General features: G+C 35.0%; 1 protein-coding gene across 1 annotated transcript; it reads right to left on the bottom strand.

Annotated features, from left to right (window-relative positions):
* Positions 1–9,161: 9,161 nt before the first annotated feature.
* On the bottom strand, positions 9,162–88,128 carry LOC149541420 (protein NRT1/ PTR FAMILY 8.2-like). Its single transcript, XM_089795609.1, has 10 exons — positions 88,000–88,128; positions 87,822–87,905; positions 87,338–87,546; positions 87,156–87,226; positions 87,041–87,060; positions 12,495–12,612; positions 11,832–12,049; positions 11,073–11,626; positions 9,865–10,261; positions 9,162–9,777 (listed from the first exon to the last, which is right to left on the bottom strand). Exons 1-10 carry the CDS (start codon positions 88,126–88,128, stop codon positions 9,307–9,309), a joined length of 2,271 nt encoding a protein of 756 aa, XP_089651735.1. The 3' UTR covers positions 9,162–9,306.
* Between the last annotated feature and the right edge of the window lie 56,051 nt (positions 88,129–144,179).

Consider the following 144,179-nt stretch of genomic DNA (forward strand, 5'->3'; position numbering starts at 1 on the left):
GCGTGTGATAAGTGGAGTGCAACATTTTTTGAATTTCATTGAGGTGGGACATGGAAAGGGAGAGCATGATGGTGGTGGAGAATGTGTGAAAAGAGCCCTTAGTAGAGAGGAATTAATGCTCACCGGGTTTTCTAAATAATGCACATATTCTACCTTTTGGTATTTCTTTTTTTTTAACATCTTCATATGATAATTTATTTGCATAAAATCTTTTTTGTTCATCCCTCTTAAACCACCAAATATCTAACTGACCACTAACTGAGGCTATTTGGGTCTTAATGGATTCAAGGGATGATGCCAATTGAGCCCTCATTGGATTGTTTTGTCCAGATTCTTTCAACCAAGCAATGAGTCCTTCTAATTCAGTTTTGCCTCTCTCTATTTAATTTATTATTTTTTTTTTGTGCCTAGCAGAGGTCTTGCAATTGGTTCAGGTTGTGGAATTTGTTGTTCTTCTTGTGGAGGGTTTTGGTTTTGAGGGTTTTGAGGTTCTTATGGATTTTCTGGTTGATTATGGACATTTCCTAATAAAAAATCAATTGAAATCCAAATTTATAAAAATTGTAAAAACCCTACAAAACAATATAAAAAACCTTCAAAACAATATGAAAAACATATCAAACAATGCAAAATGAAGTTAAGATCACATACAGCTTCGGTGCGGGCATGCTTGTGATCTCAAATTTTGTCGATGAGGAGGCATATTGGAAACTAGGATGGTGAAAACCTTTGTTTCTTGAACCCATGTATGTGTTGTTGGTGTAGGAATGTGAAAAAACAAAGATGAAAATGATGGGCTCTGGGTATGCAGCCAATCTATAAAAATTCACTTTTTCAAAAGTGCATATGCTCTATAGTGCGTATGCACTTTTGAAAATTTATATATTAAAAAAAAAAAAAAGAGTTGTCACCTTTTTGGCACCACAACTTGGTGCATATACCTAGTGTCATACCAATTAAGAAATAATAGTTTAAAGCTAATATATTATTGTACTCTTAAGAATATTTTAAAAACTTTACCTCGAGTGTTCTTTCTCCTAGCCTTGCACCACTAGCATAATGAGTATTCTATGGTGTTCTCAAACTACTTGTTGCACTTTGCATTGCATATTTTTCACATATCAATCTATAGTGATCTATAAAATAATATTTTTTTTTACTTTTACAATCTTTAGGTGATTAAATAATATCATGTCAAAACTCAAACAAACAAACCTATGTATCTTGTCCACCGAAGACCATCGCCATCAAATCATCTATGAGTGTGAAATCCCCACCTTCATATGAATAACAAGTATGCCCACAATGTACACATGGATGAGATGACACTCCATCCTAAGATGCCTCCATATCTATCTCATCACACATGTGTTGATAGCTAAAACAAAAATGTTGATTAGGCTCCGAAGACTATAATGATGCACGTGATGGCAATGCAGGTGGCACAAGTGAGGATGACACTAGTGGTGCAGGTGACACAAGCAAAGATGACACTAGTGGTGTAAGTGACAAAAGCAGAGATGACACTAGTGGTGCAAGTGATGCTAATGGAGTTGTCATATGCTATGATGACCGAGGTGCCATAGGTTATAATGATGGAGTTATCGCATGTTGTGATGACCTTGGTGCCATATGTGATGATGATGGAGTTGTCACATTCTATGATGACCCTCAAGATGCATCTAATAATGGTCGGGGTGCCACAGGTGAAGGAAAACCACCTAACTGTGAGCCATGTTGAATGATAACATATGTTAATGATGCAGTCACATGAAGAGTCTATAAATCAATAGACTCCTTTATAATTGATGGGAGCACAACATGAGGCATGGTTTTTTGTGTTGTACATCTCCTCTCATTTTGTGGTACCACCCTATGAGCCCCATGTCTATCCTATGCAAAGCCTCTCCCTTTACCTTGGAACTGACGAATGTCAAAGTAATTTGGCTTCTCGCCAAGGATGAACTCACAATATAGCTTTCTCAAAAAATATAGAGGCACCCCATAATTACTACATGGTGGTAGGTCAAATGCCATATACCACCTATCCCAAAAACATGATCTCATCCTAGCATGAGTGCACTAATGAATAGGAACATTTTTGGTTGTGTGTAATAGGGAGTTTCCAGATATAGGATCGAAGAAACAAGAACATATAGTGCCTTTCTTTATGTCTTTATCTTTCACTCACTGATATGATAACCCATTGGCATAAAATAAACGACACCTATCCCTCCATGTACCCCATTTTGTAACCTTCCTAGACACCTCATTTGCATTTTGGGTCATTTGTTCAAGCGTATTCACTAGGGTTGTGTAATGCCCCCATCTTTTTAGCATCTCAGTGGAGTTCTTAGCGTTTACATTCTCTAAAGGCTAAGTGGAGAAACAAGGAGAAATTGATTAAATTAATTTCTTATAAGTTCATTAAATAATTAAAATAAAAAGGTGACTTTATATTTAATTAATTTAATTTTCTAGAAGCACAATTAATAATTGTATTGCAAAGGAGAAGTTTCTAGAGAGTGCATTTTCTAGAAATACAACTAATTATTGTATTGGAAAGGGGGAAGCTTCTAGAGAATGCAATTAAATAATATTTTATTTCCTTCTAGAAGGGTAAAGGAAAAGAATAAATAGAGGTGAGAGCTTCATTGTTTATCATCTGATTATTGTGAATTGTATTTCATATAAACTTGGGAGAAGAAACTAAAGTTTTTGATTTCAGTCAGCCATTAGAGAACGTCAACTCTTTAGTGTTGCAGCCATTTGAGGTGGTGAAATATCCACTAAATTTGGCATTCGAGAGAGCTTCATTCTGGAGTTCTAATTGTGCTTAAATTGGAGAATACATTGTGCTTAAATAGATTTGAGATCAGGTTATCACCATATCAGAGTTAGAAAGCAGGACATTGAGAAGACAACCTTTAGATGTCATTGTGGCCATTTTGAGTTCAAAGTTATGTCATTTGGGCTAACTAACACACCTACTACTTTTCAAGCAACAATGAATAGGGTTTTCCATCCTTAGTTGAGGAAATTTGTACTTGTTTTCTTCGATGATATCTTGGTGTATAGTAGATCTTGGGAGGAGCACTTGGTTCACCTTGACCTAGTGTTGGATATATTGGGCAGAGAGTCCTTATATGCAAAGGAGTTGAAATGTGATTTGGGTATGACAGAGTTGTTGTAATTGGGTCACATCATCAATGCAGAAGGTGTACACATGGATCGTGAAGAGATTCGTGCCATTGTGGAGTGGCCTTCATCGGTGAACCTTACACAATTGAGGGGCTTTCTGGGATTATGTGGTTTCTATAGGAGGTTTGTGGATGGATATTCCATGCATGCAACACCCTTGACAGATTTGATGAGAAAGGGAGCTTTCTTGTGGACTCCTGAGGCACAAGAGTGTTTTGAGAAATTTAAGGAGTTGATGACTTCATGTCTAGTGTTAGCATTACCAGATTTCAGCAAGCCTTTTGAGCTACACTGTGATGCTTCTAGAGAGGCCATTGGAGTGGTGCTTATGCAGGAGAAGCACCCTATTGCTTATTAGAGTAGGAAATTAAGAGGACCGGAGCAGAGCTTCAACATATATGATAAGGAGATGTTAGCCATTATGCATGCTTTGGCTAAATTTAGGTAATATTTGGTAGGTAGCAAATTTTGTATCAAAATTGACCATAATAGTCTAAACCACTTTTTAGGGCAGCGAGATCTCAATGATAGGTAGTAGAAGTGGGTGAGCAAGTTATAATCCTATGACTTTGATATTACATATTTTAAGGGAACATAGAATGTAGTTGTTGATGCTTTATCACATAGGCCCCATTTGAGCTTATTGACAGATATATCGAAGGATTGGAGACACTTGATCCTTGCAGAGTATGCAAAGGATGTGTGGATAGCCAGTTTTATAGATGAAACTATTCAAGGTAGTAGATACACCCTTGTGAATGAGCTCATCATTTACAAAGGGCGAATATTTTTGGTTCCAGGCTCAACAGTGAGGAGGATGGTTCTAAAATCTTTTCATGATTCGCCTATGGAAGGACATCCTAGTTTCTACAATACATACCAGCAAATTAGAGAGCGCTTCACATGGAAAGGGCTCCAAGCATAAGTACTTCAGTATGTTAGGGAGTGTCCCACCTGCTAGCAAAATAAGTAGGAACACTCCTATCCAGCTAGTTTACTTTAGCCACTTCTGATTCCTGATAGGAAGTGGGAGTGTTTATCTATGGACTTCATCAGAGGAATGCCTAGAGGCCAAGGCAGGGACTACATATATGTGGTTGTGGATTGCCTTACAAAGTTTGCACACTTCTTTTTTATCACTACTACATACACTGCTACATAGGTGGCAGAGTTGTTCTTCAAGGAGATATTCAAATTACATGGCTTACCTCAGAGCATTGTGAGTGACATAGACAATAGGTTTATGAGTCATTTTTGGCAGGAGCTATTCAGGTTGTGTGCAATAGAGCTCACTCCGAGTACTAGCTACCACTCTCAAATAGATGGTCAGATGGAGATAGTGAATAAATGGGTGGAGGGATATCTCAGAAATTATATAGTAGGGCAACAAAAGGAATGGGCAAAGTGGATTTATCTTTGTGCGTATTGCTACAATACCACTTATCACATGTCTATTCAAATGTCACCCTTTATGGCCCTGTATGGGTATGAGGCACCCAATTTTATGGATCTGATTTTAAGTGATAGTAGAGTGCCCAGTGAAAGTGATTTGTTACAGGAGAGTCAAGACATTGTTAAGACTCCCAAGGATAATATAACCAAGGCACAGAATCAACAAAAGTAGTATGCAGACCAGAAGAGGACTAAGCGAACTTTTGAGGTTGGAGATATGGTGTATCTTATGTTGAAACCTTACCATCAATCCACTCTCAAGAAGAGTGGTGCTGAGAAACTTAAGCCACAATACTATGGTCCATTCAGGATTATCAGGAAAGTGGGAGAGGTGGCTTACAAGTTAGATTTGTCAGCGGAGAGCAAGGTGCACAACATTTTTCATGTGTCACACCTCAAGAAGGCACTAGGACATCATATTGTTCCTTCTACAGTGCTTCCACCCTTGGATGATGAGGGAAAATTGGTATTGGTGCCAGAGGCTATCATTGAATCTAGGGAAAGGAACTTGAGGTGGCACACTATAAGGGAGTATTTGGTGAAATGAAAGGACCTGCTAGTAGAGGATGCGACATGGGAGAATAAGGAGATTTTGTAGCATTTGGACTTGAAGTTGCTTGAGGACAAACAATTTCAGGGAGGGTGGACTGTAATGTCCCCATATTTTTAGCATCTCAGTGGAGTTCTTAGCCTTTACATTCTCCAAAGGCTAAGTGGAGAAATAAGGAGGAATTGATGAAAGTAATTTCTTATAAATTCATTAAATAAATTAAAATAAAAAGGTGACTTTATATTTAATTAATTTAATTTTCTAGAAGCACAATTAATAATTGTATTGCAAGGGAGAAGCTTCTAGAGAGTGCATTTTCTAAAAATACAACTAATTATTGCATTAGAAAGGGGGAAGCCTCTAGAGAATGCAATTAAATAATATTTTATTCACTTCTAGAAGGGTGAAGGAAAAGAATAAATAGAGGTGAGAGCTTCATTGTTTATCATCCAATTATTGTGAATTGTATTTGATATAAACTTGGGAGAAGAAACCAAGGTTTCTGATTTCAGTCAGCCATTGGAGAACATCAACTCTTCAGTGTTGCAGCCATTTGAGGTGGTAAAATATCCACTGAATTTGGCATTCGAGAGAGCTTCATTCTAGAGTTCTAATTGTTCTTAAATTGGAGAATACATTTTGGCTGCTATAGTACACATGCACGATGCTATGCTACAGTATTTATGTTTGATTCATTTCCATTCTTGGGCACTACTATTATCAGGTTCCTCTTGCAACTATTAGTAGTTAGCATTGTAACTTTTAAGCATATGATTTTGCTGTGATAATTTAGAATTAGATTTTGGCATTACTGTAGTCATTATTGTAAGCCATGAGAATAAATTCAATAAAGGAGATACATGTTGCATACCATTTGTTTGACGAAATGTCCATCAAATAGCATATATGATCAGCATAATAGTTGTATGTCAATTGTTTGTCAAATTGACAGTTGGCTGTAGGTATGTATTTCATATCTAGTTTCCATGTATATGCATTGAAAATACCAAAGAACTACACTTGCATATTAGTTCATTGTAAGAGGCATTGTAATATCATTTGCAAACATTCTAAATTTCTTAGCATTGAGAGGCAACATATAAGTGTTTGACAATATTCCTTGAGCTAAAATCAATCAGTTTGGGTTGAGTGGTGAGAAAGTGAAGATGACTGCAACCTATTGACCATTTGGGTAATGTTAGCACTATTTTCTGAAAGGCGGTTTATGAGGTCCTCTTGTGTAGTACTTAAATGATGTAATTGTATGCGTGAAGGGTTTATAGGAGGTGGTGGTTGTTGAACGAGAACATTGAGTGGAGGGTTTTGTGGTTGTATGGGTGGAGTGTTTTGTGTTTGTGTCGTGATGGGTGGAGGGTTTGATTGTGTAGGAGGTGGTCTTTCTTCTCTCCCTCATTTTCTTGGATTCTTTGATGCATCTATATTTTAAAAAAAATTAAACAATCACAAAACATATAAATTACAAAACCACATTACAATATTTGATTAAAAAATACATAAATGACGAATACAATGAAGACTTGCCTCGTTTGCGGGGTGCCATGGATGGAGATGCAATCAATTTTTTTAATTTTATGCTAAGACTAATTAGGTTTTGGTGTTTTCCTCTATAATCAACGTCATTGTTGTTGTTTGAGGGTATAAAAATGCCCTCAAATGTGGTCAATGATCAAATTATATATTTACAAAACTCAATCAAGTTTAAAGAAGTATAATACCAAGCCTAGCCAACATGTCACTTTTAAATTACTCAATCAGATTATTCAAAACCCAATCGGGTTATTGAAAATTTTGCTCTTTTTTTTGTGGGGGGGGGGGGGGGGGGGGGGGAGGATGGTCCACTTTTTTGTACACCAACTTGGTGCACACACCCTGATTACAATGAAGAATTGTGAAATGCAATTGAGTGATTGCTACAAAAGTGTTCATAGAAATCATGAAGTTTTGCTCGTGCAAGACAAGTTCCTCTGAATATAGATGCAACCACAATGATCCATACATACATCTCATCTAGCAGATAAATCCAAGCATAGAACTCTGAAAATGGAGGTCATGTGTTTGACCCCACTTCCACTAAAGCATGGTAAAATTAAAAACTAGAAACATAGTGTGAAAGCACCAGTATATCTTAATGTAAATTCTAGAGTGCACAAACAAATCAGATTATCAGGGTGTTCTTACCTCTCATTGTTGGGTTGGAGGATTTGGAACTTGAATCACAAAAAAACTATGGAAAAACCCCCATCAATTATGACATTAGAAAGTATATGTGCAAAAATAGTACCTGTTTCCCCTCAACCACAAAAAATCTGTACAAAAACACCATCAATTATGGCTAACATGTACACCATGACCATTGAGATCTTTATGTTGCGACTTCATCTTTTTTTGAATCGTACTCAAGGTTTCCATTCAAATGGGCTTTTAAAGAAACGAAAAACTTTTACATGTCAATGGAAAAGGGAGAGATCAATAAAACACAATGAGACTAAAAGCGAGAAAATTTATCAAGGGTTTGATTGTTCTCAAGGCAGAATTGATGGTGTTTTTGCACAAATTTTCTCTCATTACTAGAAAAATATGAAGATGCCTACTGAAAAACACTTCTTGATTTTCCCAATAAAAAATATAACGAGCCACATGAGCAATACAAGCTAAGAAAAATTGCTCTGCCCTTTGATATGGAGGACAAAGAAATGAACAAAATAGATTAAAATCATAGAACAAAATGAGAAGCCCTAATAGACACTGCGAGAAAAAATTATCACATGAGTGAAGGAATAAAGCATCAAAGCAAAAGTCTAAATCTGCAGATGTAGAAGGAGCCATTTCATTTATTAGATGTATAAGCATTTCCCAAACGAAATATAGTAGTGTTAAATGACACAAGTAAAAGTTATACTTGAAAGTGCAGACGTGGAAGATAGAGGTATTCCAATGTAGTGCCAAAGTGAGGTCGACTATGTGGTAAATAAACAACACAATCAAGGACACCCATTCCTAGAAAGCGAACACAGGCCACATAAATGACAAGCCCCAGGTGGAAAAGTAGTGTTAGGAAATGTACAAGAGGCACATATTCGAGGTTGTGTAGACAATAGGTAGAATGGGGGCTTCTTCTTTTTTGAATAAATGTAGTGTCAGGAAACATGCAAGAGGCACATATTCGAGGTTGTTCAAACAACAGGTATAATGGGGCTTCTTTTTGTTTGAATAAAAGTAGGGTCAGGAAACATGCAAGAGGCACATATTCGAGGTTGTGTAGACAACAAGTAGAATGGGGGCTTATTTTTGTTTGAATTTTATACAAAGAAAAGCTAAAAGACTACCGGCAAAATGCCCCCAGCCAATAGAAACCCTAAGAAATACGGTGGGAAAATACATGAATATCCAAAAGATGGAATTTGGTGGGATTTTTAGTAAGTTACCCAACTCCCAATGCACATTTTAATGACAAAGTTATGCGAAAACATTAGTCCCTGCCTATGACAACAAAATTAATAATAATAATATAAATACAAATTTTCAAATCATATAATTCTATTTTTAAAATGGTTTAAATTAATGTAAGACACATATAATAAACATGATTTATTATACATATTATAAAATTACATCTATTTATATTATTAGATAGAATATAAAGCTACTATAGCTAATTTTGACATTTATTATAAGATTTTATAAATATTTAGTCTGTCACTTTCAATAATTTTTTTAACCTTGTCATATACTTAAAAGCACCCCCAAAAAAAGCAGCCAATAGAGCCAACATCTATCAAATTTCAGGCCTTATTGAATATGAATGAAAAAAAATTATTTATACATGGTGTTGTAAAAACTGAATTAAATAGCTATTCGCTGATAATTGACACTACTTGCGACAACTGACAAAACTAACAATACATTATTGTCTCCCAGTTACAGCGACCGATGGCACATTTCTAGTTTTAGCAGAGCAGAATCCTCTGTTTCAAATACAATTTTCCCAGATAACAGTCATTTTCCTAGATTACACTTCACAACCACAGCATCCAACAACCAAATGGATCGTAAACCAGCAATGCATCAATCTAAATTCAAATCTAAAGAACATCGTCATCATCTGCTTCAACTTTCACTCCAGATGGTGCAATCTTAGTGTTACTGTAGGACTTGGCAACTACCAGAAAAATGAAGAAATTAACGATATTGATCACAGCCAACACCCAGTAAAACAAATCCAGTCGGCTCTGGTTTAAATTGTTTCTGAGCCATCCATTTTTCTCTCCACCCGTAGTTTTCCTAATGATATCAACAATTGCAGTGCTCAACCAGTTTCCAATACCAATTTCGCTTAGAAACAGAGCACTGCTTAAGCTCCTGGTCCCATCTGTGGCCTCGTCATAAAAAAACTCCATTTGCCCAACATAAGTAAAAACTTCAGCGGTGCCCATCAGAAAAAACTGCGGCACAAGCCAGAAAACAGACATGGGCAGCGGTGTTTTGGGATTCTGAAGGGCTCCAATGTCGTGTGCCTCGTGTAGCCGCCTTTTTTCTATAGTTGCCGCACTTATCTGTGAAACAGGGGAAAACTTTTTCATAAGATTCAGAACATCTTATGTCAGGGCAAAAAAATGCAAGTTTTATAGAATTGTTCATACCATGGCAAATATGGAAACGAATAGGCCAATGGCGATTCTTTGTAGTGATGTGATCCCGCGTTCGACTCCTGTAACCTTCCTGAGCATGGGCACAACGATCTTGTCGTAGAAAGGGACGAGGAAAATGGCGTTGAGAGTGGTAAAGAGAGGCAGAGAAGCAGGGGGGATTTCAAAACTGGAAGAGAGATTGCGGTCTAGTGTTCTCCCCTGCGCCACAAAGTATGTGGCGAGCTGTGCGAAGGAGATTGAGAGTGCAATTGTGGATGCCCACACTGGTAGGACTCGAACCAGTGACTTCAGTTCTTCCACCTGTGTAATGGTGCACACTTTCCACCGGCTGATCCCACCTTCTCTGTTGTTGTAATACTTTGGAGCAAGCGCTGCTTTGTCAAGGAAACTGCAAAACAAATCAAAATTCTATTACAGATCTTCTTGAGAGCTCAAGTTTGAGTTGTTTAGGTGATTTCTATCATATAGATTTCTCTGTAAAATACATCTATTGATGTGTTTTTAAATGATAAACCATTTACCCAATGCCAAGTGAAAAAAATAAAAGATTGTATTTATCATCAAACAGTAATTAGAAAACAGAGATAATAAAATCCAGATAGAGTAGAATATGGACAGACATTGAAGGTAGGGATGACTTGACTTATAAAATATGAGATAATTTCGTATATCATGTAGGAGGCAGTTGATTGTACTACAAATTAGGAATTTGTATGTATACTCTGTTTTTGCCAGATTTAATATCCTGTTTTGCGAAATTTAAAATTGTGAGCTCTCTTTCATGAATAATTTTCTATCACTAGCCAGATACAGGAATACAAAACCCTGCCTAAAGATTTAAAAACCCTGATCCCGTAAAAATAAACCTCACACAACCATTTTAACTTCTTTTTTCATTAGATCCACTCATTATTATTTAGCTGAGTCATCTAAACAAGTATGTGGATGATTCTCTCACAAATACAAGTTTTTGACCATTAGATCAGTTCAAAACTACAAAAGACCACCCAACTATCAAACCCTTTCCTTACATGAACTTTACCCCATCTAACAGTTGAAATTTCTCTTTTTAAATAAACCACACCTATTTAAAATCTCTCCCCTCCGTTTTTTTAGTAAGACCTACCTATTAATATAATTTAAGATGATCTGTTTAAGCCAAACCTACTTAAACAGCATAATATCAAAACATAATGTACCTGTACTGATGAGTACGATCAAGCTTCCGAACACCTTCAATGGCAGATGCTTCACCATTCACTTCATATAAAACACTATTCTCATCAGCCTTCATTCTCCATTTGCTTATAGATGCAAATATCACCTGTGCAAATCTTGTGAGAGGACTTCCAGTAGGATACTTGAACCTGTAGAAAGGAGCTCCACACACAAAAATAACTATAGATACCAACATGACTACGGTGGGAATCCCAAATCCCCACACCCATCCATAATTGTCCTGAACATATACAAGCACAGTTATGCCTAGCAGTGCACCGGTGTTAATGCCAAAGAAGAACCAGTTGAAGAAGGAGTACTTTCCCTTTCTTTCCTCCTCATCTGTCTCATCAAACTGATCTGCTCCAAAGGAGGAGACACAAGGCTTGATTCCTCCTGTTCCAAGTGCAATTATGTATAGAGCAACGTATAAAAACCCAATCTGAGACGTGGAAGCTGGCTCACACCCACTTTCAGTGCATTTCGGTGGCCTGAGAGAGCTTATTGATGCATTTAGGAGTAGCATAATCATCCCCTGTAAAATGGGTCGAAACCAAGATTAATAATTTGTTAATATTAATTATTATTATTTGTTAAGTTTGAATAGACTCGAATACAAGACCTCAAATAAGAAGCTCATAAGTTATCATAGCGATATAGACTCTTGCCTAGTTGCCATAGAAGCTTAATATAAGGAGTTAGAGGATAATAATAATTGGGCAAGCTGAATTATTCCATACCACAGCATAAATGCAAGAAAAGATAATAATTGTTTTAAAGCGTCCCAAATATGCATCAGCAAGGAAGGCTCCAAGTAGTGTGAGCACAAAAGCAGCACCTATCCAATCTGTAACAAAATTAGCAGCATTTGGTATGCTCTCATGCATCTCTGTTATCACATATGAGAACATGTTCACAGCAACTGAATAGTATGCGAGCCTTTCAGCCACCTCATTCACTGCAAAGTATCACATGAATTCAACATCAGTATCAGGACCATTAAAACTGTATTCAAAGTAATTAAATCACAATTCAAAACTCAAAAAAAATGAGAGACCATATAAAGATTATGTTGTTGAGGAAGTGCTAAACTGTTAATCCACACAAAAAGAAAAATGAGAGACCATATAAACATTATGTTGTTGAGGAAGTGTTGAACTGTTAATCCACACAAAAAGATTAAACTTACTGTCATTTGTTTAATGTTCTACATAAAGACAAGAGAAGATTCTAATACACAACGGTAAATTATAAGCCTCTTATTTGAAAAATCTTGTGTCAAGTCTACTCAAACATAACACTTAATACTTGACAAATGAATAAATAATAATTATAAATGAAACTGTAGATGTTACTTGAAACCAAGCATTGCTTTGATTACAGAATGTGCTAGTCTACTATACCTATAATGAAAGGTGATGCCTTCCATCCCCCTGTTCTTTTCTTATCGGCTACATTCCCTTTCAAGTCATATGCTATATGTGGAACATGGACAGATAATTTTGCCCTTCTCTCCATTGCCTGCAATAATTTCAACAAGGGGTCATAAATCATGATAAATTGAACTCCATAGAACTTCCATATCTGGTATTGATATATTTGTGATTGATGGTTGTTTGAAGCATTCAATGTGTAGCTTTTCCTTCATGTCAATTTACTGCTGATAATCTCAAAACAAAAACTTTAAAAAACCATCATCAATTTATGTCTGTAAGCCTACCTTGGATGATTATATTTCAAACCCTAAGAATTTGAGGGAAGTATTCTTCTTCCCCTATAACAAGGCTTAATAAAGAATGCTGGAGTTGAACAAAAATAGATTGTTGCATGGATGTACTTAAAGGAATGAGGAGATAATTTGAGAGAAATACTAGAGAACCTCAGAGAGAAGAAGCCATAGACAAATACAAGCTTCCAAATAATATATTTGGTAAGAATGTAAGAAATATATTCTTTTTTGGCTCATCTCTTTGGCTTGCATGCGTTCCACATGTCCATGATGCCAAGGACAACACTTTAAATGTATATTTAAATCTCAGAATAAATCAGCTTGTGCCTTGCATCTATTATACTAAAGACACAAGTTTGTCAACTTTTAGTCTTCTGTCTAATACCTATTGATATAAGCGTTGTCAATCTTCTGGATTGTAACAATATGTGCTTGAATTCTATATGTTGTCTCCATATTTTCAAACAAACATGTTAATGGTGGAAGTGCCTTTATATTCCTATAATCCATTTGACTTGGCTAATTATGATAATGAAATGATGTATATTTAAATCCATTGCAGGCTTTTCTGAATTTTACTGATGATCAGCTTGTATGACTTTATTTCCAGCCTTTTTAGAGGTGGGAAAAGAACTCCAGGCTTTTGCACACCCATTTTTGGGATTTTTTATGCTTGATGACAAGGACATAATTGAATTTTCCCCAAAGAACACTCTGAATCTTTCTTAAATTGTTATAAAAGATTTTGATCTTATTAAAAAAAGCTTACAGATTTTAAGCCTATAAATTATAATCAGAAGACAATAACATTTGTAAAATATATGAAAACTGTTGATTCCTTCAAGTTATTCTGAAGTTAGTTGATGTGATTCCATTCATCTCTTATGGATGAGACTTTTGGTCCTATTTTTTTTAATAATAAACGTTATTCTGAAGTTCATTTCAAGATCTCGTTAATTTTTTGGGGAATACTCATGTGAAAAGGATCCATCATCTCCCAAAACAACTATATGATTGTCTATTTTAAAATTTGTGCAGGATTTCGTGCCTCGTGGCAGTTATTAAAGTGACTAAGAGTTTGGCGTGCTTGTTCTACCAATCATTTACACTGTAAAATTTACCGTCCCTAAAATATATATATATATATATAATTATAAATAAAATAAATATTAAATTAAAATAATTAAAATATGGAGAGATTTTGAAAAAGACAAAATATAGTGTAAATATTTTATAGAATTCTATAATACAAATCAATTTGTTGTAAATACATTATACAAGGGTCAAATATTTTGTTAAAAATGTTATTGTAATATATAGTTGGTGGGCCTTTTCTTAAGTTTTTGTTTTTTTTTAATTTTTTATTCATGATTTTTGATAAAATTTTCTAATAGATTGAAGAATTCAAGCATATATAAAATATATTTGATTAAATAAATAAAAAGTCAATTTTAAACTATATTTTGTTTTTTATTTACTAATTTATTAGTTCTTCAAATTATTAAAAAAAATTATATATATACATATATATAAAAGATAAAATATTTATAATTTTCATTTGTTTTCTTAACATTTTTGTTTACATCTTTAATTGCCATGATGCTTATTGTACGTGTTGTAAGGATGGTACTATTGCATTCACTTTACACGATCAGTGAATTAATTTTGTAAATATCACCTAGTTATATTCAAGTATTCTTTTTATCTCACTTCAATATTAGTGAAGTTTACATTTTTTTAACAATTATATATATTATTAAAATTGATTTATCCCATTAATTCAAGAGATTGAGAGGGTAGATGAAACTATTTTAGAAAGTGCTCATAATGCAAGCATTAATTTAGGAAAATTGGGCATTACAACAAATAAGAAGGCATCAAGCACCATAAATATGGTAAATGAAACAAAAAGTGTGGAAGGAAATCACTAGCTAAACTTAGAAGTAAAACAGGTGGGGCAGGAAACCAAAAGAAGATCAATGACTTACTTAATGCAAGGAAGGGGAAGTTGCTTCCCACAGAGCTATGAGGATAACCACATGGAATGTTAGGGGCTTAAATGCCCCTAACGAGAAACATTTACTAAAGCATAACCTTAAAATATTTGAATAAGACACTTAGTACAAGAAATGAAAGTAAATAAAGGAGAGAAAATCAAAAGGATAGTACATTATGGAAATTGACACTACATGAGTCAAATGGTGCTTCAAGAGGCCTAGATATTTTATGGGATCCTAGAAAAGTCAACTTTGAACTACAAGAATCTCATAATAATTGGATGGTAGGCAAGGTATGAAACTTCAAAAGCAAACTAAGTTTTAGTCTTGTCAATGTTTATGGACCTATACCCAATGCAAATGAGAAAATATTATGGTAGGAGATTAGTACATTTTTGGATACAAATCAAAATAAGAAATTTTTTTTCAGAGGAAATATCAACGCCTTACTAAATCTACAAGAAAAAGTAGGAGGGGTATCAACAATCACACAAGCTATGGTAAACTTCAAAAATTGGTTTAAAGAGACTAACTTTATTGACGTTCCTATTAGTAGCGAAATATTTACATGGAATAATAGAAGAAAATGTTTTTTGTAATATAGCTAAAAAATTGGATAGATTCATATTCAAATGAGACCTCACCTCTTTTAACTTTTCCTTTAATACATTAGTTTTACCTCACTCAAGATCAAATCACTTCCCGATTAGATTACACATAGTAGAAAGGGAAAAACCATATAGAATCCATTTAAGTGTGAAGAAATGTGGTTCTTAGATGAAGAGTTCCTTAAAAGTCTAGAGAAATCATGGTTGGAAGAAGAGTTTGAAGGTTCAAGAATGTTTTGATTTATATCAAAACTTAAGGTAGTAAAAGAGAAGATGTTGAATGGAACAAAGATCACTTCAATAATATATTCAAAGTTAAAATAGAAAATGAAAACAAATTAAACTCTCTTAATGAAGAAGTAATTTGAGAAGATATGGATGACGTCAAATACGAAAAATAAAAAGAATTATTGGCAATCCAAGAAGACATGCTCACTAAAGAATAAGTTTTTTGGAGGCAAAAGTCTCGAGAAACTTGGCTACCAGAAGGTGATAGGAACACAAAATTCTCTCATAACAGTTGGATGAACAATCAAAACATCAACATAATATTGAAATCAAGGATATCAATGGGAATGTAATCAAAGAACCTAATAAAATAGAAGAACTGTTGGTAAACTATTATAATGAGATTTATAATAATTATGAATCTTCAAATTTAATAGTTCAAAATAAGATGTAAGAAAACATTCCAAAAATTATAATAGGCGAAGACAATAAATATCTAAATAAAAAATTCTCCAAAGAAGATATTAAAGAAGCACTCTTTCAACTCAACCTAGATAAATCACTAGGTCATGGTGGCTTCCATGCCTTCTTCCAAAAAATATGGTGCATATGGGTGAATGCACCAAGTTGTGGTGCCAAAAAGATGACACCCCTTTTTTTTCCAAAATTTTCAATAGTGTGTATGCACTATTAGAAATCACGTAAAAGAACAACAGCCCATGGCCCCATTTTTTGTAATTCTTTTTTTTTGTTGTCTTTTCCTTCTCTGCTCATAATAACACGTACACATTCTTTAGAAGGTCAAAGTTTTTCTCTCCCTCCCCCTCAAAATGCCTCCTTGTTGCCAAAGATAAAGATCAAGCTCATCGAGTATGTCTTCTAACCTTGTTTTAGCATTGTTTTTTATGTTGTTTTTAGTTTAGTTTAGTTTTTTTAAATGCAATTGGTTTCTTATTAGGAAATGTGAATAATCAACCACCAAACCCTACACCATCAAATGAACCAAATTTTCAGCCTACTCAACAAAATTCTCCACAAAATCAAAATAAAAACCCTTGTGAGCAAGAGCAAGAACCTCCATGACCTCCACCAATTGCAAGACCTACTCCTGGCACTCAAGACTATATAATGAATGAAACAAAAAGAGGGAAAACTCAATTAGAAGCAATCATTGGTAGGTTAAAAACTTACGGGAAAACTAATCCTATGAGAGCACAATTGGCATCCTCCCTTGAGTCCATTGTGAGCCAGGTAGCTTATGCTAGTGGCCAGTTGAATATTTGGCATGTTAAGAGAGAAGAAAAAAGATGATATTATGCCAACAAATTATCCTATGGAGATGTTAAAAATAAGAACATAACAAAAGATGACATATGTGCATTGTTTAAAAAGATAGGAGAAGAAGACATTGTAAGAACTTCAACTAAAAGGTTCCCCATCCACTGGTGCATCCATGATGATATTAGAAATAAATTTTGGGATACATGGTGGATGGTCTTTGATGCCCCGCCCTACAATAATCACAAGGTTCCAATGTATTTCTTAAGGAAATTGTATTGTGAATTTGTCCTCGGGGAGATCCCCAATTATTTTGACATGTTAGATTCTCAAGGTAGATGTGAGGGGTTATTGTTTAAGAGGTCAAGGGCACATCATGACCCTAATGTAGTTAGGGTGCATGTTTTCAAGCCACAGGGTAAGCATGTCATTGTTCCTCCAATTGTGAAGGAACATCTAGAGACTGATACACTAGGGACTATAATTGGTTTGACATAAACCCTCATTCATTGTGCCAATCCAATAGTTACGAAGGAGCCTTATTTGCACCACGGTCACCTGTGTGTGTCATGTGGATCCTTATGCATGTTTGGAAGTCACATTGGAGACACTATGGATGATGGGTTAGTCATTGATGACTTTCAAGTGAGACATTTGGCATAGACACACAGGTAAATATTTACAATTATAATAAACTAATTTGGTCACTTTTCATATGTAAAATGAATGACTAATAAATTAGCATATCTTGACATTGTTCAAAATTTAGGGTAAAAGTGTTGCTGGCCCTAGTACAGATTTCTTGACTCCATTTTACATCACATTGATGAGTCCACAGGTTTGTATCGATTTAATCATTTAAATTAATACATCTATTTATTCAATAATCATATGAAGTATTGACAGAAAAATTTAAATCCATGTGCATTAGTTCTCTATTGGACCATTGACATTCACAACAGACTTTGAGCCTAGGCGTGATACTAGATTCATAGAGGTACATTTGTTTCATGTTAATTTGATTGTATTATATTCTATAAGAAAATATGTAAATTATATTATATGATTTGCAATTGTTGATGTCAGAGACTCCTTCTCATCTTCATTAGTCCATCGATCGTGGAGTTGTTGCCAGAATGGCTAGTTCAAAGCCATTGACTAAGGTATGAAAGAGTTTGCATAGTTTTAGTTTTTATTTATAATAGTTAGTATTGAAATTTCAAATGGTATTCATAAGTATGATCAATTGATTATATTAATTGAATTTTTGTAGGGCCTTGTTACTCTTGATTGTCTACGAGCCTCTAAGGTGGATGTACAAAGTGACTATTTGATGGCTATAAGAAAATAATTAATTTTGTGTGTACATATATTTGATTTTAATGTATAATAATTATTGATTCATATATACTTTGTTTGTATCAGCTCCAATTAGATAGTAGCCTAAACAAGAGGACAAATGAGCGCGTGAGGAAGACCCCAATATCCCCATCATCTCCCTCCATGCGACGATCAAAGACCTCTAGGGATTTGTTTCCTTCCCCTTGTGGGAAGGAAAAGATATAGGGATGGACACGCGTATAGGCATTAGTGGACATATGTCTTGGATATTATGTTAGTGGACATATTTGAGATATAATTAATGTATACATGACATTATATATTTGATGTATGACATATATTTGATGCATGACATTATTAGACTTACAAATTTGATGCATCAGATTTTCCATGTATGACATTGTTGGTTATCATAATATATATCTTGTTTTTCTTGTTTAAGTTTTAAGTATTTCATTTTATTGTAATCTGCATCCAAAATAAGGGTAGGAATCATTATAATAATCTTTGATAGTATCTTTTGACATGTGAATAAGGCTATGATATTAATTTGTATTTAGATTGTACAAGTTATGAGTACTTTTGATTATGAATAACTTATTTGGAATTTTTTTGGATGAAAATAATGAAACTTGAATTCTTATTACTATTATACAATGAACATTGAAATTTGAATCTTGAGTTGGTTGCATATGTAAATGTCTAAGCTTGAATCTTAGTGTCATCAAAAACATGTCAAGAGTTTATATATGCTTTACCTTGACAACATGAGAAGACTTGAAATAAAGCTTTTAATTTATTCAAGGAATTTTATATCAAGATTGCTTGCTTATCCATCTCTTTGAGAGCTTCATTCATGGAAGCACATTATATATGTTCTTCCTATGATTCCTATAGCTATAGTTGTTGCATCTTTTCTTACATATCTTTTTTGTGTCACTATCCACTATGCATTGACAAGATTTTATATATGCTTTACCTTGACAACACGAGAAGACTTGAAATAAAGCTTTTAATTTATTCAAGGAATTTGATATCAAGATTTCTTGCTTATCCATCTCTTTGAGAGCTTCATTCATGGAAGCACATTATATATGTTCTTCCTATGATTCCTATAGCTATAGTTGTTGCATCTTTTCTTACATATCTTTTTTGTGTCACTATCCACTATGCATTGACTACGCTATCTTTGACCTCCTTTGTAAGGTGATGGATTCTACACCCATAGGATGTCATCTACAAATTCTTGTATGTTTTTCATTCTTACAAGTATGACACATAATGTTATAGCGTGATACTTAGGGTCAATTATGTCTGAGATGTCCAAGAATGTTCGATCAATCAACGAGGTAGAACAATCTTGGAACTACAGTTTACCCAGCCACTTGGAGCCAATAGAGCAAACAGTTTATTCCCATGATGAACTGTTAGAGAGATTCACTAGTTGGCAACTTTGAACTGGCCATCACTGCAAGTTTCAACATCACCCAAGATAGGGGTGCAAAATCAAAATGGAATTGAATCTCTAAAATGTGAGAGAGATTATTGTAGGCATTGACAACACGATTCTGTAGCACCTAATGTTTTATTGATACCTCACACGATCTCTAAGATATTCCCCATCAAAGATTGCCTCCTTATGACATTTAGTGACTCTTAGGGTCAATTATGTCTGGCGTGCTTGAGAACCTTTAAGTGATCAACTGGGTAGAATGAGCTTGGGACTAGGGTTTAACTAATCACTTGGAGCTAACAGATCAAATAGTTTGGTCCCACAATGAATGGTTAGAGAGATTCACCAGTTGGTGACTTTAAACTGGCCAACACTATAAGTTTCGGTGTCATCCAAGATAGGGGCACGAAATCAAAATAGAATTAAATCTCCAAAAAGTGAGAGAGGTTGTTGTAGGCCTCAACAACATGATCTGGTAGCACCTAACATTGCATTGATACCTTACACAAGCATCGAGATATGCCCCATTAAAGATTGTTTCCCTATGGCATTTAGTGACTCTTAGGGTCAATTATGTTTGGCATTCCCAAGAAAATTTGAGTGATCAACATGGTGGAATGAGCTTGGGACTAGGGTTTACCTGACCAATCAGAGCTAACAAAGCAAATATTTTGGTCCCACGATGATCAGTTAGAGAGGTTCACTAGTTGGTGACTTTGAACTAGCCAACACTGTAAGTTTCAACATCATCTAAGATAGGGGCAAAAAATTAAAACATAATTGTATCTCCAAAAAGAGAGAGAGAGAGGTTATTGTAAGCCTAGACAACATGATCATGTTGCATCGATAGCATGCACGAGCTCTTAGATATGCTACATCAAATATCAATGTCCTATGGCATTTACTAACTCTTAGGGTCAATTTTGTCCAGCGTTCCCGAGAACGTTCGAGTGATCGACAAGGTAGAATGAGCTTGGGACTACGGTTACCCAACCACTCAGAGCTAACAAAGTAGATAGCTTGGCCCCATGATGAACAGTTAGAGAGATTCACTAATTGGCAACTTTGAATTGGCCAACACTACAATTTTAAACATCACCCAAGATAGGGGCACAAAATCAAAATGGAATCGAATCTCAAAAAAGAGAGAAAGGTTATTGTAGCCTTTAACAATGTAATCATGTAGAAAATAACATTGTATCAATACCTCGTACAAGCTCTAAGATATGCCCCATCAAAGATCATTGCCGTATGGAATTTAGTGACTCTTAGGGTCAATTTCATCCAATGTGCCTGATAACATTTGAGCGATCAATAGGGAAGAATGAGCTTGGGAATAGGGTTTACCCAACCATTTAAAGCTAATATAGAAGGCGGTTCTATCCCATGATGAATGGTTAGAGAGATTCACTAGTTGGTGACTTTAAACTAGCCAAGACTGCAAGTTTTAGGATCACCCAAGATAGCCCGGTGCAAAATTAAAATGGAATCAAATATCCAAAAAGAAAGAGAGGTTATTATAGGCCTTGACAACACAATCCTATGGTGTCTAATGTTGCATTGATACCTCGCATGAGCTCTGAGATATGCCTCATCAAAGATTGTTTCCCTATGGCATTTAGTGACTCTTAGGGTCAATTTTGTCTGACATGCTCTAGAATGTTCAAGCAATCAATGGGGAAGAATGAACTTGGGACTAGGGTTTACCTAACCACTTAGAGATAATGAAGTAGACAATTCGGTCCCAAGATGAATGGTTAGAGAGATTCACTTGTTGGTGACTTTGAACTAGTCAACACTACAAGTTTTAGCATCACCCTAGATCGGGGCGCAAAATCAATATGGAGCCAAATCTCCAAAAAGAAAGATATATCATTGTAGGCCTTGATAACACGATCCTATAGCACTTGACATTGTATTGATACCTCACACAAGCTCTGAGATATACCCTGTCAAACATCTCTTCCCTATGGCATTAAGTGACTCTTAGGGTCAATTCCCGCCAGCATGCCTGAGAATGTTTGAGTGATCAATGGGGTGGAATGAGCTTAGGAGTAGGGCTGACTCAACCACTTAGAGATAATAGAGAAGACAGTTTAGTCCCATGGAAAATGGTTAGAGAGATTCACCAATTGGTGACTTTGAACTAGGCAAGACTGCAAATTTCAGGATCACCCAAGATAGTGGCACAAAATTAAAATGGAATAAAATCTCCAAAAATAAAGAGAGGTTATTTTAGGCCTTGAAAATAACATACTATAGCATTTGATGTTGCATTGATACCTTGCATGAGCTTTGAGATATGCCTCATCAAAGATTGTTTCCCTATGGCATTTAGTGACTCTTAAGGCCAATTTCGTCTAACATTCTTGAGAATGTTTGAGCAATCAATGGGTAAGAATGAACTTGGGACTAGGGTTTACCTAACGACTCAGAGATAATGAAGTAGACAGTTCGGTCCCACAATGAATGGTTAGAGAGATTCACCAATTGGCAACTTTGAATTGGTCAACACTGCAAGTTTTAGCATCACCTTAGATTGGGGCGCAAAATAAAAATGGAGTCAAATATCCAAAAATAAAGAGAGTTCATTGTAGGCATTGATAACACAATCCTATAGCACCTAATGTTACATTGATACCTCGCACGAGCTCTGAGATATACCCGTCAAAGATCATTTCCCTATGGTGTTAAGTGACTCTTAGGGTCAATTCCCTCTGGCATGTCCGAGAATGTTTGAGTGATCAATGGGGTGGAATGAGCTTGGGACTAGGGCTAAATTGACCACTTAGAGCTAACACAGAAGACAGTTTGGTCCCACAGTGAATGGTTGGAGAGATTCACTAGTTGGCAACTTTGAACTAGCCAACGGTGCAAGTTTCAACATCACCCGAGATGGGGGGGAAAAATCAAAATGGAATTGAATCTTTAAAAATTAAGAGAGGTTATTGTAGGCCTCAACAACATGATCCTATAACACCTTACATTGCATTGATACCTCGTACGAGCTCTAAGATATTCCCCGTCAAAGATCACTTCCATATGGCATTTAGTGACTCTTAGGGTGAATTCCTTTCAGTGTGCCCGAGAACGTTCAAATGATCAATGGGGCAGAATGATCTTGGGACTAGGGTTTACCTAACCATTCAAAGCTAATAGAGAAGAAATGTGTAGTTAAAAATAAAATATAAATCGAATACCAAATAATCTAAAATTTCCAATAGCAAGAATGGATCTAATTTAAGATAAGTCAACAAATTTTTCAACTAGACAATAATATTCATCTCTTTATATTAATGATATTAATGTATATGTACAATTTAGCTCTGAAAGGCACCGGTAGGAAAGACCTAAGAGAGAAAATCTCTGATCTTGCCTAAAAAAAAATGAAATATAAATGTTACATCAAATGTTTTTAATTAATTATATTCAATCCACTGAACCCGTTGGATTTACTCTACATTTTATTGTCTTAAGTATTGCCTTATGGTTTGACTTGTGAACCTTCCAAAGAGTCTTATTATGTGGTTTTCCTCCATATTTAATCAAGTAGACATTTGAAGTGAGAACAAGGTTTGAATAATGAAGAATCTTCCTCTTTGTTTCCCAATCCTTGAATAACAAGAAGTTAGGGTTCTTCATAGAATATCATCTAAGACATATTGTATTGTAAACCTTCACCATCTATTATCGAGTGATCCAAAAAGAAATTGCTTGGACACAATGACATAAATAATAATACATGTCCCTTCTTCATTGTCTTCAGGCGCAACAACAATAAAAACATGGCTTGCAGTGATAGATGTACATAATGTGCTCATTAATTTAGTAAATAATTACATAAAAGTTATAAAGTTACATATTGAATTTACATAGATATATATTATCAAGTTGCACTAGAACAGAAAAGCGGTCAAAGTTAATGGATGAATCCATTTCTACCATTTCTAGTGCTCGTGGGGGACGATAGGTGTCAATTGGGTCCAAAACTCGTATATCTCATTTGTCCACCCATTTAGTCAACTCACACTCATCCTAATTTTCCTTTACACATGATGGACAAAAGCATGCCATTTTTCATGTGTGAATACTCTATGAAACTGCATCAGAGCTTTTAAAAGAGTGCAACTATCGTGCCCAAAATTTATAAGGCAAAAACACAACTAATTTTAATTTTAATTTTAAAAGATAACTTAGGAAACATAGTCAATTAAGTTATTTCATGATTATGAGTAAGAATGCCTAACAACTATGATTAAAAAGGTTGCAACATGCTCACATGTTGACCAAAGTAATCTCTAATCAAGTTAAATAAAAATTCTATTTGAGTTGGAATCAAGAATTGAAAGGGACAATTTGATGATACAACATCAAGAGCTAGTAGAAGAAAACCTGATTCTAGAATCCCCTCAGCACTAGCATTAGTTAGGGTTTTATAGGTTGTCAGTTAACTTAGAATATACTAGATAATGATCTTCCTACACTTGAATAGGTTCAAATGGGTGTACATGGTAAGGTCTCTTGATAGGATAATAGGAGGGCAATGTAAGTGTATTCACCTCTTGTTTTTTAACAAAAAATATAATTGCCTATGTATACTAGTGTCTTAGGTACTTGCTACATAAAGAACATGTATGTCTCCACATTACAAGTGTGTGTTATGTTTCAGAATCATTGAATGTCTACATTACAAAATATTTCCTTGTACAAAGGTTCACAAAATGAATTAGATTAAATTGAGATATATAGGGAGAATTAGGTATCCATGCCCAACTCCAATATTATTGAATTACATTTGTGTAACAACCTCACTTCATTTCCTTCCATCAGGGTTTCATATTTCTACATGCAAAGTGATTGAATGAAATCATACATCTTTAAAAGCATCTTTTAGCAAATCCGTATGACAAAATGCATAGAAAGCACACTAAGTAATATGTCATATGCATATGGACTGTTACTAACATACATAGGTGTGAGACCTAATTAGACTTCTTTGAAGTATGTTACATATGCACCCTTCTAAAATTTACTTGACACTATAAACCCTACCAGATATGATATGATCATTCTAATTCCCTATAGATACCACACGCATATATATAATTGTCTACTAACTATCAACATAAACAAGTTTTCATCTACTATTATCTAACCATGAACGATTACTAACTCACCATGAATAGCTATGGTTGATTGAACTATATTAAATCACTAGCTTCCAAACTTCCTAATACAACTATAACAATATACTACCAAGTTATGTTTTGACCACCTTCTTATAGTCCAATTCCCAAATTTCCAAGTTATTCATCTCTAATAATCTTCAAGCTAAATGATCCTCCCATATCTCATTAAGGTATTTTAATTCTATTTACACAATTCAAGGTCTACTTTTTGTAACATATAATATGGTTTTTTTTTAATATACATTAAATAACCTATCTAGATCTTCAGTACGTTCTATGCATTAATCATGTTAATTATGAATGATGTGATATATATATATATATATATAACATGTTACTCTAAATGATATACAATGACATTATCACTAACTAATTAGTCACCTTCAATTGTTATTTTATTAATCAATTATATATACCATCAACCTTTTTGAAAAAAAAAAAACATTAATATTATGAATATTAATTATAATAACTTTAAATTTATTACTAGACCTTATATCACTTCTTCCACATACATCCCTTTATAAATATATGTATATCCACACCAAAATTTTAAACACTTAATCTATTCTATTATCTAATTCTAATCCCATTAAATAACCAATACTCTATTATCAAAAAAAGAAGTTTTCTAAACAATCATAATATTAAACTAATCATTTATTAGTCTTAACCCACACTCCTCCCACTTCTAAACTACTATATCATTATTATAGCATCCCACTAATCTATTTATTACTGCTAATACTAACCCTAACAACTTAAAAACTAATTACACCGTATTCTTAACCCACCTAGTGACTAACTATTATGCCCCCTAAGTTATAACATTAAGGTCATACGTATTGACTTAATAAATTAACTAGAATCACCCAACCCAAACATCAATCTTTAACCCCTTATCTCCCTTCTTCCACACGTGATTCCTTCCCCTTACCCAAGCACTATACATGGACGTCAATGCATGCGTACGGAATGGAAGTGTCAGACTTGGTAGTGGGTGGGATCTTGACGTCAGGTCAAATCTCCACCAAGTCCAAGGAGGGTTCTAATTCATTATTTTTTATGCTTTATCTATCCTACCCAGGTTTATGTAGACATGGCGCATTAAGGCGTCCTATCCTAGGTATTTATGACTAGGCCTATACATGTATTTGAGCCATATCCTCAGGTACAGCGGCTCGTGAATGGTCGGAGGAGATGCAACGTGTGAGATGGGGGTATGGCAGGGACCACCTCTCACCTCCCTGATCGAATAGGTAAAACTTGTACCTATGGACACTTCCCTCTATTTTTATTTTCAATTTTATCATATGGTCCTTTACTTTACTTTATGCATGGAATGGTATTGATGGGACGTTTATATTTTGATGTATTTGAATGATGACTTATTCTTCCCCGTATGGTCACGGGGTGCATGCAGATTGTATTCATATATAATACAACCTCATATTTTATTGGTTTCTTACTAAGAGATATAACAAAATATTCTCTTAATATTTTATTATTCTATAATTGGGAGGGGACTTAATTCCTCTCCCATACAAATCCCAGAGAGATGAACATACTCCTACAGCTAGGTCTTCCCCATGGATTTTTATTTTTATACTATGTTTCCTATTGACTTATTTTATCTACTTAGTCATGTTATGGTGGGACTTTTATAGAAGTTGTATAATGTTACTTGGTATTTCTATATAAATGCTAGGTTTAGAAAATTATTCAAATTCATCTGAAAACAATCTCATTACTCAAGAGATGGTATGTAGTATAGTCTAAGTAGCTTTTGAAATCTTAAATGATGAACAGGTCTCAAATAATATCTAACAATTCCTTTGAGGGTTAAGAACATTAAACTATCTACTTGAAAGGAAATATTGTATCATCTAGCTATACCATTAAAACTTTACATCTCTTCATATCATTGCATATGAAATTTTCATCTATTATGATGAATCAATATTTCATCCAAATGGAACTAATCATAATATTAAATCTTACATGGCAGTTATATATGAAAGCATCCAAGTTTCCTCTATATCTCATATGAATTCATTCTCCAGAACAATACTTAACAATGAAGCATTCACTTCTACAATGCAATGCACTACATCATAAATGAAGGGTTTATTCATACAATGCAGTATTTAGTAATGTAAAGAAGGACTTCATTCTTTCAACCACATTAGAAAATGACATATCTCGTCCTTGATACTATGTGACCTTTCATTGCAGCGACATGAATAAGATGCAGAGAGATTCTCCAATACAGGGACAATGCACAATGACAAGTTTTCTCCCTCAAGCAACATCTACCAAAAGGTCTTTCCAAGCTTTTGTCCATTGCTCCCTTGAGCATCAGATATAAAAATACATCGCAAAGAAAACAACCAGGACCATGGGTGCTCGCCACCCAACCATAGGTCTCCAAAGAGACCACCCCCACGCTAGGGGAACAAGTCTCAAACTGAGATTCACATACAAACTTGCAAGAACATATACATTACATTTCAAAGCTTGAACAATCCCACCCCAAGGATAAATCACAATGGTTCACCAATGGAATCATAAACACAGGGAGAAGGTGTGCTTCGAAAATGAAGATTTTCCATATCAAACAATACCTGCAACACACATTTTTTCATGCCCTTTTTGGGCCTCCATCATACAAATAATTTCATGCCCTTTTGAGGCTTTCACAACATCCTCCATACACACTACCATCAACTATAGCTCTTTTGGAGTCCATACTCCACCAAAACTTCCTTTATACATTATACTTCCCTTATCACCTCCAGCAAGATATGAATGATTATGGCATACAATGGAGCCCATACACCAAGGTTCTCAATACATATTCAAACTCAACTAACCTCTTCACCCTGGACTTCTCTTCCCTTCCCAAAGGGCGAGTGAAGCCCTCACACCCATAACAACACTCATGCACAAAATCATGGAAGATCAAAAAAAAGAAAACAATGGAAATCCAAACCTCATGCTCATCACAACACAACACAATATGATACAAGATAATACCACACATTTCCCTTACAATGGCATTCTCCCTACCTATGTTCTCATGAATGCAATACCAAGATTCAACTTCAAAAATGGAAGCAAACTATCTACATGGCAAGAACACCAACTTTGAATCCCTTTGCATAATGGAAAAGAAAAGTTGTAGAAGAGCTCCCTCCAAGCTTCCTAACCCTAAGTGTCTCTAAAATTAGAGAGTGTGTAGACAACCCATTAATTTCATCCCCAATCCTCTAAAAAGGATCCCAAAACCCCCACTATCTAAAAATGGTTAGAGCATGAGTTGCCCTCTCTTACACCCTTGTCTCCTAAAAATGTACCCTTGACCAATTAATAGAGTGGAAGAATTCATGTGACACACCAATTTTCGAATTTCTTTGAAAGTGACTTGTTTGGAGGGTTCCCAAGGTCACCTAGGCCTATTAAATGTTAGATTTAGACCCTCAACCCATACTACTATCATGTGGGCACTTATTTTTCACCATGGTAATCCCCTAGGACCACTTTTTGATCCCCAAAAGTTAATGGAAAGTTGAAATTCGAACTTTAATGGATAGGGACTTATCCTAACACTTTTCAATGGTAATGTTTAGGTTAGGTTACTTTCCTAAAACCCTAAATGCCAAGTCATTTCCATGTGGACAACACAAGTGTCAAGTGACACAACCACAACACATTACATTTAAAATGACCTGTCTCCAATAATACATGCATTCAACTATCACCCTCATACCATTCACATTACGAAATAAAACACATTACAAAGAGGATTTGAATCATTCCACAGATCCAACCTCGTCCATGTCATGTTTCACATGGGTTTGAGTCTTGTTTCCTCATTAAACCCCATGGTCATATTCCGACACACTAAACTTGAGCATCAATAGTCCAAAAAAATCATGTAAGTAATAAGTAAATACGTGTAATAAATCATTATCCCATTCGACACTAGGCTTGCATATTTCATCATTTCAAATTAACTTTCTCTTTCTTAGTCATTTCAAATAAAGCTTTCAAAATATTAAAATATCAAAATTTTCATATCACATTTAACATTTGGGTTCCATACATCATCATTTTCAATTAACTTACTTTTTCCTAATAATTTTCACGTAAAATTTCCAAAATACTATAATATCAACTCTGCTTATCAACATTAAACTTTACTTAGCATGATCAATTTAATATTTAAAATAGCTTCAATAATCTATTTTATATCCTAACGACAAAATGTTGAATCCATGACTATTGAGTCCCTAAGCCTGCGGATTAGGTCCTAGTGCATAACACAATCTATCCTTTAACTCTAATTTCCACTTAGATATTACATTCTTACATTACAAGCATTTCTACAATTTAGTTTCTATTAAAGCAATGCAAATAATTTAGAACATGACATGAAATCAATAAATATATCGATTGGGTCCTAATGTGCGGACATAAGTCTGGGTTATCAAAATACAAATATTAAAATGACATAACCCTATAGCCTCAAAAGTGTATTAAAACATTGAGTTGGAAGTATCATAATGCAAATATGTCATCTATGCTAGGGCAGGTCGGGTGAGGCCTCACAACAACTCACTTGATTCGATCAGTGTGCAACAATCCTCATATGGTGCAATGTTAGTATTATCTATCAACCAAAAAAATATATGAACCATAGATTCTCCTTCCTTACCTAGACCCATTGTAGCGTTACACCACTGGATCATGGAATTTGCATCTGTCAATGTTTCTCTGTCTCTGTACTTTAATTCTTCATGAGCTAAGGTTGTTTTGATGCTTGTGCCTACAACATCATGCTCTCCCTTCCCATGACCAACCTCCACATATATTCAATTCTAGTTAACCTATGCATCCTACTCAACCAATAGAACATCTTTCCATTCTTGAATTGAGATGCATAATTGTCTGACCAAATGATGTGTTGACAATATGGTATGCCCGTGTTATCCAAATCGCCATAAAATAATTGAAAAAAACCATGTACATACTTTGTAGAATGTCACTGATGTAAAAATGGTACTCCCTCAATACCTTCATGTCATCCTCTGTACTTCTAGTTGAATGCATAAATGTTTTGTGAACAAATATGGAAACTTGTTGAGAAGTGTAATACTTTGCTTGCACCTTATTTTGTGGTTTTAGTGTGTATTTCTTTGCAAAGTCTATAACTGGAATATTGTTATCTAGTGGAAATGTATCCTTTCACAACTTGAATTGCAAATCTAGCCATCGAGCTCTATGTGTATGCGTTGCATACTTGTAAATAATCTTTTCGTGGATTTTTTTAATAAAATCATACACAATAATATTTTCAAAGAATAAATCACATCTTTTACCCTATTTTCCATCTTTTAGAGCATATTTCATTGTCTAATATTTTCTATAATATAATATTTGATTTCCAATTGCATGTGTACTATCCATATGTTCACAAGTTGATAAAAGCTGCAAAGAATCGCAAATTAAGCACGTACCATCCAAGAATGACAACTTGTAAAATTATTGACTATCCCCTATGTCACATAAAATATTGGATATGAATTCTTGTGAAAATCTAGGTGGTTCATTTATGTCACAATCCTACAAAACAAACTTAGAATGCAAAAACACACATATATGCCTACAAACAACAAAATGGTTAGAAAATTCAATATGTATCGACTACAAGAAGTTGTGCTTGAGCGATTTATCTTTACATAAAAAGGTTTACCCATTTCAAAAAATCTTTGAGTAATTCAAATTTGAGGATACATACCCATAAATTTTGTAAAAAAAAGTGTATGAGTTGAGTCCAAAAAATGGTTCACATGTGGATCATAGTTTTGGCTACCAATCCTTATTCTTACAACATCTCTTTGATTGGGGGAAACATGCATATTATCTTTTCAAAAATCTTCACTAATTTCTTTATCATTTCATGGTAGTCTACCACTAAATATTCATAACTAATTTTTTGTTGGATCTTCCACTCTCTCACAACTTACCATGGCTCTCCTTAAAGCACCTCTACTGATTTTCAATATTTTTCTTGTCTTTCTCATGAGTCACACTTTCTTCATTTGGTCGCTTACTATTGTTGATGTAAGCATGCATCTTGTGATATTACTATCTTTGGTGCATGACTTAGAACCCAGTTTGTCATGAGTCAATGCACCAAGTTGTGCTGCCAAAAATATGACACAAAACTAGAATTTTAAAAGTGTGTGCACACTTTAAAAAAAACTTATATATGGGTTGCAAACTTGCTGCCCATTCCATTTTTGTTTGTTTCTTTTTGTTGGTGCCTTCTTTGCCCTCAATAGCGCGCACACATTTTGTAAAAGTTGAAGAATTTTCTCACTCTCCTCCTCAAAATGCCTCCTCATCATCAGATATCAAGATCGAGATTATCAACTATTTTTTCTACTCTTGTTTTTACATTGTTTTTTTTAAATTTTTGCATTGTTTTGTATGTTTTAGTATTGTTTTGTATGTTTTTTTAGTTTTTCTTCAAATTTGTTTATTTATTTAAAATACAATTGGTTTCTCATCAAGAAATATGAATAATTAACCACCAAATCCCTAGCCTGATCAAAAAAATAAAAATGAAAACCCTCATGAGGAAGAGTAAGAACTTCTGCAATCTCCGTCGATTGAAAGAACTCCTCCTCACACCCAAGACAATATAATGAATGAAATAGAAAGAGGGAAAAATGAATTAGAAGCAATCATTGGTAGGTTGAAAGCTTGCGGGAAAACAAATCCTATGAGAGCACAATTAGCATCCTCCCTTGAGTCCATAATGAGCCATGTAGCTTCTGTTAGTGGTTAGTTGGATATTTGACATGTTAAGAGAGAAGAAAAAAATAAAAATTGTACAAACAAATTATCCTATAAAGATCTAAGAAAAAAGGATGTAGTGAAAGGTAACTTATATGCATTGTTTAAAAATCCAAGAGAAAAAGACATTGTTAAACATAGAATTAAAAGGTTCCCCATCCACTGGTGCATATATGATGATATTAGAAATAACTTTTGGGATAAATAGTAGATGACCTTTGATGCCCTTTCTTGTAATAATCACGAGGTTCTAATGTATTTCTTAAACAAATTGTATTGTGAATTAGTCCTTGGGGAGATCCCCAATTATTTTGACATGTTAGATTCTCAAGATAGAGGTGGGGGGTTTTCATTTGCGAGGTTGACAACATGTCGTGACCCTAATGTAGTTAGGACACTTGTTGTCAAGCCACAAGGTGACCATGTCATTATTCCTTTAGTTGTGAAGGAACATGTAGAGACTAGTACTCTAGGGACTATCAATACTTTGACATAGAACCTCATTCATTGCACTAGTTCATTAGTTGAAGAGGAGCCTTATTTGCATTGCGATCACATGTGCATGTCATGTGGATTCTTATGCATGTTTGGCAATCACGTTGGAGACACTATGGATGATGAGCTAGTTACTGATGAGTTCCTGAGTGACACATTTAGAATTGAAACATAGGTAAATTACAATTGTAATAAACTAATTTGATCACATTTCGTATCTACAATGAATGACTAATTAATTAACATGTCTTGATAATATTCAAAATTTAGGGTATGAGTGTTCATGGCCCTAGTATAGATTTTCCAACCCCATTTTACATCTTGTCAATGAGTCGACAGGTATGTATGAATTTAATCATTTAAATTAATACATATATTTATTAAGTAATCATATGAAGGATTGATAAAAATATTTATCCATGTACATTAGTTCTCTATTGGACCATCGACATTCATAAGGGACTCTGAGCCTAGGTATGATACGAGCTTCATAGAGGCACATTTGTTTCATATTAATTTAATTCATTTGATTATATTATATTCTATAAAAAAAATTTGTAAATTGTATTATATGATTTGCAGTTATTGACATCCAAGACTCCTCATCTTTGTTAGTCCATCAATCATGGAGTTGCTTCGGCAATGGCTAGTTCAAAGCCATTAACCGAGGTATGAAAGAGTTTTTATAGTTTTAGTTATTATTTATAATAGTTAGTATTAAAATTTCAAATGGTATTTATATGTATGATCGAGTGATTATATTGATTAAATTTTGTTGTAGGGTCTTGTTACTCCCGATTGTTTATGAGCCTTTGAGGTGGATGTACAGAGTGACTATTTGATGGCGGTAAGAAAATAATTAATTTTGTGTGTACATATATTTGATTTCAATTTATAATAATTATTTATTCATATATACTTTGTTTGTATAGCGAGCGTGTGAGGAAGATCCCATCATCCCTATCATCTCTTTCCACGCAACAACCAAAGACCTCTGGGGATTTGTTTCCTTCCCCTTGTGGGAAAGAGAAGATATAGAGATGGACACATGTATAGGCATTAGTGGACATATATCTTGGATTTTATGTTAGTGGACATATTTGACATATATTTGATGTATATATGACATTTTATATTTGATGCATGACATATATTTGATGGATGACATTATTACACTTACAACTTTGATGCATTGGTTTGTTCATGTATGACGTTATTGGTTATCATAATATATATCTTGTTTTCCTTGTTTATGTTTTAAGTATTTCATTTTAATGTAATTTGCATCCAAAATAAGGGTAAGAATCATTATAATAATCTTATATAATATCTTTTGACATGTGAATAAGGCTATGATATTAATTTTTATTTAAATTGTACAAGTTATGAGTAACTTATTTGGATTTTTTGTTGCGATGAGAACAGTGAGACTTGAATTCTTATTGTACTATTATACAATTAACATTGAAGTTTTACTCTTGAGCTAGCTACATTATGTAAATGTCTAAGCTTGAATCTTAGTGTCATCATAAACATGTCAAGGGTTTATATATGCTTTATATTTAGAACACAAGAAGACTTGAAATAAAGTTTTTAAATTATTAATGGAATTTGATATCAATATTGCTTTCTTATCCATCTCTTTGAGAGCTTCATTCTTGGAAACACATTATATATGCTCTTCTTATGATTCCTATAGCTATAGTTATTGCATTTTTTCTTTGATATCTTTTGTCTGTCATTATCCTAGTGCAAGACACCTAACAACCCTTGTTTTGTATTTTTTGTGTTTTTGTTTCTTTGAGGCTTGTTGTGACTATAGCCAAGTCAAGGTGGTGTGTTGGTGTGCTTAGATTAAGTTGGTTTTACTAGGCCTTTTTAAGATATGTGCAAGCTAATAAACATTAGAGGGGACACTAGGTGTTCAAAGTGGGTCAAAGTTTGTACAAGTCATTTGAAATGTCCCTTTACTGATTTTTTATGATATTTCCAGCCTCAAATCAGAACTTTAAAATCAAACAACCAATATTACAAAGATCTGCCAATTTTCCAATAAAACCCAAATCGGGTATGTCCAAATTAGTGCCAAAAACTTCACAACTTCACAAATTATTAATAAATCTGAAAATGGACATTTTTACAGAGATTTCAGCAGCATAATAGCCTACAAAATGACATTTTCAGATTTGTATAGCCCTTACACAACAGATCACAAATGTAGGGCAAAACTATGCTCAATCGGGCTCCCGAAATTAACACAAAAATGCCCGGAAACACCACAAAACACTCATAAATTATCTCAGAAGTTTAATCACGACCCAATACATATATTCAGCTCTATTTTAACATCATAAAGTCTGAAATACAACAGCAAACCAAACTGATATGAAACACTCAACTGAAAACCCAAATTCAAACAAAAAAAAACAACCCCGGAAACACCCAAATCGGCACTATTCAGCACAAGGGCAAACTCTGTATGAGCATGCACATGGAATGGCTTCAAACTACCGTCCTTAGCCTTCCTGGAAACCTGCAAACTCCCGTTCTTGGGTCTCCTTCTCCACAGGTTTGGCAGCCTCTGAAGAACAACAAGAAAATTATCAAGAATCAAGATGTAGAATGAGCCCAAAATGCCTCCAAACCCCTTTTAAAGAGGGCATAACCCTAACTCACGTCCAAGAGGGGTTAATAAAATATAATTTAATAATGATTTTTATTTATTAGTCCATTGGTTTCCAAAGATTAACCCTTTTTTCCGAAATTTCACCTTTTTGGAGCCTGCCTGCCTTAACAAAGTTTATTTATTTTTTAATTATTTGAATAGGGGACATGACAAGTCCTCCCCTTCCAAATATTGCTTGTCCTCAAGAAATGAAGGTTGAAATTCTCAAGAATATGTTCTCCTTCCCAAGTTGCATCCTCTAGTGGTAATCCTTTCCATTTGACCAAATGCTCTGTGATGCTCCTATTTCTCAACCTTTTCTCTCTTGTATCCAAAATCTCTTCTGGTATCAAAACTAATTTCCCTTCATCATCAAGAGGTGGTAATTCTATAGATACTATGATTTTCTGGCCTAGAACCTTCTTTAAGCAAGATACATGAAAAATATTATGTATTTTGCTGTTTGGTGGGAGCTCCAATTCATAAGCTACCTCTCCTACCTTCTTGATGATTTTATAAGGCCCATAGAACCTTGGCTTGAGTTTCTCTGCCCCACTTCTCTTCAAGGTGCTTTGCTTATATGGCTGCAACCTAACAAATACCAAATCTCCCACCTCAAAAGATCTTTCAATCCTTTTCCTGTCAGCATATATCTTTTGTTGGTTTTGTGCATGTTGTAGATTATCCTTGAGGGACCTTATTATGTCTTGGCTTTGCTTGATGAAATCACTTGCTGCGGATACTCTGCTATCGAAAAGTATTAGATCAACAAAGGAAAGGGCATCATAACCATAAAGAGCATGAAAAGGAGGCATACCAATAGACATGTGATGAGATGTATTGTAACAATACTCCCCTAGGTGTAACCATTTCACCCAAGCATGTTGTTGATTTGAAACATAGTTCCTCAAATATCCTTCTATCCATTTATTAACTATCTCTGTTTGTCCATCTGTTTGAGGGTGATAGCTAGTACTGGGAGTGAGTTCAGTTCCTGCCAAATGAAAGAGCTCCTTCCAAAAAGAGCTGAGAAATCTACTGTCCCGGTCACTAACAATGTTTCTAGGCAAACCATGTAATCTAAAAATTTCCTTGAAGAACAATTCGGCCACTTGTGATGCCTTGAAATCAGATGTGATAGGAAAGAAATGTGCATACTTAGTTAGTCTATCTACCACCACATATATGCAATCCTTACCTTGAACCTTGGGCAACCCAGTGATGAAATCCATGGAAATACTTTCCCATTTTTGTTCAGGAATAGGAAGTGGCTGCAACAACCCTGCAGGAAAATTTTGCTCACTCTTGCTTTGTTGGCATACCATACATTCCTTAATGTGTTTAAGGACATCCTCCTTCATACCCTTCCATGAAAACCGCTCTCGAATTTGCCTGTATGTCTTAAAGTATCCCTGGTGACCAGCCAAAGGTGTGTCATGAAAGGCCCTCAATATCCTCTCCTTAGTTTTTGACCCTGGCACTAAGAAGATCCTGTTCTTGTAATAAATCAATTCATCAACAACCTTGTACCTGTTATCATCCACTAACTTATCCAAAATCTTGGTGGCAAATGAATCTTTAGCATACTCTAAAATTATGGAGACTTTCCAATCAGCAGAGATAGATGATAAGGAACACAAAGTGGGCTTTCTTGAGAGAGCATCAGCAACCACATTATTCTTTCCTTTCATGTATTCAATATCAAAATCATAAGCTTGCAATTTGCTTACCCATTTTTGTTGACGATCATTCAAATCCCTTTGGTTCAAGAAGAACCTGAGGCTATTATGGTCTGTCTTTACAATGAATCTCCCACATACCAAATATTGTCTAAACTTATGAAGTGCATGCATGATTGCCAACATTTCCTTATCATAGATGGAGTAACCTTTCTCTGATTGATTTAATTTTTGACTCTCAAATGCTATTGGATGTCCCCTTTGAGTTAGGACAGCCCCTATACCTTCTCCCGAAGCATCACATTCAACAACAAAAGGTAAAGAGAAATCTGGAATTGCAAGCACAGGGCATGAACTCATTACCTCCTTAAGCTTATCAAATGTTTTTTGTGCCTCTTCTGTCCAAACAAAAGCTCCTTTCTTTGTCAAATCAGTCAAGGGGGCAGCAAGCTGAGAAAATCCCTTGGCAAATCTCCTATAGTAGCTACACAACCCGAAGAAACCTCTCAACTGTGTAAGATTAGTAGGTGGAGGCCAATCCAAAATTGCCTAGATTTTTTGTTGATCAACCTGTACTCCTTTAGAGCTTATAATATGTCCCAAATATAGGATCTCTGTCAAACCAAACTCACATTTAGATAGCTTAGCATAGAAGGATTGCTGCTCCAAGATTCCCAAAACAGTGTCTATGTGCTTTAGATGCTCTTCCCATGTTTTACTGTATATCAAGATATCATCAAAAAATACCAAAACAAATTTTCGAAGATACTGACTGAATACCTTATTCATACAAGATTGGAATGTTGCTGGTGCATTAGTGAGTCCAAATGGCATAACAAGAAATTCAAAGTGCCCATAGTGACATCTGAAAGCAGTCTTTTCCACATCTTCACTCCTCATTCGGATTTGATGGTAGCCTGATCTTAAGTCAATTTTTGAGAAGTATACAACACCATGCAACTCATCAATGAGTTCATCTATGTGTGGTATGGGATACCTATTTTTTATGGTCTTCTTGTTTAGAGCCCTGTAGTCTATACACATTCTCATTGTACCATCCTTTTTCTTGACAAGTACCACAGATGATGCAAATGGACTAGAGCTAGGCCTTATGAATCCCATGTCTAGGAGTTCTTTAATAGTTTTTTCAATTTCTTCCTTATAACCTCTTGGATGGCGGTATGGGGTTGTTATAACTGGTTTGATACCCTGTTCTAACTCTATAACATGCTCAAAACCTCTATCTGGTGGTAATCCTGGAGGCAAGTCATTGAAAACTATACTATGCTTATCAAGAATATTTTGAATTTCAAAATGGAAATTACCTTGATTCTTGGGAGAGCTTGTTGGTTGGATTATGACTCCTGCTGCCCATGTTACTTGTCCTCTTCGAAAAGTCCTCTCCATCCTCTTTGCAGAGACCGCCTTAGGTGCTCCATTCGATAACCCTCTCAATATGACTTCTTTCCCATTGGAATGAAATTTAAACTCCATAGTTTGATGGTTCATGTAATAGCCTCCGATAGAGTGCAACCATTGAACACCCAATACAAGATCTGTCTCCCCAATACCCACCACATAGAAGTCATCACATAACTCATAATCTCCTAAGGTCATCTTGAGTTGTTTCACCACCCGTGTGCAAGGCATAGTGAATCCATCAGCTACAGTAACATTGAATCCCTCAAAATCTTCTGCTTTAAGCCCTCTTTTCATGACAAATCCCTCATCAATAAAATTGTGAGTTGCCCCACTATCAAGAAGAACAGTCAACCTTTGCCCTGCTAGTACCCCTCGAATTCGGAAGGGATGGTATCTTGGGACTCCTGATAATGCTGCTAAAGTGCCATCCTTGCTGATTTCTTTTACTTTCTCTTCTTCTACCTCCTCCTTAGTATCATGAAATTCCTCATGCTCATTTGAATCAGATTCTGAAGCAACTTCAATATAGTGCACTTGACCTTTCCCCAAACATCTGTGTCCTGGAACCCATGGTTCTCTACAAGTAAAACAAAGATTTTTCCTTCGTAATTCACTCCTAGTCTCTTCATCTGCCTTCTTTTTTGCCACATTTGTCACATCTTTTGGTGGTAGTGTTGGGAAAGTCTTTTTCTGAAAATTTCCCTTATGTTGCCAAAGATTTGGGGGTTTTTGATTAGTGATTGATTTCATAGGCACGCAAGTTTCAAGTTGCAAGCTTCTTTTGATAGCTTCCTGTAAGGTTGAGGGTGAGAAAGCCTTAACCAAACCCTTAACAGAATCTTCTAAACCATCAAGGAAAAGATAAATGATCCTCTTTTCACTCATATTAGGTACCATAACAGCCACTTTTTGAAATTCTTCTATATACTCATTAACTGATTTGGTTTGCTTCAACTTTGACAATTCTTTAAAGTACTCTTCATCATCCTTGAGGTCAAATCTATCTATCACCCTTTGACTGAAATCTTCAAATGTAGTTACCTGATCGTGACCTTGAGTAGTCATTCCATGATACCACCAATCATAGGCTGCATCTTCCAAGTGTAGACTTGCAAATTGAATAGCATCACTCTCTTTCATGGGGTTAAGTGTGAAGAAAGTTTGTAATTTTTGTAGCCATGCTCTAGCTGAAATTTTATTTGTTCCATCAAAAGTAGGCACTGTAAACTTGCTTATTTTATTTTTGAGCTCTCTTCCACTTGTGTCATGCTCCCTCCTATTCTCTTTCTTGGGCATCAAAGCGTTCATCATATCCACATATTCTCTAAAAGGAACTGAACTACGAAAGTCATCATCTAAGCCATTGTAAGTAGCTCTTAATGTAATCAAATTACCTGTAACCTCTTCCACTGGATTAATGGCTGGATTTGGTACTGGTGGCTCATCTGCAGGCAAGAAAATGGATTTGGTTGATTTAGATGGTGTGGATCTCCCATTTCTCGGCTCCTCTGAAGTGCTCCCTTTCTCATTAATAGATGCAATTCCTTGTAATTTTTCTGTCAATATCCGCAAAGCCTCTCTAGTTTCCGCCAAACCATCCACTGTTTGCTTCTGAGTAATTTGGATGTCTTGGAAGAATTTCTTTGCCATCTCATCTGGATCAGCCATACTTTTTTCTTCCTTGGATTTTGTACTTTTGCTTTCAACTGGGGGTTTAATCAAAATTTCTTTATTCTTTTCTCGCTGCAAATATCTTTTTTCTCTTTCACTTAGTTGCATGCAATCATAAAATATGACATGCAAGATCTGGGTAGTTATCAAAACTTGACATGCAACTTCTACAAACCCTCAGGCTGGCAAGATCACGGCTCTGATACCACTGAAATGTCCCTTTACTGATTTTTTAAGATATTTCCAGCCTCAAATCAGAACTTTAAAATCAAACAACCAATATTACAAAGATCTGCCAATTTTCCAATAAAACCCAAATCGGGTATGTCCAAATTAGTGCCAAAAACTTCACAACTTCACAAATTATTAATAAATCTGAAAATGGACATTTTTATAGAGATTTCAGCAGCATAAAAGCCTACAAAATGACATTTCCAGATTTGTATAGCCCTTACACAACAGATCACAAATGTAGGGCAAAACTATGCTCAATCGGGCTCCCGAAATTAACACAAAAATGCCCGGAAACACCACAAAACACTCATAAATTATCTCAGAAGTTTAATCATGACCCAATACATATATTCAGCTCTATTTTAACATCATAAAGTCTGAAATACAACAGAAAACCAAACTGATATGAAACACTCAACTGAAAACCCAAATTCAAACCAAAAAAAATAACCCCGGAAACACCCAAATCGACACTATTCAGCACAAGGGCAAACTCTGTATGAGCATGCACATGGAATGGCTTCAAACTCCCATCCTTAGCCTTCCTAGAAACCTGCAAACTCCCGTTCTTGGGTCTCCTTCTCCACAGGTTTGGCAGCCTCTGAAGAACAACAAGAAAATTATCAAGAATCAAGATGTAGAATGAGCCCAAAATGTCTCCAAACCCCTTTTAAAGAGGGCATAACCCTAACTCACGTCCAAGAGGGGTTATAAAATATAATTTAATAATAATTTTTATTTATTAGTCCATTGGTTTCCAAAGATTAACCCTTTTTTCCGAAATTTCACCTTTTTGGAGCCTGCCTGCCTTAACAAAGTTTTTTTTTTTTTAAATTATTTGAATAGGGGACATGACATCATTGGTAAGTGGGATATGACCCACCTAGGTCCTAAATAATGATTTTGCATCTTGTTCAAGTGTTTGGAACTCATAAAATGTAATGTTGGTTGATTAGGATCTGAAATGCCAAAAGTTGCTAAGTTGTTGAGATGTTGTTCAAATGGGTCTAGGGGACAAAATGAGGCATATTAGTTACCAAGGGGCCACATTATGTTTAATGGTTCCATTCAAAAAGGTTTCAAGGGTCTAGAAGTTAAAAATGAAAAAATTGCGATGTGGTCAACAACTTTTAAAAGTTGATCCACAACATTTTATGCAACTTTTTAGTTATGGTGTGGAAGGGAGGAAAGATGGTTGGTTTAACTAAATGCATGCCTTTGGAGGTCCCATAAGACTTATAAGAAGAAAAATTAACTGGTTGGATGTTGGAAGAGTTCATTCTTGAATTTGAATACAAATATTTACATACAGTTTGTTTAACAATTTTTGGATTTTGCAAAGAAAGTTTGAGATAATGGATTGAACGTTGAAGTTTTACCTTGGATTAAGTTAGTTCATGTTTGTACAATACTTTTTTCTTCATTAAACTTTCCTTTAAATATTCAACTTCTTGTGTCTTTTTCATTCTTCCAAGTACCGACACACAATATTTAGTGACTCTTACAATCAATTCTATTCGGCGTGCCTGACAACATTCGAGTGGTCAACATGATGAGATTAGATTAGGACTAGGGTTTACCTAGCCACTCAAAGTTAATGGAGCAGATGATTTCATCCCACAAAAAACAGTTAAAGAGATTCACTAGTTGGTGACTTTGTACTAGCCAACACTACAAGTTTTAGCATCACCCTAGTTGGGGCCACAAAATCAAAATGGAATCCAATATCCAAAAGAAGAGAGAGGTTATTTTAGGTGTCAAAAACATGATCTTGTAGCACCCAAAATTGTATCCATACCTTGCACAAGCTCCAAGATATGCCCCATCAAAGATTGTTGCCTTATGGGATTTAGTAACTCTTAGGGTCAATTTCATTCGGCATGCTTGAGAATGTTTGAGTGATCAGTGGGACTAGATGAGATTGGGACTAGGGTTTACTCAATTACTTAGAACTAATGAAGTAAATAGTTTGATCCCACAGAAAAAGGTTAGACAGATTCACCAGCTGGTGACTTTGTACTAGTCAACACTACAAGCTTCAACATCACTTGAGATGGGGTCACAAAATAAAAATAGATTCCAATTTTCAAAAAGAGAGAGATTTTATTGTAGGTGTTGGCAACATGATCCTATAGCACCCAGAATTGCATCTATACCTTGCACAAGCTCTGAGATACTCCTTGTCAAAGATCGATGCCCTAAAGTATTTAGTGACTCTTAGGGTCAATTTTGTTTGGTGTGCCCAAGAATGTTTGAGCAGTCAATGGGATGGGATAAGCTTGAGACTAGGGTTTACCTGAACACTTGGAGCTAACAAAGTAGACAATTACATCCCATAATGAATAGTTAGAGAGATTCACTAGTTGGCAACTTTCTATTGGCACCCACTACAAGTTTTAACATCACTCGAGATGGGCCTGCAAAATCAAAATAGAATCCAATATCCAAAAAATGAGAAAGGTTATTGTAGGTGTCAAAAACATGATCTTGTAGCACCTAGAATTGCATCTATACCTCATACAAGCTCTAAGATATGCCTCGTCAAAGATCACTACCTTATGGCATTTAGTGATTCTCAAGGTCAATTTTGTTTAGCGTGCCTGAGAATGTTCAAGAAATCAACACGATGGGAAGAGCTTAGGAATAGAGTTTACTTGGCCACTCAGAGCTAATGGAGTAGATAGGTTGATCCCATGATGAACACTTAGAGAGATTCACTAGTTGGTGACTTTGTACTGACCAACACTACAAGTTTCAACATCACCCGAGATGGGCCTACAAAATCAAAATAGAATCCAACCTTCAAAAAGAGAGAGAGACTATTGTAGGTGTCAATGAGATGATCTTGTAGCACCCAAAATTACATCCATACCTTGCACGAGCTTTCATATATGTCTCATCAAAGATTGTTGACCTATGGCATTTAGTGACTCTTAAGGTCAATTCTATTTGGCATGTCCAAGAACATTCAAGTGGTCAATTGTTAGGATTAAACCATGGATAGAAATAACAATTACATGCAAATATAACCAATAACAAAAAATAATAGATCACATAGAAAAGGACACAAGACACCAAGATTTAACGCGGCTCACCCAATCCCTGGGCTACATCCACCAAACAACAAGTCCAATATTTTATGATCAATGATTACAACTTGATTAAAATCCATAATCCCTTATAGCTCAATAGCATCGCAAGAACAAATTTCACATCACACCTTATATAACAATCCCTAACCCTAAGCCCTTTTATACAAGTATTTTAACCACTTTAGGGTTATAATTAATAATTACATGTCAGCCCAAAATCCCAATAAAATAGGGCCCAAATTTTTATTTTTTTTGGGACTATGCCCCGAACCCCAAAGAATTTATGAAGTATGTACAATACTTCCTAATTAGTCACCACAATCTAACAATCTCTCACTTGGGGACTGATCAAGCTCCACACTAAACAATAATCTCTCACTTGGAGACTAATCCTGTAGCAATACTGCTACCACATGGGGCTCCCACTAGATCAAACCACCCTGAACTCTACTGTTCTTTTATTCATATGCAGTCTAGAAGACCAACTAAAGCTGAAGAGGAGTTTAGCTTCTCCCTTGTTACTACCTTTGTCAAACATATCTGCTAGATTGTCATTGGCATGTATCTTCTCTAGCTTTAAATGTCCATCCTCCAAAACTGACTGAATGAAATGGTACCGCAACTATATGTGTTTGGTCTTTGAATGCAAAGCTAAATTCTTTGCAAGATGAATGAAACTCTGACTATCTGTGAAAAAATAATTATCCTTTTGAGGATGTCCCAATTCTTGTAAGAAGAACTAAAGCCATATCATCTCCTTGGCTACCTTTGTAGCAGCTACATACTCTGCCTCTATAGTGGATAAAGCATTAACCTTTTGTAACCTAGAAACCCAGCTCACAGTTGCCCCACCAATAGTAAAGATGTAACCTATAGTACTTTTCCTGGTATCAATATCTCTTGCCAAATCTAAGTCAACATAGCCCTATAAATCAGTAGTAGAGCCCCCAAAGAGTAAACACTTATTAGATGATCCTCTCAAATATTCGAGAATCCATTTGACTGCATTCCAATGCTCAATTCCTAGATGACTCGTATACTTGCTAACGACTCCCACTACATGTGCAATATCTGGCCTAGTACATACCATAGCATACATCAAGCTTCCTATAGCTGAAGCATAGGGTACCTTGGACATCTTATCCCCCTCTTCCTATGTCTTTGAACACATCTCCTTAGTCAACTTCAAATGACCAAGTAAAGGTGTGCTGAGAACTTTAGCATTCTCCATAGAGAAATGTTGCAACACCTTCTCAACATAATCAACCTAAGATAGCATCAATGTTTTTTTTTTCCTATCTCTTAAGATCTTTATACCAAGGATTTGTTTTGTTGCCCCCAAATCCTTCATAGCAAATGCATGTGCTAATTGGCTTTTCAGCCCTTTAATGTGATCCATGTTAGACCTAGCTACAAGCATATCATCAACATATAAACATAAAATAATGTAGCTATCATCATCCAACCTCTTAAAGTAATAACAATGATCTTAATGACACCTATTGTAACCATGCTCATGCATAAAAATGTCAAATTTTAGATACCATTGCTGAGGTGCTTGCTTCAAGCCATATAAACTTTTCTTCAATTTGCACACTAAGTTCTGCTTACCTTTGACCTCAAATTCCTGTGGTTGAGCCATATATATCTCTTCATCCACATCACCATGAATGAAGGTTGTTTTAACATCTAGCTATTCTAAATGCAAATCTTCAATAGCCACTAGAATTAAAATAGTATGGATAGAAGTCATTTTAACAATAGGAGAAAATATCAAATCAAAATCAACTCCCTTTTTCTGTGCAAATCCTTTTACAACTAACCTGGCTTTAAATCTTTTATTACCCCCATCCTCTTCTTTTAACCTGTAAACCCACTTATTCTGCAAAGCCTTTTTACCTATAGGAAACTTGCACAAATCCCATGTCTTATTCTTAAGCAAAGAGTCCATTTCATCTTTCATTGCAGACTCCCACTGAATCTTAGTATCCACCTACATAGCTTAATCATAACTTTCAGGTTCACCAACATCGGTAAGTAAAATAGAATACAAACAGTGAGAGAATATTTTTGGAGGTCTAATTTTCCTTGTTGACTATCTAACATTGACCAGTGTATGTGGTATTTGTTATTGCAATTGTTACACATTATGAGGAATGGCTGGAACATCATCTTTTGGAGTATCATCTAGCACTATATAATAATCTTCTTTCTTCTCATGTTGTTGCAACAGATCTTTGTACAACACTTTCTCATTGAATATGACATCCCTACTTCTTACAATTTTATGATTTTCAAAATCCCAAAGCCTATAACCAAATTCGTTAATGCCATATCCAACAAATACACATTTCTTTTACTTAGCTTCTAGCTTGGTTCTATTTTCAGAATCTATGTGGGCAAATGCTTCACAACTGAAGGTTTTGAGAAAAGAGTAACTTTCTTACTAGTCCATGCCTCCTCTAGAATACCACAGCCCAAAGGAGTAGAGGGACCTCTATTAATCAAATATATAGCAATATTGATAGCCTCCGCCCACATGTATAAAGGCAACCCGACATTCAACCTCATCCTCCTTGCACGTTCCATTATAGTCCTGTTCATGTGTTCAACCACTCCATTTTCCTGTGGAGTCCTTGAAACAATTTTCTATCTATGAATACCATTAGTGGAGCAATAATCTTCAAATTCATGACTGCAATACTCACCACCATTATCAGATCTGAGATATTTTAATTTTTTACTAGTCTCATTTTCAACAAAGCATTTTCATTTCTTAAAAATTTGAGATACATCAGATTTCTGTTTAAGGAAATAAACCCATACTTTTCTAGTTGTGTCATCAATAAATGTCATAGTAATGAGAGCCGCCAAGGGAAGATACCTGAGCTAGTCCCCATACATCGATATGCACAAGCTCTAATTTCTCCCTTTTATTTTTGTTCCTAGTCTTTGCAAAACTCACTCTCTTTTGTTTTCCATACACACAACTTTCATAAAAATCCATATTAACACATTTTAGACCTGGTAAACTTTCTTTGAATGAATTACTTTCATACATTTTTCACTCATGTGCCCAAGTCTGTTGTGCCACAATGCTATATTAGAATCTACAATAGCTATTTGTTCTCCCTGCTCAACTGCAACAATTGTTCTTGAACATTCATTTTTCTCTAAAACAATTAAAGTAGAAGGAACAATATGACCTATACAAAGATGTAAATTGCCTACTTTCACACCTTTTTCTACTACAAGGGAACCTTTTGAAACCTTCCAATTTTTATCATTAAAAGTAACTACACAACCCTCATCACTAAGTTTTCAGGTTGAAATTAAATTCCTACTCAGCCTTGGAACATGTCTTACCTCATGCAGTAGCCAATGATTTCCATTCTACAACTTAATCTTAATTTTTCCCTTTCTAACAATCTGACAGGGTTCATTATCCCCCAAATAAACAAGCCCAAAATCCCCTTGGACATAATCAATGAAATAAGCTCTGTAAGGTGTAGCATGAAATAAAGCACCAAAATCTAAAACCCATGAATCATCAACACTTTCTAAAGATAGAAGCAAAGCATCCTCTTTGAATTTGTTACTTACCACATTTGCCTCCTTGTCTCCATTTGATTTATCTCCTTCATTTTTCTTTGGATTCCAACAATCTTTCTTTTTGTGTCCTAGTTTCCCATAGTACCAACAATCATTCAGTCCTCTCGATTAAGACCTCCTACCCTTTGACTTTCCTCTTGATTTCCCACGATTTCTAGAATTACTTCCTCTCTTAGTCATTTTGCCCCTGCTTTGTGCATTCAAAGCAGTTCCTGATGTAGATCCACCCAAGGTTTTTCTACAATTTTCCTCACTCAAAATAACATCAATCACATCATCATATTTTAGGGTACTAGATCCAAGAACAGAATTACTCATAGCCATTACCAAGCCATTCCAACTTTTAGGTAAAGAACAAAAAATTAAGAGAGCCCTAATTTCTTCTTCAAAATTGATACCCATAGAAGATAATTGACTAGTAATAGCATTAAACTCATTTAAATGATTTGTAATAGATCCACCTTCTGCCATTTTCATATTATATAAATGCTTCATAAGAAATACCTTGTTTGAAGTGGAGGGCTTTTCATATAGTGTCGCTAGGGTTTTCATCAATTCTTCTGTCGTCTTTGATTTTTTAATATTAAATGCCATCGATGGTGCCAAGCATAATAAAATTCTTCCATGTGGCTTTTTTGTCCAAAAGATCCCATTCATAATTTGACATAGATCCCTGATTCTTGGCTTCGCCTTCCAATAGCTTCCATAAATCCTTCTGATACATATAGTCTTCCATTTGCATCTTCCATAATTGGAAGTTCTACCCATTAAACCTATCAACCCTCAGCTTACCCTCATCTTCCATTGGTCCCACTCAACTGTGAGACTCCCGCTCAACTGTAAAACTTTCTTGCAAAGGATAACAGAAAAACAACTAGGCTTTGATAGCACTTGTTAGGATTAAACCATGGATAGAAATAACAATTACATGCAAATATAACCAATAATAGAAAATAATAGATCACATAGAAAAGAACACAAGACACCAAGATTTAACGTGGTTCACCCAATCCCTGGGCTACGTCCACCAAACAAGAAGTCCAATATTTTATGATCTAGTGATTACAACTTGATTACAATCTGTAATCCCTTATAGCTCAATACTGTCGCAAAAACCAATTTCACATCACACCTTATATAAAAATCCCTATCCCTAAGCCCTTTTATACAAGTATTTTAACCGCTTTAGGGTTATAATTAATAATTACATGTCAGCCCAAAATCCCAATAAAATAGGGCCCAATTTTTTTTTTTCAGGGACCCCAAAGAATTTATGAAGTATGTACAGTACTTCCTGATCAATCATCACAATCTAACATCAATAGGATAGGACAAGATTGGGTCTAGGGTTTACCTAGCCACTCAGAGCTAACATAGTAGAGAGTTTGATCCCATGACGAATGGTTAGAGAGATTCACTAGTTGGTGACTTTGTATTGGCCAGCACTACAAGTTTCAACATTACTCAAGATGGGGCCGCAAAATCAAAATGGAATCCAATCTCCAAAAAAAGAGAGAGGTTATTGTAGGTGTCAAAAAAATCTTATATCACCCAAAATTGCATCCATACCTTGCACGAGCTCCGAGATAGGCCTTGTCAAAGATCACTGCCCTATGGCATTTAGTGACTCTCAGGGTCAATTTCGTTCGACATGCCTGAGAATGTTCGAGTAGTCAGTAGGATGGGATGAGCTTAGTACTAGGGTTTACCCAACCACTTGGAGCTAACAGAGGAAATAGTTTGGTCCCACAACAAAAAATGAGAGAGATATGAGCAAGATACATATACCCAGGCCCACTTTGTACATGATATGAGCAAAAGTTGCAAATTAGGCCAAATTGGGTCTTTTTGAGTTTTTGGTCAAGGTAGCCTAGGATTAGGTTTTTTAAATTTTTTTTTAATAAGTTGGAACCTTTTCAAAGTCCTAGAAGTCAAATTTAGTGAAAATTGCAAAAGTTGCACTTTTGTGCAAAATTGTAAAATTTAAAAGTTGTAAAAGTTGCTAAAAAATGCAACTTGGTTGGAAAGGAGTTATAACTATTCAAATAATAGTTGTAACCTTTGGAATAGGACTAGGATGGATAAATACCTCATTTTTTAGGTCTGAAGGAGAATTAAGACAAGTAGGAATCCATTTTGCTAAAAGTGTTGATTGCAAGCAACTTTTCATCAATTTTTGCAAGTTTTGGGCACTTAGGGAGCAATTGGTCATTCAATGGATGTAGGAATCCGATTCCCATGGAATGAACTTGTATTACTATGTAAATAATCCTTCTAACAATATTTGGATAGGATTTTGCATGGTTGGAGGCATATGCACCCTAAAATGGTCGCTAAGACTATGGGCTCCCAATTCTTCAATTTATCAATTTCCATTCTTCAATTTATCGATTTCCTAAATCAATGCATTGCAATATTTTATTAAATCAATTCAAATCATTTTCCTTGATCAAATTGTAATTAATTTAATTATTTCAATATTTCCTAAGGTTTGATCATCTTATTCTGAGTCTTATTTAATTAAAATAAAACTTCTCTTTTAATTAAATAAAATAAAATCCCCTTTTAATTAAAAGAAAATCCCTCTTTTAATTAAATAAATAAATCCCCACTTAAATATCTCTTCCTAATGAAAAAAGGAAATAAATTAAATAAAAATAAATAAATCTTTTTTTCTCTACACTTAAATGCACATATCTCTAATTGGGATTCCTTAATTTCCTCTTTCCACTTTCTTCTCAAACACTCCTCTTTTCTCATTGGTGGATTTTTGTCTCACATGGATCAAACTCTATTATCCCATATTGGTTGTGAGAAACCTCCCATCTCCACATTTTCCTTTATAAGGAGCCCTATCCTTCTCATTTTCATATAGAGAGAGATATAGAGAAATATAGAGGAAGATTTTATTGTTATGGTTTGGGGAGCAATTTTGGAGAAGGAGTTTAAGCCTTAGGGTTTGGACAATGGAGCTTCATTGCAACTTCTCTCTTCTTGTCTTATTCTCTCTTGCATCCAAGACTTCCATCATCAGGTCAAACTGAGGGCCTCCCTTACAAACCCTTGCACTCCATGAATAGCATCCAAGACTTCCATCATCAGGTCAAACTGAGGGCCTCCCTTACAAACCCTTGCACTCCATGAATAGAGAGCTATGAGTTGTCATTTGAGACCTCATTCTTAAACAATCTTGGATATAATGATTTATAAAAGTGTGTCAATATTTTAGCACACATTTTTGGTGTCCACCGTGGGGCAACCCACCTTTATATGTTGGTTCTGGCTATTTTTGGAGTTAACCCCCTTGTGGAGATTTGTTTGGAGATGAAAAACTTGAGATCTTAAAGATCTAATCATGTCTCTCAAACAACTTAGTTTTTTGGTCTAAACTTGTTTCTGTAGGTTGGTGACATATCAAAGAAGATTTAGTTAAAATATTAGAATTTTTCGAGTTGATTCATATTTTGTATAATTTTTACTTTATTTTTAATAAAAAACCATTTTTGGACGCAAATTAGCAATTTTTTTGGAAAATTCTATAGTTTTGGAAAGGTCTCTAAATTCTAAATAGGGCTATTTCTTTGTGTTTTGAGTTTAGAGCTCATATGAAGGCTCAAACACTCGATTTACAAAAAATGGTCTATTTGGACAAAATGGGTCCCTAGGGTACAAATGAAAATATTTTTCTAAAATTATTACACTTTTGGAAAGGTCTCTATTTTTTAATAGGGGTCTCTTTTTTGCATTTAGGGTTTTAGGTCAGAATCCATGGCATATAGGTCCAATCTTGTTGACAAGGTGAAAAATAAAAAAATAAAAAAAGGGCATTTAATGATTAACTTACACTTTAATTTGCACAAAGTTCAATGCATGATAAGAGTTATAATTTTAATGGAATCAAATAGCTCAATATATTTTCATGTGAATTTTCTTATTTCTTCATGATTTCATGCACTTGATTGAAGTTTGTGAAGGTAACTTGGAGGTCTAAAGAGCAAAAAATGGAAAAAATTAGAAAGCATGAAATCAAGGTGTACACATTCCAAACCTTCTCATTTGAATAATAAAAAGTGATCATTTAAATTTTCTTTCTTTTGTCAAATTGTTTGGTGTGTCTTCCCAATAGTGAAAAAAGTGCTTTAAATTAATCACACATTTGGATTTGAGCTTAAAATAAAAAAACCCCTTTTGTCTTTTAATCCCCAATATTTCTTATTAATGTTTTAATTTTGCATCCATGTTAAGGAGTTTGAGGGGAATCTAAATAAGGGATCTTGATTTTTGTTTTTTTAGGGGGCTTGCCTAGAAAAGTCATCACTCTAGGGAACAACCTCAACTCCCATGTTTCAGCGGAGTATAAATAGCGAGACTTGAATCTAAAGATAAGTCTCATGGAAGTAGAAGTATTGTCAATCTTGGCTAAGCCCCAATGAAATTTATACCTTTGGAAAGTGAAGGTGGAGATTGGGTTACCATTTCCTCCTAGTTGTTTGGCAGTATTCTCTTTCATTTACATATTTGGGCCTCATGTACTTTGTGTATATCAAGGACATCCCCTAGTTGAGCTTGAGCATCCTTATAGAAACCTTAATAGGTTGTTGGTGTGTTTGATGTGCTTGAATGTTTAGAACCTTCCCCACTTTGAACAAAAGGGGACACATCCATCAAATTGAACCTTAATGATTCTTTCCTTTTATATGCTTTCAAAACCACAATGGGCTTCAAACCCTGTGCTACCGAACCTTAGTCAAGTCTAGATGATCATGAGCTTTCCTTTGTCATTAAAAAGTATCTAGATTTACCTGCTAGTCTCCCTAGACACATGATAGATGATCATGAGTTCTCCTCTATCATTAAAACGTATCAAGACTTATGTGCTAGTCTCCTTAGACACATGATAGAAACAAAGAAAGTGCTAGATAAATAGATTGCATTATTACATGAATATTCCTCAAGACCTTTACATAAATGTGAGTTATCTTTTTCAAGGTCTACATCTTCTACTCCAAGACATCAATTGTCTTCATCTTCTAGATCCAAAGACTTTTTGAGAGAGAAAGTGAGTAATGACTCCTTTGAGAATATGCCAAAATTTCATGATAGACCTATATTTGACTGAGATGAGAATGACAAAAATGGTCCTAGATATACTTTTGAAAGAGCTTTTAATCCTTTTGGATTTTCATAAGACACAGTGCTTGAGACCTTAGTTGCAAACAATATCATTACTTTACCATACAAATATTCTACACCTAATGAGCCTGAGGTAAAACCTTATTGGTGGAGAGATGATCACTATTGCAGCTACCATACATGCAAAGGTCATAAAACTAAAGATTGTATTGAATTTAAATGTATAATTCAAGATCTTATTGATGACAAAATCACAGATGTTGAAATTCCTAAAGACCTATGTAATGAAGATGCTTCTTTTGAGCAAGATCATGTTGATGAAGCTATGTCTAGTGATGGTTTCCTTGATACCTCCATTTCTTCCAATACTTATGCATCTCCCAAAACTTCAAAGCTATCCAAAATTCTTCCATCAAACAAAGGTTTTAATGCTTTTCATGTAGTTTCCTATAGTTATCCTCAAGGGCTACCTCTAAACAAAACTCAAGCTAATCTACACTTGGTTGAAAACCCTTTTCATGCTTCTAAGACTAAAGATTATCAAACTTCATACGACACTATGTCTACTATGCCCACTTCAACTAGTCCCTCATTACCTCTTCAAGATCCTATCATGCAAACCTCATATACTCCCTTGTCCTCAGAAGTGGCTCCAAGTCAAGAGGACTCTCAAAAAAATAAAAATAAAAATGTCAATAAAGATCAAGATCAAGCACCCCTTCATCTCCTTCAAGATGTCACCCCTCCATATCCTATGTCTTATCTGCCTCCTAAGTATGATGAAGACACTACTTACACTATTTCCCTAGAGCTTACTAAAAATTGTGAACAAAGTTCTATGCCTATTTTATCCAAAGAAACTTGTCAAGATCAAAGTATCCCTTCTTCTACTTCTCCATATTCACTTCAAAACTATGCTCAAGCTTCAAATAATCCTATCAAAGGTGTCACTCCTATTAAAGATACTCATGAGTCTATTGATGGCCTTGGTCATATTCCTCACTCTAAAGATGCTAATATCCTTATTCATAATCCCTTTTCATTTCCTAAATCTATTCTTGGTCGTTATCCATCAAAGCTAAAGCCTTCAAATCTTCCATCTATATTGGGACCTTATGTTCCTCCATCTCCTACTTTCACTCCTATCTCATCTCCTAGCTCTCCTATCATACCTCAAGATCAACAAAGATACTCATCCTTGATGAATTCTCATTCATCTATCCATATGAACCAGTCATATAATCCTTATTCATCCACAAATCCCAAGTCTTTTGGAAGCAATTTGGATGATCAATTTAAGAACAAACATAAGAATCCGTTAAAAAATAAATATCACTATGTCCCATCTAATTGACATGTGAATAAAAAGAAAGAGAAATTATTCAAGAGACCATAAGGTCTACTCCCCAAAGAGCTAAATCAAAGCAAATATGGGTTCTTAAATCCATCATTGAAGAAGTGTGTTCTAAAGCATCCAAATGAAAAGAAAAATCTAAAGCTATATGGATTCCCAAGTCTCTTTTGAAAGACTTGATTATTGAAAATACTTCAAAGTTGACATTCAAGCTTCCAAAGACTTCTACTCCATCTTCTTCCAAAAATCTTCGTAAGAAACTTCCAAAGACTTCCATTCCATCTTCTTCCAAAAATCTTCCTAAGAAGCTTCCAAAGGCTTCCACTCCATCTACTTCCAAATGTCTCTTACTTCCTCATACATTTAAACCTCAAGCTATTTCCTCTATAATTACTCCATCATTTCACAACCCTTCAAGTTGTATGTTGATGTTGATCTTGCCTACTTTCTCACCTACCCTTATGCAATCTTTTCAAGCCTATACTTACTTGCTATCGATATTCCTTCTATCTTTCCAAAACATAAAACCTTGTCCTCCATATACACTATCTACCATCTTCTTTCCATCACCCTATTAGCATCTTTGAGTATACTTATCTATGGTGTTAGCTTATCATGACTTATCATTCCTATAGGAGCACTATCTAAATTGAAACAACTTGAGCTCTTTCTAAAATTTATATATATATATATATATATATATATATATATATATATATATATATATATATATATATATATATATATATATATATGAATAAAAAAATGAAAATGTGCCTTGGTGAAAACCTGGTAAACAGGCGCCTTGGTAGAAAAAGTAAAGACAAATAAATTTGTCCTATGGTAAAAAATACTTCTTGTGGCACCTTGGATAAGTACCATGATGACAACCTAGCAAATAGACATCATGTGTAATTCTTCCATAATCCATCTATCCCATATTTCCTCTTTGATCTTGACAATGTTGAGCTATCCTTGCATACTAGCTATCTTATCCACAAACTTCCCTATTGTGCTTTCTCATTCACTCATTGCGTTCATATCTAGCTTCATTCTTATTTCTCTATCCTATTTTTATCCTATCCATTTGACCCCTTGGTCTTGATCACACAATGATAAACATGGTTCTCATAGGCCTCTTGACATGCCTACTTTTTTAGGACTACATGATTTCATGCTATCTTGCTTACTAGTTTTCATTGCTTATCACACATGCTATCTCCTTTCTTGGCTTTCTTTTATTTTCCAACACATGCTTCATATGGATATCTTTCCCTAGCTTGGGTACTCTTGAGGATTCAGTCCTTGAGGATCACCTTTCACTTGCTTCATGCATTATTACTTACTTATCCATCTTATCAACCTCACTACTACATCATGCCTTTCACCTTTCTTGACAATGGAACAAAATTATGTGATCTTTCTTGAGAGTGAGTAATCTCAAAGTCATTTTAAAAATCCAAAACAAAATTCATATATGTTGCTAAAAAATCCTAAAAAGAATAAAATGTCCTAAAAAAATGATCATCTTAGTGAAAACCCTAGCAATAGGAGCTTTGATGTATCACCAAAAAAAATCAAATATTTTAAAAATACAAAAACATTATAAAAAGTTTTGAAAAAAAAAAAAAAAAATCTTGCCAAGTGGTAAAAACCTAGAAACAAGTGCTACTTGAGACCCTTGTACTTGTCTATCAATGTATCATTTTTCCCTCTAATCTTAATTCATTTCACTTCACATGTCCTTTTGGTATTCTTGGTCTTGGAGTTGATCTATGTCTAGGTCTAGGGGGCATAGGTGGTCTTTTGCTTTATCTAGGGTCTCTTTGTTGCATTGGCATTTCTTTGGCAACTCTTGCAAATAATGTTTTTCAACACTTCCCCTTGACATCGAGTGTTTCTCAACAATTATTGGATACATTTTCTATAGTCTAGGATGTCGTGATGCTTCTCACTGATAGATTTGATGTTCTAAGGAAAATAGTCACGTGACTTAAACACACTCACTTAAAAAATGGTTGAGACTTGTTAGCTTATTTTTCTTTTGTGTGCTGTCTATGATGATTTATTTGTTGAGTGTTCCCTCTGTAATAGTCTCTCAAGGATGTCATGGACTAGAGGACTTGGGGCATGGGGCATGCTATTTTTTTTTGTGGGTGTGGTCTTGAAACTCTAGAGTTCTCTTGTTGTCCCCTTGAAATACTTAGGATATTTCAAACATCATCCTTGACTATGTTTGCACAACCATTCTTATTGTCATCTCAACATTTGTGCCTTAATGCAAGCATGGTTTTGCTAGATTAAATTGGGTAAGCTAACATCAAAGTCATCTTGACCTTTATGTCTTTGATGCTTATGTTAGAATCTTTCCACATTCCAATCTGATATATATCACATTCATATCTTCATAGTTGCACTTGTGACTAGTGATGATTGTGTTATTTTCCAATGTCCGTTAATAATGGCCCAATGATGAAAATAAGTTCTTTAACATTCTCTAATGAATGATGAACACAAAATCCTATGTTACAATTGCTCTATTGCAAGTACACCTTTGCATTTTCATGTAGCTTGCATTATTAGACTTCATGTTAATTTGCATTTTTAGGTTGCATTATGAGTTTGAGAGGATTTTCCTTCATTTTATTGTGGACTTTTAATCAACTATGGTCATGTTTGAGCTTCATTTCCTTATCTTCTTTCATGATCTCAATCAAAATTTTATCTCTTAAACAGTTGATTGATTGAGGCATTCTCTTTCTTCTTGTTATTTCTTTCCACCTCTTCCAAACTTCTATCTTCCATTTTCTTTTACCCCACTCATTTTCTTCTAATTCAACTTTGGGGCATAATATTTCATGCTTTTTGATCTACCTTGGTTTTGTGATCCTTATGTTTTTCATCTTACATCAAGAACTTTATCTTTAGTTTGATTTGCTCAAATTTATCATTTTGTTGTTTCTCCTCTATTTGATTTCAATTTTAGTCACGAGGGGGCAATACCTATCAAATTTCAATCCTTGATTCAGCTTTATCAATCTTTCTTCCACCTAGGATAGCCTTGTCTTTTTCAAGACAAAATTGTTATCAAATTTTTTTATTCTTTGTCTAGATGTGTTTCTAAGTTGACCACACATCTGTGTTGCTTTGTGATCCCAAATTGACCTCACACCTCAACTGTATTCTTTGACTACACGCGTTCTCGAAATGATCACACATTAGTCAAAGTGGGGCAAATGTATGCACCCTAAAATGGTTACCTAGAATATGGGCCCCCAATTCTTCAATTTATCAATTTCCATTCTTCAATTTATCAATTTCCATTCTTCAATTTATCAATTTCCTGAATCAATGCATTGTTATATTTTATTAAATCAATTCAAATCATTTTCCTTGATCAAATTGTAAATAATTTAATTATTTCAATATTTCCTAAGGTTTGAAATCATCTTATTCTAAGTCTTATTTAATTAAAATAAAACTTCTCTTTTAATTAAATTAAATAAAATCCTCTTTTAATTAAAAGAAAATCCCTCTTCTAATTAAATAAATAAATCCCCACTTAAATATCTCTTTCTGATGAAAAAAAGAAATAAATTAAATAAAAATAAATAAATCTTTTTTTCTCTACATTTAAATGGACATATCTCTAATTGGGATTCCTTAATTTCCTCTTTCCACTTTCTTCTTAAACACTCCTCTTTTCTCATTGGTGGAATTTTGTCTCACATGGATCAAACTCTATTATCCCGTATTGGTTGTGAGGAGGCTCCCATCTCCACATTTTTCTTTATAAGAAACCCTCTCCTTCTCATTTTCATATAGAGATATATATAGAAAAATATAGAGGAAGATTTTATTGTTATGCTATAGGTTTGGAGAGTGATTTTGGTGGAGTTTGATCCTTAGGGTTTGGACATTGGAGGTTCATTGCAACTTCTCTCTTGCATCCATGGCTTCTGTCATCAGGTCAAACTAAGGGCCTCCCTTACAAACCCTTGCACTCCATGAATAAAGAGCTATGAGTTGCCATTTGAGACCTCATTCTTGAGAAATCTTGGATATAATGATTCATAGAAGTGTGTCAACATTTTATCACACAGGAGGCCTCTAATGGAGTTTAATTAGTTTTAGGTGCATGAAATGCATGCCTAAGGAGTAGTAGTAGGAGATCTATACATTAGAGAGGGGTGTTTTATGGTATATTATTTCTACATATGCCTTGGAGATGGTGAATCAACGTAAATATGATTGATGTTGACTTGGGAAGTCATACATTGAGAAAGCCCTAGGTTCGAGGATTTGTAAGAGACCAATTTCAAGGTTTCTTACTTATAGAGATTGGAGCATCAAATTGACCTAGTATTCCTTTGATTGGGTCCATATGAGGAGACTCTTGATATTCTGGAGCATTAGAAGAAAGGGAAATAGGTAATTGCTTTGGAAAACCACCCTATTTTATGTTTAAAAAGGGTGCCTAGTTAGAGCATCTATTTTTTAATCCAAAAAAACCTATATTGAGGTTGATATATGTTAAAGAATGATGAAATGGATATTTGAAAACTTATTTTATTTGAGAATTCACTTGGATAGTTTGGCAGAAAACTTAGCATCTTTCTCGTTGGAGACCTAGTTGGGAGCAATTAGGCCTAGTAGGAAATTTTGAGGAATTTGAGTGCCACGATTGGGTTGAGGGTTTAAAACCACTTGAAATCTCTTGAATCCATCTTAGATAGGTGAAATACATCCACCATAGCCTTTGGGAGAGTGTTGGAGTTGTAGAAAGGATAGTTATTATTTTTTGGGTTTGGAGAACCTTGCCTTTCCCTTGCACATTTTTATATTGTGAACTTGGTGAGGCCCCATCACACTTGTCCACTACATCAAAAACCTTTTGAGAAGGTTGGAGATTGTTTAGTTTGTTGGTTGGGTGAAAGAGTGATGCAGAGGGTCTATGGTGTAGGGCACCTCCCTAATTTTGGTTTTTGAAGTTGTCAGAGGTTATTTAAGTGTGTGTGTGCTTAATAAGTTCCAAGATTCCTTAGAGTGCAACTAGTCCAAATGTAAGAGCCAAATTGCTCACTAGGTCCTAGGTTGCTCAAAAGTTGCTCATTGAGCCAAAAGTTGCTCAATAGGTCAAATTTGATTAGGGATGGGAAAATAAGGCATTTGATTTCCTAAATAGCTCCTAGGTATCTTATCTAGCATCCTAGAAAGGTCCTAGGTGGACCCATTTGACCAAAAAGTGTAAGGAGCAAAGATTGCTCCAAAGTTGCTGAAAAAGTTGCTTGCACAACTTTTGCAATTAGTGGTTTTGTAAGTTGTAACTACCCATGCTTGGGTATATGAGCATAAAAGATCATATTTTGAAGGGTTAGAAGGTTTTCCATCAGATTATGTAAGATACCATTTTGTATGTTTATGGCACTTTTTGCAGTTTATAAGCAAAAGTTGCTCATTAGAAAAATTTGGGTTCTTTTACATTTTTGGTCAAGAAAGCCTAGGATTAAGTGGTTTTAGTTTTTTTATAGATATTCTATAACCTTTTCCAAGTCCTAGAAGTGGAATCAAGTGAAAAATACAAAAAATGCACTTTTTGTGCAAAGTTTGCATAGTTGAAAAATTGTAAAAGTTGCTAAAAATGTAACTTATTGGAAAATGGGTTATAACCATTCAAATCTTGGTTATAACATTGGAATAGACATGGGAGAGATAAATACCTCATTTGTGAGGTCTAGGGGCATTAATGTATGGATTGGAAGAATTTACAAAGAATAAAATTTAGTTTTAGAGTCATTTTCTCTATTTTTTGGACACTGCCCATACTGTATAGATTTTCAAACTAGATATGATGAATTTTTGAGATAGAGATTTGAGTCAGCTTTCATTTTCTTTTGATTTCATCTTTCTAAGTGCTTTCTTGTTCAAGATATTGCATTTTTAGTGAAGCACACTAGTACATTTGACCTCATTTTTCAACCATCTATTAAAATGTTTTAGATTGGTCAGAATACGGAAGGAAAAATATATATTTTTTAAAAATCCATGCGCGTGTTGGTCAAAATTTCAACCAACACTAAGTGTTGGTCAAAATTTTGACCAATACGAGCTTAACATGTTAAAATGAAAAAGGGTTTCCTATTTCATTGTTATGTTTCACGAAGCACGCGCATGAGCTATACAAGCATTCAATTTGGTTTTAATCTAGAGTCTGAGAGATTTTTCATTACTATTCAAAGTCTTTGTTCAACTTCTTCTCAGTAGAAATGAGATTCCATTCTCAAACAACTCAATTTAATCATGTAATGGGGTCTAAAGGTTGTAGATTTTTGTATTTAAATGAATTTCTCGTCTTTTAATCTATCTTCATCTGTCAGGCCATCGCTTTAACTATTTTTTGCTGTGATTTAAAAGAATAAAATTTATGAATTTGCAAAGTTAGATATCTAAACCAATTGAAGGCAAAATAAATTTGGTTGATAGTGAAAAATAAGTGGTGTCATGGTAGCTGGTAGTCTGGGACAATGCTTGCTTGCTCTGTACTGATATATATAGACTACTATAGAATGCCAAAGTCTTCTGGTGGGGTTTACCATCAAAACTGATTGTTGCTGCCATTACACATATTTTTGATATTTTTGCATTATCTTGTAAGCCAATGGAGTAACAACAGATTAAAACAATGCAAGAACTAACCCCAACTTACTTTTGTCTAAATATAAATACGGATCCAACAAAAGCCACTGTAGAGTTACAAAACTATCTGATCATTGAAATTGTTGGGTTTCTGTAATGATTTATGTAGGTCACAATCATTGGTCCCTAAAAACTATAAAGCAAATCATTGTGAATTTCACTTTGGTGATGCAATTATTTTTGAAACTACACTCTTAATGTTTGCAAAGAGTTAAATAGATTGAGCTGAAAACCCCTTTAGAGTGCATTGAAGGAGGGGTATATTGAAAGGATAAGGGCTAAATAGTAAATTGAAATGTAAGACTTCTTAAGATAGTTTTGAATGTTCCCCTTGGTAAGATATATGTTTTAGTTTATTGTTTAGGTGTTGCAATATTGGAAGGTTTGTATATTGAGATGTTTGGTATATTTAAAGAATTGTCATCTTGCACTTTTGTATGTTGGTGGGTTTTCCATTGGGATCTAAGTACATTGAAAGTTAGAATAGGGTTTGAGTGTTCAGGGTTTATTTTGGGAGTTAAAGCCAAACAATAATTACCTTGAGATATATGAAAGTTTCTTTTCAAATTTGGTCATCATGTTGCATTAAAGATATTTTACATGAGCCCATTGTACATTAATTGCAAGTACCATGAAGGTGAAATGAGAAATGAGATTTTTGTTTGAGTTATTTCAATGGAAATATATATTGCTTTGAATGGCATCTGGTGGTAGAATCAAAATATGACACTACTACTTGCATAAGACTCTTTCAAAGGATTTTCAAACGCCTTTTTTTTTTAATAATATGTCCAAATATAATTGGAGGAAACATTATTTATCTATTTTCATCTTGTATTACTATAGTTGTAAACCACTTTGGAGAGTACAAGATGGAAGGATGTTCATGAATGAGTGAAGCACACATATTCAAGTATCAATTTTATTATGACAGTACAAGACTCAAAATTTGATTTTATTATGAGAGTAAAAGATTCAAATTTTGATTTTATTATGAGAAAGTTGAGAGTCAGATGCACAACAATATATTTCAAAGGCATTGAGGGTATTATTGAGCTCTTCTTGACAGTTTGGATGAATAATAAACTATCATTAGAAAAATGAGATTTGAGAGTAACTCCATTGTTAGGTAAAAAAATACCATGCATGGGATTTTTCTTCTCAACATTATCTAAATGTATCATTTGTAAGAACATAAAGGAATGTGGCTAAAGGACACCCTTGTGTCCTATCGACCATTGAAAATATTTGCCTAATTGAACCATTAATTGTAAGATAGGCATTGACAATAGTAAAGAGAAATTTTACATATGAAATGAGCTTAGAATCAAAATGTCACGATTTAAGCTTTTTTTATATGAATCGCCACCTAATCCTATCATAAGATTTACCAAAATTCAACTTCATAAGGTAGTTTTTTGTCATTTTGTTGAACCCATTCAACTGTTTCCCAAGCAAGCATCAGATTGTCTAAACAAAATCTCCCTCCTATAAATCCATTTTGCTAGGGTCTTAAGATTTCTCTGACACTGTGTTTAATTCTATTAGGAATAGCTTTGGCAATAATCTTATAGGAGGTATTAAGGAGAGTAAGTGGTCTCCACCCCAAAATGTTTTATTTTTCCATTTAGGATTTAGTTTTGTCAACCCTTGATTTATGGACTTGTCTAAGGAGCCCTTGGCTAGTGCTTCTTTATAGACCTCGTAGATATTTTCCCTAATAAATGGCCACAATATTTTGAAAAGAAGACCATCAATACTAGGACTTTTGGAATCAACCATATCCTTTAAGGTAGCATTTAACTCTTCAAAGTTGAGCAATAGATCCAGGTAAAATAATTGTTTTATATCAATCTTAGTAAGGATGCAAGTGCCAACCAAATCTCCAATTATCTTAGGACTATCATGTTTGTTCCTCTCTTCGTCATGGATAGACAAAATTCATTATTTAGAGTTTGATCTTGAAATAGTTAAAAAATAATTTGCATCCTTTGTTCCCTTCTTTCATCTAATGTAGTCTTGCTCTTGAGCTCCAAAACCATCATAAAATTCAAATATTTTTATTCTTGACTCAATGTCAACAACATGTTGTAGAGAGTTATTTGTTGGTGCAAGAATTCAAAGAGTTCTACTTTTTTTTGATTGGTACCTTAAAAATGTTTTCCATTCTAGATTTTTAGCCATTTATTCCCATAAGATCTTAGGTAAAAACTAGTACAATAGGTAATAGCAACATTCCACCATTGAATTCAACTCTCATTATGAAGAGGTATAGTGGTATCATTCCACATGGAGACTAAGCAACACCATCAGGTTGCATAAGGTGATAAGTGTTAAGCTTATAGGGAAGATAAGAAGGATGGGAAGGGTGAGGAAGAAGACAAAAGTTATAGGATTGGAAGATGGTTTAAGAGAGAAGAAACAACATCCCTTGGAAACATTTGGCGGTGGTCTGTCCGTTTTCATGTCAAGTCCTCAATAAACTAATATTATTTTGAGGAAAGGGAATAATGGAAAGAGAATTAGCTACATAATTATTAGTTTTTGAAAAAAGAGGGTAAATTTTATTCAAACCAAGTACAAGAAACTCATCACATATTTATTTCATTAAGCAAAAGACTATCTAAAACTTCAAGGTAATTAGGAGGAAGATCATCCCTCTGAGCAATATCCCAATCCCCAACATTTTCAGAAGCCCACTTCGTTAGACAATCAACAACTCAATTGCACTCTCTAGGAATATGATAGAAGGAGAAAAATCCCAAAGAAACAAACTGAGTGAAGGATTTTTCTAACTATTTAGGCTAATTTTGATTTGGCATCCTCTAGTTTTTGACTATTCGGTGATCTATACTAATCTAAGAATTCAGCTCAATTGTTATGCTCCTATATCCTAAAGCACACCCCCACTCAACAACAACTATTATAGCAAGGGACTCCATTATATTATTAGAGTGGTGACCCTTACAAATAGAAAATAAGAATGTAGCATAACCATCCCCATCTCTCCTTATACCTCCAATGCCAACATGAACTTGATTCCCATGAGATGAACTATTTGTATTAATTTTTAACATTTGAAGGAGGAGCAATCCAACTATAATATCTTTGCTGATTTTTTTCTTGGCATGGCAGAGTCTATTGCTCATAGCATACCCCACTTTATTATGCTCTAGTTACAGGATTCAAACAATAGACAACTCACACGGGTCCACACTTTTCAACATATCACACTTTACAAAGATAGCATGAGAAGAATTTGACACAACCTTTCTCTCCAGGACTTGGAATTTTTTCATTTCTGATGTTTACCTGTCAACTCTACATCATTTTGCAACAATATAATCTATATGCATGTAGCTTTTTGAAAATAAATAAATTCTTTTATTGCAAAGTTTGAAAATTACTTTTGTTTGTATTTTAGATTGAATCCATCATTATTACCTCTGAAAGTGTGCTTTCTCATTCCAACTCATATTAACTAGAAAATTATAATAAATGTGAGTTTCCTTGTAAAATTTAAAATTTAAATAATTTCTACTCTTTTTAATATTTATCTGAATGATTTCAACATGTTTAAATGGTGATTGCAAGGGGGAAGCCAAGGAACTACCAGGATAGAAAACAAGGAGACTAGGAGGAAGCCAGTAAAAAGGTGCGAGTAGTAGGAGAATTATTTTTATGCTGATTTTGTTTGTTGTCATTTTCTTGATTGTCAATAGTATCAAATTATTGCATAGGTGCACACACACCCCACAAAGTAATTATATTACATTTGAAATATCAATTTCTAAATTTCTAAGTTTATGGGTATAAATATTGTTTAATCTCATTATAATAACTCTGAGAAGGAAGCTCACATTCTATCATAAGGCCTTGTAAGATTTATGATGTTACCGAGCTATGTGGAATTTTATGATGTTACTCAGTTGTATGAAATTTTATGAGGTTATATGTATTTTAGGAATAGGTCACGACCATTCATTTACTTATGGATTCACTCATGACTATTATAAGAAATTTGATTTTGCTATTCACTAGTCTTGAATTTCCTTTCTAGTCATTGTCTTCCAAGTTTTCCAATCTCCCTTTTTGCATACCATGCATTACCCATTGTTCACTCTTCCATTATGATTTCACATTATTTGTTGTTTGGTTGACTTTAGTATCAACTTTACCATCTCTAAACTCTTTTCTAGTTGTGACCTATATTATTTTTCCTGTCCATGTTCCACATGTCTATCATTGTGTGTTTTGATCTAAGAATCTAGGAATCTTAATAGGCAACTGCTTGCAAACATTCCTTTCTATCCACAATTAAGGTTTGGATATGATTTTCTAGATTGTGAATAGCTTTGCCAATAAAAATATCCTTTTAGGTGGATGCATTAGCTTTGTGAATCAATTTACTTGTCTCTTCATTTTTTGGAGATCTGTTAAACTGTAGGATAGGTGAGGGTTTGGACTTGTGTACATAGTCATGTTGATCCAATTATAAGTTTAAAGTTTTCTATTTTCCAAACTTGTATTTATGCACTAGCTTCTGCTTGTTTAGTTTTTTAGTCTCTTTCTTAATACATTTCTTATATAATCTTTGTTCAAATCATATATGAAACCAACATTTGTGATCTATAAGAACTTATCTTTTACTTTGTATGCAAAGTGATATTTTAGAGCTTCTATAGCATGGCCATTGAGAATAAGGACATTAGAGAAAATTTTGACATTTTCCTATTAATTTTGGAATTATGGGAATGTGAGAATGTTTACTACAACAATATCAAGGATCACAAATTCTAGGTCTGGGAATCCCTTTGTCACCTCCTCTCTACATTTACTATGGTAGAAAATTGCATATACATAGCATATTCTACCTTTGTTTCTCAAAATAGCATGGTATTGATACAAATTTTAGATTTCTACTAGATTTCTAATCCTTTGCAAGATATATATTGTGTTCTTTATCATCATGCAAACCATTAAGAACTCATATGCTCTGCCATCTTGTTCTCATGTGGAAAAAATCCTTTGACTTGCGAGTTTGACAGCCTTATATGTACAACAAATGTGTTGTACCATTATTTCTTGCACTTTTGGGTGTCAAAAGGGAATTCTACTATATATGTGCACGTCTGTAACCTGTAAAAGTATTTTGAAATGATTTTGATCTCTAGGCTACTATTTACTTGAAATTTTCACTTTGGTGTAATCTACATATTTTTTAATGTTTCCAGATGATCCGTCTTGAAATGCTAGGGTTGTTAACTTCTATTTGTAGTATTCATGTTTAGATTCTTCGGTTGCTTTACATGGTGTTCTCTATCATCAATCAATCATCAAAAATTCATATGGTCTACCATCATACTTTTATGTGGAAAAATTATTTGACTTGTGAGATCTACATCCTTATATCTATCATAAATTTGTTGTACCATTGTTTCTCACATTTCTGGGTGTCAAAAGGGAATTTTGCTAGATACTTGTACATGTGCAACATCCACAAGTAGTTTGAAATGTTTCTCATATCCAAGCTTTTATATACTTGAAATCTTCACTTGGTGTGATCTGTATATTTTTCTTATTATTTTCAATGATCACTGTCTTGCAATTCTAGAGCTACAATCTTTTATTTGTAGTATAAATGTTTAAATTTCTTAGGTTATTTTACTAGACAACAACACGATCTTGAGTGATTAGTGGTTTCCAATTTGTTAGAGATTGATGATTGTAATATTCTTCTTTACATCCTTAGTTTACTCCAGTGCATGATCTTGAGTGATCACTGGCTTCTATTTAATCAGATTTCATAGAGTGCAAGAGCAAAGGAGCAAAGGAGCTGGAGCAAGCACCTTATACCCTTCAAGTAGCTTATATCTGTTGATAAAATCTTTTAGTACCTTGTTCAAGGCATGCCCAATATGAAAATCTCTATTGGCATAAGGGGGACCATCATGAAGAGTAAAAATATCCCCCATGTTCTTATTTGCAACCCTATTTAATATATATTTCTCATCCCAAAACTTCTCTATTTTTGGTTCACGTGCTGTTGAATTGGCTCTGAGGGTGAAGCTTGTCTGAGGTAAGTCAACTGTATGCTTTCATGGATACTTTTCAACTTATTCTAGTTAGGAAGAACTGGGTACAAGTAATTTTAGAATCAATGCATTTCCAACCTCATTTGTGGTATTTATAGAGAGCTTATTGAATATATTGAGTGTGTTCTTCCTATAAAAAAAGAAGAAGAGAAACTAATATCTAAATGAATTAGATACAATTAAAAATATAACTTATATACTATCAATGTTATATCAAAGATAACAATCAAAATAAAACTATGGTGATCTAAGAACATCAGCAAGACAATAATAAATATAGTGCAAATTGTGAAAACAATCACGTGAAGAATATAGGGATTCAGTCTGGTTGGTTAATACAACAACCCAAGCTCTGTCTCACTTTAGTGAAAAACTAGATGCTGTATATTGAACACAGAGACCTGTTTAAAAGGCCATTCATATTTGTAAAAATCAATAAGGAGATAGCTACTTCAAGTGCAAAATTTTATACCTATTGGTTTTTTCATTTGAAAAATTAAATAAAAACAAGAGCACTATAGGTGTTGAATGCACTATGCACTATTCATGTATTACCTGATTTACCTAAATAAGAAATAATAGTGCAAAAAAAAAAAATTTCTATCAGAATATTGCAAGTTTTTTCTAATTTTCCCTCTGTTGTGTGAAGTCTGGATGATTAAGATTTTCAGTTTGCAGTTTTAAAAGGAAATATTATAGATATCTCTCAGTTTTGTAAGTTTAAGATTTCTTGATTTTAGCAGTGTAAGCAATTTCACCACTTTCAATTCATTCTCATTCCCAATTCAAGAAATATTCCATGATTTCAACATTATTTAAGATTTTTTAATTTAGGTTTGGACCATTAAAGATTTCAATTCAATACTTTAGCTACCAACAACTTCTTATTGCAAATATCTCTTACCTATCAACCAATCTAATACATTCATAGATTCAAATTAGGCCCTTGACAGTGTATTGAAGTCACACTCTTGACTATGCTAGTGGCAGCATCCATATACTTCTCTGTCACTTACACCAATTCAATTGAAATTTTCAAATTAGAAATTACTATGAAGGAAGGAACATTACAAGTATTAATAGAAGGGATGAAACAATGTGTGGATTGAATAAGCGAGGCCCAAGGTTCATTGAATGGAAATCAAAAGGAGGGGAACAAAACCTTGGATTGGTGATAATGTGTTATTATTCTCAAAAATAAAATCTAGGTTTGTTATTATTACAATATTATTCCCAAACTAATCCGTCATCAAGATCACACACCCAACACTTCAAACCAAGGTTGCACGAGGATAGGGCTACTTGGGTACTTGGTGCAGGAGCATCAAGAGATGCCATGAAGGCTTTGAACACATCAAGGAATAGAAGGAGTGATATTGGGTCTGGAGGACCTAACTATGAAATGCTAAGGCCTATAGTGGCTATGGATTGTAATGAATTCAAGAATGTAATCAAATGTCCTAATGGTCCTGGTAAGGACCATAGGACCAAAAGTTGTCAAGTGGAACCTAAGATGCCAAATGGGATAAAATGGATGTAACAAGTCCTAAATAATGGAATAAGGTCAATTTTGATCATAGGTAAAGTGTTAGGAGTCTAGGGGTTTACATTTCAGAAGTTCACAAATTTGAAATTCAAATTCCTGACAGTTAGGTATTGGAGGGTGTAAACAAATATGTTGTTTTTTCATTTAGTAATGATTAGAACCAACTAGAATTGGCTAAGGAAGGTTGGAATAGGGTCTATAAATCCTCTAAAATGGTTGGAACTGGCCTTTTTTTATTGATACAAACAAGCATTTGCCACAAACATGCTGAGTCTTTGCAAAAAACTTGGTGAGGTTTCAGGCATACTCTGTCAGTGAAACAAATAAGTATGCCTAGTGGTAGTCCCACCAAATAATAGGATCTGATACCACCAAATTAGTATGATATATTCTTTGCAATAATAGTATTAGGGAGGCTTAATATATATGTGAAAGAAGTTATCCAACAGACCATTAATGGAAGATTAGCACTTTTCCATAAATTCAGACTATTGGTAAAATTAAATACTATTCATGTAAAATCTTTTGCATAGCTAAATTTGTGGCAAATGCAAATAGTTGAGGAAGCATCCAGTTTAAGAGAACTCCAAACTTAGCAACAATGATGGTGGATTGTCCCAAAAATTTGAATATAGGCTCTGAAAAAATGTTTGGTATAAACAAGAGAACTGCAGTTGCTGAAAGTATCACAATAGATTGTTGTATGTAAATGCATAGCATATTGAATTGTCTTGTTCCAAAAGCTTGTCCAAAAAATGTTCCTAGAGTAGTTCCTATTCCTAGCTAGCCTCTCAAGATTGGTAAAACCATAGACAATGAAATGTCTGATTACACTTAGTCTACAGTCCTTAGGATAATAATCTTCAACAACAATGATAACTATCTCTTACTCTAGTCTCAAACTATACAAACTTCTTAATAGATTGATGAAAATATGATGACCCTGTTGAACAATATTCTGCCTGGAGCACACATAGATCACATCTAATTCATATTTCATTTTATATCTTACTGAAGAACATATATTTCCTCGAGAAAAACATTGTTATACATTAATATGTTTTGATCTTTTAGTCATCTTCATTAGTCAATGCATTAATCACATTAGTCATTGCTATCAGGATTAGTCAAGGCATGCTACTGATAGCACCTAAGTAACTTTCACCTTGTGACATCTCTTTGAGGCATTTTGCAAATAATTAAGATGCTTTGTCTATAACTCCACATTTTGCAAACATCTAGGCCTTCTAGAAATTATAAGATCATTTTAGTTACAATTGAAAACATTAATCAACAATATCCATATGTGTAGATACAAATATTAACTACAACATGTCCAGTTTATTTGCATATATATTTTCCTATGAAGAAAGACCATGCCTAAGAATATGAACCCAGAACAAAATAATGAGACAATGGCTACATTGTGGTCTTAGTTACAAAGAAAACCTGATAAATGTTATTGTCCTTGCAAAAAGTGTAAGGGCTTAAAGAATCGAAGAATTCTAATCACAATAGCCCAAAGTCATTGTAGGCAACATGGTCATGTTGAAGGGGGCCACAATTTTTGTCCATTACTAAATGTGGATTTCCTACTAGAGGAACATGGAGGTGTGAATATCCAAGATGAGGATAACACTCCCATGGAAGAAGATGATAATGTTCTAGAGGACATGATTGAAGAAGATGGTATTAGGGTAGGTGATGAAGAGCCTCACAATGATGGTACTAGCCAATTTGATAATGATGGTGAAGATGGTCTTGATATACCTTTACTTGAGAAGGCACACAAGCCCTTATACAAAGGCTCCCAAACAACTCTACTCTTGACTATAGTGTTGTTGGTGAAATTAAAGGTTAGGAATGGTATATCCAATGTAGCAATATCACATATGCTAAGGTATGCCATTTTTTTCATCTTCAATGTTAGCATACAATTACTATTCATTATATTAACAATGCATATTTGTTGTTGTAGGTTGATAGGTGAGGTTTTGTTACCACCATAATTTTTTTTACCTCATTCTTACCGAGAATTATCTACCATTATGAATCAAATTGGAATGAACTATCAGACAATACATGCATGTCCCAATGATCACATTCTATATCATAAACGACATGAATTTGCAACAGAATGCCCTGATTGTCATATTAGTAGATATCAATCAAATCAAATAACAAAAAAGGTGCCTCACAAAGTTCTTAAGTACATTCCCATTATTTCATGTCTTCAAAGATTATTTAGGTATGCTAGATTGGCACAATTTATGGATTACCATGCACACAATAGAATTCAAGATGACATTATGTGAATGCCTGCTGATGGTTCTGTATTTAAAGAGATAGAAGAAACATGGACACACTTTAAAGAAGAACCTTGTAATCTGAAGCTTTCATTGGTAGCAGATAGTGTCAATCCATATGGAGATATGAGATCTATTTACTTAGTGTGGCCTATTTTTGTTATTAACAATAACATTCCTCCTTGGATGTCCATAAAGAGGGAGCACATAATGTTGTCAATGATTGTGCCAGATATTTTTTCATTTTATAGTTATCTAAATTAATTTATAAACAATGCATGAAAATGGTCATAATAATTACGTAATGTTTATGTTCATTCAATTACTAGGTAAGTACCAAGTTAAAGATATGAATCTGTATATTGAGCCCCTAATTAATGAGTTGTTGAAGTTATAGAATGGAATCACTATGTATGACATCTCTAAATTGATAAGACATCGACAATTTCAATTCCATGCAATGCTTGTATGGACAATACAGGATGCCCTTCGGCTAACTCATTTTTGTGGTATGTTATATTGTTAAGATGACATATTTTTGGTCTGTTATAGTGCTTACACATTACTATCGTATTCTTAAGTTGCACATGATAATTTTACATGATCCAATTATACATGATCTTTTAGGTCTTTAGACAAAGAAAAAATTCACATGTCTAGTTTGTGGTTCGAAGATGAAATCTCATCATTCAAGAAGTTTAGGAAAGTAGGTGTTTGATGAGTTTAGGCACTTTCTCCACAATAATCATAGGTATCAAATTGTCAAAAAATATCTTTTCAATGGGAAAGAAGAGACATCATCAAGGCCACGAAGAATGACACCTCATTTATGGAAGTTGGAATATGATTGACTAAATAGTCGAGGTAATGTCCAATTTTTCATCTGAAGTTTAAAATTTGTATTTTGATATTGTCTTATATTTACTAATGTTGTAATTGATGTTCGTGAAGGTCATCAAGGTATCAATGACCAACTTCCTAGAGGAATGAAAAGTTATCCTACTCAATTTAGTAGGTTAATATACTACAACGATCTCCCAATTGTGCATTTGTTTGATGCTATGCATATTGGAAAGAATGTAACAGAGACACTATGGAAAATGTTGGATGGAAGGTGTGATAGAGAAAAAATTGCCAAAAATTGTACTAAAATTCATGAATCCAATCATGCACTAAAAGATTTCATTGAATCAAATAGCAATGGAGATTGCATAAATACAAGTGCCCTTCCTTGGTTATTACCAGAGCAACAAAGTGATGCATTAAAAGAAGTCATAAAAAAAGAAAATTTCCAATAGGATTTGCTGCAAATATAAGCACTCTTCTATCAAAGAAAGCTGATTTTGGGCCAGGGTTGAAAACACATGATTGGCATATTTGTCAAGGTAAGTCATGTTCTATATTTATAGTATATTTGTAAAATTAAATGTACTACCTATTGCATTATTTAATAATATATTGAAATGATTATTTTTTAATGATTGTAGTACATCCTAACTCTATGCCTTCCACATCAATTTGACAATAGTATTAAACAAGTTATATATGATCTTGGAAAATAGATGAGGTTAGAAGTGTTTTTTCTTAGATTTGTAGCTTTTTATCTGAAATCTATTGTATAATTTTATTTGAAATCTCATTTATGTGTTTTTGCATGTTGAATGTCTTTTAGGTGGTTATCATCTAAAGGAATTGATAAAAAAGATAAAATATTGGAAGAGAAAATTTTCACAGCTTATGTGTGAAATACAAAAATGTTTACCTTCAACCTTTTTCAATGCTCAAGAACACTACCTCATACATCAAGTTGAGGAGATTCAATTGTGTGGACCTATACAAACTAGGTCAATGTGGATGGTTAAGAGGCACAGGAATTTATGAAGGGCTTTGTTCAACAAAGAGCATGTCCTGAGGGTTCTATCATAGAGGGATATATGTTATACCAAACCATGGTGTACATTAGTGAATGTCTTCCAAATTTTGCAGCAAATATCCATGTAGATCGCATTTGGGATACCAACTCTAATGACAAATTCGAAGGAGAATACCTAACGGGGAAAGGTAGATTGAGGAGAGTGAGAGGTAATTATAAGTTTTTTTTTTTGTAGTTTAATAATTATTATCCATCATCAATATATATATATATATATATATATATATATATATATATATATATATATATATATATATATATATATATATATATATATATATATATATATATATATATATATATATATAGTTGGTCATATATAAATATACATATATATATATATATATATTTATATATTTATATATATATATATAAATAAGTTGTTTCTAACTAGTGTAATTGTTTTCTTTATAGTTGGTCATGAGTGGGATGCGCTACATTTGTATATTGCAAACAATCTTGATTGGATGATGGTATGGATTGAATAGTCTCAAGAAAATGGTCACTCATTAACATGAGATGGTGTTGCATTTTTGGTTAAAGAAGCTTATTGTAATGGAGATCCCAATGTTACATCAATGGTACTTGATCTAGTATATGGATTAAGAGATACAAAGGTACGCATAAGATTACTAATCATGAGACATAAGTTTAATATCAACTCACATATCGATGCAAATAATCTTGACATGTTAGAATAATTGCAGGTCAAACACCACAAAGCTATGTATTAACATGGCTATAAATTTCACATACAAAAGTCAGACGAAACGAAGAAAACATGTGATTTTGGGATAAGTGCTATCTTCACGGTCACCAATATTTTGTCTAGAACTGACATACATCCTCAACAATCTGAAAATTGATACTATGGCATTTTGGATGATGTACTTGAGTGTGACTTTAATTCATTCAAAATAGTTCTATTTGTCATGAAATGATATAGGCTAGGACTGAATCAAAATGATCCTGATAGGACTGTTATTGAACATGATAGTGGATTTACTATAATTAATACAAGATCAATTGAGCCAATCAGAGATGAGCCTTATGTTCTTAAAAGCTAGTGCGAGCAAGTGTTTTACTTTGGTGTTCCACATAAACCAGGTTGGTCATTTTTTTTTAGACATGACCCAAGAGGAAGGCCGGTAAAGTATAATGTGATGGAAGAAGAAGATATTGAAGCACAAGCTGAAGTAAATGATTATTAAGAACAACAGTTACCCAGTGATGAAGAAGAAGAAGATGGTGATGATTTTGGTCATGCTAATAATAATGGTGATAATGATGATGATGATGTTCATGATGATCATGATCATGGTGATGAAGATGGTGATGATGGTGATGATGATGATGGTGATGAAGATGATGATGATGGCAATGAAGATGGTGGTGGTGATGATGATGATCAAAGTAACAAGTATATGGTGATGATGGTCATGATGATGATGGTGATGAAGATGATGATGATGGCAATGAAGATGGTGGTGGTGATGATGATGATCAAAGTAACAAGTATGATGGTGGTGGTGATGATGATGATGACATGGATGAAGATCATGATTATCAATGAAATGTCTAGGTAGGATCAATGTCAACTATGATGGGGTCATGTACTACCAAATTTTTCTTTCCAAACCATATGTGTAGATATAAACATTAAGTAGAACATGTCAAATATTTTTTTAGATATACACATTAGTTACACCAAATTTTTGGCTAACTTAAAACAAATGATTTACATATGCAATCTACTTTATTATTAATATTTTTTTTTGGTAAGTCTATTACTTTAATTTTGTTGTTGATTTCTAAGACTTACTAATCTTTTTCATAGGGCGACATGGATGCACCATCTCACACACCTTCAATGGAGGTAAATATTAATTATTATAATTTTTAATGTTAATATAGAAACAAATGTCATATTATTATGTTCTTTTCCTTATGGCTTTGAACTTATTTTGATGAAAATTTAGTGATATTTGATGTCACAAATGATAAGAAAAAGCTAGAATGATAGCTAATCAAATGCGATATGAAATACAAGCATCATTTATACATGACATTGCGCTTAGTGCTGACCCTATGTTCATGGGCCAGCAACTCAAACAAAGATACACTGATGAAATTGTTAACATTATCATCAAGGGTGACACAAGCGAGGAGAAAGAGGCACTGAGAAAAGAATTGGACCGTAGGGTCCAATCTTTGAAGGTAAGCAGTAATTTGACTAAAGCAATAATATAAGTTTAATAGATGTTAATATTTTATAGTATCTTATGGATCATGATCTCTAATTTTATGTGCTCTTGTATAGAAATATGTGACAATTGTCACATCACATGGTGAACATGGTGAGGGTTGTAGCGCACAACCTTCATGTAACTAACACTTTCTTTCTTTGTTTTCATCAACATTATAACACTTACCTTTTTTGAGGATGCTTCTAGCTAGTATCCCATTTGATCATTATCCGTTGCTAATGTCTTTGCTAACAATATTGTATTCTTCAGCTCATGATGAAGTGTAAACACCTCCTTCGGTCGGTGGTCCAGTATTGCCTTATACATTGTTGGCAACAATGACCATGTAAACATACTCGTCTATGCCCACTACAATTGGTAAAACCTTGTTTTGCTATATTTTGTAATGTGCTAATCATGCATTTTTTTTGTTGGGTGGATTTTGTATGGTTTATAAATGTTTTCCCTAATTCATTAGCGGATGTAACTAGCAATAAAAGTTATGCCAGATAGATCTTACTATAGTCCTATTTTGTGCACTAATAGATAGACCATTAGTTGATAGAGAAACAGAGAGTAGTACTACTAAAGCTTGTCCATTTTCTGGAGCAGTCCATGTGATTAGTACTGGGGCATATGCAGGGACATTGTTGTTGAAAGAAAACTATGTTTCTGTTAAAAGAACAAAAGCTTCCAGGTGCTTTAAAATTGTTATTATTTAATGTGTAAATTTAGTTTACTTTTATATTACTCATTTTGGACTAATAATCCCTTTATGATTTTGTAGGTGATAATGTTTTCTTTGATCATCTTTTTGATATGACATTGAGACTATTTGGATCCACCATATGTAAAAGGTATGTAGTTTCATATCATTGCTACATAATTTTTCTTTTCTTCCATTTATTGTTCTATATTAAAGTTATTGATCTAACAATATAATTTTTTTTTAAAGGTGGAATATACAAGCTATGGAATTAAAAAAATCAGTTGATTACATCTTTTGAGGAGAAATTTGGAAAAAACATTTTTGACACTGGCCTACTTTTGAAATGAGCATCAAAACATATAAAGAGTGTGAGGGATCAATATAGAAGGGGTCTTAAGGATAACCCAAAGTATGACCATCCTCCTATGATTCCACCAATGGAGTGGAACAAAATAATAAAAGATGCAAAGGAGAAAAGGCTATGTGAAAATAGAGTAAATGAAGTAGCATAGGGCAAAAAAAGGTATGTCATGATAGTATTAAGTACATTGTAATTATGCACTAATTAGTGTTATTTGTAAATATATAATCTAATATTTTTGAAATTGTTCATAGACTGCGAGACACATCTGTGGCTACAAAAGTGAGACTACAAAAGGTTGGCCAACAAAAACATGGCTCTGGTGGCTATATGAATCTTCAGTCTCGACTTGTAAGTAGGAGCAATGAAATTATTTTTTTATTTTTTTATATAATGTTGCAAGTAATTTTGTTTAATGAAACCATACATGGAAAATTGATGATATTAAGAAAAAAATATAGGGCACAGCATTCAATGTGGAGCTCATAGATGAAGATAGAAAAATTGCCTTGAAGGAAGGCTATAAAGTTGTGGCCGCATGCCTACATGAAGAATCTAAAAGTCTTGCCCAAGAATATAGTGCACCAAATGATATCTCACAGGTAAATTGGTCAGATAAAAAGAAAATGAAATTGAATAGTTGAGAAGATTCTTTTTTGGTGTTAGTTTTGAATGTAAATTGACTACATAACAATGTGCATAACATTTTATTGCAGCCTTCATATCCTATCATAGAACCTACTTGTGACGAAGGCCATGATGTGCATTATAGTGGTGGAGGTATTAATTTGCTATTGGAAATTAATTATGCAATTATGAATACGATTTAACATCTTCAATTGCAATTTGACGTGTATCTTTTTTTTGAATATTTTAGAGCATGTTGAACATCATGGTGAAGGAGTGGAGCATGTTCCAAGTGTTCAACATGTTGACATGGTGGCAGATCAAAATGTTAATGTACATGATGTGGCATTTTCAGGTAAGAAAAATTCATGTTATGTTGTACTAGTACTTAATTATAGACTTTTAATAGTTAAAAAAAGAAAAAGAGTATGCCAATTTATCTCGTTTACTTGTTCTTGTAGCAGAGCCCCCTTTAGTGCAGTAGCCTCTTGCTCCTCTAAAGAGAAGGAGTCATTGTAATTTGACATTACACATGCCAAAAGAGGAGGAGAATGAGGAAGATATGGATGCTCCTATGAGTGTTTTTCTTAAGACAGCTAAGAAAAACAAAAAGAAGAAATGATGTTTTAAAAATGCTCTTTGATAAACCTTGTTGGATAATGAAAGAACTTTGTTTTAAGTAATTATCTATGAATGATGCATATTAATATTGATTTTTATTTTATGTTAATGAATATTGTTATGTGTTAATGAAGTCTTGATTAGTATTGTGTATTAATGAATTTTATATCATATTAATGAATGTTATGTGATTGTATTGATTGAATGTTATAGCTCATAAATGGATGAATGAATGAATGAAGTATGTAATTAGATGATAATGGGTAATTTAGATTGATGTTAGGGGGAGGGGGGTGAGGCCATATGAGCTTCCACCTTCACGTGGTTGGCCTTGTTAAGTAGAGAATATTATAGTATTCTTGAAACCAAGTGAAGCTCAAACTAACATACCAAGGAATCACAAAATCCAAATCCATCTACCTCTCATCTTCTCATCCCAATAATTCATCTTTTATGCCACTCTTATTTAGAGGGGTCTGAAGCCTAATCAATTCATCATCTGCATATCCTGCAATCATAACGCTCCAAAGAAAAGAATGACGTGCTTGAATAATGCACACTATTTCTTTCACCCACTTAATTTGGATGCCACTTGCTTGCATCACCAAGTTGACGTAGTGTAACTTGTAAGGTGCCCAAAATATGTGCTCATATCTTGCCTCAACTGATGCAGAGTCTATAACCTTAGTCCAACAAAATTTTCTTAAGTGCCTAGTACCACCCAACCCACAACAAGATGCCAAACAAGGTTACTAGCCTTTACCCAATGTTGACCTCTGTCTCTCCAAGTGGACTCCACTTCTCTGGTCTTACCCCTCTCTAGGGATCTTAGCAAACTTGGGTCAAATTAAGGCTTTAGGGACACAAGCCCTCAACTAGGCCAAATATGGAAAATTAGGCAAAATGCTTTCAAGGCTTCAAACAAAGATTGGTTTTGTTATTCCTAGTCCTATATACCTTAGTTTTTATTGAATACAAATACAAGAACTCCACCACTTAACCTTTGATTTAAATATCACCCCATTTTCCAACAAGATTATCTAATATGAATCCTGAAATCTCTTCCCATGATAGTGGTTGGCTTTGACATGATTTTTGCTAAGTTCATTTTTGTGTATATAGATTAGAATGGAGCATTGGGCTCACTGGGTTCATCGAATATTCTAGCATGGTGATCTGTAGAATATCCATGAGGTATGAAATTAATGCTATTATAGTTTGACCTAAAGTGGATGAAAAAATGATCTTCAACCCTAAAATTCCACTGTAACAAAAAAAAAGGTTTACTTACTTTGTTCTAATCAAACATTCACTTGGTTTTGCAGTCTCATCACAGGCCTAGAGATGGACCTTTTGAAATGAATGATATATTTATCATCCTCAATTCCATCCCTGCCAATGTCTTACTAACATACAAACTCTACTGCAAAGGCCTTGTGCCAAGTCTTTGTTTTGGTGTTGTATGGATTGCCCCTTACCTTGTCTTTTATATTTTTATGAATTCAATCTTGGAAAATGGTGCAATAATGATTTGGGTCACTATATATTCCATCATCTGGATAAATGATGAACAAGACATTGCTGAAAATTTACTTAATTCTTATGTTTACATCTGAAGGGTTTAAATGGGTCTGAAAACTTTTTCCAGGGCATAGGAATCACCATTGGTGGGGTTGCATATATACTAGTCCACGACAGCCTTATTAATAGATGTTTTCCTATTGGGCAACTTGATGATATTCCATACCTTCAAAAATTAGCAGTGGCACATCAAGTTTTAGTTATAAACCCTCTTCTCATAGCCAATTTAGTTTTGTATGTGCCATTATAAAATCTTTAGTTCCTTCATAAGTCAGAATGTATATATTTGGGTAGAAAAGAAATATAACATCTATTCTTAAAATCTTAGGTTTATGAATAATCAATCTTATTTGACTTCATGTTATAAGCAAAGAAACATCTATTCTAGATACAATATTTGTAGAACACACACACACACACACACACACACACAAACATGCATGTGTGACCCAATTTTTATATTGAGAGAAATGATGATGATAATAATGGTCAAACTCTTGTATTTTTGTAAAGATTAAATTGCAGCGTAAAGTTCTAGTTTGTGAGGGGTTTGTATGTATAAGTCAAATAATGTGGTCGTACTGATATTTTACCCTGTTGAAGGCTTTCTTAGGAGAGTTTACCAAGTTAGGGTTATGAAGACAGGGGTTTTGTTTTTCAATTAGAAAAATTACACAGGACTTTAAAATATTTGATTGTGAATTTTTTGATTTAGCTATAAGTGATGGGTACTGGTGAGGTTTGAAAATAACTTTCAATATATTTCTTGATGTAATGATGAATAGATTCTGGAAGATTTGAAATAAGAGAAACCTATTCAAAATATGATATACTTGCACTTAAAATTAGGATATGCATAATATAACCTGCACAAACTAAAATTAGGATATGCATAATATAACCTACACAAACTAAAATCAAGATATGTATAATATAACTTGCACAAAGATGAATATGCCTAGATTTCACATGCACATGAGTTGTCCTAGATATAATCAAGATTTGAAGACTCCAACTCAAAGTAGATCTAGTGGAATATTTTGGCTACATTGAGGATATAAATATTTAGGATTTTGTTTTTATTATAGATTGCTGAGAACATATATCATCTTTATTCTAATGGGCTTAGTAACATTTGATGTCTCAATTCTTTATTATAATAGAGTTTTGTTTTGTTTTATATCTTGTTGAAAACTTGTGTTGTAATTTGTACTATATTGAAATTTTGTATTCAATACAATTTGACACTTCCTTTCATACAATATGCAATCATTAAGTTCATATACATATCTTTAATAGAATAAAAGCTAAATTTTTGCCAATACAATTTGTCTCACAAATATGTAAATGCATTTCAAGAATTTTGAAATAGATTCAAGATTGATTTAGAGTCACCTATGCCTATACAATATAGAGTGACATGATAAGGATGGTATTTTGCATGTGACAGCTTCTATTGTTAATCTGAATGTAACGTTGTCAATTGGTAATTTTAGAAATTTTGAGTGTTCCTTATTTAATTAGTTCCAGATGGTGAAAACAAATTATTTAGTAAATTTCCCTATGAGAAAGAGATGTAATTAAAATATTTTAAAATTTCAAGTACTTTCGGCATTTGTGAATACATGATTTCTGAAACATGGTAGGCTCTTTCATGGGTATAATTTGTTTACTAAATCTGTTTGTACTTTTTGCTAATATAAATGTTTTGTGTTTTATTTGTTTGGATCTCTACTTTGGCCATGATTTGCTTTAGTAGGAGCAATTTTGGGTGGAGCTTTGTATGCTCTTGGTGACTTTGATGGCCGATAATACTTGAAGTAAGTTCACATTTGTAATTTTTAATTTGCATGTATGTGCATCCAAATAAGGTGATTTTGTAATCAATTTACATATCTTTGATGTGTCAGTGTTATTATATTTAGTCTAGCTATTTACTTTAGGTAGAAAGATACTGCTTTGTTGAACTTTAGATGGAGTTATTCTCTATAGTAATTTATATGCAAAGCTTAGGAGGTGAGAGCTAATGAAAATATTTATTTTATTTCAAGTCCCAGTTGTAATTGTACTAGACTCAACCAATTTTTAGTTAATGTGTCATCCGTTTTTTAGCTCAAACTCTCCAGACATGGATCAAAATATAGATTTCAAATAATGAAAGCAACTTAACATTCATTAGCAGTTTTGGCCAAATCATATTGGAATTGAATGATGGAACTTTAGAATTTCCCAACACTCACACCAAACCCTTGGACTTTCTCAATTTGCATAAACATAAAGACAAAAGAATGAATTGACTTCTTGCAAGGAATGTACTTTTATAACATTTTAGAGCTAGAGCTTGTTCTTCACAACAAATGCCTTGTAGCTTATTGGTAACATGTTTCACTTAAAAGACTTCATTTCTCATAAGGCAACTTTATGTTATATTTCATAGTTGACAAATAATAGAGTCACTTTATTATTTGTACGCTTCTTCCATGATAAGACATGAATATTCATCTAAGCTCTTGACAATTATCGCTTTGGTGTGGGCTCTCCCTATGGAAGCCCATAAGCAGATTATTTTCCGTTTATTTAAATATTGTTCAACAATTTTTACAAGCCTACTCTCTTGTGGATTTGAACCTCTGACCCCTCCCTTATGGAGTGCACATGGCTTATATCAGATTGGATCAATAGATAATTTGGCAATTAGCAGTCCATGCCCATGACTTAACAATGATTGATGAATTTAAGTGTGATTTATCCCTTCCTCATGAATACAAAAAATTTGTACTTTAAACTAGCAATTGTAGTCCTCCATCCTTTCCACAATGGATGACTATTCATGCAAAGAAGCTAGGGATATATTAAAATTTTAAGAAAAGTTGGGCAATGTTTCTTCTTAATTAATATGGAGGATGAAGGTAGCTGAAGCTAGGTCAGCATTGGATTCCTTTTGTGGTTTGAGGTCTTTTAAATAGGTTGTGTATGTTGTAGTCTAGCATGTCTATAATTGATGCCTTATAGTTTTTCTCTATTACTGCTAGTAGCTATTATTCTCAAACTGTATTGATTTTGAATATAATTTCATGATTGTAGATATGAATCAATCTTAATTATTATTTTCACAATTTTCCCATACAGTGTTGAACTTAGTAGTTTTCTAGGCTAATTTATTGCCACACATTTGGTAATCATTTTTTTTTGTCTTTCATGGACTTGTCTAATTAACATTTATTTCTAGTAAAATTTCCTTCCATAAATAAATTACTATATGTTTATTTGATCAAGAGGCTTAAAATTATTGCAAATCAATTTTTGTAAGGTCTTTGAATAATGTAAAGCTACACTTGGTTTCTTCTTCTTATTGAATTCAACACTTTTTAAATGTTGTTTCTAGTGTTGGACTTATCACAGAGAATTGAGATAAGTGTTCTCATCTGGGTTAGTTTGGAGGCATTTTCATTCAACATATAATGCCATTTATAAAATTTTACCACTTGAAAGTTAAATCCCAAGAGGCTATGCACATACTACATCAGCTGCATAGAGATTTTGTATTCTTTGGTTTGTGTATGGTATTTTGTTAAGAAAAATGTTATTGATCTCTAATTTATAGTTGGAAGCAACTATAAAGTGGGAAATTGTTGGAAATAGTTGAAAAGCTCATGAATGAAGAGTAATGGAACTGGTAAAGAATGTTTTCAATCATCATTTTGTCATTGATGTCAAACTTGCTACTTGCAGGAATGACAATTGCTTTAGTGACCCAAATACTATCAGTTGGTTGATTGACAAGGAGGTGGCAATCAATAAGATGTAACTAGAGTACCTAGAGAAAGGTTGAAGTTATGATGTTGTAATGAAGTATAAGGATCAACTAAGACATTGATGAAATAGTGTATTGATGACATACTCTAAGACATAGAGGATGGACACACTAAGACACATGATGTAAGGATTAACTAAAGTTCTAGTTAGTGTTGAACAAATTCTCAGTTGAAATCGAGTAAGTTCAATTTTAGTGTGTGCCGAGTGAAGATCAAGTGCTGAGTGATCTTCAGGTGCCTAGCAGTCTTTAGGTGCCGAGCAAGAAACAAGTGCTAAGTGAAGATACAAGTACCGAGCAAGATACAAGTGCCGAGTAACACAGAAGAAGCCAAGCATCAAAAAACAATAATGTCAAGTTGCTGCATTATTTTGAAAATTGAAGATTCACTAGATCTAAGCCGAAATGATAATTATCTAGAATTTTCTGAATCAGATAGGAGATAAGAATAATGAGTTGGTGGTACAAAACACTATGTAAAATGTTTTTGGCTAATACAACTTAATTCTAGACAAAGTTTCTAGATAAGAGCAAGATATGGGATAGATACATTGTATCCTACCTAATCTATTGAAACCCTAAAGTTGGAGAGGGAAAATCGAGTAGGAAAGGTATCCCAGATTTCTATTTAAGGAGTCATAAGGTCACGAAGCAATGAGATGGTCAAGCATGAAAGCATGAACTGCTGAAGAAGGTGCTAAGGTGGAAGAGAGCACAAATACTCTGCTTTGATAGGTGACCATAGATATGATTGCATTGGTATGATGAGCAAGAAGACTTAAGGTGATGAAGCTTGAGATGACAAGCTTATAGAGCTACAGTGATTAAAGCCAAGCAAAGGATTGAACTGAAGTGTGATCTGTAATTTGCAAGATATGTTGTAAGTTGTATTAGATCAAAAGCCATTATTGTTACTCTCTAGCAATTGTAACAATTAAAATAAATCCTATGGACTTAGGTTGGTTTAATAGCCATGTTGTAAATCCTTTAACAGGGTGACATTCCAAGTGAATATTCCAAAGTCCTTTGACTAGGCCCATTCCTAACAGTATGGTGAAATCCTCTAATAGGGTCACATTTAACAATGTGCTGCAGCCTTTAACAGGGTAGGCCTTTAACAAGGCCGACCATCAGAAGTGGTTGAAATCAATTCCACAATTATTTTGTGGGTATCATCCCCACTCCATTTTTACCTTCTTATTCTTGCAGGGTTTTTGGGTTATCAAATTCTTCGTGTTATGGTGTGATGCATGTTTACTTTTCATGATTGTTTAATGTTCAATTACATGCATGATAATTTCAGTTATGTGCCATTAAGGATTTGTAGAAAAAGTTGCATTAGACATCATTGGACCTTGGATAACTGATTCACCCCCTATTCTAAAGAATTATAACAATTGGTATAAGAGCTTTGCTACTACTGCTAACTTAGTTTAAAGGGACTAGAAGTAGAAAAGATCAAAATGCCTAAGAGAGAAGTTCCCAAGCTTAAAAAGAAAACTTTTTTGCATGGAAAAGCTTGATGAAGCTACATCTTGGATCCATAGGAGATTATGCCCAAAATTCAATTTTTACTGAACATGTTGATCCAATTGGTACTCTCACTACAGAAGATTTGAAAAACAAACAAGAACACAATTAGACAATGCTGGAGGAGATCTAAATGTCCAAAAAGAAAAAAGAGAAAGCCTTAGAGGAAAGTTCGATGATATGAAAATGGAAGAAAGCGAGAATGCTACTCAGTATGCCTCTAGAATAAAGGAAGTGGTAAGTGCAATAAGATGTTTGAGTGGTCAATTAGATGATGATACTATTAATAGTAAGTTCTTAAGAACCTTTCTCCCTATCTATGCTATTAGAGTATCAGCTATACAAGAGCTAAGATGTGTGCCAAGAAAAAATCTAAGTTTTGAAGGTATAGTGGGTAGACTCACTGCATTTGAGTTATCTAACTTTGACAACTACAAACCTGAGAATGTTGAATTTGCTTTCAAGGCCAAGCTATCACTGAAAGATGCTAAACAGGTGAAATCAAAGAAGGGAAGAAAGATGAAATATGTATCTAGTGACAGTAGCACTGATGAGGACGATGTGGAACAATTAGAAGCATTACCAGCTGGAAGATTTCACAGAGGCAAAGAAAAATTCAAAGGTAAGTTGCCTATCATTTGTTTCAATTGCAATGAAGTAGGATACATTGCTGAAAGGTGTACACAGAAAAAGGAATACAAGGAAGGAAACAAGTACAAACATAAAAGATAAGATGATAAGAGAGATTACAAAGACAAAGGCAAGAAGTGCTATATTGCTGAAGAGTATTCTGATGATAATAATGATGAAGTTATTTATGTGGCCATGAAGGACCAATCTAATGAAGAATAGCCTACAACACTGGTAACATGTATGAACAAGAATGATAGATGGATCATAAATAGTGGATGCTCACATCACATGACAAGAGACAAAAGTAAGTTTTTTAACTTTACTCAGTATGATGGAAATAGTGTTAGATTTAGTAATGATGCTCCATGTCAAATAAAATGAAAAGGCTCCATTAAGCTTACAGAGAAAATTTCATGTGATAATGTATACTATGTTGAAGGAGTAAACTACAATATGTTAAGTGTCTCACAGTTAGGCAATGTAGGGTGCAAAGTAGAATTTGGAAATAAAACTACAAAAATCTATGATACTAATGGTAAGTTGATAGGAAAAGGAGATCAAACCAAAAGTAATTTGTTTTATCTTGATATGGAAAATGCTTCTTGTCTTGTTGCAAAATTTGATGATGTGTGGTTATGGCATAGAAGGCTATGTCATGTCAACTTTGATAATCTGGTCAATATCAGTAAAATGAAGAAAGTCAAAGGTTTACCTAAACTAAAGAAGCTTGACAATATCATGTGCAAACAATGTTAGCTAGGAAAGATGACCAAGTCAAGCTTCAAGAGTAAAAACTATACATCTAAAGAAATACTTGAGTTAGTCCATACTGACTTATGTGGTCGAATAGAAGTACAAAGCTAAAAAGGAGATAAATATATAATGTTGTTTTTTGATGACTATTCTAGGATGATGACTATTATGCTCTTAAAGCAAAAAATTGATGCTTTTCAAATGTTTAAGTGGTATGTGGCTAGAGTTGAAAAAGAAATAGGAAAGAGTTTGAAATGCCTGAGATCAGATAGAGGTGGTGAATTCACATCAAATGAATTTGAGACATTTTGCAATGACAAAGGAATCAAGAGACAAACATCAGCTCCTAGAACTCCCCCACAAAATAGAATTGCTGAGAGAAGAAAGAGATCTGTGATTGATTGTGTAAGAACATTAATGATGGAAAAGACTGTTTCTCTAAAATATTGAAGAGAAGCTATAAGTGTGGCTATTCATACACTGAACCGAGTACAAGTCAAGAAAGGTACAAGTGCAACACCTTTTGAATTATGGTATGGTCGCTCACCCAATGTAAAGCATTTCAAAGTATTTGGTTGCAAATGCTTTATCCTTAAATATGCTAGAAATGGAAAATTTGATGCAAAAAGTGATGAAGGCATATTCGTTGGTTACTCCACTAGAAGTAAAGCATATAAGTGTTTAAATAATAACACTAAAAAAATTGTGGAAAGTGCAAATGTAAACTTTGATGAACATACAGATGTCCAAATTGAAAAACCAAAGAGAATGGATGACTACAGAACCTTTGTGTATTCTTATGAAGGAATACATGTTGACGAGGATGCTATCAATCAAATTGGGAGTCAACAACAAGTTTCAGTTTCAGCTGAGTCACAACCAGTAAATGTCGAGCTGCATTCAGGAGCCAAATTGCAGAATGAAGGAAATGCACATTCTGATTCTGAAGTCAGTACACATAAAAGAGATGAAGAACTACCTAACAACAAAGTGCATAGTGACCCTGAATCTGAAAGATCAAACATGGAAACAAGGACAGAACCAAGATTATCCAAATATGTGAAGAGACATCACCCTGCTGAATAAATAATTGGTGACAAAGATGCAAGACCAATGAAAAGAAATAGACTAAGAAATGAATCATGTCTATTAAGAAAATTTCAACCTAAAATAGTGTATGATGCATTACAAGATGGTGACTGGCATAAAGCTATGGAAGAAGAGATTGATCAAATAAAGAAGAACAAAACCTAGAGTTTGGTTCCTAGACCAGTTGACAAGAATGTGATTGGCACCAAGTGGGTATTCAAAAACAAGTTAAATGAGAATGGTGAGATTACTAGAAACAAAGCCAGACTAGTATGTAAGGGTTATGCTCAAGAAGAAGGATTAGACTATGGGAAAAATTTTTCCCCTAGTGCGAGAATGGAAGGAGTAAGAACTTTACTTGCATATGCTGCATATAAAGGTTTAAAGTCTATCATATGGATGTAAAGTCTACTTTTCTGAATGGTATATTGGAAGAGGAAGTCTATATTGAACAACTAGAGGGTTTTGTTGATGAGAACAATAGGGATATGGTTTGTAAACTACATAAAGCACTCTATGGTCTGAAACAAGCACCTAGAACATGGTATGAGAGAATTCACAAGTATCTAGTGCAAATAGGATTTGAAAGAACTGATTATAACAACAACATGTACATCAAATCAGAAGAGGGTAAGGATATTATTGTATCTGAAATCTTTGTGGATGACATAGTTTTTGGAGGAAAGGAAGTGCTTTGCAAAAGTTTTGCTGAAAAAATGAAACATGAGTTTGAGATGTTTATGTTTGGAGAGATCAATTTTTTTGTTGGTTTGCAAGTACATCAACTAAAACATGGTATATTTATGACACAATCAAATTACATCAAAGAGATACTTAAAACATTTGGATTGGAAGACTCCAAACCAGTTAGCACACCAATGGAAACATGACATAAGCTATCCAAAAATGATGTATCAGCTGAAGTCAATCACACAATGTACAGATCCATGATTGAAAAACTACAATATGTTGTACATAGCAGACCAGACATAGCATTAGCAGTTGGAATAGTGGCTAGATTCTTTGCTAATCCTAAAGAAAATCATCTCATAGAAGTAAAAATAATAATGAGGTATCTCAAAGGAACTGATGATTTTGGCCTATATTATAAAAAGAATGAAAAGTTTGAGCTCAATGCATACAATGAAGCAGATAGGGGAGGCAACATTGGTGACAGGAAAAGCACAAGTGGAGGAGCATTATTTTTAGGTAAAAGACTAGTTACTTGGACTAGCAAGAAACAAACATGCACATCTCAGTCCACTACAGAATTAGAATATGTGGCAGCAACAATCAATTGCACAAACATTGTGTGGCCACTAATAGATTTGGCATCGATTTGCGACGACTATGTGTCGCAATTACGACAGCAATGTGTTGCCACTCTGACAGATATAGATGTCATAGTTATTTAGTCACAATTTACGATGTCTACCCTTGCCGTCGCAATTGCGACACCTATCCATCACTATGCAGCCACCTTGTTGTCCCATCATCCTCGTCGCAACTCTTGTGTTTTCCCTCGCAATTGCAACAGGGTTGTTGTCGCACCTACAACAACCCCATCACAATTGGAGGGTAGGTGTGACGACAATCGTGTCACAATTCTCGTGTTTTCCGTTGCAATCGCGACGCTAACCCCGCCAATTGCGTCGGGGTTACTGTAGGTGTGACGGAAATGCCATCGCAATTGCGACGGTGGAAGGAGTAAAACAAAACAAAACAAAAATTTGTGCTTTAAGCTGGTTTGATGATTTATAGATTTCACTAAAGTTGACACCTAGACGGTGCTCTTCTGACATAGAAGTTACTTCCAACATCCACGTAGCTGGATTATAACCTTCCTTGATCTGTGGAACCCCCTCAATGGCCTACATGAACCATTTTCAATTAGCTGAAACATATATGATGATTGCAGCTAGTGCTTGACTCTTAAGCTCAATGTATTGAGAATGTTTGCTAAAAGCTTAGTGGTCAACACTATCCGGCATGACCAATTCCTTGTATATAAAATCAACTTCCTATTGGTTCTAGTACAATAAACTATGACTACTTACAACTCCAAAATTCAAACTGCTCATCAAAAGGTACCAGATTCAGATCTAAATCTCTCAACAGAATAAAATCGTAGTGGATGGCATCTTACCGAAAAATATTCTATAAGTTTGTTAGAATTGTGACCAAGTGGACCTGCATAGATAAGCTGGCCTCCTCGCTTCATTAAGAATAGCTGTAGCATATTTCATTTAGCTTTAAGAAGATGTCAATTTCAAATGCTTCACAAAGCTATTTTAAGAAAACCAAATCTTTACTTCGTCAAATACCTCAAAGATATCAATACTAGGCTGATCGATTGTGCAAACAATAGTTCTCCCCGTGTCAACTATATTTCTTACTGTTCTCATAATTATAGCTACTGCCCGAGCATCCAAGCCTGAAATTGGCTCATCCATGAATATAATTGAAGGATTAGCCACAAGATCTACTGCTATTGTTAACCGCTTACGCTATTCAGTAGATAGGCCATTCAATCCAGGAAGCCCAACCAAGGCACCTCTCAAAGAAGTGAGCTCCACAAGTTCCATTACTTCATCCACAAACATTTGAACATTGAATTTCACATTGTAATATTACATATATAATTAAATAGAAAAAAAAAAAAAATAGAGCAATGAGGCTAGAGTAGGAATTTAGAATATTAAAAAAAAAAAAAAAAAGATGGTGCCAAAAGAATTCCAGATTAATATTCATCGGGAGTTCAATTTAGAAGGAGATTGTTACAGTGAATATTTTCGTAACACTTATCAAATCTTTCGTAGCCAACAACCTCTTTGCACTGGACTTCAACTAGGTTGTTTATCCAGCAGTAGTGAGTCAAGGCATTAATAACAAGAAGTCAAATGGAGATCCTGATATTCAATGCTCACAAGATCAAAGCAGCTTTCGTGTATACACCAAATTTATGGTTGGCAATGAAACTAGGGCTAGGTTTGAGGCACCTACCAAGCTTCTACATGCTCAATCTGTCAAGTAGATGAGGACACTACCAATAATCTATTTCTCAATTGTAAGTGGACTGTTCAAATTTGGTGTCTACACAGCTACGATTCTCTATAGCCATGCTTGGATTGATGATCTAGATATCAAGAGATTTAAATTTAATTGTGTTACGTTAATTTTAAGCACAATTGCAAAAGATTTAAGACAACAACGTAGCTCCAGAATATTGGCTTTCCACATTAACTCCAACATTGCGCCCATGCCTATCTTGGGAAAAAGTGAATCATTCAATTACATAAGAAGATTCTATAAATAAAAACTGTTGAGTAAACAATCATAACGAAGAAATCTTACCAAAACCAAAAAAATCATTGAAAATTCAATCTAAAACATTCAAATTTGCCATGTTAAAGTAAGTCTAAGTCTAATGACTTGAAGCTGACAGTCTTTTAACAATTCAAAACAATGTCCTAAGAAGAACACCCATCACTTTGTAGCAAAGCAATTATCACATCCTTTCAAAAGAAAACTAATACAATTTTCACCATTTCTTAAGTCTCCATGAAATTTGTAGTCACAACTGATCTTCTCAATATACTCATGTTTCCTTTCTAAATATTAATCTACATCTTACCTTTTCATTTCAAATGTTGCACCATTAATTCTTCACACATCTAAATTATTTTATACCCATCAATGACTATTAATTGCATTTGAGCTTCAGATCACTGTCATCTAGTAAACATTTATTTGACATCACAGAAGTGTAAAGATAATTTAAAGCTGTTACTTCTTGATCCTTGACTCTTTTCATTCAATCAATGTTGTTAGTAGATGAATTGTACTTACATTATGTTTTATCCAATCTGTAGCAGAAAATAGACATCAATCTATTTTCTCCCTTTAGTGAATCCTCCATCCTGATGCTTGAGATAGCATATTGAACTTTCATTGTCAAACCAAGTCCAAAATAAGCATGTTTTACCCCAGGGAAGAAAGGACAAAAGATATACTGAAACCCTTAATTCATTGAAAAAAGTAGAGGAACATGAAACTTACAATATCATTAATCCAAAAATCTATAATATCCCATTTCAAAACAGGTGAATATTTCAATGTTGATAGTAGCAAAAATTTGATTAAAGCTGTGATATCCATGGAAGTCACTTCAAACTGCTTGCATGCTCCTTCCAATTGTATGAAAAGGTAATGGCCTACATTATTCAATCAATTGAATGGAATTTTTACTTTGAAGGTTCGAAGGGTGCGTTTGGATATCACTCTCTATTTAGATTCCCCAACAATTGGCCTTCATACTGAATCACTTCTGTTTTGCACCTGCATAAGAACAATGTTGACAATTAATTATATATTTTCTGAGAAAAGATCGCAAACATGTGTTTTTAAAGTACTACAACTTTAGACTTTCAAATGAATGAATGAATGAATTTGCGAGACTAAAGTAGCTTATGGGACTCACAACTTAGCACACACTATAGAAGGGAGGAAGAGAACTTAAGCTGGTTGTGACCTCTGTAACCTCTTGATTGATGTCTCTTTACTGGTGTATTTTAATAATCAGAAATTACAAATCACAAACTATCTATAAATTTGGATGTCTTTCTAGATAAAATATCATGTCAACTAATATTCACATATTAAGTGGCCTCATCAACCAAATGAAAAGTAGAATCTGAAACCTCATTCAAACTACAATAGATCATTGAAACAATATGATTGAAAAATGTCTTACAGAATCTTTGAAGAACTTACATCAATGCAATGGAGAGCTGAACCTACAATTGCACTATTTCTTACATGGTGGTCATCATCAAACTTCTATTCATGGTGGTCATCATTAGACTTCTATATCGTCAAGCCCACAAAGAGTTACAAATGGTTACATAATCGTTGATGCTTGCATTGTCATCATCATTAGAAGTTTGTTATAGTCAAAATTCACAAAGGGTTAGCAAATGATGAGATTAAGTTCTTTTTTAGAAAATTATAATCTTTGAAGTACTTACACCAAGACTTCTAGTAGTATTGTTGCTTACACCACCATTACCATGAGACTTTTGTTAAGTCAAGTCCATAAAGGGTTACCAAATGTTAGATTAAGTTACTCTTAAGAAAATTAGAATATTTGAACAACTTACATGAAGACCTCTATTAACATCATGGTTGACATGGTCATCATCATTAAGCTCATGTTTTAATCAAATCCACAAAGGATTAGAAAATGGTCAGATTAAGTTATTCCTAAGAAAATTAGAATCTTTGAAGAACTTACATCAAGACAATGGAAAGCTAAACTTCCAGTAGTATTGTTTCTTATATGGTCATCGTCATGAGGTTCCTATTTAAAGTCCTCAAAGGTTAGAAAATAATCAAAAAGGAGAAAAACAAACATATTAGTTGTAACAATAGCATAACCTTTAAATCTTACTTTCTATTTGAACAAGACATTACAGCCCTTTCAAGATTCTTACTTTTCTAATAAATAATATTAGCATAGTCCATTATCAACCCAACATATCTCTGATAAACTCATTCAAAAATGGAAATTAGCAAATGTATAGATTAAGTTATTCTTAATAAAATTAGAATCTTTGAACTTACAACAAGATGATAGAGAGCTGAACTTCTAGTAGCATTTTTCTTACATGGGCATCATCATCATGCTCTTATTATATTCAAGTCTACAAAGGGTTAGTAAATGCTCAGAATAAAATATTCCTATGAAAATTAGAATCTTCACAGAACTTAAATCAAGACAATGGAGAGCTAAACATTTACTATCATAGTTGCTTACATGGTATTCATCATCAAACTCATATTATAGTCAAGTTGACAAAGGAATAGAAAATGGTTAGATTAAGTTATTCCTAAGAAACTAAAATGTTTGAAGAACTTACATCAAGAAAATAGAGGGTTGAACCTCTAGTGGCATTATTGCTTACCTAGTCCTCATTATTAGAACCCTATTTAAAGTCCACAAAGGTTAACAAAGAGACAAACAAAGTTAGTCTAAATTGTAACAAAATATGTTAGTTGTAATATTAGCATAAATTATTTCATCTAAGTATCTAAGTATCATGTTATTGTGAAGTCTCTGAAGAGACAAAATTGGTAAGGGTTGGAAAGACAATTTTAAAAGTAATCCTGAAGGCTGCATCTTTTTGCAAATGAGTTAACCATATTATCAAGGATGCACCATTAAAATTTCAAAGTTCCTCACACATGAAGCAGGAATTCACAATCAGCTTAGTATATCAAGAATCCAAATGTAAGTGAATATGCTCTCACGGGAATACATTTACTTCTATATCTAATGAAATCCTAATCTATGGAAAGTTATCTAAACATATAAAGAGAAAATTTGGCCTCAATGAACGTGAAGGATTTCTATGGGTATAAGGAAACCATTGGTTTAATTCAATGCACATTGAAAGAGAGTTCAGAGGGCTGATTGGAGTCAAAATTCATGCTTTGTATGCCAAGTTGGTGATGAGCATCATGTACCCGAGCCTCACTCTATTGGTTCTCATGAAGATCAAGAACTTGAATACAATTGTGAATATATGTACTAGAAGACAATTAGAGATTTGAAGGGCCTCAACAGATGAATGGATAAAGAGGTGTTGGTGAAGACATCATCGAGCGGTGACCTGCAACACCAAACACTCGATCTTATCTAAGTTCAACAAGATGCACTAGGAATTGCCCATAATGGACAGATACATTAAATGCAGTGATCCAATCTCTCTTTGATGCCTAATACACTGAGTTGAGGAATGGAAATATTGAATGATTCAAATATGGAGGCATTATGAATGTGAGAAGATTGAAAAATGGTATATGCAAGCATGCACATAACACCAACAATTCATATATGTTTTTTACTCAAGAGCATTGCATAACAATCTGGGTCAGGGATATTTTTGGGATCCATCACCATCATTTTGAGTCATTGGGACTCACCTATGAATGGATATCTCATGCATTCGAAATATGTAAACAATCTGCTCATTCAAGTTGCCGATGCACGTCTCTGCCCGACCCTCTCAATGCACCTCGAGTTCACCTTACACCTTGCTGAAGTGATCTCCCACGCGCGCCTTTCAGAAGAACCGGCCTGTGTCATGCAATTTCATTCAAATGAGGGTATTTGGCTTTTTTTCCCCTCTTATATCCCGCTGCCATCGCAATTGCGATGCCATCGGGCTAAAATTGGAAAAAAAAGAAGCCAAAACCACATTATCTTTTCTTGCTGTCACAAATTGACCCCTAATGTATTAGTGGGCTCACACATCTATTGAAAGGAATGAAAGAAGAGGTAACCAAACCTGTGATACTGTATTGTGATAATTCAAGTGCAGGAGTAAGGAGTAAGGACCTTACTGGCTTATGCAGCCTTCAAAGGATTTAAAGTCTATCAAATGAATGTTATGTCTGCATTTTTGAATGGTATACTTGAAAAGGAAGTCTACATAGAGCAACCAGAAGGATTTTTTGATGAAAATAAAAAAAACAAGGTATGCAAATTGCATAAGGCTCTATATGGACTAAAGCAAGCCCTAGAGCTTGGTATGAGAGACTTCACAAGTATCTAGTGCAAATAGGATTTAAAAGAACTGATGATAATGGAAACATGTACATCAAATCAGAAGAAGGTAAGGATATCCTTGGATTTGAAATCTTTGTGGATGACATAATTTTTGGAGGAAAGGAAGTGCTTTGCAAAAGTTTTGTTGACAAAATGAAACATGACTTTGAGATGTCTATGTTTGGAGAAATCAAGTTCTTTGTTGGATTGCAAGTACATCAACTAAAACATGGTATATTCATGACACAATCAAAGTACATTAAAGAGATACTCAAGACATTAAGATTGGAAGACTCCAAACCTGTCAGCACACCAATGGCAACAGGACATAAGCTATCCAAAAATGATGAATCAGCTGAAGTCAATCAAACAATGTATAGATCCATGATTGGAAAACTATAATATGTTGTACATAGTAAACTAGACATAGCATTAGCAATTGGAATAGTGGTTAGATTCTCTACTAATCCTAGAGAAAATCATCTCATGGCAGTAAAAAAGATAATGAGGTATCTCAAAGGAACAGATGATTTTGGTCTATACTACAAAAACAATGAGAAGTTTGAACTCAATGCATACACATACATAGATTGGGGAGGCAACATTGATGATAGGAAAAGCACAAGTGGAGGAGCATTATTCTTAGGTAAAAGGCTAGTTACTTGGACTAGCAAGAAACAAACATGCACATCTTAGTACACTGCAGAACCAAATTATGTGGCAGCAACAGTCAATTGCACAAAGATTATGTGGCTCAAACATCTATTGAAAGGAATGAAAGAAGAGGTTACCAATCCTGTGATATTGTATTGTGATAATACAAGTGCTATAAACATATCCAAGAATCCAGTAATGCATGCAAAAACTAAGCATATTGCAATCAAGTATCACTATGTTAGAGAATTGGTGGAAGACAAATAAGTGAAGATGGAGTACATTCACACAAAGGAACATATTGCAGATACCTTCACTAAACCATTGCCCAAGGATGCTTATGAATATCTTAGAGGAAAGTTGGGGGTAATGCCCCTAACTCAAGAAGTTTAAAGCAACAAAGAAGCTGCCTTGCATCAACAGGAACAAATCATTGAAATATCAAAAGAATAATGTAGAGGATGACAAAAGCAACAGGAACTCCAAATCAGTCACAAGCATGGTGACAGAGGGAGAATACATGAGATGCAAAGCTTATATTTTACATGTTAAAGATGCTACATCTTTGGCATTTATGTCAAAGAGGGAGATATATGAAGAAAACTGATCAATACAAAGTAAGAGGGAGATTTATATATGAAAGAGGGAGATTTATGAGAAACTGAAAGGTAAAGATATGGAGATATATGAGATCAGTAGTAAAGGATGCAGTAGTCAAGAAAGAAGCAGAAAGCAGTAGAAAATGTATATAATTTTGGTGGTAACTAAGTTGATCAATTGATCAGTTTGATTTTCCATCAATGTCAAAGAGGGAGATTGTTGGAAATGATTGAAAAGCTCATGAATAAAGAGTAATAGAACTAGTAAAGAATGTTTTTAATCATTGTTTTGTCATTGATGTCAAACTTGCTACTTGCAGGAATGACAATTGCTTTAGTGACCCAAAAACTATCAGTTGGTTGATTGACAAGGAGGTGGCAATCAATAAGATGTAACTAGAATACCTAGAGAAAGGTTGAATTTATGATGGTTTAATGAAGTATAAGGATCAGCTAAGCCATTGATGAAATAGTGTATTGATGACATACTCCAAGACACAGAGGATGGACACACTAAGACACATGATGTAAGGATTAACTAAAGTTCTAGTTAGTGCCGAACAGATTCTTAGTTGAAGCCGAGAAAGTTCAATTTTAGTGTGTGCCAAGTGAAGATCAAGTGCCGAGTGATCTTCAGGTGCCCAACAGTCTTCAGATGTCGAGCAAGAAATAAGTGCCGAGTGAAGATACAGGTGCCAAGCAAGAAACAAGTGCCTAGTAACATAGAAGAAGTCGAGCATTAGAAAATCAATAATGTCGAGTTGCTGCATTATTTTGAAAATTGAAGATTCGCCAGATCTGAGCTGACATGGTAGTTATCTAGAATTTTGTGAATCAGATAGAAGATAAGAATAATGAGCTGGTGGCACAAAACACTATGTAAAATATTTTTGACGAATATAACTAAATTCTAGAAAAAGTTTCTAGATAAGAGCAAGATATGAGACAGATACATTATGTCCTACCTAATCTATTGAAACCCTAAAGGTGTAGAGGGAAAATCGAGTAGGAAAGGTATCCCAGATTTCTATTTAAGGAGTCATAAGGTCATGAAGCAATGAGATGGTCAAGCATGAAAGCATGAATTGCTGAAGAAGGTGTTAAGGTGGAAGAGAGCACATATACTCTGCTTTGATAGGTGACCATAGATATGATTGCATTGGTATGATGAGCAAGAGGACTCAAAGTGACAAAGCTTGAGATGACAAGTTGTCAGAGCTGCAGTGATTAAAGCCAAGCAAAGGATTGAACTGAAGTGTGATCTACAATCTGCAAAATATGTTGTAAGTTGTATTAGATCAAAAGCCATTATTGTTACTCTCTAGCAATTGTAACAGTTAAAATAAATCCTATGGACTTAGGTTGGTTTAATAGCCATGTTGTAAATCCTTTAATAGGGTGAAATTCCAAGTGAATATTACAAAGTCCTTTGACCAGGCCCATTCCTAACAGTATGGTGAAATCCTCTAATAGTGTCACATTTAACAATGTGTTGTAGCCTTTAACAAGGTAGGCCTTTAACTAGGAAAACCATCAGAAGTGGTTGAAATCAATTGCATAGTTATTTTGTGGGTATCATCCCCACTCTAGTTTTACCTTCTTATTCCTAGAGGGTTTTTGGGTTATCAAATTCTTAGTGTTATGGTGTGATGCATGTTTACTTTTCATGATTGTTTAATGTTCAATTGCATGCATGATAATTTCAGTTATGTGCCATAAAGGATTTGTAGAAAAAGTTGCATTGGACATCATTGGACCTTGGATAACTTATTCACACCCCCCCCCACCCTCTCAGTTATTCTAAATAATTATAACAAGTTAAGTCCCAAAGCCTTCCTTGCATTGCATTTTGAAAGAAATTTTATCTTTTCAGTTCCCATTTTAACATTAAAATCTTGCAAAAAGATCCAGAATTCACAGAGGCTATTCTCGGGAATAACTTAGATGCTTTGCAAAACATTCTTAGAAGACGTCATCAAGAAAGGTTGCAGCAATAATGTATACAGCAGGAAGAATTAGTAAGTGAATTTTTTATTCTTTATTGACCTTGAACATTCTACTTATGGTTTTGAACTGCTAGGCTGTGCTTGTCTGAATGAAGGTTTTCCCGATGGAAAAATTAATTCTTTGCTTGCTTTGGTATTCATATTTTCTATGGTAGTGCTTATTGTGCTTAGTGAATTCATTTCAAGTTTTCATGTATTCTTGTAGATGAATTAAATAAATGATGTTGTTTCTTAAACAAGATACTGATTGTTTGTTTCTCTATTTGTTGAAGATTTTTTTTTATCATGAAAAATCCTCTTTTAATTTTGATATTTACTTAGAATGTGTAGCAATATGTAATCAATAGTTATATTAATTCTAACCTTCATCTTGAGACATATAGAGTTTTGCTTGTTTAAGGTACAACCTCTTTTTTCTTTTGTAATTCTATCAGGGCTTTGTATGTGGCAAGCACTTCTTAATGCCGATACTTTTGATATTGATGCACAATAGAAGATTGAAGAAATGATTCGACAAGTATGAATAATTTGATCATAGTGAAGATTATAGAAGAATCATAGAAGCATAAACTATATATTTTGTTATATATGGCTAGTATGCAATCATAAATAGCTTGTTGAATACATTATAGTTAACAGTGTGAGTTAAATGGTTGCTTTAGTTAATTTACCTTACTGAAATGTATATGAATCCTTAAAGAAAAATCAATAGACCACAATGATCTAACTGAAGTATTTATTTCTAGGAGCTTCAGGATCTGGTTGTATTTAATGTTTAAAATTTGGCCTTCTTTTACTGGACCCAATAGGACCTCAGAAATCAATCTAGAGGAGAGGCCTAAAATTTGTGATCTGTGATTACAAATTATTAAATTTCTTGTAGATAGACATTTCTTAAAGAAAGGTAGTGCAGATTATATGCATATTTGACTATAGCTTCTTCAAAAGATTTTGGATAAGTATTTCTATGTAATTGAATCATTTCCATGATCATCTTCTGATGTTTTATATAAATCTATTTTCTGTAAATGAAAATTTTATTGATACATAATGATCTTTGTTGTATAATTGATTTGATCATCTATTTTATAGTCTGTATTGCAAATATATCACTGAAACTCCTACTCATTTCTAAAGCATTATGAAATTACTAATCAAGACAATTCAAGAATATATCCTAATAATAAAATGACCAAAATCAAAGAAATGGTGCATCTTTAATATAATTTTGGTTCTGAAGTGCAATGTATTTCATATCTTTTGTCAAATCCAGTGGCCTACTTATTTTAAAAGCATCAATTTGTGTCTCTAATCCATTGTTGATCTTTCTTCAACATTTATTTTCTTTAAGAAATCATGCAATACTACCCCTAATTGTCAGACATTGAAGAATTTCCCATTCCATAGCCCTTAAATAAATAATGTTGACCAAGTTGAGATTAGAAACCTTATTCAACATGCTCTCACTTATTTTTTCCGCTTTGGCTTCTACATTAGCACTCACATAGGGAATATGAGCCCACAAAAAAGATGAAGATTTTTGGTCTCTGGTACAAGTTAATTAGTGAGGAGGAGTTCTTAAACCATATTGTGCAATCAACAAATATGAAGTGCCTCACACCCTTGTAAGTATTCCAATATTCTTAACTTCTTTGAGGCATTCTATAAAACAGTTCATATGCCTTACCTATTATTTGAAATTTTGCATGCATCATGCACTCTCTCATCTAGCTGATGATGGATTACAAAGAGTGATATGAAATGATGATGCTAAAAAACACACACAATCAAATCCAAAATGAACTTGCATTAAAATTGGATTGTGGAAATATGATATTGTTAACTTTGCATGCATGTCTACCAGGACAATTACAATTAAACATATATAAATCTATTATATATATGTTATATATGTTTAATTTTGATTGTCCTGGTAGACATGCATGCAAAGTTAACAATATCATATTTCTACAATCAATTTTTAATGCAATTTCATTTTGGATTTGATTGTGTGTGTTTTTTAGCACCATCATTTCAGATCACTCTCTATAATCCATCATCAGGATGAGAGAGTGCAGGATACATGCAAAATGTCAAATCATAGACAAGGCATGCAAATTGCTTTATTTAATGCCTCAAAAAAGAAAAATTGACCAAGCATTGGTTGAAATTTTGACCAATGCTTGGTAGAAAACTATCGAGCATTGGTCAAAATTTTGACCAATACTTGGTAGAAACCACACCAAGAATTCTAAAATTTTCAACCAACCTATTGGTCAAAGTTTTGACCAATGCTTGGCAGTTTTCTACCAAGCATTGGTCAAAATTTTGACCAATGTTTGTTAGAAATTGCAGCAAGAATTTTAAAAGTTTTCAACCAACATATTGGTCAAAATTTCTATGAGAAAATTTTCAACCAACTGGTTGGTCAAAATTTCAACCAACCTGGGTCAAAATTTTGACCAATATTCGTCAAAAAATGAGGTCAAATGTACTAGTGGTAGGGTTTTTAGGACAACATTTTGGTGCATTCAACAAAGATGGGCCTCTAACTACAATCTCCCTGGTTGGAATTTCATGGACACTTGGTAAATAGTAGTTAGTAGGGTTCTATTGAATATTCCAGGGTTCCAAAATTGGAGGATGTGTTTTTTGATTTTTCCAACCAAGCCCTAGGTCAAGTGCCTTGAGGGATTTGACCTTTTGTAGCATGTTTTTTGGTGAATGGTAGGATTTTGGGACTTGGTTAAGGAATGAGCATTTAGGAATAAGTTATTTTAGTGTTTCCAATCATTTCTGAGTATTTAGTTGTGCACTATATGTCTCAAAAAGTGAGAGAGGTCCATATTTTTGTTATTATATTCAATCTAATGAACCAAGTTGATTTGCTCTACATTTTAATGTCTCAAGTATTGCCTTGTGGTCTGACTCGCGAACTTTCCAAAGAGTCTTATTATGTGGTTTGCCACCATATTTTATTAAGTGGACATTTGATGCAACAACAAGGTTTGAATAATGAAGAATCTTCCTCTCTATTTTCCAATCCTCAAATAACCACAAGTTAGGGTTCTTCATAGAATATTGTCTAAGCCACGTATCAGTTACAACCACCACACCTATATGGTACTCTAAAGCTCAAAAATTTGTAACAGAGTGAACCAATTTTATTTTGTCCTGGACATAATGAAACAAATAACAATATGTCCCTTCATTTGGTGGACTAACCACCAGCCTTCCCCTTTATGATTCATGACATCATGACTTAACTACCTCCTGCGTTCTATAAGTCTAATGCTTGTATCAGGCATTAATAGGTCAATCTTTTGCTGCAATGGCAACTCTAGCTTGTAACAAGTGGCATCAGAGCTTGGTTACATGTTTGAATATCCCTGAGTAATGCTGAGGGGGGAATTGTTGGACTAACCACCATCCTTCCCCTTTAGGTTTCATGACATGGCTTAACCACCTCCTGTGTTCTATAAGTCTAGTGGTTGTATCGGGCATTAATAGCTCAATCTTTTGGAGTAGTGACAAATCTAGTTTGTAACATCTTCATTGTCTTTAGCTACAATAACAAAAAAAACATTGCCTACTGTGATAAATGTACAAAATGCAATCATTAATTCAGCAAATACTTACGTAAAAGTTATAAAGTTACCTATTGAATTTACATAAATATACATATTACCAAGTTGCACTAGATCAAGCAAGTGGTCAAAGTCAATGGATTAATCCATCTCTACCATTTCCAGTGCTTGTGGAGGACGATAGGTGTCAATTGGGTCCAAAACTAGTATATGTCATTTGTCCACCCATTCAGTCAACTCACACACATCCCAATTTTCCTCTACACATGATAGAAAAAATCATGTCATTTTTCATGTGTGTATACTCCATGAACCTACATTAGAGCTTCTCAAAGAGTGCAACTCACTTGATCCTGTCAATGTGCAACAATCCTCATATGGTGCAATGTTAGTATTTATATCAACCCAAAAAATGTATGAATCATAGACTCACCTTCCTTACCTAGACCCATTGTAGTGTTACCCCACTAGATGATGGATTTTGCATCTATCAATGTTGCTCCATATTTGTACTTTAATTTTTCATGAGCTAAGGGTTTTTTGATGCATGCACCTACACCATTATGCTCTCCCTTTCCATGACCAACCTCTATGAAATTGTACATATATTGTATTCTAGACAACCTATGCATCCTACTCAAGCAATAGAATATCTGTGCATTCTTGAATTGAGATGCACAATTATCTGACCAAATAATGTGCTAGTGATATGGTATGCTACTGTTAGCCAAATCTTCATAAAATAGTTGAAAATAACCATGTACAAACTCTATAGAATGTGATCAATCATCGCTGACGTAAAAATGGTACTCCCTCAATAACTTCCTATCATCCTCTGTACTTATAGGTGAATGCATGAATGTTATGTGAACAAATAAACCTATTGAGAAGTATAATACTTTGCTTGCACCTCATTTTGTCATTGTGGTGTGTAGTTCTCTACAAAGTCTACAATTGAAATAGTGGTATCTAGTGAAATGTATCCTTGCACAACTTGAATTGCAAATCCATCCATTGAGCTCTATGTGTATGCCTTGCATACTTGTAAATAATCTTTTGACAAAAAATCTTCATGTACTCATACACTAGAATCTTTTCAATGACTAAATCACATCATTTATCCTATTTCCCATCCTTTAGAGAATATATCACTATCTTATATTTTTTGTAATCTACTATTTCATTTCCAATTGCATGTGCACTATTCATATATTCACAAATTGACAAAAGATGCAAAGAACCATAAAATAAGCATGTACCATCCAAGCATGATGTCTTGTAAAATTGTTGACCATTCCCTATTTCACATAAATTTTTTGATATAAATTCCCTTGAACATCTAGGTGGCTCATTCATGTCACAATCTTGCAAAACAAACTTAGAATGTAAAAAAACACATATATGCCTTAAAAAATCAAAATGGTTGAAAAATTTAATATGTATCCTACAACAACAAGTTGTGTTGTGTGATTTATCTTGACATAAAAAGGTTTACTCATCTCAAAAATCTTTGGCTTATTCAAATTTGAGGATACATACCAATAAATTTTGCAAAAGTTGTGTCTGATTTGAGTCCAAAAAATGTTTTGCACGTGGATCATGATTTTGGCTATGAGTTCTCCTTCTTACAACATCTCTTTGATTAGGGAAAACACGAGTGTTATTTGTCCAAAAATCTTTAATCAATGATTTCAAAGCTTCACTAATTTCTTTATCCTTTCGTGGTAGACTACTACTAAATGTCCATAACTCAATGTTTGTTGGATGTTCCACTCTCTCACGCCTTACCATGGCTCTCCTTAGAGTACCTCTCCCAATTTTCAATGTTTTTCTTATCGTTCTCATGAGTCAAGCTTTCTTCATTTTAGTATTTACTATTATTGATATAAGTACACGTCTTGTGATATTACTATCTTTGGTGTGTAATTTAGAACCCACTTTGTCATATGCACTCATTAGATTCTTCACAATATTTTTTCCATTTGAATCATCCATCATTCTTAGCCCAAGAATCTTCATGATGGGTCTAAATTTTAAATTCATCGTCATTTCAACAAATAATTGGCATTGACCTATAATATTTAATTCTTCAAAGAATAATCTCCACATATGATTAACTTTTCCTTGAAAAGTACGCTTGCTAATCTTGTCAGGCATTGATTTTAAAATGTTACTATCAATATCAATCAAATATTTTGGTCTTCTAAAAAGAATTCTAGAAGGTGTTATAATCTCTTTCATTCTCTCAATATTTTTAACATCAACATTAGGTTGAGTGTTTTGCATACCTTGAACCAAAGATGATGCGCCTTGGAAATAAGATGCAAAAGATGGAATATCACCTACTCGATATGTTGATGTTGTGCCTTCAACATGACATGATGGAGTGTGTACATTGTCAAATGTAGAAATTAGTGCCTCTTCAACATAAGATGATGATATGACTCCAACATTGGAAGATGATATAGCTTCACAATTCAATTGTCTTCTTGAGCGTAAGATTCCCATTCGTTCTCTTTGTCTTTCCAATTCTTCCTCTTTGTTTCTTTGTATTGGTGGTTTGTGTTCCTCTTCGAAAGACAATTCTTCATTATTACATTGCAATTTTCTTTCTTCATGTAATAGTTTCATTTTATCTCTTTTAATTGCCAAATCTTTTTCCCTATCTTCCATTATTTGAGTTTTTGGTTCCTTCCTTGGCATGATGATGATTTCTATATGTCAAATTATTCAAATATTTGAATTACTTACAATTTGTAAATAAAAAATCATTCAAATACATGTACAAATTATAATCACTCAATGAATACACAATATATATTAAACAACTTGTCAAATTTCTAACCATTTCCAAATAACAATTCATTCAAACATACAAATTTCAATGAATACAAGATATATTAAACAACTTGTCAAATTATAATGAAATTTGTCTCTATAGTAATTAAAAATATTTAAAAAGGACTACACTAAAATTTTCTATAGAAAGAATGTTCAAAAATCCTTCAAATAGTGTATCTAATGATTGAATTTGGTGTTTTCTAGCTTCCAATAGCATGAAACCCATCTTATCTATCAGAACAACAAAATAGACAATAGACAAAAAAGAGAATATGGATCAATAGGGACCTAAAGCTTATAACTATTTTTTGGTGTATTCATATAGTGTGTACGTACTATGTGAAAAATCTCTCTCTCTCCCTGTCCCACCCTCTCCCATCCCCTACTCTCTCTCTCTCTCCCCCCTATCCTACCCTCTCTCATCCCCTACTCTCTCTCTCCCCTCTTCCCCCACCCCCTACTCTTCCACCCATACTCTCTTAGTCTCCCCCTATCCCACCCTCTCCTATCCCCCTCTCTCTCTCTCTCTCTCTCTCTCTCTCTCTCTCTCTCTCTCTCTCCCCATCCCACCCTCTCCCATCCCCTACTCTCTCTCTCTCTCCCATCCCACCCTCTCCCATCTCTCTCTCTCTCTCTCCCTCTCTCCCTCCCTCCCTCCCTTTCTCTCTCCATCTATCCCTCTCTCTCTCCCACCACTCCTATCCCCTATACTCTCTATCTCTCTATCTCCCTCTCTCCCTCTCTCTATATATATACATTTTCATTTATCTATCTTGATCTTCATCTCCATATTTCTCACACACATCTCTCTCTCTCTCTCTCTCTCTCTCTCTCTCTCTCTCTCTCTCTCTCTCTCTCTCTCTCTCCCCCTATCACACTCTCTTCCATCCCCTACTCTCCCTGTCTCCCTCTCCCATCACCTACTCTCTCTCTCCATTTCTCCATCCCTCTCATCCTATTCTACCTTCTCCTATCCCTCCCCCCTCTCTCTTTCTCTCTCTCCCCCCTCACCCCCCTCACCCATCCCCCCTCACCCATCTCCTACTCTTTCCCCATCCTCTACTCTCTCTCACTCTCTACTATCTCTCCTTCTCTCCTTTCCTCTCTATTGAAATTTAGGCTTACAAAGTGTGTGCACACTGCATTATTTAAGCCTTGAATTTAAAAATGCTTTAAATAGTGCACACATGTTATTTAAAGCTTTGGATTCTACCAAGCCTAAGGCTTGGATTTGCCTTGGGGATCCAACCCAAAGGTTTGGAGTCTCTGAACTAGTTTGAGACATGTTTTACAACAAGCATATAGAAAAATATCTAATTTTCTTGTGTACTTTCCTTCAAGTTTCCTTGAGGTTGAGTATCGATAAAATCAGGTTACATGATATTGTAGATCTTTGTGTTAGCTATATAACCATATAATTTATTTCAAATTTTAACTATTTCAAGCCTTTCAACTATAATTTCTTTTGAATGTATATCAATTTTCTCTCAAAAACCAACATGTACTAATTGGGGTGTAGATTTTAGCTCGTTCATTAAATTTTGCAACAAGTTAGTTTTTTAGAAATTAGACACTATTCTACACACTTTGAAAAAAAGAAGTTTTGATTTTAGATTAAATTTCAATAATTTATAGGGGGCACACATATATTTCACATTTTTGGGATGCATCCACTTACAAAATTCATTCAACAAAATACACATTATAAAATTACCTAAAAAAATATGGGATAAACCATATAGTGTTAGGTAACTTTTGACCAGAATGATTAAAGAATTTCAAAAAAAAAGTTAAAATTTAGGGGGTGCACACTTTGTACTATGCAATATTTCTTCTTAAAAAACAATACCACTTTCTATGGGCCCCTTTTTTGAGGGCATAAAACTAAACCATTTTGGGAATAAGTTAGTAGTTTAGAAACTAGATTCAAAGGACTACTACTTTATTTATTATCATATCTTAAAATTTTGAGCATAACTATCTTCAAATTCTTGTCAAAGCTCACAAATTGCTGATTTCATAAGAAAAAAAAAAGTGGCCACTTATACCATCCTTTTGGAATGACAATTTTGTGCACTTGCCCATATTAGGCCAAGAACTTTGGGAAGTTGTCGAGGCTACCAAAAACTCTAGATCATTATTGGTTGTAATCAATTACAAGTTCTTGACACTTAATCCAAAGAAAACCACCCATGAGGAACCAGGAAATTTTTGACCAATAACACTCTATAACACTATTTATAAAATCTTTTCAAAATTCTTGGCTAGTAAACTTAGAAATTATAACCTAGACTTATTTCAGAATAGTAAACAAGTTTTGTTCTAAATAGATCAATTCTAGAAGGCATTATCATTATTAAAGAAGTAGTTTATTTAGCTCAGTCTAACAAAGAAACATAATTGATAATGAAGTTAGATATTCAAAAGGAATGTGACAAAGTTGATTGAAAATTCTTATGCAAACCACTTAAAGCATTTGGCTTTTACCATCAATGGATAAACTTAATATTCAACTACATCTCCTCTCCCAAAATATCTTTATTAGTTAATGAAACACCAGAAGGGTTGTTTGGATTATTAGGAGGAATAAGGCAAGGGGATCCCATCTTACCATTTCTTTTTATTATTATGGTTGAAGCCTTTGCTAGAGAAATTAAAGAAGCAAAAAGGGTCAGCATGACTAAAGGGATACAAACAACTGAAGATATTCCTAACGTAACCCACCAACAATTTATGGATGATACAATTCTCCCTAGAGAAACTACAATAGAGGAATCATGATGATTCAAGCACATTATAAGAACCTACATGAAAGCATCAAGACAAAAAAATAATGCAAACAAATTAGAAATCTTCTTCCTAAATATAAACACAAACTGATGGGGACACAACCCAAACACATAATAGACACAACAGGAAAAGGGAAATTGTATTAAATGTGAAAATAAGCTAGTATATTTAGTACAGAGAAAATAGACTTCAAAATATGCCCTAAGGGCTTAAAATAGCACAAAATTGGAGATAATTTCTCCTTTTGGTACCTTCTCTCAAATTCCACTCTGAACTGCATTTTACAATGCCAAAAATGTCCTTAAATAGATCCCGGAGGGTTAAGGACTAGGAGTACATTCTAGAAAGTGCTAGTAGGCATCCACCGACCAAGTAGAAGGCTCTAGAAGCCATGTTAGAAGTTGGTGCAAATCTAGAAGAATCCAAAAATAGTAACCGAACTTCCAGGAGGCATAACTTTTGAACCGTAGCTCTGATTGACAAATCGTTTACATTTCTGGAAAGCTCTCGAAGTGCTCTATAGCCCTATGGACAAGGATTTCTTGTCCAACATTTTCAGCCCTTTTAGAGGTCATTTAATTCCCCTAACCTGACTTTAAAGCATTCTTAGGAGGTCTCCAAAAATTGAAAAACTGCGATAACTTTCAAATCGTGGGGCCTTTTGACCTGATTCTTTTTCTAAAATGCTCTAAATTACAATTACATTCATCTGGCCAATTTACACCTCCTAGTTCATCAAAATGATGGCTCAATTACATACTCCTATTTTTTTGGCATTTACATGTATCCCAAGGTGATTAAATACTCTATCTTAGAACACTGATAGTGGAACTATGAGAGTTGGAACCTTTATTTGACCCAAATAGGTATCCAAAAATGAAAACACATGAAACAAAAACTAAGTCTAAGTACATTGTTTTGGGTGACACAGGATTGCCCTTATACCTCTGGATGCTCCTGCATCAGACACCCAAGGTAGATTGAAAAGTGACCCTGTCACTTTATGAATGGTAGAGGAAATCCCAAATGGGAAACCTCAGCTGCTGAAATCCAAGTTGAGTCCTCTATCGGCCGTCCTTTCCACTTGACCAAATACTCTTCATACTACCTATTTCTGGTGCTCCTACTCACACGATGATCTAGAATGTCTTCTATCTCCTCCTTAGAAGCAGGAATTGGACATGGCTCCAACATCAGTTCCTCATCTGCACCATCATCATGATGCTGTGTTAAGTCTGCAATGTTGAAAATAGGAGAAATGTGAATAACATCTGGCAACTCCACCTCATATGCATTTCCTGAGTCATGTTTCTTCAAATTTTTGCAGGGGCCAAATTTCTTCATTTTTAGCTTGTTGTAAGTACCGGCTAGAAATATTTCTTTTCATAAGTGTACCATGACTAGATCCCCTACTTGGAATTCCTTATGTCTTCTCCTTTGATCAGCCCTAGCTTTATACTCTTGATTCATCTTGGTAATGTGTGCTTCAACCTCCTCATGTAGACGCTTGATATGTTTAGCAAATTCTTTAACTTTAGCACTTGTCCTCTCCCCTTGCTCTATCTTCCTCAATTATGGTGCAGTCTTTGGGCTACTTCCATATACAATGTGGAATGGTGATCTACCAGTACTCCTATTTACAGAGTTATTGTAAGAAAACTCAGCTTGTGGTAGAATCAAGTCCCACCCGTTGGGCTTATCCCCAACTAAACATCTCAGCAAATTGCCCAGACTTCTGTTTACCACTTCCATCTGGCCATCAGTCTATGGGTGATGTGTGGAACTGAATTTCAAGTCTATTCTCAACTTTTTCCACAATGTTCTCCAGAAATACCCCACAAATTTAGTGTCTCTATCAGAAACTATACTCCTTGGAAGACCATGTAGTCTTACCACCTCTCTGAAAAACAAGTTTGCAATATGGACAGTAGCATGAGTTTTGTGGCATGGAATGAAATGTGCTATTTTGGAGAACCTATCAACCACCACAAATACTAAGTCATTACCCCTTTGTGTCCTTGGCAATCCAAGAACAAAATCCATACTTATGTCCTCCCATGGCTTTGATGGAATAGGAAATCGATGATACAGTCCAGTATTGTGGCTAAATCCCTTGGCAACTTGACAAACCTAGCAACTTTGTACAAATTTCTTCACATCTTGTGAAATCTGAGGCCAAAAATAATGTTCTCTAAGAATGGAAATGGTCTTATCTCGCCCAAAATGTCCTGCCATCCCTCCACTGTGTTTCTTTTTAATCAAATTTTCCCTCATGGAACTCCTTGGAATGCATAATTGGCTACCCTTGAATAACATACGATCCTGAATCAAATAGTCTAACCACTTAGTTCTATCTACAACAACAGGCTCTTTAGAAGCTTTCCACGCTTCAGCAAAATCAAGATCTTCAGGGTATAGATTCCTGAGTTCATCAAACCCAACTACTTCAACCTGCATTACTGTAAGCAACAACTATCTCCTGCTTAGTGCATCTACAACCCTATTAGATTTTCCACTTCTATGTTTCAACACAAATGTATAGCTCTGCAAGAACTCTACCCACTTCATATGCCTTTGATTCAATTTACCTTGGCTATTTAGGTATTGTAATGCTTGATGATCAGTATACAAAACAAATTTCTTTGGCAACAAATAATGCCTCCATTTTTTTAAGGCTTGAACTATTGCATAGAACTCTTGATCATAAACAGAATACTTCTTTGCATCATTCAATTTTTCACTAAAATATGCAATAGGCTTACCTTCTTGGCTTAATATAGCCCCAATAGCACTGCCACTAGCATCACAATCCACCTGGAACACCTTTCTAAAATTTGGAAGTGCCAACATAGGTTGTTCTGTCACCTTCTTCTTCAGTAATTCAAAACTTCTCACAACTGCTGCAGTCCATTTGAACTCTTTTCTATCCCCTCTTATTGTGTCAGTTAGGGGTGCACATATGCCACTGAAATTCTTAATAAACTTCCTGTAAAAACTAACCAAACCATAAAATGATCTTACCTCAGTAGCAGACCTTGGAGTAGGCCATTCCAAGATGGCTTTTACCTTCTCTGGATCTATTTTGAGACCTTTAGGTGATATAACAAACCCCAAATAGACTAACTCCCTTTTTGCAAAGATACACTTCTTCAAATTAATTAACAATTTCTCTTCCCTTAACCTTTAAAGGATACTACAAATATGCAATAAATTTTCTTCCAAAGTCTTGCTAAAAATTAAAATATCATCCAAATAGACAATAACAAATTTTCCCAAGAACTTCTTAAGTACCTCATTCATAACCCGCATGAAGGTGCTTGGGGCATTTGTCAATCCAAAGGGCATGACTAACCACTCATAAAGACCCTCCTTGGTCTTGAAGGCCATTTTCCACTCATCTCCTTCTTGAATCTGTATCTGGTGATAACCACTCTTGAGATCGATCTTTGTGAAGTACTGAGCTCCACTCAAGTAGTCCATGAGATCATCCATTCTTGGCAAAGGAGGCTGATATTTGATGGTTATCCTATTTATAGCTCGAGAGTCTGTACACATCCTCCACTCTCCATCCTTCTTTGGTGCCAATACTACAAGTACTGCACATGGTCTCAGGCTCTCCCGGATCAAGCCCTTCCTCAATAGCTCCTGAACTTGTCTATTTAGCTCCTCTATTTCAGTAGGAGTCATCCTGTGAGCAGCCTTGTTAGGCAAACTAGCTCCTGGAATTAGATTGATCTGATGACTAATTTTCCATACTGGTGGCAATCCTTTTGGAACATTATCAGAGATAATATCTCCAAACTCACCTAGTAAATCTAAAACTTCAAGTGGTATTTCACTACTACCTTCTTTATCTTTCCTAGGAATCAAAGCATAGCACATACGTTGATGTTTCATTCCATCTAAAAACTTTCTTCCATCAACAAGACAAATCCTAGCACTACTACATACCTTTTCACCTTCCTTTTTCATGGGCTTCAGTTTGTGGTGAACTCCATCCTTTGTTAGAGAGTATGTGTTTGCATGACCATCATGTACTGCATGTCTATCAAACTACCATGGTCTACCCAACAATAGATGGCAAACATCCATTGGAATAACATCACAGAGAACTTCATCAAGGTAACTCCCAATTTTGAATTTCACGAGACATTGTTCACTTACCAGGACCTTATGATCATCTTTCACCCAAGCAATCTGATAGGGCTGGGGATATTTCTCCCTCTTGAGCTTCAGCTTAGAGACCATCTCCTCTGACACCAAGTTGTCAGTCCTACCACCATCAATGATCACATCACAACATTTTTCCTCACATTTGCACCTAGTATGGAATAAACTCCTCCTTTGTCCCGGTTCAATTTCACCACTTAGTAGGACCCTTTGATTTACCAAGGTCTCTCCTCTTTTTTCATCCTCTGAATGTGATGACTGTGCATCCTCATCCACATGAGCAACCCTAGCTTTACCCTCAGCTCTCCTATCTATCCTTCGTTGTCGTTGAGGGCATTCAAAGGCATGACGACCTTCTTCATTGCAATGGAAATAGGTATCATAGAAGCCTCCTCTTCCTTGTCCACGTCCTCTACCTCTTCCTCTCTGATTTCCAAAGTTTTGATCACGGAAGCGGTTGAAACCCTCATTCCTATGGTTCTTGCTAGTACCCACATCTTCATTTTTTTTTTGGGTTTTATTTTGGCCTCCAGATGACCTACCACTTCCCCTTCCTCCTTGACCATGCCCTCTTTGTCTCTCTTCAAACCTTTTATTCAACTTCTCTTCAACTCATAAGAAAAATTGGTATGCCTCTTCAACTTTGGTCATTCTTACCAGACTTAATTCCTCTTGGATGCAAGTTCACAACCCACTGATATAACGAGCAACCTTCTCCTTATTTGCTTCTGCATGCCCTACTCTATTCAAGAGTCTGTAAAACTCCTCTATATATTCTTGGACTGATCTTCCTTCTTGCTTTAACCCATGCATCTTCTTAAACAAATGAAGCTCATAGTCCACAGGAATGAACTGCTTCTTTAATTTGTCCACCATGCAATCCCACCTTGTGATCTTCTCCTTTCCTCTTCTGTTTCTTTCCAATTGAACCTCTTGCCACCAGATTTTGGCATGGCCTTTCAATTTGGCCTTTGCAAACTTAACCCTATTTGGGTCCCTAATATCCTCATACTCAAAGTATTATTCCAGTTCATTGATCCTGTCGATCAACTCATTTGGTTTCAGATTTCTTGAAAATACACCCACATCAATTGTAGGTCTTTTCCCAAATTTAGTAATGGACCTAAAAAGCCTTTTCTCTGCATGATTTAGAACTTCCCCTTCAAATTCCCCTTCTGGTCTAATTTCTTCTTCTTCATTGTCATCCTCACTGTCATGACCTGTGGCAACATTTGTTCCTCTACGGAGCTCCTCCTGTAATGCTTGTACCTACCTTTGGAGGGCTCTAATCTCCTTAGGATTAATAGCTCTGGCCCTTCCACCATGCTCTCTTCATGGAGGCATCTTCTTAACTAAAACCCACAACCACACAGTCCTGGTGCAAACTGCCTCATAGTCGGCGCTCTGTCTATACACTCATAAAAACCTGGCTCTGATACCACTTGATGGGGACACAACCCAAGCACAGAATGGACACAACAGGAAAAGGGAAATTGTATTAACTATGAAAATAAGCTAGTACATTCAGTACAGAGAAAATAGACTTCAAAACATGCCCTAAGGGCTTACAATAGCACAAAACTGGAGATAATTTCTCCTTTTGGTACCTCCTATCAAATTCCACTCTAAATTGGCTTTTACAATGCCAAAAATGTCCTTAAATAGACCCCGGAGGGTTAAGGACTAGGAGTACATTCTAGAAAGTGCTAGTAGGCATCCACCGACCAAGTAGAAGGCTCCAAAAGCCACGTTAGAAGTTGGTGCAAATCTAGAAGACTCCAAAAATGGTAACTAAACTTCCGGGAGGCATAACTTTTAAACCATAGCTCTGATTGATGAACTATTTACATTTCTGGAAAGCTCTTGAAGTGCTCTATAGCTCTATGGACAAGATTTGATTGTCCAACATTTTTTGGCCCTTTTCAAGGTCATTTAATGCCCCTAACCTAACTTTAAAGCATTCTTAGGAGGTCTCCAAAAACTTAAAAACTGCGATAACTTTCAAACTGTGGGGCCTTTTGACCTGACTCTTTTTTTGGAATGCTCTAAATTGCAATTACATTCATCTAGCCAATTTACACTTCCTAGTTTGCCAAAATGATGGCTCAATTACATATTCCTATGTTTTAAACATTTACACGTATTTCAAGGTGTTCAAATACTCTATCCTAGAACACTGATAGTGGAACTATGAGAGTTGGAACCTTTATTTGACCCAAATGGGTATCCAAAAATGAAAACACATGAAATAGAAACTAACTTTAAGTACATTTTTTTGGGTGACACAAGATTGCCCTTATACCTCTGGATGCTCCTGCATCACAAACATAGAAAACAACATATGTAACCTAATGGGCTACAAAAAAGGTACCTTCACTTATAAGCATTTAGGTATTTTATTAGGAAAAGGGACTAGGGAAAGAAAATCATGGAAACCAATAATTGAAAAACTAGATAGGAAAATAGATAGTTGGAAAGGAAAGTGGATCAACAAGGCAAGAAGAATTGCAATGATAAAATATGTACTATCAGCAATCCCTATGTACTGAATTTCTTATCTTCCTCTTCCAACAGGTACCAAAAAATAAATTAGAAAGTAAGCTAAGAAATTTATTTTGGCAAGGGATGAAAGAGAAAAAGAAATAAGAACTTATAAAATGAGAAAATATTTGTAAACCCAAACATTATGGAGGTCTTGGAATTAAAAATCTAAGTTGGCAAAATGAAGAATTAGGAGCTAAACTAGTGTGGAAGATGTACCAAGAGAAAGGATGAAAATGGGATAATATCCTATACTCCAAATACCTAAACTTTGTTGAACCTCTATCAATTTTTAGGACAATTAACCCCCCTACATGATCAAGAGTTGACCATTAATAAAAAAACAATCTTACTTGGGATATAGGAATAGGAGATGGTTCCTTATTTTGGGAATATTTGTGGAATGGACTCCCCTCATGGTATCTATGAATCTACTTAACAATAACCAAGAAAGACTCACTAACCAATGGGGAAAAAGCAAGTGATTATAAAACCAAAGTAAATGATAACATCTACAAGCGATGACAATGGAAATCACTTGAGGATACTCAATTAACTCAATATGAAAAATATATTTTTGAAGAAATTATAAAGAAGAGACAAAAAAATCATAGAGAAAGGAAAGATAGGTTAATATAGGGGGCATCAAAATATTGTAATTGCAATGTTAAAAAAGGTTATAACTACATCATTAAGTCCTAGAAATGGCAAGAATTTGAGATTTCATTAAATTTATGTTGGGATAAGGCATGCCTCCCTAAAGTGGGTATTTTATTATGGGCATCCCTTCAAAAAAGAATATTAATAATGGATCATTTTACTAAAATGGAATATGAAGGAGCATCTAGGTATGCCTTATGTGAACACGCATCAGAATCAATAGAACACTTATTATTTAACTATTCTTACACAAAATTATGTTGGTATTGGTTATGCAAAAAGTTAAATTGGCAAATAACACTTCCAAATACACTACTGGAGCACCTTAATATTTGGCCCAAAAATAGAAAGCAAAGAGTTTATAATAATCTTTGGCTCATATCCCCTTCAATCTTACTTTGGGAAATCTAAAAAGAAAGAAACAAAAGAATATTCTTTAACAAACCCACAAAGATCCCTTCCCTCCTCAACAAAGTGGAGGAAAGTATAATATAAGTCACAAACAATAATTTAAGGAATTATTATAAAGAAGAAGGAACATTCACAGACTGGGATGCAAAGATGTGTAATAACTAGACTAACCTCATTAACCCACCATTATTATAGTCTAAAGAAAATAAATTAGCTAGAATGGAATGCAAATGGGCCCCACCACCCCTAGGATGGAAAAAATTGAACTTTTATAGTTCCTCAAGAGGAACTCTGAGCAAAGAAGGATTAGGATGTACCCTATATTTGGATAAAGGCTCATGCCTTACAACTCGAGAAAAACCTCTAGGGAATATTTCTAATAACCCAGTAGATTTGGAAATTGTAAACGAAGCACTCAACATTTGCAAGGGTTTAAGGATACAAAAATCAATAATATAATGTGTTGGAAATAACAATAGGGAAAGTAAACTCTGAGGAGGGGGGGGGGGGGGGGTGAATCAGTACTTCAAAACTCTAACCATTAAAACATTCACCAAACATCCATCTCATAATTTGCATGTAAATTGAAATATCCATAGCATGAAAGAAATAAAACATGTGACACAAGATATTTAGTTACCCAAAAACCCTCCAATGAGAAGGTAAAAATGGGGTGGGGATGACAACCAAAAATCTTCACTATTGTAGTTGTAAAGTGTAGCCAATTAAGGTTACAATAAGTTTGATCATAAACCATCATCTACCCTGTGAAAGGTCTACCCTATTAAAGAACATCAACACCCTACTAAAAGTGTGCCTAGTTAAAGGACTTCAACTTACAATAAAGTAAGCACCATATTAAAGGATTTACAAAAGCTTGCTAGGACTACTTGGTTAAGAGATTTTCACTAATTCACCTATTAGAATTTTTCAGCCTTGATCCTTTAGTTAGCACTGCTCTGCTAGATATCTAATCACCTCTTTCCTGATGTATACTTGATCCTCCTAATCAGATGTATCACTTATGTCCTTTCTCTACTTTCATCTATTCTCTCTAATTGATTCTAGAATTCATATCTCACTCACAACTCCTTAGCTGCCATGAATGCTCTGTCTATGCATGCAAACCTCACTCTTCACACACAAACTCTTTTAGGGTTTTCTCTCCTTAAGAAGTCTTAGGTGACCTAAGGTTAGGTAGGAATCAATGACTGTGATTCACCCATTTTTCCACCTAATTCATTCCCTTTATCAGATTGGTTGCATGTATTGCATAGGGATGCTCAATGTAGATTTTTTTTAATCTTTTAGAATCATAAAACAATCCTTAAGTCAGTCCAAAAATGATTTACATAGGATTTTGTGCCATTAAAAAAAACTATGTTCAAAACTATTTACTCGGTACTTGAAGCCTCTGATGCTTGGCATTCACTACATCTTTAATGTTGTAACATCACTTTTGAATGAATCGACATCCACTATTGACTTGGCATCTGAATCGGTCGGTATGTATTAGCTTTCTTTTCACTAGAGTGACTTGGCACTAACTTTCTTCTTAGTACATATTGTATATTTTGATTTTCATGCATTATCTGACAACTTATGCTCGACATACACTACTTGGTCAGCATAGACTAAGTACTATTAAGTAATGACTTTAAGTGTATTGTCAGTCATATGTCAAAACCAAAATGAGATAAATAATCCCCCCCTTTGACATGATTGGAAAAAACACTTTGTTATGCATATATAACCTTAACTTATGAGCATAACTAAAATAATCTTTAATCTTTACTTAGCTCACATACAAAATTTCAAAATGTCAAAATTTTGCAAAAAATGATGACGTATCAGTCATACCTCAAAACTTCATGACTCCCTTGGAGTTGATTATTTGTTGCTATATCTAAATCTGATAATCCTATTGAGAAAATTTCTTGAGCTATTATCTTCCTTTGTTTCTGCATTTAGTCCCCCTTTGTGTATTTTCACTTGTTTGTCTCAATTCCCCCTTTTTCAATATCCCCCTTTTTTGACACTTATGTCATGGGCGGTATACTAATAGCGTGTTTGTCTAAAAATGTCTACTAAGCCCTCATGAGTAGAAATATGAGAATCTTTCTTCATCAGTGTTTCAGGGAAGGCTAGTTCCTTGTGTAACACCTCCATGTGTGGGGTCAACACAGATTGAATACTTATCAAGGTAGCCTGAGTGCTTTCATCTTTTGCATGTAATGCAACTAGCTGATCTTGAGTGGATAATAATTTGTGAAAGTGAGATTGGCTTTGACTAGGAGACAACTTAAGAATCTTACCTGTTATTTTTAGGTCTCCTTGCAGCTGGTCAGTGGCCCTCTAAACTTCTAGTGTGAATAAATTCATATCAAAAATTTTGTGTATAAAGAAAATATATTCTCTAACACCTTCTTTACACTCTCCATCTTGGTTTCTAATTTAACCTATCGTAGTGCAATGACACTAGAAATCATTTCATTGACCTTTGTACAAAAGATTCTTCTCAACTCAAGAAGTTCATTTGAATGAACACAGAGGTCAACAAAAATCCATTTATTTGGCTACTCCTATGTAACACAATTATAATCTACAAATCTCTACCAATAGAGAAAAAATTAGTGACTGAAATTGATTAACACACTAGAACTGTCTTTTATTGAATTTAGAAAACTACATTATACTTAAGAAAACTTCTATCTACTAGAATTTTACTCTCTACTAGCTTCTACAGTGCTTCTACAACTAATTCTCCTATTATTCCAACTCCTCCTCTACCATCTGATAACCTTTAGCCTTTTATCTCCATGCCAACTCGCTTGGCAAATCATCAAGATTCAGTGTTCAACTACCTTCTATGACTCTACAACTTCTTTCTTCATTTGTAACTATTTTTTGGCTGGTGTGTCCTTTTCATTTCTCCACGTATTCTTTCTCTTTTTGACTTTTCTAGTTGCAGCATTGTGAATAAGTCTTTCTTCCTTAAATGTGTTCCAAGTTGTGACATTGCACCTAACTATTTTCTTAACATTTTTGTGCCTTTGAAACTTATCCTCTAATTGTCTGCTTCATCATTGCAACACTATGAAAACTAGTCATGGCTTTACGGCTTATCCTCTAACTATCTATTTCATCATTGCGATGCTATGAACACTAGTTGCTGTATATGAGCAATGTTAGTATGCTAATAGAAACCAAATTTAAATAAAGCTTCTACAAACTAAACAAAATTCATAAACTTCAAGATAGACTAAGATGAGCTCTCAATTGAGAATATGAGCCATTAATGGACTCTCTCAATAAGAAGCTCTCTTGTTGAGTAGCTTTATCTAAATGGATAGGATGTATGCTCAATATGCTTCCAAAGGCTTCAATGGATGATTGTGGATTTTTTGTGTGGATAGATGGCTTTAGTATGGATTTGGCTCTCAAAATAGCATTATAACTTTACTTCATGGATTGTGTTATTTAGCAAAGGGGAAGGATCCAATTTATAGGCAAGAGGCTTGAGGGTTTGAGGGCTAAGATGCAAGGATGGGAAAAAGCTTATGGAGGGCTCAGATTGCATGAGAGGAGAGCACATGGATTGTGCTTCCTTATAGCCAATCAAGGAGTGACACATGTCACATGGTGAGAGGATGGAGGAAAGGGGAAAGATGAGTCAACAAATGAGGCTCAAGGGATAAAATCTTCATAAAGACCCTCATAATGACTTGTAAGAGCAATAAAAGGGCTTGTAAGAGTCATTTATGACCTAATGGACTTCATAAAGTTTTATGGTTGAGATATTTTGAGGGTGATGAGAGCAATTTCGACTTGGACTTGATTAGGAAGGTTTTAAGCTTGTTTAGGCTTGTGCAAATGATTAGAGGATGGATTAGGATGGTTTAGGATTAGCTTAGGGATAGGCAAGTGGATGGCATTTAATGAGGGTGGGTGAAGGAGGAGATATTTGTTAACTTTGGCTTGGGTTAGTAAGTTTTAACCTATGTTTAGGGAATGTGACAAGGTTAGGAAGGGATTAGGATTAAGTTTAAAGACATCTTCTAGAAGAGTCTAGACTTTGGATGAGGATAAAGACTTTCTAGAATAGTCTAGAATTTCCTAGGATGAGGATGAAGACTTTCTAGAAGAGTCTAGAACTTCTTAGGATGAGGATAAATTAGATTTTTAGGAAATAAATAAAGTTTTATTTATTTCAAGGGTTTGGGTTGAGAAGATATTTATTAAAACTTTTTTAATAAACATGAGGATTAATATTTAATCTTAATTAAATATTTTGAGTTGGGATTAGGGGTAGGAAATGATGGGATTAGCCTTTAATCGAAATTAAAGAAGGATTAGAAGATTTTGGAAGAGGTTATTGGTCTCAAGAAGATTGGCCAAGTTTTGGGCCAAAAATAAATTTTTTATTTATTTTAGGATTTTTGGTCAATTTATTAATTAAATAATTAATAAATAAGGAAATAATGTTTAAATAAGATTTAAACATTTTTGGGAGGGATTCCTTAATTAAATATTTTTAATTAAGATAAAGGGATTTAATGGCATAAAAATTAATTAATTAATTAATTAATAAATGATGATGTCATCAGGAATTTTTTAGAAAATAAAAATACTTTATTTTCTAAAGGTTTTTTAGGTGTCTACATTTTGCCCCTCTTTGATGTGTTGCTGCAAGTGGCATGACATCAAAGATAAGAAAATAAGATGCCCAAGGCTAGAGCAGAAGAGGAGAGAATGGACTGTGAGATGCCCCCTCAAGAAGGCAGCGGGGAGAGAAAGTGAGGCTCGATGGCTTCTTGAAAAGTACAAGAATCTCGGATGAGCAAGGAAACTCAGATTGGCAAAGAGAAGGGGCTGAATTAGCTCAAACTCTCACTATGGGAGAATGATAAAGGGAGAATTAGAGGCACAAGACGAAGCAAGCTTAAGATCTCAAGGATTGCAGAGGATGAAGGAGCAAAGCGCTATAAAAAGGAATCCAGGATAGGGAGATGGATGAGGGGATTATAAAAGCTGATGCAACAGGATTTCAAAGAGTTAGATTGGCGGAAGATGGGTTTCGGAGATCCCTAGGACTAGGATTGTGGATCTCGAAAGATGAGGCTTGGTGGATTGATTTGGATTGGTGGATCCCTAAGACTAGGATTGTGGATCCCTAAAGCTAAGAGTGATGAGTGATCCAAAGAGATACTGATGCATCAGCTGGGGTAGGAGAGACAAATGCTGGATATGGATGGGGGATAATGGAGATGAAGGAAAACCATTGAAGCTTTTTGAGCGGGGGGGATACTTCAAAGAGAAGTACCACCATGTAGTTGAGCACTAGATTTGCTATAGGACTGTTGGTTAATTGCCAAGGTTACCAAGAACATCAAGGCCTTTTCACCAACTGTCCAGAGGACTGACAAACTGACTCAAAACAAACACACAAGGATTGCCCCAGCATCACACATGAATCCTAGAGGAAGCAGCAAGAAAATGACACTGGAGAACCCACAAGAAGAAAAGAAAAACAAACGAAAGACATGATCAAGACCTTATGCTCTAATTGCCCCATTCGCAGCATACCATGATATAGAAGATTGTGGCAACCTTGAGGAGGGAACAAGGAGATTGCTTGGAAAAGATACTTCAAGACCCAAAAGGGAAGATCCCAAATCAAAAGAAAGCGAAAATCCAAAAGAGAACCGTTTGCCAATGAGATGGGTAGAACGAGGTACTAACGGACCAAGATCAAACATGAGGAAAGCTATATCCTGCAAGGACCTATCGGAGAGCACCTAAGCTGGTGGATTTGGATGAGTGATGCGTCTGGCAAGCTGAACTAAGAAAGATAACACTTTGGTGATAGGAAATCTAGCTAAAGGATGCATTGGAATAGCTAACCAAGATGTGTGATGGGTGTAAGATGCTGATCAAGGATGAACTGACACGAACGCTGGATAGATGAATTGGTACTAAGCTAAAGAGGATGTACAAGCTGACGGACCAAGATATTTACAAGCTGAAGCTGACCAAGATAGTTACAAGTAGGCAAAAGCTCAAGATGATAGGATAGCGGGATGGTTCGATGTTGTGCAAGATGTGAAAGCTAAGGGTGGGGTGATAGCAAAAGATATGGATTTGGCAGGATGCATCCAATGATGATGATGAGAGATTTTGTGACCAAGGATAGCTAGAGGAGCAGGATGAGATGGCTAGATAGGATGGTAGATAGCGAGGATTATGATGGATATAAAGAGATGACATTGGGTTTGCATGACGATAGCCTAGAGCTAGATACCAATGACAAGGGAGGATGGACAAGACAAGATCTCCAAGGAATATAGTGCCCCCAATCAGAAGATAACATGTGGAAGGAGGTCTTATGATGGATGTGATAGGATTGAAGCTAGGATGGAAAAAGCTGAAGGGGCTAGGGAGATGGATGATAGCTGAGATGATTGGCTGAAGCTACAGGAGATAAGTGGATGGTGTGAGATGGAAGATGGAGGGTGGAGGATAGGTGGATAGATTGGAAGATGGAGTTGGATGTCAAGAGATGACCAAAAGCATGAGGGTGATAGGCTAAGCTGGGGATGGAGGGATTACGCATGACGCTTGTTTGCCAAGTTTTCATCATGGTACTTGTCCAAGGCGCTTGAATTGCCAAGTTTTCACCAGTGGACGCTTTATTTTTCTTTTCTTTTTTGACTTTTTGACTTTGGACTTAGCTAGAATGATTTTGGCTTTCTTCAGCTATTTTGGCTTTTTGTGGATTTTTCACTGGCTGTTGGAATGTTCAATTTTGTTGCTAGCTGTTGGTACACCGGATGTATGATTTATGCAATAGATCAGATTAGATGGGGTTGATGGTAGGAGATGGAGGGATGAAAATGCTAGAAAGGAGCATGAGATGGGGATGCTTGCAAGAGCAACATTGGCACATGTTGGAACGAGTGTGAAAAGAGCATATGGGGGATAGATGGTAGATGCGGGCATGATGGAGGATTTGTGGAAGCGTGCTTGGGGATATAGGTGTTGGAGTTGAGGAAAGCCAACTCCGAAGACGCCAAGATCACCTGCATGCGAACCTGTCAAAGAGAAGCCATAGAAGGGAAGAGCATGGAGCATGGGCAAAAACCCTAAACGGACATGAGAACAAATTATGCAAACACAATAAGAAATGTATTTACAATAATGTGATGTTGTTCGATTCAAATACAATGAGAGAGAGCCCGAATATAAAGAGCTCATGGAAGCCTGTAGAACAAGCTGGAAGGTGGTATGAGATAAGTGTGACAACTAGAAGGGAACAAACTCTCGTGTTGTCAACAACTAACCACTACATGCATTAAATATAAAATATTAAATAAATGCATGACCTAAGTAAGCTTAAGCAATAGAATAAATAATTAAATATTAATTATTTACTCTAACACCCCCCCTTAAGTGCAACTTAGGGAAATGCCTTAAGCTCACAAAGCTAAGATGAATGCATAATGGGTCCCGGCAACGAGGCCATTTTAGGTACCCAAGTACAATGCAAGAAGAATGCAACCTCTGTAAGCGAGGAAAGAGAGAAAACCACATGGGAAAAACCCTCCCCCAAAAAGAGGTAAGAACCCAGTGAAGAACGGAAGAAGTCTCCAACTAGGGAAATTGTTCCCTAAAACAGGAACAAGAGGTGATCATGAAGAAGCAGCATTACTGAAGCATGAAGAGCCACAAATCTGCCAAACTGCTGATCTGAAGAAACCTCCATGGAAGAAGAAGGCACGAACTGAGCATGTCTATATGGTAGATGATCCATCTCACCGAAATGCATAGGTAGCCAGCCACTGCAATCGCCTTGTATATAGGATCAACCACTAAATACATAGTTCACACTATCGAACCATCGAACCAAGGATGCATTAGAACACAGCATAACCCCCCCTTAATGCAGACGAGGTGTGATGATAGGCAACTGAGAAGGTGAGCCAAAATCTCCTGCAAACGAACCAAGAACGAGGAAAGAGGAAAAGAAGTACAGACACCGATAAAGACACGGTCTAACTGACTCTACATGGGGCTAATGTCGTGGAAGTGACACTCACTTGACAAAGGGAGAATGCCTAAAACAACAAACAAATAATCCCCCCCATGGTGCTTTATGAAAATAGTGCAAGTACACCTGACTCAAAACAACGTTCATGACTCCCAGAATGCAAAAGTGATAGTTTATCTCAGTGCAAAATAGAAAGTGCTTCAAAAAGATAGCTACAATGATCAAAACTGAAAAAGAGCTGAACCAAAAGAAAGTACAGCCGAAAAGAAAGCAAACCATGCCAGGAAAACGATCCTCGGGCCTAAAACACTCAAAATATCCACCATAGAGCAAAAATGCCAAAACTATGATAGAAAGAGAAGAGGCCAAAAGCAAAGAAAAGGACTACATTTCTGAAGAGTACACAGAACCAGCTTTCCAGATATATAAATTTTTTAAAAAATTGACATGGGACGCAAAAGATATGCATGCCGGAGTCAAAAAGAGGTCTTCAGAATTTAACAGAACAAAAAGGCAATAACAAAGCATCAAAACCAAAAAATACCTGACCAAAATCTCCGTCTCAGAACTAGCTTTTTGGCGCTTCTTTCGGATCGGAAAAATACCTCCGTATGCAAGAGTTATGGCCAAAAAACCAAAGGTAGGTCCAAAAGCAATCTGGAGAGGTGCATGCAAGGGATGATGCAGCGCTGATGTCAGCAAGTCAGCCGATCAAATTTGATGGTTTGGTGGCCGTCGTAGCAAAAAAGAGTGCCACGTGGCATTGCCATGTGGCAGTACGGATGATGACGTGGCAGGGGCCACGTGGCACGCCTGCCACGTGTCAGTCACAGGATGCGGCAGAAGATGCCACGCGTCGCTGACTGTGCAGAGGCAGCTGCAGGGCAGCGGAGCTGGGAGGTGGTGGCCGCAGGCGGCAGAGCTACCGGCGGAGGTGGCGGATGCAGGATGAGCCGCCGACGGAGGGCGGCAGCCAGGAGGCGGTCGGGCCACGGTGGAGCGCGGGCGGTGCTGCCTGCTGTGGGCGCTGCGGGCTGCGCGTAGGTGGCGCGGTGGTGGCCCGGTGGTCGCCCGGCGGCGGCGCCCGAAAAAGATATATATTTTTTTTAAAAAATCCGTCGCTGCGTCCGTACGACCGTACAGCAGACTCCTGGAAGCCTCAAAAATTCACCAAAATTGCCCTGTCTCCAAAAATGACAAGTTTTATATGAATCCTGACTGCAAATGGCCTTCCAGATCCAATGGTGATGTCCGTTTGGTCCCAAAGTGCTCCGAAAAATCGCTGATCCCCTGATTTGAAGAAAAATTGCACAAACAAACTAGGGTTTGTGACTTCAAATCACGGCTTCAAAATTTCTTCAACGAAGCTGTAGCAGGAAGGCTCTGATACCATGTTGGAGTTGAGGAAAGCCAACTCCGAAGATGCCAAGATCACCTGCATGTGAACATGTCAAAGAGAAGCCATAGAAGGGAAGAGCATGGAGCATGGGCAAAAACCCTAAACGGACATGAGAGCAAATTATGCAAACACAATAAGAAATGTATTTACAATAATGTGATGTTGTTCGATTCAAATACAATGAGAGATAGCCCGAATATAAAGAGCTCATGGAAGCTTGTAGAACAAGCTGGAAGGTGGTAGAAGATAAGTGTGACAACTAGAAGGGAACAAACTCCCGTGTTGTCAACAACTAACCACTACATGCATTAAATATAAAATATTAAATAAATGCATGACCTAAGTAAGCTTAAGCAATAGAATAAATAATTAAATATTAATTATGTACTCTAACAATAGGCACCCAAGATGGAGTTAGGAGATGGGGGAAATGAGTCACTAGATGGGGGATTAGCAATGGTGGATGCCATTATGCATTGGGTTTCAACTTTTTTCTTGGGGATCCACATGGTTTTGGATTTTATTTTCATAGGCTTTTCCATTGTTTTGCATTCTTTGATTGGATTTTGCCTTTTTGGAGTATGTCTTTTAGAATAGACATATGATTGCCTAGGATGTGGATTTTTAGCTTTATGCATTTTGAAGTTGGCATTCACATTGCTGTGGTAAGCTTTGGGAAGATGGTTAGGAGAAGCTTTGTGAGATGGAGAGGATATGAAAGAGCATGTAGGGGGATGATGATGGATGATCTGCCCTGATATGTGCCTTTGTTGATCTTGCATAGAAATGGATGGAATAGGATTTTTATGATGGCTGATAGGAGGATGGAGGATGGTAGATTTTGGGACATAGGGACCCAAAATGGATTTAGCGGATGAAGGGGGGATATGGTAGGTTGTTTTGGGTTGCAAAGATGGTGGAGGGGGGATGACATAAGATTTCTTGAAGGAGTGATGGGAGGCTGGCATGGTGGGCTTGGAGATAGGCTTGGTTTTGGGGTGTGGTGTACCAACACCTTTAGATGGTGAGCCTTTGGATACATATCCAAGACCATGAAATCCTAGATTTTTTTGTGCAATAATAGGCTCTCTGATTCCTTTCTCTTGTGGTCCTAAACCTTGACCTTGATAATGCCATCGATTGAGCATTTGAACAAGCTGAGGAAACTTTTTGCTTGCAGAAAATGGTAGAAGTGATTTATTAGGTGTATTGCAATGGGTAGATACTGTTCTTAATTCTTCTACTAAGAGAGGGCCACCATGGATGAATGTAAGTGAACCAAGAGGGTAGATTATAGATGGTGGAATAGCTTGGATAGGTGGTAAGATGGAAGCATGGAGCGGGGGAGATGGAAGGATAGGATCTTGATGTAGCTGGTGGGATGACAAGATATCTTGTAGTGGAGGAGATATGGCTCGAGGTTTTGGAGATGGAGGAGATGGTGACTGCACTATGGATGGAAGACATGGTACAATGATATCTTCATTTATGCTTTGGGGGATGTCAACATGCTTCTGGGCAGGATCTTGATAGGATTGGTTTGGAGTGGATGGTGCGATAGGAGGTGAAGGGATGGATTCTTCAAAGGCAACAGATGGATAGATGGGAGATTCAGTAGTGGAGATGGGTGAGTAGAAGATGGATGCATAAGGGTCATTAAGAGAGATTTGGGAAATGCTTGGAGGCAATGTGGATAGGATTTGGAGGGATTTGATAGGTGGTGGGATTTTGATGCTTGTGGGAAGTGGAAGGATTTTAAGCAATTTGATGGATGGTATGGTGATGATAGCTATGGGAGATGGAGGTGATATTATAGATGGGGAAGCTTCATCACTGACTACTTCACATGGTTGGATTAGATGACATGGCTTATCGACTGTTGGAGGCAACTTTTCTTGTATTTCCTCTAGGAGATTCCTTGGAGACTCGTGTGTCGAAGGTGGAGGTGGATTGACAGGAATAGATAGTGTGATGGGGGTGGAAGATTGGAAGCTTGGTTGATGGGGTGATGGAGGGGAAGCTGGAATATCGGATGGCATGACTAGATAGTTTGGAATAACTCTTGGATTTTGGGGGATGCTTGGGGGAATGTTTCTAAGGCTTTCAATATACCCGTCATAGTCAACAAGATTTTCATCATCATTGGAATAGGAGGTGGCGGGAGCAAGGACAATGTGACCAAACACATCATGATAGGATTGGTACTTCATGTTTTGATGATGAGTTTGATGGAGATGGGGTCTTGCATATGGATGAACACGAAAGCTCATGGTTGGATTTGGATTAAGCACAGATTTTGGATTAGCTGATGAAAGATTTCCTAGGGAGAGTCAAAGCTGTATGACAGACCTAAGGAGGATTGGCTGGAGATTTTTGGCTTTCTTGTGGGTGGAAGGCTTCAAGGGTATGCTATCAAAAAGTGAGAGTTTTGCTTTCCTATGTGCAGGATTCGTGGTGATTGTGTCAACTTAAGGATAGACTAGTGATCCTATGGCATGACATGAGATTGACCACTTGTGGATCCCAACCTTTAGCTCAAGGTGATGAGGGATACAAGTGACAAAGCTAGATTACCCTAGACAATGCTCTGTCAAAGGGATAACCTTGGTGAGATTAGTTGATTGGTAGGATTGATTGGATAGCAAAATCTAGCAAAGTGACAACAACTCTTTAAAGGCTTGGGTGATTTTGGATTGGGTTGCTAGCTGGCTGGGGGGATGATTTGGATGGACTTTGGATTTGGGATTGTTCTAAGGCAAAGAACTAGATAGATTCGGTTGCATTGGGGGAGCTTGGATGATTTTTTGATAAGGCAGTGACTATGCTAAGTATGCCTTGAGTTGGGAGATTTTTGCTTTTCTGGGATTTCGACCAAATTGGCAAACATTCATTCAAAAGCTATGAACAAACAAGCAGACAAAAGTTTTGAGCAAGCACGTCAAATACACCAACATCTTAGGAAGCTTTCTTCAAGGATGAAATTTTTTATAGCTAGGGAGTCCTCAATATACGCAAGGTACGTGAGGCCCAAATCCGTAGATGAAACCAAAAAGATGTCACACAGCCGAGAGGAGCGCTAACCCACTTCTCCTCTTTCACTTCTCAAGGGTATAAAGTTCCTTGAGGCTTAGCCCGAGTGACAAAATTTTGATCCCAAGAGAGGTGTCTTTGGATTCACCTCCCGATCTTTATACTCCACCAGAACGCTAGAGTTGAGGTCGTCCCAAGGGGTGATGAAATCCGCAAGCAGGCCTCCTAAAAAGTGTAAAACAAGACCACATACATGATCTTGGGCTTGAAAAGACACGCATTCATTCCAATTGATTATTTAAATTTTGTAAGCTATGATTGAAGACACTTGTGATTATGGCATACAATGTTCATTCCAATTTGATAGCGTCATTAGCATAATGAAAGTCGAGAGATCGTCAACATAAGAAATGTGAGCGCCATTGAAAATGCGTCAAAACCATGCGATGTTCATTGAGTTTTAGGCATTCAAGATTGAGTGTGAGTTTATTTTAAGCCCAAAATAAAGGTGTATGAGATTCGATTTCAAGCGCACGCCCAGAGGCCCTCCACGTCAAGATTTGTCCAATTTTTATGCCCAAATGAAGTGTGAGCGAGATTAATGTGCATTCAAGGAATTTTCTAACTTAGAAAAACCACTAAAAACCCAAGTGAGTAGAGTTTTATTTGCATGGAGCACTTAACACCCTCTTAGGTGGACCCATCCCCATAGATGGCATTGAGATTGCAACCAATGGTTAAATTGATGGGTGATTAAAGAGGGTGAGTCCAATGACAAACTCACTCAAAGCATTTTTATTTGTTTTTATAACTTAAAAGATTACAAAAAAGTAGATTCTTTTTATGCTCCAAAAGATGATTATTTGATCTATGGCATTCAAGATTGGATTTGTTGTTTTAATCATGCATTCATAAAAAAAAAAAAACTTTGATTTTAATCCATTGCACTCAAGAGTGATTTTAGCAACATGCATTCAAAGATAAGTGATTAAACATTCAAGTTTTTTCCTTTGAGCATTCAAGATTGAGATTTTGTGTGTTGTTTTAAGAACTTTGAAGTGCTTTGTTTTAACCTTAGATCATTCAAGATTGTTTTTGGACTCAAAAGTGAAAATGACTCTTTGGACTTTGCTTTTCATTCAAGATTTTGTGTTCTAGTTTGCATGTTTTAAGCCCAAAAATGATATTCCTAGATTGTTTTGATGCATGAAAACCCTAGGAAATATTCAAGATTTTGCAACAAGACATTTGTTTGGAACAAATAACAAAGCTTTTTAGGACAATTTTTTTGGCAACCATTTAGGACTCTTAGTTTTCATAAGATTTTTAAAAGAATTTTAAAATATTTGCAAATGAGTTTCATTTTATCCTTGATTGATGCTTTGAGTTTGATTTAGATTTTAGTGTGCACTTAGTCTTGATTTTGAACATTTTGAAATGGAAACTTGAAGTTCTTTTTAAATTCCCAAAAATGAAGTGTTCCTAACTTTGCATGAATGCATCTAAAACCTTGATGTTGCAAGGATGCAAATGATTAGATTGGTTTAGTTTCACTTGTTAAAAGATTTTTTTTTTGTGCAAATTTTTAATTTTTTAATAGATTTGAGTATGATTTGGGGGTTCATTTTAAGCACTAAAAAGAAGTGTGTATGATTTTGCTTCCTTAAAAAAAAATGGCCAAGATCTCCCACAAGAAGAAGAAGAAGAAGTAGATGGAATAAGAAGAATATAGATAAGAAGAGGAAGAAGAATTCCAAGTGCTTTGTCCACCTATAAGCTTGAAAAATCTGCAAATACTATGAGATAGACTATGAGTTCCTTTATCTTCTTCATGCTCATGTGGACCTACAAAACCAATTTATACAATCCTACCAATCACAAAAACAAGCAAAATTAGCCAAAATCAGCAAATGACATTCAAAACTTGACTAAAAAAGCTAATGAAGATGACCCATGCGGGGTCCCACCGGGCGTGCCAAAATGTATATGAGCAATGTTAGTATGCTAATAGAAACCAAATTTAAATAAAGCTTCTACAAACTAAACAAAATTCATAAACTTCAAGATAGACTAAGATGAGCTCTCAATTCAGAATATGAGCCATTAACGGACTCTCTCAATAAGAAGCTCTCTTGTTGAGTAGCTTTATCTAAATGGATAGGATGTATGCTCAATATGCTTCCAAAGGCTTCAATGGATGATTGTGGATTTTTGGTGTGGATAGATGGCTTTAGTATGGATTTGGCTCTCAAAATAGCATTATAACTTTACTTCATGGATTGTGTTATTTTGCAAAGGGGAAGGATCCAATTTATAGGCAAGAGGCTTGAGGGTTTGAGGGCTAAGATGCAAGGATGGGAAAAAGCTTATGGAGGGCTCAGATTGCATGAGAGGAGAGCACATGGATTGTGCTTCCTTATAGCCAATCAAGGAGTGACACATGTCACATGGTGAGAGGATGGAGGAAAGGGGAAAGATGAGTCAACAAAGGAGGCTCAAGGGATAAAATCTTCATAAAGACCCTCATAATGACTTGTAAGAGCAATAAAAGGGCTTGTAAGAGTCATTTATGACCTAATGGACTTCATAAAGTTTTATGGTTGAGATATTTTGAGGGTGATGAGAGCAATTTCGACTTGGACTTGATTAGGAAGGTTTTAAGCTTGTTTAGGCTTGTGCAAATGATTAGAGGATAGATTAGGATGGTTTAGGATTAGCTTAGGGATAGGCAAGTGGATGGCATTTAATGAGGGTGGGTGAAGGAGGAGATATTTGTTAACTTTGGCTTGGGTTAGTAAGTTTTAACCCATGTTTAGAGAATGTGACAAGGTTAGGAAGGGATTAGGATTAAGTTTAAAGACATCTTCTAGAAGAGTCTAGACTTTGGATGAGGATAAAGACTTTCTAGAATAGTCTAGAATTTCCTAGGATGAGGATGAAGACTTTCTAGAAGAGTCTAGAACTTCTTAGGATGAGGATAAATTAGATTTTTAGGAAATAAATAAAGTTTTATTTATTTCAAGTTTTTGGGTTGAGAAGATATTTATTAAAACTTTTTTAATAAACATAAGGATTAATATTTAATCTTAATTAAATATTTTGAGTTGGGATTAGGGGTAGGAAATAATGGGATTAGCCTTTAATCGAAATTAAAGAAGGATTAGAAGATTTTGGAAGAGGTTATTGGTCTCAAGAAGATTGGCCAAGTTTTGGGCCAAAAATAAATTTTTTATTTATTTTAGGATTTTTGGTCGATTTATTAATTAAATAATTAATAAATAAGGAAATAATGTTTAAATAAGATTTAAACGTTTTTGGGAGGGATTCCTTAATTAAATATTTTTAATTAAGATAAAGGGATTTAATGGCATAAAAATTAAATAATTAATTAAATAATTAATTAATTAATAAATGATGATGTCATCAAGAATTTTTTAGAAAATAAAAATACTTTATTTTCTAAAGGTTTTTTAGGTGTCTACAGTTGCAGTTTCACACCTCTTTTCCTGACTACTTACTCTACCTTGTGACCATGTGAATGTAGACTTGTGTGGCTTCACAGCTATTCTCCTTAACTGTCTTTTGACTATTGCAACCTTGAGAACAATGGTTTTCTTAAGTTACAACCTTGTGAAATTATTTCATTTCCTTTACTCATTGCTTCACTACTACTTTGTTGACTACACATCTTTTGTTCACGATAAAGAAAAATTGTCTATTATGCCTTTAGTCCTACCTTCATTTGCTTACTCCATAGTTAGTCATTGATAGTCATGACCATGTGCCAACCTTTATTTCCTTTAATCATGGCTTAATTATTTCTTTGTTGACTTAATATCTTTTTGTTCACAACAATGTGAGATGGTCTATTTTTCCTTTAGTCAATGCTTTGTTGTTGTTAGTTAGACTAAGCATTTCTTCATTGCAATAGAGTGAAATGGTTTGCTTTTTTGTTCATTGTTGCTTCTATATAGTTACATTTTGTTAACCACTAGCGGTTGTGATGATACTATCCACTATCTTTCCTTCCTTTGCAACTTTGATGGTTTCATTTGATGTTAGTTATTTCAAGTTGTGATCATTTGCTAAGCTTATTTTTTGACTATCTTGCTAGTTCACATGGTTATGGGATTATGTTGACTAATTGCCTGCGACCTCACAAATGTTGAATGAATGTAAGTTTTAAGACTCTGGTGACATATTCGATGGCCCTTTATTTGATGTTATCCACTCCTCGATCACAAGCATGAAAATGAACTAGGACTTGGAGTAAAACCCTAGGGTGCTCCAAACCATTCTCCCCCTCTACAAAAAGAGATTAAGCTATCTTAGTCGTCAGTAATTCTAGACTAATGCGTCATTCTTGAATTCTTCTTCATCGATCCATGTAGCTTCTACAATTGGTAACCCTTTTCATTGAACGAGATACTCCATGTATACTTGATTCCTTGTCATTTTCTTCACTCTAGAATCTAGTATTTTTTCTCCTATAGTTTCTAGTGAATTGGTATTTTGATCTCTTGGACGTGTTTTTGCATTTCCACTTTTTGAGTATCCTCTATAATCTAAAGCCCTTTATAGCCAATTAGGTCTTTCACATTAAAGATATGAGATAACCCTAACTCCTTTGTAAGTCAGCCTTATAAACATTCTATCCATATTTCTCCAAAATTCTACAGGGAACAATTCTTCTCATCTAAAATTTGCTAGGCATTCCTTTATATAACTTGGATTTATTCAGACGCACCAATACGAAGTCTCCAACCAGAAATTGCACATCCCTTCTTCCTTGATCCACTTCTTCCTTCAATTTTTGATTTGCTTCTATTGAAATTCTCTTAACTTGATCATGTATCTCTTTCATGGATTGAGAAAAATCCCCAACATGTCCACTAATTCATCCATGTTCTTTTATTTCTTTGAGTTCACAATCTCCTCTAGGGTGTCTTTCATAAACAATCTCAAACAAACTCTTACTAGTAGTCCTGTTGATACTATCATAGTAAGAAAACTCTACCTATGATATAAATTGATCCCAATTCTACCCATATTCCTTTATTAGAAATCTAAGAAGATTTCCAAGTACTTTGTTTCTCACTTTAGTTTGAACATTAGTCTGAGGATGGTAAGCAGAGCTGTGGGACAAATTTGTTTTCAATCTCCTCCATAATGTTTTCTAGAAATGACCCATGAATTTGACATCTCTATCAGGCACTATATTGACTAGTAATCCATGAATCCTAACTACTTTTTTCAGAAAAAAATGTGCTATGTATCTTGCATCATGAGATGTTTTACATGGGATGAAATGACTCATTTTACTGAATCTATCCACTACCACAAACACACTATCAAAACTAGTTTTAGCTCTTGGTAACCCCACAATGAAATCCATACTTAGACATTCTCAAGGTCTACCATGTATGGGTAATGGTTTATATAAACCAACATTTGATGAGGTTCCTATTGCTTTCTTACAAATGACACATTGTTCAACATACTTTCTTACATATCTCTACATCCTAGGCCATTAATAATATCTACTTACAAGCTCTAGGGTTTTGTTCAATCCAAAGTGTCCACTCAAACATCCATTATGTTTCTCTTAGATACGGTTCTCTCTCACTGAACCTTTTGGAACACAAAGCTAATTATCCTTAATCAATAGACCATTTTTCAATGTAAAATTAGCAAACTCACTATGAAAATGATTCTCAAAAGATGAGCACACCTTGTAAGCTTATGAGAAATCTTCATCTCTTGCATAGAGTTCTTTGAATTCCTCTATTCGAATGCTTTTCAATTGTATCTCTTGTACTACTAGCAATATTTTGCTTAATGCATCTACTACATTGTTATTGATACCTTTCTTGTGCTTAATGGTGAAATTATAGGACTACAAAAATTCCATCCATTTAATGTGCCTCAAACTTAGCTTCTCCTATGAATTAATAAATCTTAAGGCTTGATTGTTTATAAAGACCACAAATGTGAGGATTAAACCTCAAATAGAAATAAAAATTACATGCAAATATAAACAATATCAAAAAATAAGAGATCACATAGAAAAGAACACAAGACACCAAGATTTAACGCGGTTCACCCAAACCCTAGGCTATGTCCACCAAATAGAAAGTTTGATATTATTACTATCCAGTGATTACAACCTAATTACAATCTATAATCCCTTACAACTCAATACCACTATAATAACCAATTTTTGCATCACTCACAATGAAACAATCCCTAACCCTAAGCCCTTTTATACAAGTATTTTTGTTTCTTTTTAGGGTTACAACATGTCAGCCATAAATTAGCTAATACTAGCCCAAACTTTAGTGGCAAATCAGTGAATAGTACCAAATTTTTTTTTGGTGTGATGCCTCAAACCCCAAAGAATTTATGAAGTATGTACAACACTTCCTTGATCAATCACCACAAACTAACAATCTCTCACTTGGGAACTAATTAGACTCTTCACTAGACAACAATCTCCCACTTGGAGACTGATTTTGTAGAGATACCACTACCACATGGGGCTCCCAATGGATCAAACCACCTTGGACTCTGTTGTTCTTTTATTCTTGTTCAGTCTAGAAGACCAACCAAAGTTGAAGACGAATTCAACTTCTCCCTTGTCACTACCTTTGTAAACATATCTGTGAGATTGTCATCTATATGTATCTTACCAAGCTTTGACTATCCATCATCCAAAACTGACCGAATGAAATGGTACCGCAACTAAAAGTGTTTAGTCTTTGAATGTAGAGCTCGATTCTTTGGAAGATGAATGTCACTCTCACTATCTATAAACAAATAATTATCCCTCTAAGGGTGTCCCATTTCTTCCAAGAAGAACTGAAGCCATATCATCTCCTTGGCTACCTTTGTAGTGGATACAGCATGAACCTTCTGTAACCTAGAAACCTAGCTCACCGCTGCCCCATCAATAGTATATACATAACCTATAGTACTCTATCTGGTATCAATATCTCTTGCCAAATCTGAGTCAACATAGCCCTATAAGTGAGTAGTAGAGCCCCCAAAGTGTAAACACTTACTGGATGTTCCTCCCATATATCTTAGAATCCATTTTACTACATTCCAATGCTCAATTCCTAGATGACTCATATATCTGCTAATGACTCCCACTACATGTGCAATATTGAGCCTTGTATAGACCATATCATACATCAAGATTCCTATAGCTGAAGCATAGGGTACCTTGGACATCTTATCCTCCTCTTCTTATGTATTAGGTCACATCTCCTTAGTCAACTTCAAATGACCAGGTAAAGGTGTGTTGACAATTTTAGCATTCTCCATAGAGAAATGTTGCGAAACCTTCTCAACATAATTAGCCTAAGATAGTACCAATTTCCTACTCTTCCTATCTCTACAAATCTTCATACCAAGGATTTGTTTTTCTACCCCCAAATCCTTCATAGAAAATGCATCTACTAACTAGCGTTTAAGCCCCTTTAATGTGATCCATGTTAGACCCAACTACAAGCATATCATCAACATATAAACATAAAATAATGTAGTTTTTATCATCCAACCTCTTAAAATAGAGACAATAATCTGAATCGTGCCTACTATATCCATGCTCATGCATAAAACTATCAAATTTTAGATACCATTCCCAAGGTGCTTGCTTCAAGCCATATAAACTTTTCTTCAATCTGCACACTAAGTTCTCCTTACCTTTGACCTCAAAGTCCTATGGATATGCCATATATAACTCTTCATCCAAATCACCATGAAGGAAGGTTGTTTTAACATCAAGCTACTCTAAATGCAAATCTTCAGTAGCCACGATACTTAAAATAGTGTGAATAGAAGTCATCTAAACAACAAGAGAAAATATCTAATCAAAATCAATTCCCTTTTTCTGTGCAAATCCTTTTACCACTAACTTGAATTTAAATCTTTTTTTACCTCCATCCTCTTCTTTTAACCTATAAACCCATTTATTCTGTAAATCCCTTTTACCTATAGACAACTTGCGTAAATCTCAAGTCTTATTTTTCAGCAAAGAGTCCATTTTTTCTTTCATGGTAGAATCCCACCGAATCTTAGTATCCACCTAGATAATTTCATCATAACAGTCAGGTTCACCAACATCTGTTAGTAAAATAGAATACAAAGAGGGAGAAAATATTTTTGGAGGTCTAATTAGCCTTGTTGACCATCTAACATTCACTGGTGTGGGTGGTATTTGTTGTTGCAATTATTGCACATCATGAGGAATGGCTGGAACATCATCATTTGCAGTATCATCCAGCACTACATAATCATCTTTTTTCTTCTCATGTTGCTGCAATAGATCTTTGTACAACACTTTCTCACTAAAAATGACATCCCTGCTTCTTACAATTTTATGACTTTCAAAATTCCAAAGCCTATAGCCAATTCATCAATGCCATATCCAAAAAATACACATTTCTTTGACTTAGCTTCTAGCTTGGTTCTATTTTCAGAATCTATATGAGCAAAACCTTCACAACCAAAGGTCTTGAGAAAAGAATAACTCACCTTCTTACCAGTCCATTCTTCCTCTAGAATACCACAACCCAAAGGAGTAGAGGGACTTCTATTAACCAAATATAAAACAATATTGATAGCCTCCACCCACATGTGTAAAGCAACCAAACATGCAACCTCATGCTCCTTGCATGCTCCATTATAGTCATGTTCATGCGTTCAACCCCTCCATTTTCTTGTGGAGTCCTTGGAACAATTTTCTATCTACAAACACCATTAGTTGAGTAATGATCTCCAAATTCATGACTACAATACTCACGAACATTATCAAATCTGAGACATTTTAATTTCTTACTCTTCTCATTTTCAACCAAACATTTTCATTTCCTAAAAGTTTGAAATACATCATATTTCTGTCTAAGGAAATAAACTCATACTTTTCTAGTTGCATCATCACTAAATGTAACATAATCATGAGAGCCACTGAGGGAAGATACCTAAGCTAGTCCCCATACATCTGTATGGACATGCTCTAATTTCTCCATTTTATTTTCCTTCCTAGTCTTCACAAAACTCTCACTCTTTTGTTTTCGATACACACAACTTTCACAAAAATCCATATTAACACATTTCAGACCTGGTAAAACTTTCTTTGAATGAATTACTTTCATATCTTTCTCACTCATGTGCCCAACTCTGTTGTGCCACAATGTTGTATTAGAATCTACAACAATTATTTGTTCTCCCTGCTCAACTGCAGCAATTGTTCCTGAACATTCATTTTTCTTTGAAAGAAGTAAAGTAGAAGGAACAATATGACCTATACATAGATATAAGGTGCCTACTTTCACACCTTTTGCTACTATAAGGGAACCTTTTGAAACCTTCCAATTTTTCTCATTAAAAGTAACCACACAACCCTCATCACCAAGTTGCCCTACTAAAATTAAATTTCTACTTAGCCTTGGAAAATGTCTTACTTCATGTAGTAGCCAATGATTCCCATTCTACAACTTAATCTTAACTTTTCCCTTTCCAAAAATTTGACAGGGTTCATTATCCCCTAAATAAACAAGCCCAAAATCCCTTTGGATATAATCAATGAAATAACCTCTATGAGGTGTAGCATGAAATGTAGAACCAAAATCTAAAACCTCTAAATCATCAACAATTTCTAAAGATAGAAGTAAAGCATCCTCTTCAGATTTTTTACTTACCACAGTTGCCTCCTTGTCTCCATCTGGTTTATCTCCTTCATTTTTCTTTTGACTCCAACGATTTTTCTTTTTATGCCCTATTTCACCATAGTACCAGGAGGTGTTCAGTCCTCTCAGTTGAGACCTCCTCCCTTTTGACTTTCCTCTTGATTTTTCATGTTTTTTTAGAATTACTTCCTCTCTCAATCGTTCTACCTTGAATTTGTGCGTTCAAAGCACTTCTAGGTGTAGATCCGCCTGAAGATTTCCTATGATTTTCCTCACTCAAAATAACACTGATCACATCATCATATTTTAAAGTATTAGATCTAGGAACAAAATTACTCATAGCCATTACCAAGCTATTCTAGCTTTTAGGAAAAGAACATAAAATCAAGAGAGCCCTAATTCTTTCATCAAAATTGATACCCATAGAAGATAACTAACTAGTAATAGTATTAAACTCTTTAAATGATCTGCAAAAAATCCTCCTTCGACCATTTTCATATTAAATAAATGCTTCATGAGAAATACCTTGTTTGAAGCGGAGGGCTTTTCGTACAATTTCACTAGGGTTTGCATCAACTCTTATGTCATCTTTGTTGTTGTAATGTTAAATGTCACTGATGGTTCCAAGCATAATCAGATGCTTCCAAGTGCCTTTTTGTCTAAAATCGCCTAGTCCTCATCTGACATAGTTCCCTATTTCTTGGATTTTCCTTCTAATGGCTTCCATAAGTCCTAATAAAGATAGTCTTCCATTTGCATCTTCCATAACTAAAAGTTCTACCCATTAAACTTGTCAACCCTCAGTTTACCCTCATCTACCATCACTCCCACTTAACCATGAGACTTTCCTATAGAGGATAACTAAAAAACAACCTAGCTCTGATACAACTTGTTAGGATTAAACCTCAGACATAAATAAAAATTACATGCAAATATAAACAATATCAAAAAATAATAGATCACACAGAAAAGAACACAAGACACCAAGATTTAATGTGGTTCACCCAAACCCTGGGCTATGTCCACCAAACAACAAGTTAGATATTATTACGATCCAATGATTACAACCCGATTACTATCTGCAATCCCTTACAACTCAATACCGCCACAAGAATCAATTTTTGCATCACTCACAATGAAACAATCCCTAACCCTAAGCCCTTTTATACAAGTATTTTTGGTACTTTTAGGGTTACAACATGTTGGCCATAAATTGGTGAATACTAGCCCAAACTTTAGTTGCAAATTGCTGAATAGTACCAAAAGAAAATTTTGGGGTGATGCCTCAAACCCCTAAGAATTTATTAAGTATGTATAGTACTTCCTTGATTATCCATCACAAACTAACAACAAATTCCTTTGGAAACAAATCATGTCTCCATTTTCTGATTGCTTGCACAAATGCATATAATTCAAGATCATGGGAAGAATATCTTGATTTGGCTTCATTCAATCTTTCACTAAAAAATGCAACAGGTCTTCCTTCTTGACTTAAGAGTGCTCCAACAGTAATGTTGCTTGCATCACACTTTACTATAAATTTATTCTCAAAGATAGGTAGTGCCAAGATTGGTTTAGTAGCTACCTCTTTCTTCTTTCTTTCACATCCTTCTTATGCCCTTTTTGTCCACACAAACTTTGTCTCCATTCCTCCTTTGATAGTGTCCATAATAGGAGCACATATCTAACTTAAGTTTCTAATGAAATTCCTATAAAAGTGTGCCAATCCATGAAAACTTATGATAGTTGTACCTATCTTTGGTGTAGGCTAAGTTAGTATTGCTTTGACCTTGTTTTCATCCATCTTCAACTTACCCTACGATATGACAAATCCAAGATAGACTAGTTCTTCTATCATGAATTCACATTTTTCAACATTTATGGTTAGTTTCTCTTCTTGCAATATTCTCAAGACAATTTCCAAATGTCTAAGATGTTCTTCCTTGCTCTTACTATAAACCATAATATCATCTAGGTAAACTACCACAAAATTACTAATGTAATGCTTCAACACTTCATTCATCAATCTCATAAATGTGCTTGGTGTATTTGAGAGACCAAATGGCATGAGTATCCATTCATATAACCCTTCAATGGTTTTGAATGTTGTCTTCCACTCATCACCTTCTTTCATTCTCATTTGGTAGTAACCAATCTTCAAATCTATTTTAGAGAAGTACCATCCACTGCCTAGATATTTCATTAAATCTTCTATTCTAGGAATAAGAAACCTATATCTCATGGTTATCTTATTTATAGCCCTAGAATCAGTACAAAGTCTCCACTTACCTCCTTTCTTTGGTGCTAGTACAAATGGTACTACACATGGCTGATGCTCTCCTTGATCAATCCTTGATCTAATAGTTCTTGAATCTGTTTAGCAATCTCCTTGTTCTATTGTGGAGTCATCTTATAATCAGCTTTGTTTGGCAATGAAGCTTCTAGCACAAATTCTATCTAATGACTTACTTTTCTATGTGGGACTAGTATGGATGGTGTACCATCATTGATGATATCCCTGAATTGATCTAAAACAACTTGGACCTCCTTTGGCAAAACACTGGGTTTCTTCACCTCTTCTTCTTTGGGCTTCAGCATGATAGCAAACCAAATTTCTTCTTCTTTTAAGTCCTTTAAGAACTCCTTCCCACTCATCAAAAGTGTTTTTGCAATAGCCTTCTCTATCATCTCTTCCTCCACTATGGATTGTATCCTATAAGTGACTCCACCCTTCTTAAAAGAATACTTATTTGCCTTTGCATGATGTACTATCTCTCTATCATATTGCCAAGGCCTTCCTAACAATAGATGACAAGCATCCATGGGGAGTACATCACATAGAAATTTTTCTTAATACTTCCCAATAGTGATGTCTTCCCATACTTGTTCATTTACCAGGATGTTCTACCCTTTATTCAACTAGGTCACTCTGTAAGGACTCACATGTGGCATTTTTGCTAATCCAAGCTTCTAGACTACTTCCTCTGACATGACATTGTTAGTAGACCCTTATTATTTAATAACCTTACACACCTTGCCAAATATTTTTCAAGTGGTTCTAAACAATGCTCTTCTCTACGTAGGTTCCTCCTTTATAGGTTCTCTTACTAAGACTCTCCTCAACATGATATTCTCACCTTTTTCTACATGAAGATCCACCTCTCCTTCTCTAGGATAGTTCTCTTCTTGGATGTAATTGATCTTCTTCTCTCCATGAGATGATGTTGATGCTTTCCTTCGACATCTATAAGTAGGGTGCCCCAACTTGCCATAGTTGTAACATTTCATATTGCTGAAGTGTGAGCCTTTGATGTTGTTGTTGTCATTTCTACCTCTGCTACCATTGTTAGATCCTCTTCCTCTATTTGATCCACCTCTCTAACTATTTTTGTAGTTTTCTCATTCCATTTGGAATCACTATAGTTTCTTTTCTCATTGGTCCTCCCACTAGAACCTCCTCTTGAACCTCCTCTAAAGTCTCTACCTCTGCCTCTATTCTTGGAACTTGAGTCCCTTTTTTTCCTCAACTTATCTTCCACTTTTCTAGCCATTTGAAAGAAGCTATGTAATGTGGTGAGACTAAACAAGATCAACTCATCTTGAATAGACAACTTAAGGCCATTTAGATACCTTTCCACATTGATGCTCTCTGTCTCATGTACCCTCGACCTTAGAGCCAAGTTTGGAAACTCTTGAGTGTAGGTATCCACATCAACGTCCTTCTATTTGAGATTTTTCCTCTCATAATCCTCTGGAAAATAGGTTTATTTTACCTTTTCCAACATAGTCTTCCAACTAGCTATTTTTGTTTCTTCCCTTCACTTTCTCTTTCTTCTTGTACAAACTTCCACCAAGTAAGTGCTTGTCCTTTCAATCCAGTTTTTATAAATCTCACTTTTTGTGCCTCTGTTGTCCCTTCACATTCAAAGTAATTTTCTATGTACTCTCAATCAACCTCAGTCTCCATCTTTCCATAGAATAATGAGACATTATCTAGGATCTTTCCTCCAAATTGCTTGAGGGTTGATGAATGGTTCTTCTTCACCAAGTGGAGGATCTAGCTCAGGTATTTCATCCTCTAAATCTGCATTCCCTTTACCTTTTGTAAGGTATTCATCTTCTTTTTCTTGGGCTACATATTCCATCTCCTCTATGGCCTCATCACGGATCCTGGTCTTCTCTTCTAGGAGTTTCTTTTGCTCATCTACTTCCTTAGCCAATTCAGCATTTGTCACCATTTTTTAAGACCCACTTGAATCTAGAATATACAACATGTACCACACAAGCCACAAATCTTAGGGCTTTCATACCAATCTTATGGGGAGGTCAACTTCTACCTTGAGTTCTACTCTCTTCTAGAACACCTTAGACTTACTATTGATCCCCTAGAATTACTACCTGACCCTAGTACTAGAGGAACTAATCTCTTCCCCTTCTCATGTCTTCCTATCCACTAAAAAGACTATCAAACCACCATTTCTCATGACTGATAAAAATAAATCATGCACTCTCCTCTCACTTCTTCTCTCTCTCTCTCTCTCTCTCTCTCTCTCTCTCTCTCTCTCTCTCTCTCTCTCTCTCTCTCTCTCTCTCTCTCTCTCTCTCTCTCTCTACAAATTTCCTAATTGAGACATGCCTTGCTCACCTAGGCCTTGCTTGAACTCAATGCTAGCTCCAACACACACAGAAATAGAAAAGAAAAGAACACATGCATAGGGCTACTCCTACATAACACAATTCTAATCTACTAAGCTCTACCAAAAGAGAAAAAAATACCAATTGAAATTGATTAGCACAATGGTACTATCTTTTATTAAATTCAAAAAATTATATTATACTCAAGAAAACTTCTACCTACTAGAATTTTACTCTCTACTAGCTTCTAGAATGCTTCTACAACTAATTATCCTATTCTTCTAACTCCTCCTCCACCATCCAAGAGCCTTCAACTTTTTATCTCCATGCTAGCTCACTCACCAGATCATCAAGATTTAGTGTTTAACCACCTTCTTTGACTCTATAACTTCTTTCTTCATTTGTAACTATTTCTTGGATGACATATCCTTTTCCTTTCTCCACATATTCTTTCTCTTTTTGACCACCTCGGCTGCAACATTGAGAACAAGTCTTTCTCACCTCATCACACTTCTTTCTTCCTTAACTGTGTTCCAAGTTACAACATTGTGCCTAGCCATCTTCTTAACACTTTTGTGCCTTCATAGCTTATCCTCTAACTGTATGCTTCATCGTTGTGATACTATGAACATTGGTCATGACTTTGCGGCTTATCCTCTAACTGTCTGCTTCATCATTGTGATGGTGTGAACATTAGTCATGCCTTCACATCTCTTTTTATGACTTCTTACTCTACCTTGCCACCATGCAAATTTAGACTTGCGCAACTTTGTACCTATTCTCCTTAACTGTCTCTTGACTCCTATGACCTTGCGAATGATGGTTTTCTTAAGTTGTGACCTTGCAAAATTGTTTCATTTCCTTTGGTTATTTCTTTTTTGACTTAAAATATTTTGTTCATGATGGATTGAAACTATCTATTATGCCTTTAGTCACACCTTCAATGACTTACTCCATGGTTAATCATTGATAGTTGCAACCATGTGCCAACCTTCATTTCCTTTGATTGTGACTTCACTATTACTAAATTGACTTAAGAGATTTTGTTCATCACAATGAAAAATGGTCAGTTCTACCTTTATTCATTGCTTCACTATTGTTAGTTAGAGTTGGCATTTCTTGATTGCGACAGAACAAAACGGTTTGTTTTGCTATTCATCATTGCTTTGCTACAGTTATGTTTCCTTAACCACTAGTGGTTGTGACAATGTGATCCACTATTTTTCCTTCCCTAGCAACTTTCATGGCTTCATATGTTAGTTATTTCAAGTTGCAATCACACGCTAAGCTTACTTTTTTACTATCTTGCCAATTTGCATGGTTATCAGATTATGTTTTCTAACTAGCTACCACCTTGTGGATGTCAAATGAAAGAAAGTTTGAAGTCTCTGGTGGTTTCTTTGATGGCCCTTTATTTGATGTGGTCCACTCCTCTATCACAAGCACAAAAATGAACTAGGACTTGGAGTAAAACCCTCCGGTGCTCTACACTAGATACTTTGTCAATCTCAATTGCACTTACTAATATAGGAGTAGTGAATAATTTTGCAACTTAAGTAGAATCCAATAATATCTTTTTCAAGTCTTCCTCTATCGAAGGATTGATGTTCTAAACTATGTTATCAAAAACATCCTTTATCTTTATTGTATCCTATTGACTTGCTTAGTCCACATGAGGAGGACTGACAATTGGCATATGTACCTCAGGTACATTCTGGTCTTATTTTTCTTCTTCTTTAGTTGTAGCCTCTTCATCTTCTTCCTTATTTGTGCCTCCCTCATGTCCATCCTTGAAAGATACATCCTTAGTAGTCTCTACTACCTCTTGATCATCATTTTCTTCACCAACCTCCTCAGGTGCTTGATCATTTGCCTTTTCTATTGTTAAGCCATATATGACTTTCCATATCTAGGTGCTCTATTTGACAACCTCTTCAATGTTATTCTATAAAATATTAAAGGCTCTATATTTTGGAGAAAATCTCCCCTTGTATTTGTTTATGGCCTTAGTCATTGATGACTTGTCCAAATTTGGCATTACTCTGGCTAGAGTAGTCTCCCTTATATTTCTTTAAGTTGTTAAACTATATTTCCACCTCTGCTCAACTCTATCATATAGACTTTTGGGTAATGACTTGGCAATCTCAATAGGAGTGTTCTTGAATGTGGCCATCATCTTATATATAGACTCTTCCACTTTATTCATGTCTAACTTTCCAAGTTTATAAAACTAAACATCTATGAACCTTGATAAATCTTCATTATTCTTAATATTGTCACACAAGTTGTCTAAATCAAAAGAGGGACTATGGCTTGCCACTTGGAATCAACTATTTTCATCTAATTCTATCCTCTTCTCATCTAACTTGGTTAGAGCTACATATTTTTTCCTTTGTTTCTTTTTAGGCTCACCCTCCTTTGTAGCTGCAATAGCTCTTTTTCCTTTAGGCTTCTCAACTTCTTGTGTCTTCTTTACAGTTGCCCTTGTGCTAGTCCTAGTAACAAGTATTGTTGGCTTCTATTGTGTAGGTTTCACAATTTTCTTTGGTTTACTCACTGTTGGCCCCTTAACTTTCCTCTTCTTATTTTCTATTAATTTAGGTGCTTCATTGGTACCTTCATCATGTTCTACTTCTTCCTGGTCCTCACCTTAACCTTGTGTAAGTGCAAGTGGGGCTTGGGTTGGTTGATCTTCATCATCATCATCATCGTCTTCTTCTTCTTCTTCCCCTTCACCAAATCTTTCCTTTAGCTCCTTTACAAGCTTGTTTTTCTTTCTTACCATAGAATTTGTCTTCAATTCTATTGTGAATCTTGACTTGGCTGCCTCATAATTTCCAAATGGGGTTGCACTCTTGTCTATTTATTTTGCCAACAGTGTTGTAAATTTTTTCGATGCCTCATCCATATTGATTTCATAGGGTAATGGCTTGAGCCATTTGACCCTTGGAATAGTTTCTTGTACATATGTATGATTAACATCAACTCAAAAACAAACATCATTATAATATTTCTCCACTAGTGATACTGGAATCCTCAGTCTCTATTTCATAGACTTCTTAAAGTCCTCAAAATAACTTTTCATTACTAACTCAAAGTTATCCCCAAGTTGCTATATGAACTCTCCAATATGAACTACAATAGACCTATTAGTCTTCCAAGTAACTTTTCCAAATGAAGGAAATGGGTTCTACACATAAAAGAATATACAAACTAGTAGTGAACAAAGTTTGCATTGTACACTCTTTATCTTTCTTATGGCCTCCAAGTTTTCTAATAATTTCTAGAGTTACAACTCAACAAGGTCATAAGTGTGGTCCTTCTTCACTATCTTGTAGCCTAAATCCATAATCATACAAGATATGTTGTTTAATCTACTAGATTGAAATAACTTGTAAGCAATTATTCTCAATGCAATTACAATTAGGGGATCAAAATTTTTGTTGATGGTCATTCCTCTTTTATTTCATACAACCCCTGTATTCTTCTCAATTATCTCCTTAGCATCACTTCACATGGTCTTAGGTATGTCTAGGGTAGGATACCTTGTTACTCGTTGGATCATCCTTTTTTTAATCCTAGTAGGGCCATTTTCCAACCATACAAAGTGATCATGTATTCTGCTAAGTATTATCTTAATCCATTCTATTTTGAATACATTTGGAGTTCTAGGGCTCGAGTTAACCCTTTTATCTCTACAATTTTGTTTTCCTCCTTCAACACTCCATCTACACATAGTTTTCCATAAAAATATCTAATTTCCATGTCTCCAATACTACCAACCTTACAAGTTTAGCAGCATCTAATATCATGCATCATCAAAACCTGTGGTG

Source organism: Cupressus sempervirens, chromosome 8 (assembly GCF_028749045.1).
Source record: "Cupressus sempervirens isolate cs-2001-9-10 chromosome 8, ASM2874904v1, whole genome shotgun sequence".
In the NCBI taxonomy this organism is placed as follows: Eukaryota; Viridiplantae; Streptophyta; class Pinopsida; order Cupressales; family Cupressaceae; genus Cupressus; species Cupressus sempervirens.

Bases quoted from the DNA above. Each gene is read 5' to 3' on its own strand.
- LOC149541420 (XM_089795609.1), bottom strand. From the start codon at position 88,128: ATGGATGAGCCAATTTCAGGCTTGGATGCTCGGGCAGTAGCTATAATT. The intron at 12,613-87,040 runs GTAATTGCGACA...AAATTATTGCAG, and splicing joins AGTGGCAACACATTGCTGTC to GCAATGGAGAGAAGGGCAAA. The intron at 9,778-9,864 runs GTATGAACAATT...CCTGTTTCACAG, and splicing joins TCGTTTCCATATTTGCCATG to ATAAGTGCGGCAACTATAGA.